The sequence below is a fragment of the Magnolia sinica genome, chromosome 13, assembly GCF_029962835.1.
Source record: "Magnolia sinica isolate HGM2019 chromosome 13, MsV1, whole genome shotgun sequence".
Classification (NCBI taxonomy): Eukaryota; Viridiplantae; Streptophyta; class Magnoliopsida; order Magnoliales; family Magnoliaceae; genus Magnolia; species Magnolia sinica.
The window spans coordinates 7,367,105-7,511,283 of record NC_080585.1 but is presented as its reverse complement, the minus strand read 5'-3'; the positions used below and the strand labels follow the sequence as shown (position 1 = coordinate 7,511,283).

The 144,179-nt window shown below is 39.8% G+C and overlaps 5 protein-coding genes across 5 annotated transcripts; 2 read left to right on the top strand and 3 right to left on the bottom strand.

Annotated features, from left to right (window-relative positions):
* The first annotated feature begins 20,518 nt into the window (after window positions 1–20,518).
* LOC131222629 (uncharacterized) lies at window positions 20,519–22,275 on the top strand. The gene is made up of 5 exons (XM_058217774.1): window positions 20,519–20,742; window positions 21,061–21,286; window positions 21,401–21,686; window positions 21,842–21,919; window positions 22,044–22,275. The coding sequence occupies exons 2-5, from the start codon at window positions 21,063–21,065 to the stop codon at window positions 22,092–22,094; spliced, it is 639 nt and encodes a 212-aa protein (XP_058073757.1). The 5' UTR covers window positions 20,519–20,742; window positions 21,061–21,062; the 3' UTR covers window positions 22,095–22,275.
* Window positions 22,276–42,793: 20,518 nt separating this feature from the next.
* LOC131222628 (protein neprosin-like) lies at window positions 42,794–46,073 on the bottom strand. Its single transcript, XM_058217773.1, has 7 exons — window positions 45,643–46,073; window positions 44,989–45,075; window positions 44,647–44,898; window positions 44,351–44,515; window positions 44,078–44,131; window positions 43,686–43,832; window positions 42,794–43,520 (listed from the first exon to the last, which is right to left on the bottom strand). The coding sequence occupies exons 1-7, from the start codon at window positions 45,796–45,798 to the stop codon at window positions 43,143–43,145; spliced, it is 1,239 nt and encodes a 412-aa protein (XP_058073756.1). The 5' UTR covers window positions 45,799–46,073; the 3' UTR covers window positions 42,794–43,142.
* Window positions 46,074–81,885: 35,812 nt separating this feature from the next.
* On the bottom strand, window positions 81,886–100,839 carry LOC131222626 (cytochrome b-c1 complex subunit 7-2, mitochondrial-like). Its single transcript, XM_058217772.1, has 4 exons — window positions 100,613–100,839; window positions 100,358–100,515; window positions 94,091–94,138; window positions 81,886–82,150 (listed from the first exon to the last, which is right to left on the bottom strand). The coding sequence occupies exons 1-4, from the start codon at window positions 100,707–100,709 to the stop codon at window positions 82,082–82,084; spliced, it is 372 nt and encodes a 123-aa protein (XP_058073755.1). The 5' UTR covers window positions 100,710–100,839; the 3' UTR covers window positions 81,886–82,081.
* An 11,484-nt stretch (window positions 100,840–112,323) lies between these two features.
* On the top strand, window positions 112,324–124,410 carry LOC131222625 (uncharacterized). Its single transcript, XM_058217771.1, has 3 exons — window positions 112,324–112,703; window positions 122,967–123,035; window positions 123,225–124,410. The coding sequence occupies exons 1-3, from the start codon at window positions 112,446–112,448 to the stop codon at window positions 123,822–123,824; spliced, it is 927 nt and encodes a 308-aa protein (XP_058073754.1). The 5' UTR covers window positions 112,324–112,445; the 3' UTR covers window positions 123,825–124,410.
* Window positions 124,411–127,982: 3,572 nt separating this feature from the next.
* LOC131222624 (uncharacterized) lies at window positions 127,983–128,771 on the bottom strand. Its single transcript, XM_058217770.1, has 2 exons — window positions 128,323–128,771; window positions 127,983–128,206 (listed from the first exon to the last, which is right to left on the bottom strand). Exons 1-2 carry the CDS (start codon window positions 128,491–128,493, stop codon window positions 128,105–128,107), a joined length of 273 nt encoding a protein of 90 aa, XP_058073753.1. The 5' UTR covers window positions 128,494–128,771; the 3' UTR covers window positions 127,983–128,104.
* Between the last annotated feature and the right edge of the window lie 15,408 nt (window positions 128,772–144,179).

The window sequence follows — 144,179 nt, the reverse complement described above, 5'->3', positions numbered from 1 at the left end:
ATTATGAAATAATGATGTTAATCCCATCTAATACAATTCAACACCATTCAATTCCACTAACCAAACAAGCTCTTAGGCTTCCAAATCCCAACCCATTTCCTCCCTATTCCACTCACCTCTCTCAAATCCAAGGACTTCGTGGGGCCAATATCATATATGGATTATATCCATGCCGTTCATTCAGTTTTTCCGAATTATTTTAGGGTATGAGCCAAATAAATAGACGGCTGAAGTGAACCCCACAGTGAGGACTAAACTCCCACCACTAAAAATATTTTTGAGGCATATGTGGAAAATGGCATGTGAAAGAATGCACTCTACATGTTCTATAATATGGGGAGGTGTGGATGAGGCCTATTTTGAGATCTTGTAACAGTCTCTTCAGTAATTTGGTTAGGACCCGTGAAGCCCGTGTAGCGATTCATGTGTATGATCAGATAATTGGAGTTGGTATCATGCCTGATCTTTTCACTTTTACAATGATGGTGAATGTTTACTTTAAGAATAGGATGATGGATAGGGCAGCTGAGTTTGTTCTAGGAGTAGAAGACAAGGGGGTTTGAGCTAAAATGTGGTTACTTATAACTCATTGATTGATGGATATTTGATGGATATTATAAACAATTACTGTTAATATATATATATATATATATATATATATAGAAAAAATATTTTACCCTTTGCTTGCCACTTTTTTTCCACGTGATTGGCTGAGCATGCAACTCGAGTTTGGTGTTATTCCTTCAAGAAGCCTTCTAGAAACTTTGGTATTGAAAATTCCCTTTGAGCCACACCATGTATACTGATAAGACCATATTTCCATTATGGAGTTCTGTTCTAAGATTTTTATTTGGTTGGCTTTTCATTTCGATTACCATTAATAGCAAGATAACTTTGTCACAATGCCAAAGTGACCACACCCCATTGGTTTGAGCCAAAAAGTCTGATGGGTTAGGTTGCTTGCTCTAATTCACTAAGCATTAATCAACTCCTCTTGTCCTTTATCTATATAAGGCAGCCACACATTCTTTTCACAAGATACAATAGGAACTCATTTATGAGATCAGTAAGAATAGTTCTGTTGCATTTTTTTCATTTTTTTATGAGCCTCTTGTTTTCTAACCTTCTCCAATTCAGTCTACTCAGTTAATCAATTCTCAAACCCTACTCCCGATAACCATAGGATCAAAACCGCAACATACAAATACAATCTTAGGCCATTGAAAACCTTTCTGGGATAATCAATTGACCATAGGTATAGATAAAGATTTATTAATAACTAATTTAGACATGAATTAAAGCGAGAAATCCCTTTAACAAAGACCCGAATGACAACCTCAAAAATAGGAGATTTTAGCATTTTAATAATATGAGGTATTCCTTAAACATTTAGGTTGATCAGACTACGGAATTACGAGACCATACGCTTGTGAAGCATTCGGGGCTTGACCCAATTCTCAATCCTAGATGACTACCGAAGGACTCACTGCTTTAACCGAGCAGAAGACCAGGATCACCAGGACTAGGAAGGGATACAACGATCTTTCTGCCCTGGTCAGGTAGAAGATTGACGTATGGGATCAAAGCCTACCATAACTGTCTTTCCGTATTAGCCCAATCATAAAGAGTAGAATATATCACCCATAGGTAAACTTTATATCAAACACTTAGCACAGTAATGATGATTTTGATATTTGTTTCCAAACCTCAAAGGTGAAAACTTTTAAGGGGGGTAGATCATAAGGAGCAAGGCTAGTGTATTTATTACATGCCCTAAAACGTATGTAAACCCAAAACCAATAAAACTTAAGCAAACGAATTGATAATATCTTTACTTATTACCCTTAGGCAATTTCGGGGATGAAATTGTTTTTAAGGGGGGTAGATTGTAACATCCTGAATTTTCACTGTTTTGGATTTCCAAAAATCCTTGAAATTTTTTTATTAATTAACTTATAATATCACTTAATGACCATTAGCACTCAATGTTAGTTTATACATGGGTGGAACCAGTAAAGAACCACACAAGTCCATTTAATCGACTGTAAGAAGCCAACGAATCCGCCCGATCACCTGAACATCAAGTTTAGCCCCATGATTCATTCACAAAGGGCCCAAATCTAACCGACCCATCATTACTAAATTAAGACAATCATAACTAAATTAAAAGATCCAACCGAACCCAAGTTAGACAAGGCCCGGATCTTAGCTAATAGACCAAATGAACCCCATTACTCTTTTCGCCTAAAACCGACGGTTTAGAGTGATTATGATTAAATCTCTACTTTCATTAGTTATAAATAGGTCACCCTATAAATATAGTTAATCCAAACCCTGATCATTACCCACGAGAAATCTCAATACTTAATTCATTCCAGAAACGCCCCAATTTTCCAAACAAGATCTAAACCGCTCGTTAGTGGGCCACTAGTTCCAAAACTATAGAATAATATCCTTCTTACTGGGCTTGACATCCATCGCGAGAGTCGGACCTGGGTGCTATCCAGAACCGCTCAACTTGAGCTAAAGGATGAGTGCATGAGAAGTGCAAATACCCTAAAAGAATGAATTGAAACTTAAGTGAATTGGGTCGTCCACTCTTATGCAAAATTGAGGATTTCGAACCGTCGGTTTACGACCAAACTTTACCCATGGAGTAAGGATATTTCCCTGCTCATATTCGTATAGCCGCGGCCCCGATCGACTATCGGTGACCGTTAAATAGACTTCTAATCATATTTGTCGATCGGCGCATCCAAATGGCGGGCCGATCATATACATACGTAGATCATCATTAGGGATAACTATCCTACGGTGTATATCAATATGTACACCCCATAGTGGGCCCTAGAGAATAGAAAAACCCTCTCATAGGGTTAGTATAGTAAAAACTCAACACTTGGGGCCATTTGCACCAAATCTGGCATTATAAAAAGGGCTTCTTTGGGGCACCCCTCTCCCCATACGAATTTGCCCTAGGAGGAAAGGGGAAAAACGGAGAAGAGAAAGAAGGAGAAAGAAGAAAGGAAGAAGAGAGGAAAAGAGACTTTGGTGGACCTTAGATCGAGGTGGGGCCCAAGGAAATCAAATCTTGTGATCCCCTACCTCCCCTCCAAGAAGAAACTCTCTACCACAACCACACCAATCGTTGCGTGAACGTCTATGTAAGATCTTTCATCCCTTTTTCTTGAAACTCATGTGTTGAGATGGGATTGGCATGGATTTCTAACATGCAAATGCTTACTTTAGGGATTCCGGCCGTCCGACCCCAAAGCCCTCATTTCTACGTCGTTTTCCAAGTCTCCAATGATCTATAGGTGCGGACTATTGTTCTTAGGTGACCTAGCACCAATTTTAGTATGACTTTAATGATTTTGCTTGCTTGGATGATGCATTTGGAGAATCTAGACGAACCTAGGGAAGACCCTACCCTTGATCCTATCGATTCACATGGAATGGTTATGGAATGTTGTTGCCTTTCGTATGATTTGGTTTGAATGGATGATTGCATGCACTTCTCTTGTTTGGTTCTCATATAATGTTGCCTCATAGCATATATGATCCATTAACTCTTGTGTAATTTGGATCTATTAGGTATAGGAAGTGCTTAGCTTCCTCACTAACCCACACAAACCACATGCATTCTTGATTCATGATATTGGTAGCTTTGTTTGATAGGAAAAATCTAAATTGTATGTTGAGAAAATATGAAACATGATATTGTTTTATGCTAGATGATAACCCTGCTAGTTGGCATGCTATAGATTACCATCAAATCCTTGGGTTGGTCAGGAATATCAGGAGAGTGAAGGTGGTCCCGTTGGTAAGACTGCCCTGAGGTTAAACCCATGGATTTGGACGGGTGTGTGTGGACGACAGTAGTTAGGCTACATGGGTCACTCGTACCTGATGTCGTCTATCCCGTACTCGCCTAAACTTGTGCGGTCTAGCCTACTTACTGACCAACCTTGTTTGTTAAACATGTTTGCCCACACCCGTATGGAACCTGGAACTCCCTTCAACCATTGGAGCCCATTGCTAACCATTTGAAATCGATCCACTGACTTGAGAGCCGAGAATGGTGGAATGGGACACTGTGTCCGAGCTGTCGACCTACGTTGGGGTGATGCGCCTCCCCGTAGTGACCGCGAGCGATCCCACATTCCAGCACTCCCCATGTGCTTGAAGTCGGGGATGGGGGAAACCCGACGAGATCAAGGATCGCGGGGTCTCGACCTCACACGTTGGGGGGCCTTAGTCTCGCAACCAGTTTAGGGCATTGATACGTGGGGTGTACTAGTTTCTTCAACCTGCTGGATGAATGGACTTAACTAAGAACTTGACTAACACGATCATTGCATCGCACTAGTTAAGGTAGCGACTCGGTAGTCGAGGTCGCTCTGAGGGAGTGTTGATCATACGCGATCGTTAAATGGAGTCGCTCGAGGGAGTGTTGTGGCGAGGGCATGCATCATATCATCCATCATGCATATGCATTAATAAGATTAGTTATTTGTTTATGAATGATTGTTTTTCATTAAATTCATATTATAACTGATGCATGTTACAACTTAAGACTAATAGCACCCACTGAGTTGATCACTCACTCCCACTCTGGGATGGCGTTTTAAAATACTAACCAGACTCGCCCGTAGCTGCAGGTGATGCTGAGTATGAGGAGCCTGGCGACACGAGCCTCGAGGAGGAGGATGATTTCTCCTACTTCCAGTTGATGGGCGGTTCTCCATCAGCATAGTGGACGGGATTTGGATCGCCGAGTAGTAGACTCGGCCCTATTCTTGTGGACATGACATTTCTTGTGATTTTGATGGGCGACGCCTGTGCAACCCGTGTATATTTTTGGACCTGTATATATATATATACTTGACTTTTGTCATTTCAGTAAACTTGTTGTGATTGTGATTCATGTTTCAAGCAATTCCATACTGCGCATTTAAACTTGATATAAGTGATACCCGGGAACTTGGGATTCAAGTGTATGCACGACCCCTAATTTTCAAGGTGTTACAAGAGTTATGATGTAGTAATAAACTCGGTGAGACCGAGGTCGAATCCCAAGGGGCTGATACTTGCACGTTATCTGAAACTAAGTAGAACTAAAACTAGACTAAGACGAAATCTAAATCAAATAAATTTAAGGAGTAATTGTAAAATATTTATCTAAAATTTAGAGAGATCAGAGGTAAGAAACTAGGGATTCAGAGGATCCACTTGTAGAGATCAGGGAGATTTTATGCCTGCTTAAAGAATTCAACTAAACTTAGAGTCTCATCTTCATCCAGTTGAAGGGTGTAACCATGAAAATCAAACTGAACTTCCTTTGATATAGTTTTCAAGAGATGAAAGGTATATGAATTAGAATGGATTCCATCACCAAACCATGCCCAGGAGACAAAGTAAACAACAAAATTAAACTAATACCAACCAATCAACAATGTATGAAGGTTAGGAAGGGTACCATCATCCGACCATGCCTAGGAGACGATGGTGAACAACAGGGCTTCCTGACATTATAAACATAAAAAAGGAAAGGAACATGCTCAAAGCTATCGCAGACCCATTGTAATTTAAGTCATAACATACCATTAAAAACTAAAAATATTCCCTTAATTAAACCAAAATCAACATCAGTTTAGTTTAAACAAAAGGGCAAAAAGTCTCCCATCATGCTACAAGCTTCACCTCTTAGCCCTAGCTAAGAGGTTTAGCTCAACATGATGGAGCTAAATCTCTCAAACATAAAAAAATACTTCCATGTTTCTCTTCCTCTCTCACTGACGTCCAGCCACTGAATGCCCTTCCTCTCTCACTCTCTCCCCTTTTTATAGGGAAAACAGTCAGTCATGGCTGGAAGTCCGTAAGAGGCTCTTATGCACTCCCTGTTGCAGCAGGAGACAAACTGACTTACACTGATGCTCTCTGGGCCCATTCTTGAGTTCAGATAGGAGATCTACTCTATTCACCAGCTTCTCCTCAAAATTTCAGTGGAGATAGCCGGTTTTCGCTACCTGTCGATGCAGCCCAGGGAAGAATTCATTCCGCCGTCCATCCTTCTTTTGATCACGATTAACACGTGCTTGCGCGCATGAGAATAGAAGGACTTCTGATCACGATTAGCACGTGTTAGGCTTGGATGAGAGGGAACATGGGATTCTGATGGACGGTCCGAATCGAACCTTTGCTGCATGATGGTGGCCCACAACGAATGTACATAGCCGCTGTTGTGAAACAGAGTGGACGCACGTCGACTCTATGAAGTGTGATGGCCCACTAATTGCTGTCAGGTGGAAGATCCACACCGCCCATTGGATTCAGGACCAAAAACCACCCAGGAAGGCCAATTCGGGTTTGATTTCGGTATGGTCCACAAGCCGTTTTAGTCCACCATCCATCTTCCGTTTGGACGACTGGATTGAGATCCTTCAAATGAGGGGTGGGTCCCACTGCATGAAACCGGCGAAAGCTGGTGCGTCCATTGACCGAGCTTGGCTGATCCAGTGTGGCGCGGGTGCACTCCCACCTTATATATGGAGTCCATTGAGATGTTTGTGACAAATCCGTTCCGTCCATCCCTTTTCTTAGATTATTTTAATACTTGGGACCAAAATTGAAGCATATCCAGATATCAGGTGGGCGCCAAATCAGGTTTTCAGGGGCTGATCTGTCCGTTGGGCTACATTCACTGGGATCCAATGGCTGAAATTTGACATGTACGGTTAATTTATGGTCTTGAGGCTATATATGAAGTTTTGAGCCAAATGGATGGTGAAAACCCTGTGATTTCGCATTCTGGACATCTTTCAGGCCACTTGAGCTTCAGTTTCTCGATTTTCTCGAATCTCTGGCATGTAAATCCATCAATCTTGGTCCCCTGGGGTCTGTCCATTGCCTTTGGTGTCATCAGAGTGATAAATCCATGCTTTAAGCACCCTGTTTTAGTCCAAGCTCATAAATACACCTTGCATCACAAACACGATTAAATTGAGCCGTTAAACAGTACTATGTTAGTAAATCCAGGCAATAACTGGGGTCTAATATGTAATATTTGACCCTCAACACTTCTTCCACTTCTATATGTTGATGACATAATAATTATTGGTCATGACTCTATTGGTATTGTCATTGGTATTGTCTTTTGCAGAAATGACTTAGTGAGTTGTTTGAAATGAAAGAATTATGTCATTTTTTACAGTTTTAAACAATTGAACTTACTTATTCTAATAAAGGCTATTTATTAACATAATCTCAATGCGTTGTATATATCATTTGACATTGCTACACGTGTTGCATATGCTCATCTTAGGCTAAATGTTGAACTTTGCCTTGATGGTGCCCCCCTTTAAATCCAAATGTTCACACCCCAAGTATAGGGTTGTGATGTAGTAATAATTTCGGTAAGACCGAGGTCGAATTCATAGGGACTAAACCTTGTACGTAATTTGAAAGTAAGCAAAACTAGAACTAGAAGAAAATGAAATCTAACTAAAGTGAATATGAGGGAATAATGGTGAAATAATAATCTAAAACTTGTAAATTCAAAGGTAAGAAACTAGGGATTCAGAAGATCCACTTGTAGAGATAAGGGAGATATACGCTTGATTCATGAACTCAACTCGACTTCCAGTCCCATCTTCATCCAGTTGGAAGACATATCACTAAAACTTAATTTGAACTTCCTTCGATCTAGTTTTCAAAGAGATGAGAGGTATAAGAATTAGAGATGATTCCATCACAAAACCATACTCATGAGACAAAGAAAACAACAGAATTAAACCAATCCACAACCAATTAGACAAATGTATGAATATTAGGAAGGATTCCAACATCCAACCATGTCTAAGGGGCAATGGTGAACAACATAGATTCCTATCTTCACAATCAAAATAATGGAAAAGAAATACTTAAGGCCATCGCAGATCTATTGTAATTTCAGTCACAATAAATCATTAAAAACTAAAAGCATTCCAATTAATCAAAGTAGCTCATAATATGAATCAAGACCATAGAATCATTCCCATCACACCACAAGCTTCACCTCTTAGCCCTAGCTAACAGGTTTAACCTAACATGATTAGACCAAATCTCTCAGAAATTCATAAGAAAGCAGTAAAAAAAAAAAAACAGAAAAAAAAACTTCTAAACTCTCTCTCTCTCTCTCTCTCTTCCAGACATCCCCAGATTTGAATGCCCTTCCTTCTCTTCTCCTCTCCTTTATATAGGTTAGGAGGTCGGTCGGCTGGTCTATGGCGGTGAGAATCGGCGCAAGAAGCAGGCGGTGGAACAACTGTTTACGCATAGTAGTCAATCTCAGTTTTGCGCAGTGAAGTCGACTGGAGTTTACGCACTCCTTTCGCAACCAGAAGACAGCGCCGAAAACACACATTTTCCTTATTTTCTTTTCAAAGAGATAATGTCCCCATGGACGGTTTTGGATGGCTGTAACACCCCGGGTTTTCAGGAGCCGTGTAGGAACTCGGCTCTTGAATTCCCAAGTGTCATGGGTGCCCTAATGGGCTTCAGATTTTAATTGCATTTGGATGATCTCATAAACAATAGAGAGTTTAGCAGGGCATGAAGCATAAGTAAGTTATAAAGCAGTATCAAGTGTCACTAAATATAAAAATATTCAACCCACAAATCCAAAATCATCTAAATAAGGAATTAGTCTCACCCATACATGACTCAAAGTGATTAGAGCCCTGACCCATACCTCGCGGTAGCCTGAACTCAGATTAGAAGAATCCACCGAAAGTCTGTAAGTAGGGAAGCTCCTCTTCCTCATCCATGCTCACCCCGCTCAGCTCGTCGAGTTCCACCTCACCTGCATCTAGTAAAGGGTCTGGTTGGTGTTTTAAAGCACTATCGTAGAGTGAGAGTGAATAGCTAACTCAGTGGGTATCATTAGCCATAGGTTACATCAAATAGTAATTCCATGATGAATTTAGTGAAAAGCATAAATTCATAAATCACCGACTAGTCTTTGTTAATGCTATGTATGAGTTATGTATGATGCATGACCTCACCCACAATACTCCCTCAAGCGACTTCGTCTCATGGTCGCGCATGACCAACACTCCCTCATTGCGACCTTAACTGCCGAGTCGTCAAATCCTAGTTAATGCGATGCGTGAATAATGTTAACTGAGTATTTAGTTGGAAAAACTGGTACACCCTGACATATTAATGCCCTCATTCATTTGTGAGGCTCAGACCCCTCAACGCGCGAGGTCAGGACCCCACGATCCTTGATCCCATCAGGGTCCCCACCCCCAATTGCAAGCATGTGGGGAATGCTGGAAAGCGAGATCACTCGTGGTCACTACGGGGAGGCTCGTCACCTCAGCGTAGGCCAACAGCTCGGACACAGTGTCCCATTTCACCATGTCTGGCTCACAAGACTGTGGATCAGTTTTCAGCTATTGCCAGTGGGCGAGTGTTTCAGGTTCCAAACAGGCATGAGTAAACATGGTTAACAAGCATGGTTGGTCAGTCAGTGGACTAGACTGCTCAAGTTCAGGTGAGCATGTAATACACAACATCAGGTGTAAGCAACCCATGTAGTCCCACTATTGTCGCCCATTCATGTCCGCCCAAATCAGTCAGTCTGGTCACAGGGCGGTCCAACCAATGGGTCCACCCTCACCATTCTCAGTTCCTGACCAACCTAGAGAATAGGTTGCATTCAATATCACTTCAACAATTAAGAGTTCATCTTCTAGCACAAGTGAAATCATGCGCACAATACATCGAGCATGAAGTTTTAGGTTGTTAATATAAATGCAATTACTCATTTACTCTTAATAGCATGAGTTAGACGTGTGTGCGGGTGGTGCTGGATTATCGAAGAGACCAAGGACAACCACCACTCATAGTACAAGAATACAACAAGAAATAGTATAATCATACATGTTATAGGGAAAATCATGCAAGAATCACATATGAGATGATCATGCAACACCAATTTCATGCTCAAACATGTTGAAAATCAAACAAATAATAATTTATCATTGTATATATGCTGGTAGACCTAATATGTAAGTTTCTAGCTAGGTTTCAAATTACATACAGGTATCAGTCCCTTGGGATTCGACCTCGGTTTCACCGAGTTTATTACTACATCACAACCCTACACTCGGGGAGTGAACAAACCACTCGATTCACGACGCCTGTAGGGTTAGGGTGTTAGGAAATTATCGTTGAAATGCCTAAATAAGCATACAAGCTTGTCAGAATTAGAAGAAATTAAACACAAGACCTAAACCTACAAATATAACTCAATACTTACCTTCAACCATCGCCGAATCGATACCAATGAAGGACAATGTTGCTATAGAGGAGATAAGACGATGAAGGTGCACAAACCCTCATGCTTCCAAGCTCTCCCTCTCTCTTTTTCCTCTTTTCTTCTCTTTCTCTTCTCCCTTTCTCCATTTTTTTTCTTGTTGAAATTCGTATGGGAGAAGGGGGTGCCCAAAAGAAGCCCTTATATAGTACCAGATTTGGTGCAAATGGCCCCAAAGGCTAGGTTTTTACTATACTAGCCCTATGAGAGGGTCTTTTTAACCTATAGGACCCACTATGGGGCGTACGTATTGATATACACTGTAGGATAGTTAGCCCTAATGATGATCTACGTAAAGACATGATCGACCCGCCATTTGGATGCGCCGATCGACAGATATGATTAGAAGTTTGTTCAACGGTCACCGATGGTCGATCGGGGCCGCGGCTATACGGATATGAGTAGAGAAATATCCTTACTCTACGTGTGAAGTTTGGTCGTAAACCGACGGCCCGAAATTCTTAACTTTGCATAAGAGCGGACGACCTAATTCACTTAAGTTTCAGCTTCTTCATTTAGGGTATTTGCACTTCTCATATACTCATCATTTGGCTCAAGTTGAGCGGTTCTGGACAGTACCCAGTTCCGACTCCGGCGGTAGATGTCGAGCCCAGTAAGACGAATATTATTCTATAGTTTTGAAACTAGTGGGCCACCAACGAGCGGTCTAGAACTTGTTCAGAAAATCAGGACATTTCTTAAATGAATTAGGTATTGAGATTTCTTGTGGGCAATGAATAAGGTTTGGATTAACTATGTTCATAGTGTGGCCTATTTATAGCTAGTGAAAGTGGAGATTTGGTCATGATTACTCTAAATCGTTAGTTTTTAGCTAAAAGAGTAACGGGGTTGATTTGGTCTATTAGTCAAGATCCAGGTTTTATCCGACTCAGCTTCGATTAAATCTTTAATTTAGTTATGATTGTCTTGATTAGTAGCGATGGGTCGATTAGATTTGGGTCCTATGTAAGTAAATCATAGGGCTACGTGTCACGCCCCGAATTCAAAAACCGGGCTCGCAAAATTTTCGATCACCAAATCCGGCACCGAGTGCTAATGGTCAGTAACTGATAATATAAGTTAATTACATAAAAAATTGAATGATTTTTGGAAATCCAAAACAGTGAAAATCCAGGATGTTACAATAGCCTACACGATGGATGGTCTGGATCATCGAATCGATCAGAGGCGGTGGACCACAAAGTCCCAGATTTTCCAGTTTTCACGGATGCAAGCCATGTGCACTGACATTGTACTGAGCTCTCGGTGGGGCCCACTTCAGCTGACGTTTGAGAAATCTATGCCGTCCACCGGATTCCTCTTAGAATTTCTGTTGGAAATGTGTATTTTTAGTCTTCCATTGATGAGGCCCACAGGATCTTTTGCTCTGTCGTTCATCTTACAATTGAATGTAATCTGTCTGTGTGTGCATGCATAGGACCATAAAGAGACTTGGCGAGGGTTGTGGACACCTCCTGGACCGAATGGATGGTCCTGATCATTGGTGTGATGGACAGTGTGGACCCACAGAGATCATGCAAAGACCCCCTTTTCGTCCGTTCACAGCAGCAAAGCACGGCAGTTGCCATTTTTTGAGAAGGATACGGGTCAAAGTCGGTTTGACCCGACTTGAGTTGCAATGCACCTCCAGTGCGCTTGTGCACGGTGCACACACCATGCAAGGTGGGGTCCGTTGTGATGTTTATGAGGAATCCAATCCATCCGTCCGTTCTTCTAGCTAATTTAAGGGGTCGATCCTAAGTTTGAAGTATATCCAGAGATCAAGTGGGCCCAAAATCGACGTTTATGAGTTGATCTGACCATTGGGCGACTTCGACAGGGATCCAAGGGCTGAAATTCGACGTGTACGGTTAATTTATGGTCCTCAGGTCAGATATCAAGTTTTGAACCAAACGGATGGTGGAAACCTTGTGTTCTTGCATTCTGGACGAATTTCAGGCCTCTTTAGCATGAAATATTGAATTTTTCTCGAATTTCGGGTGTTTAAATTCTTCGATCTCTGTCCTCTGGGGTCCATCCCTTGCCTTGGTGATTTATGAGTGTTAGATCTATACTTTTAGTACCATTTTCCAGTCCAGGCTCCTAAAGTCATCTTGCATCACAAACATGACTAAAATAGGGCATTAAATGGTATCGTGCTCGTAAAAGCAGCTACTAATTGGGGTCTAATATGCAATATTTGACCCTCAACACCAACTCTACCATTAGATCATAGGCAATATTGTTGGTCTTACAGTTACTCAACTTGACATCACCTTTGCAGTTCATATGGTTAGTCAATTTGTGTTTAACGCCATGTTCCGTATGTTAGGTTGCACTTCTTCATATTTTGCAATATTTTCGTGGGATTTATTTCAGAACTTATTATTGTCATCATTTTCTTCTTTGCAACTTTTCCCTTATTATGATGTTGATTGGGCTGATAAGTGGGAGTTTAATCATCTTTAGTTGAGAGCCAATGGTCTATAAAAAATTGAACATGAGTTGAAAATTGAAATAATCATTATATATATATATATATATATATATATATATAAATCTATTACGTTAGTTTCCTAAAGATAAATTTATCTTTCAAATATTTCGTAAATTCTTCTTAATTTGTTTAAGATAGCACGGGCATTCTAGGAGCCCATAGATTTAATCCTCGATAGAAGTAATATGTATTTGGAACATTATTAGTGTGAGAACTCTCTTGTGACTCTTATGCTTGTTCATAGGTCCAATATATGTGTTGACGTATCATTACAACTGCTTTTGGCTAGATAGTTAGTTTGAGTTAAAATTATTTGAATTTCAAAGTCTATCAAATATTTATGGTAACTATCTCATCTTCATCTACCAGTATATGTTTACATACAACAATGAAACTCTTGAGTTTAGTGTGAATCATTTTATGTATTTTTCACTCTTGTATATTTTTATGTTTATTATTATTATTATTATTATTGACCAATGGTCCACATGAAAATTACATAAACAACCTTCCCAATGATCAGATTGTTTGAATTTATTTGGTATAGAATATGAGGAGTTATTTAATACTCTGGGTGTGTAAGATGCTTAGTAAGTAGTCAATTGAAAATGGTGCCTTTGCAGTATATTAAATCAAGTCAAACTAGGAGTTAGGAGTGGATTCAGCCCAAGTGTCACCAAACTCAATAACGTCCTAACAATGTGAGATTTTGATTGGGCTACATACCAATACTATAGGTTGTTTGTGCAATTCAATCAGACATAAGGGCACATGCGTGATCACACCCAGATCCATAGCTCAACTGGCAGACTGAGTGGAGATACCTCGTTTCAACACTTGAGGTCTTGGTATCGATCCCTAGTGGGGGTGGCTAACATGGCATGTGTGTATTGACATGAGTGTGTACTAACAAGCTAAGTCAAAAAAAAAAAAAGGGCACATGCGTGATTGAGGGCTTACATTCGGTTTACATGTGCAATTAGAAAGTGTGAGCATGCCAGAGTTGTACTTGACTCAATGTTTAATTAAATATTGGTGACCCACCAATGAGACAACTAAATAAGACTAGATTTAGAAATTCAACCACCAGTTGTAATAATAATTAGGTGATTTGTGAAATGTTTGGAGTGAGTTATTCCTAATAGATTTTTTTTGGCCTTACGTTAAGAATTTTTCTTTCACTACTACTTGCAGCCAATACATTTCTCAAAAGAACAAAGATGAATAGATAAACTAAAAAAGATTAAAGCAATGTCAGTTTTATTAATATACAAATATGACTCATTATAATTGACAGAGTAAAAAAAACAACTAAAGAAAACAAAGAAATAAATATCTATTTCATCTGTGCGTATAGACGATTTAAGTAGATGGTCAATAAGATATGACTAGAATGGTTGATCGCCCAAGTAAAAACTTGGTTAATCGGGTTGTGGATGTTTAATCTAATCATACGGTACTGTAGCGATGTTGTTAAAAGTAGTGATGTATACTAAGACTAGGCTATACTAAGGTAAACGTAAAGATAAATATAAAAAGAAGATACATTATGTTTGGCATAGGCCTCGAGCTCTTTATCGCATGCTCCTTTTATCAGTTATCGAGGCGGCAAAGCCCAAACTGAGTTTGCTTGATGATCCAGGATCCTTCGCATATATGACTTATAGTCTTCCCATAGAAAGATCTATTTAAATATGAAACTGTTAGTTTTCATATTTCACTTTTACGTACATGCTCTTTTATAAGATCTTTTGGTTTCTTTATCGTATGCTCTTTTTATAGATTATCTAGGTATAAAAACCCTAACTGAGTTTCCGTGATGGTTCAAGATCCTTTGCATCTATGGCTTATAGTCTTCCCATAGGGAGATCTTTGTAAATATCAAACTGCTAGTTTTTGAATTCCACTGTTACGTACACAATCTTGTATAGGATCTTTTGGAAGATGGTGTATGTAAAAATAGCTCAATAAGAGTCGTCTCCACTGTTCGTCCCTTATGATTTATACAACTATTGGAACCGGATCCACCAGATCCGGATGTCTCATTCTTTTTATTATGATCTGCTATAATATGTGTCTATTCCTTTGATATCCATCCATTTAAATATTGGTCTGATCTTCCGATATTCAAAATTTTCGTGATCACTGGCAGAGTTCCGAACATTAATTATAAGAAGATTTCCCATATTGGAAGGATTACTAAAGACGACCTTATTGAGTGTATTGTAATAGGATATTTGCTTCGATAGGTCTTTTATATACTGTTGTACCCTATTTTTGACAATTATGGGAAAGTCAATAGGAGACTGACATGTAGCATTGTATACGAATAAGAAATGGATAAAAAGATCTTCAAAGATTTAGAGTGCTTTTTGCGGACTTACAACCAGTGTAAGGTTAGTTCTACACATCAGTGGATGATCGACAGAGTGTTACGATCGATATACAAGAAGCGCGGTCGAATTAATTAAGTTATAAAAGAGCAACTCAAAACCTTAGCCGACAAAAGTGAAGGAAGTGACTGAGAGGCATTCATAAGTGAAACCATTGTAAAGAGAAATATACTAAAAGAAAGATATGGAAAAGAAAAAAAATCTAAAAAAAACTTTTGAACTGTTGTAACCGTTGTAGTAATCGAAGAATGATATAGATGAATAAGCTATAACATGAATCTATAAGTAGGTGAGGAATGTGATAGAAAAAAATCCAATCCAATCACAACAATTTTATAAATAACAAACCTATCAATTTACTTTATCTCAACTTATTCTAAGAATAGCAATAACTAAGTAGCATAATATTCAATGTTTTAATGCTTGAAAGTAATGCTTATAATATTGTGCGCAGATATTAATAATAAAATGCAAGTATGATTATACAAACATCAAATCCCCGTGAAATTAACATGGGTGGCTTCTTATTTTGGTTGAACAATCTCCGCATGCCTATCATTGTCACTTATAAAAGTTTCCCTTACCACCCGTGTAGTAATGCATGCGGACCACCAATAACTCAGTCTGATAAAAAGGATAGCAAAATAGGTGAGACACCGATGTGGGTTGGACAAATATCATTTTAGGTCATGATCCCAAAAATAAAGCACATCCGAATGTTACGGAACCATACCACAAGAACCAGTAATAATTGAATCCTTACCATTAAAAACTTGGTGGGCCATAAAATATTTAATTGCTATCCAACCTGTTGATAACGTCACCGAGATCTGGACGAATAGACCACACAAATATCAGCTTGATCGAAAACTTTTATTACGCACAACATTTTTTTAATGGTCAATTACCACTGTTCTGTATTACGGTCCACTTCAGATTTGGATCTTCTTCAGATCTTGGATCATGCTCTAGAAGGAGCTTTCAATAAGATGGACGGCGTGGATGTAGTCACATACATCATAGTGGGCCCCACAGTCAGGGGTCTCACCTAACCCGCTCCCATACAAAAGCGTCGAGTTGCCACGTGTCAGTCCGGACGCGGATTGCGTGCTACCCCCGCCCGTCCCTAGCTCCGAACGGGCAGTTCTGTGGGCGGGGCCGCCGATTTATCGCCCTTTTCTCATATTATTTTAAGGCAGAAAAATAAAAATGAGGCAGATCCAACGCTCAAGTGGACCACACACCACAGATGGCTCTTGCATTCGATGCCACTGACATTTAATGCTTCATGCATTTTAATGCAACCAAGCTTATTATTTGGTGTGGCCCACTTTAGCGTTGGATCTGCCTCATTTATCTCTTTGTGCCTTAGAATAATCTGAGAAAAGGGATAGAAGGTTTGGATGTACAGATAAATCACGGTGGGCCGGCCCATAGAACTGTCCATTAAGAGCTAGGGACGGGCGGGGGTCGTACGCAGTCCGCGTCCGTCCAAAGTACACTGTCCTCGGCATCACTACCTCAGCATCGGTACCAACCGCCAACGGATAAGGAGTGAAAACTGATGACTAACTCTGGTAATGTAGCCCACAGAGTTTCTACGATCTGATCAATAAATTTTCTGGCCACTGAATGCGGAGGTAATGCGTTCTCGCGACATCCACTCGAACTCTCCTGAGCTGACGATTAAGATTGTTGTATCAAATCGATTTTCAGTCCTGTAAATCCAAGAAGCAGATGCACCGTTCGGACGGTCTTGATCAACCAAAGATGGCCCCACTTGCAGAGTAAGAGGTTGTGCGGGCCATTCCCCGGTTCATCAAATACGTAAGCACAACGAGAAGAGAGTCACCGTCGTTTGAACACTACAAGGGCCCCACCGTGATATGAATATTTTATCCACGCCGTCCATACGTTTTACCAGATCATTTTAGATATTATCCAAATATCGAAGCATATCCAAGTCTCAAGTGGACCACACCGGAAAACAGCGGGATAATGACGTCTACAACCGTTGAAACCTTCCTACGGCCACATTGATATTTATTTGTCATCCAACCCGTTGAAAAGGTTAAAAAGACCTAGATGAAGGGCAAAACTAAATATCAGCTTCATCCTAAACTTCTTGGGGGTGGCTCCCATGAAATTTCAACGGTAGATATTCAATTTGCCCATTTTCCTTTGGTGTGTGGTATACTTAAGATTTGGGTAAATTTTAATTTTGTTCTCATAACGAAAAATGACCTGGATAAACGGATGGACAGTGTGGATAAAAACATATTCATCACAGTGGACCCCACAGTCTTCACCACCACAATAAAGGGTGGTGAGCGCCTCACTGCACAATCCGCGTCGGTCGGTAACGGAACATTGACCTTTCATCATCGCTCGACGGCGTGGAACCAGTTTACGAATTACGATACAAGATTTTAAGAATTCGCTAACGGCATCTAATATGAACGACAGTAATGCAGGCAGAGGATTACGAAACATACGGTAGCAAACAGCTTCTGTACAACGTATGTTCGTACTCCTCATTTCAAACCATCTGAACCTCTGTCTACCCATGTGGATGTGTGGATCTATTATTAAAAACAAATTTCTCAGCACATTAACCATCGGATTGGTAGGCCTCAAAATGATGGCACAACTGAAAATATTCAACGGTCCAAAAAAAATCCAATAAATTAGTATGTACCACTTCATTAATCTGACCTTTGCAAAATAATCAATATACATTGGGAACTACTTATTCAGTTTGAATTGTAGTATGAATATCTCCCATGTACAAACCATCCATGCATGAGTACGGATCTCCATACTCTTCAACTTATCAAATATGCACATAACGGCGTTGTTTTTCGCAGTTTAGAGGAGTTACTGATACCTTGGCACTGGCAGAGTATCATGGTACATTCGCATAGACACGAATCTGTATACGTGATATGAAAATAGATCGAATTGAACCGTCAAAATTTTGTTATATTACGTAAATAAATTTAGTCAGACTGTTTTACCATTTGATAAGTGGATAATTATATTTTTATTCCGGACCTTTAACTATTTCCATTTCAACCGTCAATTAGGTGTCAATCGAGCGTCGATTAATTTAATTTTTAGGTTTCGTTACTGGAAACGGATTGGCTACTCCCCTTCCGCCGGCCATTGGCTGGTGGTCGGTGCTCTGTGAGCCCCACCATGATGTATGTGTTTCATCCATGCCGTTCATCTATTTTTTTTATATCATTCTACCGTATGAGACAAAATATGAGGCATATTCCAATCTCAAGTGGACCACATTATAGAAAACAATGTTGAATGAACTTTGACCATTAAAAACTTTTTAGGGGCCATAAAAGTTTTTGATCAAGCTGATATTTGTTTTTTCCCTTCATCTGGGTCTGTATGACCTAATAAACAAATTGGATGTCAAATAAACAGTACAATGGGCCTTAGGAGCATTTAAATGGTGGATATCCAATCACTATTCTGTGGTGTGGTCTACCTGAGGTTTATATCCCTCTCATTTTTGGGAGAAGGCCTAAAATGATATGTAAAAATGGATGAACGAAATGGATGAAATACATACATCATGGTGGGGCCCACAGAGCACCGAACACCAGCCAAGGGGCTGGTGGCAGGGGGAGTAGCCAATCAGTTTCCTTGGTTACCTGCATAAGAGCTTTTTAAAGTGCGAAATACAATTTGGGCGGTTGTGATCGTTGTTAGGTGTACAGGGATTGTATATTTCTCAGTGCATGTGAGAGAACCATCACTCACTGCCAGATTATCGATTTTCCCTGTCATTCCTACCGTTTGAGCAGGCACCGAGAGCGCAGTCACGTGAGAATCATGTGACGTAAGGGGACGGCGGATTGGCTGGACCCCCGACAGCAGGCAGTTCGTGAGGTCGGGACTATGTGGGGTCCACCGTGATGTTTGTGAGGAATCCACCCCGTCCACCTGTTTGGCTGGATCATGTTAGCACATGAACGACTACTCACCGTGCCACTAGCCAATGGCCAGTGGTCGGTGCTCTGTGGGCCCCAATATGACGTGTGTTGATAATTTTATGGTATGAAACCAAAATTGAGGTAGATGAAAATCTCAAGTGGGCCACACGGTGTTGATTGAACTCTCACCACTAAAAACGTCTGGGGCTTGGAAAGTTTTGAATCCCTGATATTTGTTTTTTACCTACAGAAGTTTTTAATTATAGAATTCAATTACTACTGTTTTCCCATGGTGTGGTCTACCTGAGATTTTTATCTGCCTAATTAATGGTCTAAGATATTAAAATGATATTTAAAAATGGATAGACGGTGTAGATAGAACACATGTATCAAGGTTTGGCCCACAGATCACCGACCACTAGCCAACGGGCTAGTGGCAGCGTCACTAGCCAAACCGCGTCGGAAAATGCCTACCGTTTAAACATTTAGGGGAAGGGAAATGCCTAGGTTGGCATTCGAGTGGGCACTGATGAAATATTAAACGGTAGGCATTTTCCTCACTACTTTTTCCTGTTGTGTGGCCCTCTTGAGTTTTAGACCCACCTTATTTCTTAGCCCTTGTGTTAACATGATCTGACAAAAGGGATGGACGGGATGGATTTCTCACAAAGATCACAGTGGACCCCACCTAGCTTCCGCCCACATGAACTTCCCAAGGTGGGGATCGCAGGCTATACGCGTCGTAACCTAAGCCCGAGGGAAAACTTCGATCCCTCTTCAGACTCTGATGTTTCATAGGGACGCAGTCAGAAACATTACACTGCAATTGTAATTAAATAAAATGAACCGTCCAAATTACGGGCCCCACTTTTATATGGGCCATTAAAGAAAAAATAACATCGGGAGAATTTAATTCGTATCAGATTGTTGGACATCAACAGAATGATAAAAAACGAAAAGCAGTTGATGGTGATATTTCAGAAAATAAATGACTATTGATCGGATATTATAGTTATTTATTTTATCGTATTTTTATTTTATAATATTTCAACAATATTTCAAGCTGTTTGGACGGTCAGTCATGAATTGGGTGAGTGTCACATGAACAATTTGTATGGAGTGTTTATGAATACTCATAGTCCGCTAGAGTATCAACTAAAATTTCCAGTCTCTTAGCCTTTCCGCTGTTCAAGCAACGAGGTCTGTTGGAGGGAGGCGAATCTGACCGTCCGTAAGAAATCCAACAGTTGAGATCTTTCGCCTTATTACCAAGTGATAAATGAGGAGAGAGTGGGTGCATGAAAAGGAGAAAGAAAACCAAACACAGGAAAAAGAGAGAAGAAACGACGAAGTTTGAAAGAAAAGGGGGAGAGAGAGAGAGAGAGAGAGAGAGAGATTTATCGGAGGGTTTTTAATAAAAAGAGCAAGAAATCAAGAAACTCGATTTGGGTTTCTTTGTTTTTCGGAGATCTTCTCATTTTTCTGAGAAAGGTTGCATCTTTCGACGTTTCACTGCTCTTCAATGCAGTATTCCTTGTAAGTTTTCCTCTTCGATATTTCATTTCTTGCTTTCTTTATACTGATTCTTTGGTGCTTCTCTTGATATTTGTAGTTTTTTTTTTATTTCTTTATACTGATTCTTTGGTCTTTCTCTTCAGATTTTATTTTTTTTTCGTAAACCGTTCAGTTGTAGGGAAAATGATTTGGGTTGCTTTTATTTTTGGGATTTTTCTGTAAAACGCGTATATATTTTCACGATTTCTTTTGGCAGATGGTTTGATTTTTATTTTATTTTTGAGGTTTTGTTGGGTCATTGGAGATGATGGGTGTTTGATCGTTCTTTCTTTTCGGCAGAGATGGAGAAGGAAGAAAAGAATCCAAGAGAGAGAACAGTTCCGGAAGCGGATTTTCTCTTGCAATGGGGGAATAGAAGGAGGCTACGATGCGTTAAGGTGAAGGATGACGTCATTTTAGAGAAATCCAACGGTTCGATTAGGAAGAAAACCACCTCCCGGGTCGATTTCCGCATCGTGAGATCTGAAAAAGCATCCCCTTCTCATTACCCCAATCGCTTCAACAGGTAAAAACATGGAAACCATGAAGGAATTTCAACAAGAAAAAGAACATTAGCGGAAAAAAAAAATCAGATTTTTATTTCGGTTCTCAGTTTTGGGTTTTCTTCTATTTCTCTCAGGAACGCCGATTCCGCGACGATCCGATCGAGTGTGACTGAGAACAGGAAATCACAGTCATCCTCTCCCGAGAAAGAGGACCGGTACTACACGACGAGAGCGTCGGCATTCGACGATGGTGGGGGGAAGATTTCAACGGATGGATTTGATGAGAAGGGGTTTATTTGGCCCAAGTTCTTCGTTTCTCTGTCAAGCAAAGAGAAAGAGGAGGATTTCATGGCCATGAAAGGGTGTAAGCTGCCTCAGAGGCCTAAGAAGAGGGCTAAACTAATCCAAAGATACATACACGTAAGTCTGGTGTATATCCCAGAACACCCAAAAGAGAGAAGGGAGAAAGGCATTTTTTTTCAGATTTTTTTTTGGGGATTCCTATTTTTTCCTAGTTTATTGAAATGGGTTTCATTTATTTTATTTTTTATATATATTTTTTAATTTGGATGCAGTTGGTGAGTCCTGGTGCATGGTTATCTGATCTTTGTCAAGAGAGATATGAAGTTAGGGAAAAGAAAAGTTCTAAGAAGGTATTTGATTTATTTATTTTTGAATTTATTGAGTTTTTTTTTTTCCTAGGGTTTTTACTGATTTTGTGGTTTTTTTTTTTTCTTTTTTCTTTTTTCTTTTATTTTTAAATATATTTGGATGCAGAGACCGAGAGGTTTGAAGGCAATGGGGAGTATGGAAAGCGATTCGGATTAGCTTAGAGAGAGAGAGAGAGAGAGAGAGAGAGAGAGAGAGAGGCCAAGGGCTCTCTCATTCCATTCGGTTTTTGTAAACGGGATGGTGTTTGTTTCTCTCCTTCTCCTAAATATGCTTTCTTCCGTTTCTTGTCTCTTTTTATTGCTGGTTTAGGGAATCCATCCTCAAAAAAGAGTTTTAATGGTGTTCTGATGTACGCATCCAGTCAGTACAAGCACGGCCCGTTGTTCGGTGATCCAGTCCCATAGATGGATCATGCCACTAGACTTTCTTATCCCTTATTTTCTACATATCAAAGGGTTTTGTCACTGGATGGTTAGGATATCTCTGCAGAGATATCAAGGGCACATCTCCATTGCTGGGGGCGCGGTTTTATTGGATCACCGGATTTTGGGCCCCACTAATCCCGACATTATATCCGTCCGGCTGCTGCATCTGAAACTTATGATGATGAGATGGGAAACTATATGATATGCTGTGTGTGGTGAGGAGAAGCGGATTGCGTCCTGCCACCGCCTGGACGAAATCGGTCCAGGCAGAGGCTCTGTAGGGCGCAACCTGATGTATGGTTTTATCCACGCTGTTTATCCATTTTTTGAGATCATTTTAGGATTTCAGTCAAAAAATGAGGCAGATCCATGGCTCAAGTGGACCACACAGCGGCGATTGAATGCCTACTGTTAAAAACTTCTTGGGGCCCACCAGTTTTGGATCAAGCTGACATTTGTTTTCATTGCATCCAGAATTTTGAATGGGCCCGCCCGACGGCCCGAAACAATTCAAAATCTGTGCCGAGACCAACCCTGGCCCGGCCCGTCGACACCCCCTTGATTTGTTGCGTCCTACCCCCGTGATAGGAGTGTTTTATCCACTCCATTCACCGCTTTCTCAATCATTCTAAGGTATGATGCTAAAAAATGAGGCAGGTTCACGGATCCAGTGGACCACACCAAAGGAAGCTGCACTGATAATGACACCCACCGTTGAAACCTTTCTAAGGGCTAAAGTGATGTTTTTTTACCATCGAACCTATTCATAAGGTCACGTAGAGTTGGATGAAGTGAAAACACAAATATCAGCTTGATTGATACTTCTCCGGCTCCCAAGAAGTTTTTAATGGTGGACGTTCAATCCCCTCTTCGTGGTCCACTTAAGCCTTGTACCTACTTCATTTTTTGGTTCGTATCTTAAAATGACATGAGAAAATCTTTGAATGGCGTGGATAAAAACTTACATCATGGTGGGCCCCACAGAACCCTGCCCGACGGACGTCCTTGATTAGATGGCAAATAAACATCACGGTCGTGGGATCTAGGAAGGTTTCGACAGTATGTGCCGCTATCGAAGCTGCTTCCTGTGGTGTGGTCCTCTTGAGCCTTGGATCTACCTCAATTTTGGGCCCATTCCCTAAAATCATTTAGAAAAATAGATGAACGGCGTGGATAAAATCCTTACATCAGGATGGGCCCTACAGACCCCGTGGACCGAAATCGGTCCAGGCAGGAGCAGAACGCAATCCGCTTCCCTTGTGAGGAATGCTGATGCACTCGCATCACACGTGGAAAGGAGGCGCGATCTAGTGATTCCACCTTCGTAGATGCCTGTATACAAGGGCCAGTATGATCACACACACATAACACTCCTTTCCACGTGTAAGTCGAATGCACGTGAGAATCCGTACGCTCGGCTGTTTGACTGCCTACTGTCCCAGAGCATTGGATCATTGACCAGTTGAAGCCGCAGGTGTTGGACCATGTCCCAGAAGTTTTCCATAATTGGGCACGATTTGGCTGTTTTGCCATTCAATCTGAAGGGTTAGGATTGTCCCATTGAGGAGACTTTTGGACCCTTGACATACTTGGTGGAATCTAATTTAGGGTCTGGACGACAGAACCAGTGACCTATTGTACGGCTGATGGTGGCGGTGGGTCTATTGATGATTGCTCATCTCGTATCTTAACCGTCCATTTCTCTCATATACGTACAGTACGATTGATGAGTCGACCGTCGTGATTTTGGTCCAGGGAATGCATAGACTGAGATTCAGCGAGTATTCTGCTCGGATGAGAAATAATGCAAGGTTTAATACTGGAGGCGGATTTCCTGCGTCATCTGTTACAGCAAGCTCCGTGGGGAGAGCGGATTGCGTGTTCCCCTGGGCACAGGGATACACCTGTCCCCGTTGCTGCATATCCAAAACTCATGTGGGCCTTTTATCACACGAAACAGTGGGGTTTGAACGCCTGTGGGTGACAGAAGTTTTATATCAAGATGATATTTGTCCCTGCAGTTTATCTGAGTGGTAATAACCATATGAACGGTTTGTTTAGCATATAAACATCATGGCCAGCTCCTGGAAGGCTTCAACGATGGACGTATCCATTCCCGCTTTTTCGTTTGTGGTGGCCTGGATATGCCTGATTTTTAGAATTTCAACGTATCGTGGTCTTTAAAAACAGATAGACGGAGTGGATTTGTCACGGATATCTCTGTGGTCCCACACCCCGGGCAGAGGGGACACATGCAATCTGCTCCCCTCCGGGGGTAGACGTGATGCTTGCAATCCAATCTGTCCATTGTCGTCGATGGCTCGCTGACGGGATTCACATTAGGTAGATCCAAAACTTGGGTCACCCTAGAAGAAACAACATGAATGGGATGCCCACCGCTGAAACTTTCGTGGCCCAGTGAAGTTTTGTATCAACGGATATTTGTGTTTGGTGTACCTTATTTCTTACCATTACTGAAAATATTGAGTAAGAAAGGACACGCGTCTTTAAACTAGAGTATCATAAAAGATAAATACGGCAGGTGTTGGGCAAATAGTTGGTTGGATAATAGTTGTCATTCGAAGACAAAATGTAGCCTAGCAGTCAAAGACCAAACGCGGTCGAGTGAGCAATGATTAGTAGGACATATGTCAAAGAAGGATGGACAACTAAGGGGTTTAACTAAGTTAGTCCTTTCATACCAATCCAATTAAATAAATCAAACCTACTACTTATCGTTTATGTTTCTTAATATAATTTATTTTTTATATTCAATAACTTAACTAGTTGCTTAATCCAATGTTAAGAGTAGTAGTAATCTACTAGTGAAAATTCAAGTCTACACTCATATGCTGAACAATCTCTAACATAATACAAGTAGTCCTTTTAGAAATGTGCTATGCAGTTACTCCTAGGATTGACTATAAATGTTTCCTTTTTTTATATGAAAGTCCTTTCGTACAAAAGGTAAGGTGCAACCCATTTTCGGATGATGAACCCTATACTTTGATAATTCTCTGATTATCTTAAACAACATCTTACGAGTGGCCGATTAGGTGACCGGTCTTCTCATGTCTCGGTCATATACAGTTTAGTCCGATGTATTTGCCTATCATGGTGCTTGGAATCAAAGTTGTTCGGATCTAAATTGAGTCACACAATCAGTTTTAGCACACCCACACATGTCACACACGACCGATGTTGAAACCTAGAGGTAACAAATTTTTGCACGCCCAATGGGACTCTTGATTTGGTAAACATACCGGTGTAACCTAATTAAATTGCAGAAATATGAGTAGAATGGTTACCCAAAACTCTTCAGGGGCTAATAAGCCTCCAACACCTTCTGCAATACCCCATCCCGGAGAGATGCAGGTTAGCCAAAACCTGAACTCCTGGATTCACCATTAAACCCACTCCTTGATCCTCCAAGTTAGGATATAGCATCTTCATCTCGGAGTGACTATCTTGAGACAATATCAGTTGGGTTGCGTGATATGCCGATGGGAACCCAATATATTGCGAAGCAAGAGAGGGCTCAAATAGAGCAAGCGTGAGCTTAGGCTGTGTAATCTCGAATTCAGGTAGATACAAATATAGAACTTGAATCGAATGGTGGCTATCCTTCCCGAAAGGACGCTTAATGCACCTTAACAAAATGTTGAGGTCAGTTCTGTGGGAAACTTGGAGCTAGTACCACCAATACCTCCCCCACGACGGAATATGCATTCTATTTCAACACAGGGTATGTGGAATGTGCCTATGCCTGTTAAATTCAGGAAACCAGAGTAGGAGGCCAGAAACTTCATCCATGAAGTTAGAAATCAAGGGGTGCCTGAGGGGGCACCATTTCCCTCGAAATTTGCCTTACAACAATAAGGGACTATCTGGTTAATCCAGATCCACCACTAATAACTGAACCTGAACATCTGGATTGTAATTAGGTTATGCAATTGGTCGAAGAAGTGTCAAGCCAAGTTCTCGGCCATACTACTACCTCTGTATATCACAAACCTTATCCTGAATGGATCAATAGGTAATATCCATTGTTTGCATACGAATTATCAACCAGACTTTTATCTCTTCATTGGTGACATTGATATCAATCGATCATAAATCACATGGGCCGGTTTACTATGTAATGTGGTGAATTGGCTAACAATAATTATCATAAGTTATAACTATTTGGTCATTCCTTAACAGTAATGGCCTTTACTTGGCATTTTAATTTGTTGTCCAACTCCATCCAAACCTAACAAGAGATGGGGAGAAATTTCACACCAAGGACAATGAGATTTTTATGGCCGACCTTACACGTTTCTAGAAATTACTTGGTGAATCAATCAAAAACTATATTTTTCAGTTCAAGTGAGTGAAAAGTCAATGCAAAGTAGTCACAACTGAGGTCAAGTTCATATAACTCACCCAAGATGGTTTGGAATATAAATCCGTAAAAGTTTATCGAAACGGAGTTTGCAAATTTATATGATTTAATAGGAAAAGTATCCCTATATGAAGCTCTTCTTCAAGAAAGAGCAATGCATAGAACTCATCAGTTAGGAGCAAGCGGGCTCCTATCGGCAACAAAGAACGTACCAACCTCATATTGACCAATCTCAGCCAGTGATGTAGAATGATCAAACATCGCCCAACTCAAGACGAGGCTTGGAGGAGGGTTACACCAAATTTCTAGTTGTACTTGAAGGGATGACTCACACTCTATTGGCAAAGACGACATGTTGCTAAGTGAAGAGAGTTGGCCTATGTGAAAAATGATCCTCATCTAGTGGCCATGCGACCATTCCATACGTTAAGGATTCCACAATCAGAGGATGAGTAGTTGGATGTGAATATGATTGATTTGGTTGTAAAAATTGTCTCGGATAATCTAGTTGTAGAAAGCCAGCTGATTAACATGAAAGACATGAAAGATACTAAAAACTTCAAAGGTTTGACGAAGTATCTTATCGATGAATATTTTTCAGGCGACGACCTGTTGATTGAAGAGCTTCTTACTACAACAAAATTGTTGGAAGAAGCCCCACCTGACCCTAAAGAGATATGGGTGGCTCCGATGATGAATTGCGAAAGTATTGTACCCATTAACAAGAGTGTTGAAGAGCAACATAGTTTGGAAATGCCTAGTGGGGCAATGTATAAATTCTGAAATAGTGTTTGGATTACTACCACCAATCATGGACTGCAGCATAGTGCTCACACTCCCATCGAGCTTTAAGGCCAAGCCAACTCGACCTAATAAGATGATAGGAGATGTGGAGGAACTTGGTTCTTCAGTGATAATATAACACGGTTCCTTCTACGCGGAGAATGAGACAAAAAAATGTATTGACTATCATCGTTAAGCTAGGTACGTGCTCTGAGAAAATGGTCATAGAGAGGCCTGCCATTACCATGACCCAACACCTAAAGTTATTATATATATCTGACCATTTAAGGAGATGTCCAGTCACTAGAGTCTTAGTCGACAATGGGACAATTGTAAACATCATTCTTATCAGAATGATGGAAAAATTGGAAAAAATTGAGTGGACCTAATTTCAACCGAAGTCACGATTACCAATTTTTCTTAGGGAATGACAAAAATATGTAGCGTCCTGACTATTGAGTTGATGGTGGGAACTAAGAAAGTGTTGGCTGCTTTCTTCGTTGTCGACACCTCATCCAATTATAATGACTTACTAGGGAGAGACTAGATACACTTTTTCCATGTATCCTGTCGTTCTTTCACCGATTCGTAATTTTCTCGAACCAAGACAAAGTTAAATTGGTGCTAGCCTATAATAAGCCATTCTTGACCACATCTAATGTGGCCGAGGCCTGTTTTTATAGAGATGAAATTGGGCCAATACATTTCATTGGGAGAAATATACATGGGCGCCTAATTGAAATATCTACTGCAATTCATCCGAACAACATAGTGCAGGATATTGCTACCGTGATACGCCTAAATGAGGAATTGTCGAAGGCTATAGTACCATGTTGGGCAATTTCTCACTGTGGTAGAAAAGAGATCCCATGACAAGTGCACCATTAGTTGATGCGAGTATAGGCGAGTTCGCAGCTAGAATAAAGTTCAACAAGAGCTTGAGAGAATATTGTAGTGGCTGCTTTGTCAATTAGGTCGAAGCTATCATACCGGCCAATGAAGTGGCCAAAGACGGTATAGATCTGAAGAAGGCTCTAAAAAAGCTAGATGATTCTCAGGCCCAAGTATAGGATCCCTTGGCCGCAGTAAATTTGGTGACAAGAAAATCCCAAGCTGACTTTCATTAGTAGTTTGTTGGAACCACAAGTCTACGCCAAGCTCACTGATTTGCTAAAAGAGTTTGCTAACTATTTCGTGTAGGATTACTACAAGATGACTAGTTTAGACTGAAACATGGTTGAGCATAGGTTGCCGATAAAGGAAGGGTATTGACCACACAAACAACTACCTAGGCAAAAGACATTGGAGGACCTAGAAAATAAAAGAAGAGATCGAATAACTGTTGAAGGCATGATTCATCAAGCCCATTAAATATGTTGAATGGATCTTTAATGTGGTTCCAGTCATCAAGAAAAACATTGAAATAAGGAAAAGCATTCAGATGGGAAGCAGAACAATAATTGGCTTTCAATAAAATTAAAAATATATTTGATGAAGCCACTAGTGTTGATGTCGTCAATCAAAGGTCGACCGCTAAAGTTGTATGTCAAGCTTCTGAATAATCAATCGCAGCCCTACAGGCACAGGATAATGTTAATTAAAAAGAGTGTGTTGTCTACTATCTTAATCGGATGCAACTAAATACTGAAAGACGATGTTCTGCAACAGAAAATTTGTGCTTGTCATAGTATTCTGCAGCCACTGAGTTAATACATTACTTACTGGCCGAGTCGGTTAATGTGACTGCAGTTACTAATTTAGTGAAATATATGTTAAATTGACCAATTTTGAATGTGCAAATTGGCAAATGGGTGCTAGCTTTGTCAAAGTTTGATGTCAAATATGTACCCTAAAGAGCTGTAAAAGAATAGGCCATAGAAATTTTTTTTGTCAATCATCCATTCAACATAAAAAAGTTAACTTCCTTCAGAAGCGTCAGACTTATATCAGGTATATTTGACATCTTAGAAACTAATTTTTGACAGTTCGAGAATCGACAAATCATCAAGAGTAGATTATTTTAATCACCCTGAATGGGAAGATGCAGAAATTTGCGTTCCAATTATAATTTGAGTGCACCAATAATCAGGCCGAATATGAAGTTTTGGTGATCGGCTTACAAAAATTTATGGAATTGGGTGTATAGAACATATTAGTTAATGTGATTACAATCACTGATTTAGTGAAATATATGTTAAATCAACCAATTTTGAACGGCCAAATTGTTAAATGAATGTTTTCTTTGTCTGAGTTTGATTTCAAATATGTGCCCCAAAGAGTAGTAAAAGGACATGTCATAACAAATTTCTGGTCAATCATCTGTCTGATATAGAAAGTCAACTTCCTCCAAAGGTGTTTGACTTACATAAGGTATAATTAATGCCTCATAAACTGATTTTTTAATGATTCGAAAATCGACAAATCATCAGGAGCAGATATTATTTTAATCGCTCTGGATGGGAAGAGGTAAGAATTTGAGTTCCAATTACAATTTAAGTGCACTAATAATCAAGCCAAATATAAAGTTTTGGTGGTCGGCTTAGAAATGTTGATGGAATAAGTTGTACAAAACATATCAGTAATAGACAATCGCAATTAGTAATAAATCAAATCACAGATTTTTTTTAAGTGTAAGTGCTACATTATTGACATATTATACCATAATGAGTCGACTGATAGTTAATTTTGATGAAGCATGTAACTCGAGAACACAACTTTGATGCCAATGAAACGACACAATTGGCAGTTATGCTTCAAACTATCCAAGGATCTAACGAGAGAATTATTATTGTGCAAAAGAGGGTCTTTGCCCTTAGTTTTTCCAAGAGAATCGACCATGGAAATCTATTAAACTGAGCTTGAGATAAACCAAAAGGATTGGAGAGCTTCGATCATGGGCTATCTTCAATATCCCCAAGCCAAAACAAGTAGGGATATCAAAATAACAGCGCATAATTACATTATTATTGATAATGAGTTGTATAGAATGGGTGCCGATGGCATGTTATTATGATACTTAGACAGAAATGAGGTCATGTTGGCTATGGTCGAAGTACATAAGGGGTTGTGTGGAGCACACCAAGTTGGAAGAAAGATGAGGCTCACACTTACGTGTTATCAATATTTCTAGCTGAAAATGATAACTGACTGTATTCAATATAGTGAGGGATATGAAGCGTGTCAGAAACATAGGCCGATATAACACGTGCATGTGGCCGAGTTGCATTTTATCATTAAGCCTTGGCCCTTTTGAGGGTGGGCCATTGATATAATAGGCCAGATCCATCCGCCTTCATCAAAATTGAACAGTTTTATCATAATAGGAACTAATTATCTTATTAAGTGGGTCGAAGCAAAACCCATAAAGGGAGTCGGCCACACGAAAATTATTAAATTTATTGAGACCCACATTATTTATAAATTTAGAATTTTCGAGTCTATTGTCGTAAACCGAAGTAGAACATTCTCATCCAAAGAAGTCAAAGCGATGGCCGAATAGTATATAAGATTAAAATACTAATTTGACGCCTTACTATACACAAGTCAACAGCTAAGTTGAGGCTAGCAACAAACTCGTAAAAATATCTTGAAAAAGATGACCAAGGATAATCTGCACGAATGGCATACTAAATTATCCAAAGCTCTATAGGCTTACCGGAATTCGCCTTAGACTACAAGGGTAAGTCTTTTCGTACTCATTTATGGGCATGATGTAATATTTCCTTTAGAGGTTACAGTGCCATCGCTAAGGGTTGTGTATCAGGCTAGCTTAACCTCGACTGAGTTTACGAAAGCCATGTTGGTCGAGTTTGAGGAGTTATATGAGATACGAGGGGTTTAGATTCTATTGTAGCCAACAAGGTTAGGGTTGGTCAAGCCAATAAAAAAAACAGTAAAAGAAAGACATTCAAAGAATGAGACATGATTTAGAAGGTAAGGTAATGTTGTACCCTATTTTTTTACTACTCCTAAAAAGAACCAATTAGAAAAGGACACATGTCATTGCATGAGAAGTATAAAGCACACATAAGATCTTAAAAAATATTTAAGCCGTGTGTTATGGAAATAGCAGATGGCACTGATTGGATAATACACGTCATCTGAAGATGAAATATGGCCAAGCAGTGAAAGACAGAACACGATCGAGTGAGGAATGGTTACCACGACAGGGGTCGAAGAAGAGTTTGGAAGGTCATAATGGTGCTGAAATGGTTGTTGTAACCAATTGAACGTAGAAAGAAGCATCTAGACAATAATCTCGAACAAATCTATAAATAATAAAGGAGATTAACAAAGCAAGTTGTCTCGTACCAACCCAATCAAATCTATCAATTATCATTTATATTTTATGTTCTTTACTGTAAGAGTTAGCCACCACTGTTAGGGATTGATACCAGGACCTCAAGTGTTGAAACGAGGTATCTCCACTCAGTCTGCCAGTTGAGCTATGGATCTAGGTGTGCTTTGTACTTCTTGCTATTGATAGTAAATATGTTTCTTCTTCTTTTTTTGTGTTTTTTAAGATCTTAAAATCATTTGGCACCAAAAAGCAAAGTTTAACCCATTTTCAGATGAAGAACTCTGCCCTCCAATAATAGCTTACCTTAAAAAAAATATCTTTCATGAGTAAGTGATCATTCTTTTTAGATTTTGATAATGTAACTTTTAAATTTGGCATATCGACCATTCTCAGCGCTTGGGTCAAAGTTGTCGTTGGAATCGAGCCCAATAGATAATTCCAGCATACGTCAGACATGACCGTGGTTGAAACCGAGAGGCAACGGCGTTCTCTCTCATCCCGTCGGATCCTGGATGTCAAATAAAGATTGCCGTGTCCCACGAAGTTTTCAACGGTGGGCATCCTTTCCACAAGGTTTCCTGTAGTGTAACGCACCTGAGTTTACCATCACTTCATTGACAAACTGATGGACAGTGACGTGGATTGTCCAGTGGTCACTGGGTCACCAAAGATATCTCTGGTGACCCAACATGGTGAAATGTGATTGCACTCTACCTCTCTGTTAGAGATAGAGCAAAGGTCAACAGGGAATATACTTCCGCCACTCAGAAACAGTATATCGCTCAAAGATTTTGTTGAAGGAAATTCCAAGTGTCGAAAAGGATGTGATGTTGGCCAAAAGGATGGTACGGTACCACAAGTGGTGGTACCGTTGGGTAACCAATTAGATTGGTAGACGTTCCACCAATCTGTACCATTCGTTTGGTGGGCTACACTCCAGTGGGTACGATGGATGTGGGAAGCAGAGTTGTGCCTGACCTCTCCTGATCTAAATCATCGTTGGTCTGAAGGCACTACCAGCTATGTACCATGATCCAAAAGTCTTCTATATTGGAAAATCCTAGCCATCTAAACTATGGCATTTTACCATTTAAGATGGGCAGCTTCTTTTTTTTTTTTTTTTTTCTTTTTTCTTTTTTGTTTTTCCCTTGACAATCCCTCTGCGGCCCTCCAAAGGTAGGCGGAGGATTGCTTGCAGTGCATGGCTGGTGCATTTGTTAAAACCATGTCATACGTTAGTTTTGTCAGCTCTTTTTTGCACGAGAATGTAATAAATGAAGCTGATACAAAGCTAAAGTGGACCATACCACAAAACTGAAATTTGTATTTTCTCTTCGTCTAGATTAATGGAGTGACCTTATGACCCAGGATGGACTGACCTTATTAGCCGGTTGCATAGTAAATAAACATCATAGTGCACACTGGAAAGGTTTAAACGGTGGGCATCATTAACCTTACTGCTTATGTGGTGTGGTCCACCTTCATTTTTGGGCTCATGCCCTAAAATCACAGGCCAAATGGGATGGACAGCTTGGAAATTACGCATACATCACGGTGGGCCCCACATGGCTTAGTGCTGCAGGAATCCTCTCCAGCCGAGTACTGCAGGCACCACGCGTCCCCAAATTTACGGCTAAGGTATTCCTCATTGGGAAGACGTGTGGACATGGTCCATCTACGGCGTGACCATGTTCCTGAACTCTATGGTCTGGTCGAGCAGGCTGAAGACCCGAGGATACTAAACTTATCCAAAGGTCTAGGATCATATGAATTCAATTTTCATACGTATACATGTGAATTGATCATCCGTAGCCTTGGCCCACTTACGAAACAGGTGGTATGTTGGCGGAAAAGATGGAACGGTCCACCACCTTTCATACAGTTGTTTGTAGGTGATCAATTATCGGGATATATAGTTTCTGTACATAATATTGGTAGCTTGGATCATCCAACCTAAGTGATTTTCAGGAATATACACAAAGCGCAACATGGAATGATGATAGTTCGTTATCCAATTGTAGATTTGTAGGGGGATGGTGATGACGTGGGAGATGGACGTATGTTCATTGCTCAATCAGAAACTGAGCCTCATAATAAGATGATCAATGGGGGCAGATATTCGATAATCTAATTGTTTTCAGTTATAATCGGACTTTGTGGTAAGATGGACGGTTGTGATTCGACTATTTGCTAATCCGACCAATGATGTGATCGGTAATGACACTCTGGATTTTCCGCTAGTCTCTATCCAAAGGCAACCCTTATATGTATATATATATATATATATATATATATATATATATATATATATATATATATATATATATATATATATAAGCTCAAGAGGGACGTGTACCTCATTTCAACACTTTGTCTTGGTATCGGTCCCTAGTGGGGGTGGCTAACATGGAGTGCGTGTACTGACATTCTTGTGGAATAACAAGCTAACCCAAAAAATTAAAAAATTAAAAAAAAATAAATAAATAAATAAAGCTCGAGAGGGATGGGAGGCTTCACCAATTGAGAATACCTGTTATAAGAATGTCTGAATAACTTCAGCCGGTTGTTTTGTATCTTTAAATATTTTTTTTCTAAATTTCTCATTTTTTTCATCATTCATAGACCTTGTGATATTTGCTTAACTCTCTTTATTTTCTTTCTTCCTTCCTTTATATAGCTATCCAGATCGATAGTAGAATCACATAGTATATAATAAGAAAGACCTACATTCCTTCATTCAAAACTGAATGATCTTTCTTACAATTTAATAGATGTCATGGATTAGAAATGGAGAGATAAATTCAAGACTAAAAAATCAAGACCATGAAAAGCAATGTGGCTAAATTAAAATAAAATAAAACAACATGGCCATGCATTCTTCCTGTAAGTATAAACTATGGAATACAGACACGTGTACAAGAAAGATTCGTACTTATCTAAATCATGCATTGATCGTGTTCTCATATCAATGGACTCGGCATAGGAAAGTTTTTGAGGTGGTTACGTGATTTAACTTTGGTATTTTTAAGCAGTTTGTTTTTGACGGAACTCTAACATTTAGCATTTAATACTCACTTGGGTGCATATCTCTAACACTTTTCCTTCAGTTCATTTACATCATATGTGGCATAGCTGACACATGATACCTTCTGGGTCATGCGTAACTAGGTTTAGATAATATTCTCGATAGACGAGTAAAATTGTATCTATCATTTATCACATAGTGCTAACATGTGTCAGCATCTCATTTAATTAATGTAAAAGTACCAAAAATCAGGTGTAAACATGCGTCCCCCAGGAAGATACTCTGCATTTACGGTGAGATGTAAGATGAGCACCACATTCACGGTTTGGATTGCTAATATAGATAACGGATGAGCCCTACACATTTAGATCGAATCGGATGTGACCAACCCCCATTCCCTGTGGCACTACTGCGTGGTTGCTGTTTCCACGCATCTATTCGAGATGGACCACACGTGCCAGGATGAACATCCAATCAATCCATTAAATGGGCCCACCAAGCGATGTTCTGGCCAAATATCAGGACAGTTCGCCACTGATCAGTTGGCCACAGTGTACGGAACAAGTGAACAGGTAGAAAACTCTGTATTAGCCTTTCCTTTGTTGGATACAATCTGGCCACCCGATGAGGGGAGAGACCCTGAAAACCCATTGGCCATCCCAGCTCGTCGAATGCCCTACGCGTAGGTTTAGCCTTCCCTTACTCATGTATGGCTTTTTCTGAGGCCCAATATAGGTTTTGTCTCAGGTAGGCCAAGATCTTGTAGGGCCGAGGATTTGATCTGCCTAGACGCTTTTTCATTTGATTTAGAAATAAAATCTGGGCCTGGGCTCAATTTATCCGAAATTACCTAGTCTCACGTTTTAGATACCTCATGAGCTTGGACCAGGTCCATGGACTACAGCCGACCCTGACCTGGACCAGGTCCGCATGATTGTGCACATTCATCCATATGTGCCATGTGTACCATGGTCAATTTTCAAGCCTCTACACATGCCACGTGTAAATATGTGTAAATGTTACACGTGTTACATGTGCCACGATGTATATTGAAGCTCCTCACACGTGCCACATGTGTCATACCACCTGTATTCTTTCAGAAAGTGAACAAAATAGCTGATCCAAAATAACATAAGCCTACATGAATTTATATGTAGGAGACAAAGGTAACAGATAAAAGTAATGGCGTGATAAGTGGCCCACATATCTACGTGGCATATGTGGATTTTCGGTTCTGCCAAGTGTGACAAATGGTTCCGTGGTCCAGATGGTTGGACAGTTGAGTACTACTCTGGATGCAGAATTCCTCCAAAAATCTCCAACGTTGAAACATTCTAACAACCAATGGAGGACGTTCTTCAGTTGAATGTGGATTCCAGCATCATTTAATCATATCTTTGATTGATCTGAACCGTCTAATCAATAACTGATCCTTTTCTCAGTATATGAGATAAATTAAGGGTCAGGATCACCAAATGTCGTGATTTTTGGAACATGGTCACTCACAAATAGAAATACCTAATGAACAGTTATCTTGTCCACGTAAACCCCCCAGTCTGCCAAATTGACATGGAGGCAACGAATGCCGACGCGGCGCGGATTTTCTGCTAAAGCGTTCGTAGGAGGTTCCTGTGCTGCGATTCTAGGTGGGGCCACCGTGATGTTTGTGAGAAATCCACCCCGTCCATACGATTTGAGAGCTCATTTTAGGAAATGATTCAAACAATCAGCCGGATCCAAGATCCAAGTGGGCCACACGAGAGGGAAAACTGCATAAAGAAATGCCTACCGTTGAAACCTTCTTGGGCTCCACCTTGATGTTTATATGCCGTCCAAACCGTTTAAAATGTGATTCCCACTGGGATGAACTGAAAACACACAAAAATTGGCCTGATACAAAACTTTCGTGGCCATATGAATGTTTCAACGGTGGTCATTCAATCCCCACTGTTTCCTCTCATGGGACACACTTAAGTTCATTTTTTGTTGCATTCACTAACATCATCTCACAAAGTGGATGGATGGTGTGGATTTCTCACAAACATCACGGCGGGCCCCACCTAACTTCCCACCGCAGGAACTTCCCGAGAAAGGTTTTGGCAGGAAATCCGCATCCCAAAAATGCGGTCATCCTGAGGCCATAGATCCACTAGTTTCGTGATCGTAACAGTCACCTCCGCATAATTGGAAGATATGATTGTCTATCCAGATTATTCAAAGGATCATTGTTTGAATGGACCCAATCTAACCAATTCGTAGCATGGCCCATAAATTTTATCCCACTTCAAGCAGGGACGGTTGAGATCACACGGTTATAACCCTGGTAAAATAATACCGTCAAAAATGTGGGCCCTCCTGAAGATGGAGCCCACAATCGACTGATTACAACCGTTATTTAAAGCACATGGCTTACCTCGTGGTCCAGGAACAGATTGTGATCGTATGTTAGGTTTTTTTTAGCTTTTCTCCTGTCTCTCTCTTGCCGCCTTGATACCACAACATTTCAAAGTGCCTGTAGCTCAACTGCCGTGCACATGGCATGTCTTGGACATGGACGTGGACCTGCCCAAATGGCAGCACTCATTGTGGATTGAATATAAACCGAAAATCATACCGCCATCAATGGATCCTAACCATCCAATGTGTGGCTATCAAATGGACCATTGAATAAAAAACAATAATCTTGAATCAAAACACACAGTATTAAGACAAGGAACTTTGAAGTCTGAGGAAATTAACTGAAGGGTTGGAGATTTGGAATACATGTGGCTAATGTCCAAACACCACGAGCACATGACAGTAATAAACTAGTAGTACTAATAATAATTATTATCTATGTGGTGCGATCACATGGCATCAGTATCAATCCCCAGGGCCCATGTTACGTGTGCATCATATCCACCCATCTCCGTTAGCTTTGCCCTTTGCATCAGGCCGTGGAACTGAAAATTCAGCCCTAGACTCAGGTGGGCCACACCACATGGAATAGTTAGGAGGGATGTTAATGCCCAACTAATAAAACCTTCTAGAATGTTCGTGGGGCCTACTTTTTGTTCACGTGCCATCCAATCTTCTCATTGGGAAAGGGCATGAAAAGCCAAGGCATTCCATAACTCAAGGTGGGTCTATCATGTGAATTTAGAGATAGTAGGCATGATTTGACTTTGATCCGATCTATACCATCCGTGTAATATATATTTGTAACTATGTAGTCTCATCACACAGCGCACACGGATGCAATGTGAAAGTACATGAGATGGGTTTTTAAGCAACTGAAAAGGAAGCGAAGGAATTTAAGGCGAAGATGTGTCAAGATCCTCTCTCCATTAAAAGAGACCTACTTTCCACAGCTACTTGAATGATGCATTAATAGAATCCAACACAACAGTAAGCCTTTCTGAAGACCTGACCATTCATGGCTCAAAATCACATTAATATGTGCTCATGAAATGGACCGTTAAAAAAAATGACAGTGATCTAAATTGATTTTACATTGTGTATTTCATGAATCTCCATATAACAAGCAAGATTCACGGCTATGTTTTGCTTCTGCATCCAGCCCAATTGATGAGTGGACCGTTCCAATTTCTAGGCACAGAACACAGTTAGTTGGGCCCACTAATGGGATGATCAATGATATATACTCGAAGATGTAATCCATTCAACTCTTATCACTTGATCAAGTTTTTGGGAACAACAATAGAGAATGGGCCACCTTAAAAGATTAAGTTTTACTACTTTCTCTTTTCAAGTACTGTTTCAAGCCCCAATCTAGACCCATTTAGATCTGCGAGCTTTGTTCAAAATTTCAAGCCTGCTGGTGAGATCATCCGCTACAAGTGATGAGCCAGGGCCTGACTTTCATACCCTAAAGTTGAAGATAACTTCCTGTATCCCACTCATGTTGGCGTACTTTCGTTTTGAAACTGCATAGGCCTTACCTGAGGAATCGGGATATGTGGATGTAATCACCATTCCACAACTAGGTAGCTCGAAGCTTGTCTGAGTCAACTCAATTCAAGAAGATTTTCTATTTAAGTTATTAGAAAACTTGCTCATGAGTAGAACTCAGTCCATTGAGTTGGCTGTCCACCTCCATTAAGTGACGGTTGAGGGTGGAGATTGTAACGTTGTGCACGAGGGCTAAGCCGCCATGCGTGCGTGTGTGTGTGTTTTTTTTTTTTCTTTTGTCATTTTATATACTCATTTCCATCAAAGTATTCTTATTCTAAATATCCATAATTCAAATTATTAAACATCTAAGTGGAGTCAAGTAAAAACTCGTTTGAATATTTAAGTCAACCCAACCTGAGTAGATATCGGGTCAAAAAGTTGAGTTTTTTGTTTTTAACCATCTTCGTAACATCACGAGATCATCTATACTGCCCACCGTGATGTATGGGTTTATTGATGCCATCCATCCAGTTTTCCATATCATTTTAGGGTAGAAGCCTCACAACCAAGCAAATCTAAAGCTCAAGTCGACCACACCACAGGAAGCCGTGGTGATAATAACACATTCTGTTGAAACTATCCTAAGGGCCAACGTGATGGTTATTTGCCATCCAACCTGTTCATGAGGTCATGTAGTCCTAACGTTACATTGTTCTAGATGAAGAAAACACAAATATTGATCTAAAGCTCTGCGACTTTCAAGAAGTTTTTATGGCGGGCATTCAATTCTCATTGGATGGTCCCCTTGAACCTAGGATCTGCCTCGATTTTAAATGCATACCCTAAAATGATCTGGCAAAATGAATGGACAGCATGGATAAAACCCATACATCCCAGTTTTTAACTATAACGTATGTATGCATAATCAAGCATTGGTTGAATTGTTTAAGTGGCAAATCCAAACTACATTGGCCAATTGCAGGTTTGGGTTGAAGTACATGTATAAAAGGTGTGCCATTACTGTGCATATCTGCATCAATACTACAACATAGTATTTAAGCAAGTGTACTCGTCCACACATGTACCTTAAATCTTCTAAAGATTCTGACCAGGGCAGGGAATTTATACAGAACTTTTGAGTTTATGTGCATTGAACTGCAGCTTAATTGGGTTTCTGTGTATAAAGTATGATGCACTTAGATGAACTCTTACAAGTTGTGGTCCACTTTCAAGGCAACGGGTTAGATCAGTCAACCAACATGACCCACTAATTTTGAGGCAGATAATGAACTAGCTAGATGGGTAGGGGGTCAGGTTCAGGTTAGAAATGTAGCCCATCTCTGGTTGAACCCTAACCTACCCGACTTGCCAATGTAAGTTATCAACGGGTCGGGCCAGATAACTTGAGCCAACCCCATCCGATCAAGGATTGGAAACAAAATAAGTATAAATGATTTACTTATATATGCATGAATCTATTATTTGAGCTGGGCTGAGCATAGACTTACCCTTATATTCCATTTTTTTTAATTTGATTTGGGTCATTGCGGATTGGGTTAGTTGTGTTGGGATTGGGATTGATGGAGTCCGGTTGTGTCAGTTTTGGACCGTAGGGAATGGGTTCGTGGCTCAGTTCAACCTACTGCACCATTTCACAGGGCCCAACATCCTATATGTTGTTTGTAGAAAGAGCTTATTCTACAAATCTCAGCCTTGGTTTGTGTATGGAATCCAGCACATCCAAAAGGGACCCTTCAGAAATAAAGGTCAATCCAACCATATAATTGACCATTAATATGAATTTTTGGAAGTTTTTTAGCGGATGTCTATCGTTTCTATGGTGTGGTCCACCTAACTATTGTATAGACCTGACTTTTGGGCATCTATTATCAATGTGTGATGCGTTGGATAACATAAACAACATGGTGGACCCCACACGGACAGCTGAATAACATTATACGTAGGTAAATTAATTTGCATGGCTGTTAATAGGCTTTAACAGGCACGTTAATAACCTTACACGCACGTGAATAAGAGTCCTAGAAAAAGCTTCATTTTCAAACGTTTTAGGGGGATCCGGACGCAAACGGCTAAGATAGAAAAACACATAACGACATTTGAGCGGCTGACAAGAGCTCGTGAGTGTGAACGAAAAAGGTCTGTATGTCTGCAGGGGTGCCAAACGGCCCGTGCTGTTCCTCATGGTCGCCAGTAGTCACAGCATCACGTACATGCAAGCTGTGCAGTACATATGCCACGAGCTCAACTCGATCCAAGCCGTCCAAATTAAAAAATTTGCAAAGAAAGGATGGTCATCTACTCTATTTGGTGACCATCAAATGGACGGTTGAAAAGAGTAGTCATGGTTCAAATTCAGTGAGACGGTCCCCAGCATCTGATTCATATCAATTCATTAGATGTTTAAATGCTGTAGTCGCTGATCAGTGGGGCCCAACAAATGAATGGTCTTGATCATTAAACTGTGGGGGCCATTTATCGGCCGGATGGAGAATATTTAACTTGGGTTATAGAGAAGGGGAAAAAGAGAGTATCAATTCCGACAGTTCATGTCATCGATAGTTCAATCCGTGCAACAGTCGAAATAGGTATTGAGTCCTGAGAGGCTATGAAATAATGAGATGAATCTACCAAAGATCTAAAGCTATGCATGTGACCCACTAAACGCTCTAAAAAAGGAGGCAGGTGGAAATTTACTCCCAAGAGATGTAATACTCTGGCAGAGCGTGATAGATGATACTCAGGCATTTAGAAATTGCATAAAGTGGCATACAAATAATTCAAATTAGACTGTCTAAATTATGGCGCTGAGTTTAGATATACCATGAACCAAAAATCATGCTTATTTCCTTATCTGGTTATCATATATGTGGACATTTATTGGACAGTTAATGGTCTTATTTCAAACAAACAAGTGTCCACTAATCAGAGGTCCGCTTGATTCAACAATTTTGGTTTTGAGATTTTGACTCAGACAGTGGTTTCATAAATAGTCAGTTTAGCTTGAGTTAAATGTTCACCATGTGTACAATATCTGAGACCCTGTATATCAAGCATCGAACCCAGCCGGAGTACCAAATAACAACCCAAATAAATAACTTACTTACAAAAAGAGTTGGCAGATTCAGCGTAATGCCATCCACTCACATTTCCACTCTTGCAATCATCTTTTCTGTCTTTACTAGAGTGCCCACTTTGTGCTTATACAGTATGCTGTTTGGGTCTTCAATCCAATTGAATTGCAATTATTCAGGAAATTATTTGATGTTTGACTGCGTATAATGCTCCATACATTATGGGCACTTGGAGATAAGCAGACTAAATTGTGGAAATCACTATTGTCAGTCAGTCCCAAATTCGGATTGGTCATTGGATATTTTCAATTTCAACCATCCAATAAATGTCCACAAATCAAATAGTCAACTAATCAATTTTTTTTGTTGATGATACATGTAAACTTAGTCCAATTATTTGGACAGTTTAGTTTAAATTATCTTTACACCACGTATGCAATTTCAAAGTGACTTACAAGTGCCCATGTATCATCCATCAAATCCTGCCAGAGTATCAAAGTTTTTCTCATCATTCAAGGGTCCATTTGGATGGGGAATTCAGGCTCATCTCTGTATTTTATTTTATTTTTTTAATCCAAAAGAATCAGGTGTTTGGTCTATCAAAATATCCTCCTTGAGAGCAAGCAAACATTGAAAAGGCACCCATTTCCAATCTGCTGCCTTTCATCAAGGCTCAAAACAAAATGAATGGCCTATCCTATCCATGGAGGCTCAAAACAAAATGAATGCCCACCCAAGCAAACAGGTCCTAAATGAATTTGGAGCTAGCCCAACTTCCCCTCACTTTGGAAGACTTACCTCCAAATTACAATCACTAAATGCGGTCAATTTCTGTACAAGAATCCTAATAAATTGATATGCAACTGAACTGAGCATCCAAACACGCAAAAACTTATATAGCCAGTAGCAAAATCCAAGCCTTATATAGCCAATAACAAAATCCAAGCCCATATGCTCAAAACACCCAACACCAAAATTCCACCCATCCATTAATAACTGAACAAATCAACCCAAGAAGGGAGAAGACAAACAAATTACATATATAGAAGACAAGAGCCTGTTTCTCTTGGCTAGAGAAACTTGACTTCTCTCCAACCTCTTATGTAGAGAGTAGAAAGTAAAATGAAAATAAAAAAAGGAAAAAAAGAAAGAAAAATGAGTAGTCAAAACCTCTAAAAAGGAGAAAAGGGGTACATGCACATGTTACTACAGGGAGTGAAGAAAGGGGGGCAAAAATAACCCTTAGGATTACATGGAATGGTACAGAGATAGTGAGAAAAGAGAGGGGAATTAGGATATTCCTAAGGGCATTTGGAATTTTTACCAGGCCCACCAAAATAAAAGAAGCTACCCCAATCACCATTATTACCATTTTGCACATCATAGCAGTTGGATTGCTCAGTGAAAGTGCCAACCCCTTTAGGGGCCTTTAGATTATTGGACCCATCAACTATCTGAATATTCCTGAAGTAGCTGGCCTTGCCAAAACCTTCCTCAGGAAAATGCCCACTTCCCATTTGAGTGGATGTGTGCTCCCCATCTGGTTCTGAATTCACCACCTCGCCTCCCCATTCAATCATGCTAGCACTGTCTGCCAAGTATGAGAAGAGGAAAGAAGGCCAATAACCCAACACATAGTCATTCCCAAATTGCATCCACCAGTGCCCTTCTTTTGGGTCCTGCCCCAAGAAAAAAAAAAAAAAAAATTCAATTTGGAAAAAAATGATAATGAGATTACATCAGGAGAAGCAAAATAATACAGAGATAGGAACAGGTGTCAGAGATTCTCTTCTCTCTCTATTATTCTTTTTTTAAAAAAATTATCTGGGTACTTTTGTTTTTACCTTCCAGACAAGTATACTGATATCATATTGGGAACCATGATAGCCTGAGACTGGGAAGATGCTGGCCCCCATTGCTATTTCACTGTTTACTTGAATGAAACCGGAGCATAGGAGGTTGTAGCAGCCTGTGGCTTGATAAGCATCACTCTGTCATTTTTCATTTAAAAAATAAATAAAAAAGATTTTTAAAAAGAGAGAGAGAGAGAGAGAGAGAGAGAGAGAGAGAGACACCAAAAATCCAAGTTACTTGAGACCCAAGTTCTCATAGAAACTGATAAAATACAAATAACCCATGTCATTTGAGAGAGCTCGTCACTTGTAAAGGAAACGAGAATCACAATAAAGGGCAATAAAAGATTATTATTTTTTAAATGAAAGAAGCATAAACTTACAGTCCAATAAGTGAAGAGCCTTGTGTTGTTATCTCCATAGAGATCTGGGCTGACCTGTTTTTGCATTGTTAACAAATTAGGAAATGGGGGGGATGGGGCGGGAGAGGAAATCAAATACTATATCAAATGGTTTTTTTTTTTTTTCGGTTTTTTTTTGTTTCATAGTATTGGACCGACAATGATATAATTCAAAAATTATAATAAATGGGTTTCTTTTTCTTTTCTTTTCTTTTCTCTTTTTTTTTTTTCCTGGTACTGCACTAACAAGGATACCTGCCAACCAGCTTCAATGCTATTGAGATCTTCACCAAAAGAACCCCCCAAAATCCACAGCTGGGACAAGCTGAACTCATTGGGCTGCTGAATCCTTGGTTGCCAGACATTTATTGTAGCCTTTGCTCCATAGTATTTATCTCCTTCTACATATGCAATTGCATGCTACTCTCCCCAAAAAAGAAAATTTTAAAATAACAGAATAACAATTAGGACAGCCAAAGTAAAGAAAAGGAAAAGGCAAGAAAAGGAAGGATATTTTAGTATTGATTTTGAATTTCGAAATTTTCTAATACCTGATGGCCACTCTCATTAATCAGGTCAGGGTCTGCAGACCTAGGTTGAGGGAAGCTTCTGTGCTTCTTCCTTCCGTATCTTTTCACAGAGCTTGCTCTTAGAATATCATCTCTCTTTGTTCTTCTGATGGGAATGGTGCCTTCAGGACATCTTCCATTCAAATGCCACAGCTGTGTTATGGCTTTGGATTCCTTTGAAGATGCTGTCTTGCTTTCATCAAACAGCCCTTCTGGATGGAAAGTAGGCCTCAGCTGTATTTTTTTAAAAAAAAAAAAAAACAACAAACATCAAAAACTATGAAAAAAAAAAACCCCAGAAAGTCGAGATATTGGGAACCAGACCTGAACTGTGTGGTTTTTGAGGAATGGATGATCAAAGGCAGGTTGATGGGAAGCATGGACGCAGTCGATTATATCCCCATCTGGGCTCTGTTTTTTTTCCCAACCAGAGAGAGAAAAGTCAGAGCCCATCTCATTGAGAAGAATAACCAAAAAAAAAAAAAAAAACAACGACAACAACAACTTATAAAAACAGAAACCCAACAAAACTATCCAAGAAAAATAGAAGAAATCGTCTTTAAAAGCAATCAAGAGGGAAAAAAAAAAAAAGAACCAATTCATGGGAGAGATGACAAAAAAAAAACGTTCTTTTCAAAAAAATAATAACAACAACAAAGGAGAAGCAGAAATAGAACTCCACTGAAAAGCAGAGATGAGAGAGAGAAGGAGAAAACCCCCATCTTCCAAAAGAAGAAGAGAATCCCTGGAAATGGAGAAACACCCACATCTCCATACCATGGATCTTTGAAACAAAATTGAGAAGAACAAAACCCGCTTTTCAAAGCCAAAAAAAAAAAAAACATTTTTTGTTAAAAATCAAACTCAAGAGAAAAAAAAAAAAAAAAAAAACTCATTCACCCAAAAATCCAAACTCTCTTACAAAGCCGACAGGAAAAAAAAAAAAACAGAGAGAAATAAACAAATAAAAGAAGCGACCTTTATGCTCTTCACAGCTGGTTTATTCAACCTCTTCAAGTGCTTCTGAACCTCCAGCCTCTGCCGCGATACAGGCATCCCCCCCGCGCACGTTAACATGACCAAGACCAGAGCCACCATCACCGCCCTCCTGCTACCGCTGTCCTGCGCGGCCATTCCGAACGATCAGAGAATCCAACCAGCAGCCTAACGACCCTTTGGGATTAAAAATCCAGGCAGAAGCTGCTCTAAGTGATGGAGGAGAGCGTTCTTAACGACGAGACGCTCTTTAACGCTGACGCTGCTATCCTACGCTAACCCCTTTCACTTCACCCCTCAATGATTTGAAAGGAAGAAGGTCGTTGCAGTGGTGGTGGCAGAACTTGAAATTCCACAAAACTCCAATCTAACTGCCGTGTGTATTTGACGGGACTTTTCTCCCTCTTCTCTATCCGTCCTTTTTTTTTTTTTTTTTTTTCCTGTTTTACCCTCGAAGGAGGTAAAAAGGGCGGAGGAAAAGAGCAGTGGGAAATGTGTCGCCTGTCGGTCGACCTTTCGCCAGTTCCGCTTCTGTCGTTTGGGCTGATAGAGGGTGTGGTGTACGTACGTTAGCAGCGTCTTTTTCCACGAACCAAACCTTCTTTCTAGCTTTCTTATTCTCTGTAAAAAAGAGGATTATTGCCTTTCTAAACACCCCTCTGGTCTGGATTACGGGGTGTTTTCGAGTGGTATAGATACGACCGTAAGCTTTACGCGGAAACAGGCATATATGGGGCCTAAGTGATGTATGAATGCCATCTAACCGTCCATTATACGAATCACCTTATGTAACATCCATCTACCAAAAACAAGTTTGATCCAACATTTAAGTGAGCCACAACAAAGGAAATATGTGAGAGGGTATGATCAACCTTGATTTACACATGGCCCAAATGAAATTTCAAACAGCATCATTTTCGTCCTAAACCTTTATCCAGACAAGATGAAGGGTCTGAATGGTATGGAATTTATATATACAACACTGTGGGCCATCAAAGTAAATCAAAAGTTGGCATTCCTTAGGGCCCGTTTGGCCCGGTGTATTGGAAGGGATCGAATGATATTAGGGTGGATGGCATGGATTTCTAGGTGATGATGGTGTTGTCAGTGGATTGTCGGGAGATCCATGGGATTGATATATCCCTGGATTGCCATATCCAGTCTGTTTGGCGCGCCCGGCCAATCTCGGTATTAAACCTTTTCATCCCTTCTAATCCCTCAAACCAAACATGTCCCGGGCAAATTTGAAGGATTAAGGTGGATTTGATGGGATTTAAATGTAATGATGGTGTTGTCAGCGGATTTTCTTGAGATACATGGGATTGGGATCAGATCACCGACTCTGTTTGGCACGCCAGGCCAATCCCGGGATTTGACTTCCAATCCCTTCCAATACCATCCAATCCCTTCCAATCCGACCGGCCAAACGGGCCCTTAACAACTTGTTGCATGTGATGTCGCCCACCTAATTCATGAAACAATCTGATTCCGTGATCCGGGAGGTAACATGCACTGAAGCAGATAATGAATGGGTTGGATTTTAGGCATGTCATGCATTATGTAAGCCCCTTATCTTCCCAGTACCACCCGACGTTGCAACAATTGGATGTGGATTGCAGGGAGACCCTGCTGCCATGGATGTTCCGGGTGACCCGAGGTGACAGGATTTAATTGGGCATGGGCCGACATAAGGTTTGGTTTAAAATTATCAGGCAGGTGGGTGGGGGCCCTGATTGTGGACTCACAAGTGATGTTTATGCATTAAATACACACCTTCCGACGTTTTGAAAGCTCATTTTAGGATATTAGGATGTGATCAAAAAAAAAAAAAACTGACTTTAATCTTAAGTGGACTGCACCACATTAAATTAAAAACTTTACGGATTCCACCCAGGTGGGTGGGATCCCTCACTATAGACCTGGGGTGGGACCCCTCACTAGAGGTGGGCATCGAGTCGAGTCAACTAAGTTAGGTCCAACCTGTCTCCATCTGATTTTGAAAAATGTTTCACCCGAACTCAATCCCACTCGGTACTGATTCTAGCATGCCTGACTCAATCCGAGTTCGAGTCTAGGCTAACAGATTTGAACCGAGTTTGACTCGATCAGAAATACTCAGTCAGATCAAGTTGGCACCAATTCGGATCAGGTCATGAAAGTGGATGGACGAAGGGAATAAAATGGATAGACAAAAGGGATAACATACATAAATCATGGTGGACCTCAGAGAGTTTACTTAGTAAGCTAAGCGTACTGAGTTATTCAGTACGCAACCCGCTTCCTTCCATCTCCACCATTTTCTATGTGTGATCCATCCCCTTAACATTAAAATAAAATAAAAAAATAAAAAATAAAACTGATGGGTTGTTGGCTGCCGCCTACCGGATGAGAGAGAGAGAGAGAGAGAGAGAGAGAGAGAGAGGAGGAGGAGGAAGGGTCGGAGGGTTACTACCGCCTGCAAGACGGGACGGGACAATGGATGGGTGCCGGACGAGAAAGGGTTGGGTTTTTCAAATCGAGGCGTGTGGTCGATAGGGTAGAGAGGAATATATATATATATATATAAGTAATCAGTTGGATTCATAGGTCTTTTACAATCGATCAATCCTATTTATATGGGTTATTTTATTTTATTTTCGGTACCAAGCATGTATAAACTCATATCGAGTGTCAAGGGTCAATAAATGATAACGTGGCTAGTTATTAAAAAAAAATAAAGATTTTTAGTAATTCAAAATAGCAAAAATTCGAGGTGTTACAATATATATTTATATGTGGGAAAAGGTACTATGCGCTCGACCTCACGAGTCCGCCCCATGAGGTCGAGCTGTGTGGGCCCCACCGTCATGCGTTTTGAACATCTACCCCATTAGTCAGATGCACCATTCCATCGTGGGCCTAAGTCTCAAAAATCAAGTCAATCTGTGACTTGTGTGGGCCACACCACATACAGAAGTGGGGAGGGGCCGTGCACCATTAAAACATTCATAATCATTTTTTGGGTCCACCGAGATGTGGTTTGCAAATCCAGCCCATCCATTATGTGTGTCCCACTTGGATGAGGGTTCAGACCAAGTTTCAGCAGCATTCAAAACTCAGGTGGGCCCCACCAAGTGCTTTTATATGTTTTAAAAGTGTCTTCACATGATTTTAGATGGTATGACCCACCTGAGTTCTGTATACGGCTGATTTTTGGGATATCCCATAATTTAGAGGGGACCCATCAAATGCACGGTGTTGATGGTTGACACGCATCGCGGTGGGGCCCACACAGCTCGACCTCATGGGAGCCAATTGTGAGGTCGAGCGCATAGTACCTTTTCCCTATATATATATATATATATATATATATACCCGACAACTTAAGTCAAGTTGAGTTTGATGAATAGAGTCGGGTCGAGTTACTGGGTAATTCGAACTCAACTCAGTTTAAGTTCAGATTGGGTAAATCTCTAATTAAGTTACGGTAGTTTGATTAGTCGGTGGCAAGTTAGTTGGATTTGGGCTTTATGTGAACAGATCATGGGCCGAACTCGATGTTTAAGTGATCGGTTGGATTCATAGGTCTTCTACGGTCGATCAATCCTATTTGTACAATTTTTTTTTTCGATACTAGGTGTGTATAAGCTAATATTGAGTATCAAGGGTAATAAGTAATGACGTGGCTGATTATATAAAAAAAAATTAAAATTTTTTGATAATTCAAAATAGCGAAAATTCGGGGTGGGGTGTTACAAAATATATATATATATATATATATATATATATAGACAACTTGAGTCAAGTTGAGTTGAGTTACTAGGTAACTGAAACTCAACTCAGTTTAAGTTTGGATTGGGCAAAAGCCTACTCGGTTCAAACCGACTCACCCATTCAATTCGAGTCGAGTCAATTAGTGCCCAACGCTACCCCTAACCAGGGGGCTCAAGGTGATTAGGTGTGCCTTAAATCCACACCGCCCAACCATTTTGAAAGCTCAATTTAAGGCATAATCCAAAATGAAGCTATTCGAATCTCATATGGACTAAATCACAAGATATTAAAAATTTTATGAATTCCACCAAAATGTTTTTTTGCCATCTCTGCTTTATTTTTTTGGATCATGCTCTAAATGGAGCTTTAACACGGATGGTGTGGATGTAGTCACTTATGTCACAGTGGGCCCCATAGTAAGGCGTCTCACCTACCCTTGTGGATCGGAGGGTCTCACCTCATCCACTCCTCCTAGGAGGATGCGGATTGGCTCGTGTACCATACACTGCCAATCTAGCCGGTGTGAGTACAAATCATGGAAGACCAGCACTGCCGCTCCTTAAGCTCTGAGTTGCACGGATAATTAAAAGGAGATTAAAGTTACATGGCCCTCAAAATGATGTATTTATTATATTTAGGCTGTTTATCCATTTTGCAAGATCATTTCAGAACATGGACTAAAAAAAGATTCATATCCAAAGTTTAAATGGACCAAACCACATATAGCAGTGGGAGCAATGATTCTCACAGTTAAAACATTCGTAGGGTTCACTGTGACGTTTATTTTCCTTCCGATGGCTTCATAAGGTCGAACATAAATGATATAGAGAAAAAACATCAAAATAATTCATATTGCTCACTATAACATCTATTTTCCATCCATGTGTCTATAAGGTCACACATAATTGGATGAAGAAGAAAAACAAATATCATATAGATCCATAACTTCTGTTACCCCAAAAGGATTTCAATGGTAGACATTCAATCCCCAACTGCTTTCTGCAGTGTGGTCCACTCGATCTTTGGATATGTCTTATTTTTTCGGTCAAGCCTTACGAGGAGATCACCAGATGGAAAGATGGTTGGGATATAACACATACCTCATGGTACGACCCACAGAACTTAGTGACATCAACACAGTCAGTGGTGTGTGGTACACCAGCCAATCAGCTTCTTATGTCCGACGACCATGGATGTCTGTGATGACTAGGTCACTGTAAATCCACGTTAGATGCATATGAAATATCCTCCAAATGACAAAAAGAGTCCTTTTTCCCACGTGGGACCGCTGATACACCTAAATGGTATCCAACTCATGAACCCTTTCCCATAAGCTGAAAAATCAGCTTAATCTAATTGTCACGTGAGCCACATCCATCCAAAAACCTCCAGACTCACAGAGTGGGCCATGTAATGGATGGATCAACTTGATTTTTAGACTTTCCCATTTTCATGTTGGATTGACAATTCTGAACGGTTAGATGACATACATGCATTACTGTAAGGCATTGTCTTCAATCTTTTACATATGAGAGAGATGTCAAACGGTCAATTCTTCTAACGTAACGACGCTAAAAGAATCCTTGGAAAAGTTCTTGCATTAATCCAAGCGACCGAGGTGGTGCTTGCAATGATTAAAAATAGGAGTTGCTTACAATGACAAGAAGCCAGAGAGATGTGTGGTGCATCTCTGAATGGGAAGCCCATTACATATTGAGCTTCACAGGGCTCACTATGATCTGTGTCTTATCCACACTGTTCATCAATTTTACCAACTCATTCTAGGGCATGAGCCCAAAATTAAACTATATAAAAAGTTCAAGTATACCACACTAAAAAAATAGTATGAATTGAAATCCTACAATTGAAAACTTCTCGGGGGAACATAAGTTTTGTATCAACATGATATTTGTGTTTTCATTTCAACGACAGACAGCATTATCCCCACTGTTTGTTGTGGTGTGGTTCACTTCAATTTTGGACTCATGTCCTAAAATGAACGGGAAAAACAAAAGGACGGTGTGGATAAGACATACACCTACAGTGGGCCCCAGAGAGTTCACTCAGTTAGCCATCGCTTTCATCCATATGCATCTTAAACAAAAAATTAATCTCTTCTGATCATCTCACTATCAGATTGGTGGACATTTATTGGATGGTCAAGAATGAAAATATCGAAAGGCCATATTTCAACAAGGAATTATCAACCAATCAAAGGTTAGTATTGTTTAATCAATATCTGATTTTTAGTCTTTCTCCGAAAAGACAGCATGTGCAATGGACAGAAAAAAAATAAAGAGAGAGAATGAAAAGGTGTTAAAGATTTAAAAAGTAAAAAAGATAAGATAAATAAAAAGAAAAGAAGGTGGTACGTCTTAAATTACATGAATGCCCCCTTTGTTATTCTCTGGCACTGTTTGGTCTGCCAACATCCTAAGCTTCCTTATTTATTAAGGTTACACTCCTTTGTGAGTTCAGTACCATTAAAAAATGGTGGTGACAGCACACGTCACAGTTCTACGGAAGTTTAGACCGTCCAAGTTCCTGACCCAACTACGGATGATGCATGATGGAAAGGGCTACTATGAGTTGACAGTATTAACATCTGAATTGAATTTTGATAATTTATAATGTTAATTTTAAGTTTTTAACCATCCATTGGATAGCAGTTAAACGGTGAATATGTCTGGATAGCATTTCGTCAGTGCAACGTGTGAGGAGGATGAGTCACCACCATTTTGCAGGTGGTTCTAAACTAACATAGGAGGTGTTCCCTTTTTTTAATAAGAAAGCGTGTTACCCGCAGGAAATAAAGCTAACCATATTTAAGCTCGAGATTGAACGTTGAAGAGGCCATAGGCCGAACACGTGTGCAGGACGACGGTCACTCATCATCAGACGAATACCATGCCCCACACTAAAAATCGAGAAGGAGAACTCGTGAGATACCCTGGGTAAAGCAGATTGCGCCTTGCCCCATCCTGGGTAAAGTAGATGACCGGGATCTGGCGGGGGCTCTGTGAGTCCCACCATAATGTATGGCTTTTATTCACTCGGTCCATCCATTTGTATATATCATTTTATGGTATGAGCTAAAGCAATTAAGCAAGGCTCACCATAGAAAGCAAGGTGATAAATCTTTTTAGGGTCTATTGTGATGTTTATTTACTATATAACTTGTTTATAAGGTGACATGGACTTAGACATAAGAAAACACAAATATTGGCTAAATCCAAACTTCTGCGGCTTTTAATAAGTTTTTAATGGTGGATGTTTTATCACCATTACGTGGTCCATTTAAGCCTTAGATCTGTCTCATTTTTTGGCTCATGTAATAAAATAATTTGTATAAATGAATGGACAACATGGATGAAACTCATATTCTACGGTAGGCCCGTAAAGCCTGGCCAGGGCTGGACGCAATCCCCTTCCTAGCTCGGGTTTTCGTGTTTTGATCACCCTTCTTAGAAAACTCTCGCATGACTTGTGTGGGTACACAGGAGCATGCCTACCAATCCTGACAGAGGGAAGATTTTATATGCATGAGATCCACGCCGTCCATCAAGTGCAGGACTCTTTGATTCACCTTCATCCCAATTCAACACAAAGGTGAGCCATCCTTATAAGAAATTATACCTGAAACCTCTAAATTCATGTGGTATGGTCTAATTAAGTTGTGGAATTGCGTGATTTTTGAAAAACGCATTCATCCAACGAAGCAAGTTAGCTAAGTGGATTGGATGAAAAATGGACATCATGGTGGGCCCTACACAAGGCTAAATGTGGGTGTTCCATCCCAGCCGTTGTGGCCTACCTAATTTTTGAATCATCATGACTTATGGGTTCCCGGTCCGGAGCGGATTAGGTGAGACCCGGATCCACCGAGGTGGGTGAGGCTCACTGTGATGTATGTGACTGTATCTATATTGAAAGCTCAAATTTAGGGCACGATCCAAAAAATAAAGTAGTTCCAAATGCCAGATGGGCCACGGTACAGGGAACAATGGTGATTGGCAATTGAAAACTTCTAGTAGGCCATAAAAGTTCTGATTCAAGATGATATTTGTCTGGTCTCTTCATTTAGCTGTCTGTGACCTTATAAACACGTTGGATGGAAAATAAACATTCAGGTTGAATCTATGAAGTTTTTAATGGTGGTATGCAATCACGATTGTTTCCTGTGGTGTGGTCCACCTAAGATTTAAGTCAGCTTCAATTTTGAAATAATGCCCTAAAATGAGCTTTCAAAATGTTTGGACGGTGTGGATTTAAGACACATACATCACTCTGAGCCCCACAATCAAGGGTCCCACCCACCTCGGTGGATCCATGGTCTCACCTAATCCGCTCCCTCCCGGGCGAAGGAGAGTCAGCTAATGAATGGCTTTGATTTCATGAAAGTTCCACCCACGTGGCAATCGGTATGCTCCACATGTCCCGCCGACAGGTTCATCCATCTTAGGCATATAAAGTGTCCTGCTTTTTTATGATTTCTGACTGTTGCTGTGTTTCCATATGAATCACAGTAAGATCCGTAATATCAACCGTCTGGATCCACTGCTGGGCCCTGCCCTTCTGCAAACTTCATACAAAAGAGAACGGTACAATCTCCCCTCCACACGAACATCGTACAGCAGTGCCTCCCATGGAAAGGAGTTACGTCTGCCCGCACGATGTCCGTTAGCATCCAACCTAACCAGTCTTCAGGTGAGGAGAAGATCTTGTCCGTCCACGGCATATGGATGCTCTCGATATATCATGGGCACACCCGACACATGGATATTATAATCATCGATCTCAGCCGTCAATGTAGTTTGCCATACTTATGATGGCCCACCACGTTGAAATTATTGCCACTTGAGGATGCTAACCTCAACATTGTCATCCTTTCTAGTAACCATTAGTTTTTGAAGCTATCGTTCAAAATCGATCATTTTCCAGGCCACCGGAAAGCGAAGAAATATGATGAATTAAACCACTGATCAAAGATTCAAATGCGGCTTCAGACATTCAGCGACAAAAAATGAAGAGATGTGATGAATTGGATGGTCTAAAATGTGTGGTCCTTGAAACATAAGCCATCCATAATAGGGCCCAGTAGATGGACAGCCATTATCAGTAAATCACCCTGCTGCTTGTGTTACGGACGAATATTCCTGTTCGACTAGAAATGGTGCTCAAACGGGGAACTGTCCATACTCCAGACCTTCATTTGGTAAATCCCTTCATGGGACGATCTTAGCCGTACGATTGATGGGGTCCACATTTTTTTGGCGACCAAACGGTCCTGTGCACGTTTGGACCTATTCGATGGGCCAAAGTTCTTGAGCTAACACACATCTACTTTTGGAACCACCACCATATGAATAGATCACCAACACGTGGGCCACACACGTACAGTTAACCCCTCCTTACTCTTCTTCTTTTTCTTTTTTATTTCTTTCACTTTTTTTTGGGTTAGCTTGTCAGTACACACACCATGTTAGCCACGCCCACGGTGGATCGATACCAAGACCTCAAGTGTTGAAACGTAGGCATCTCCACTCAGTGTGCCAGTTGATTTATGGATATGGGTGTACCACTCCTCACCCTTGCGCGGGTGGCACTCTCGGGAGTTTCAACACAGTATTCATAGGAGATGAAATTCTACTAGCGTGAGTATGTGAGAGTGTGTGCGTGTGTAAAAAAAAAAATAACCCTCCATTCGGTTGAACACACGGGAGTGGATTGCGTCCAACCCTGGTCGAACAGGGATCCTGTGGGCCCACCATTATATATATGTTCATCCACACCGTCCATCCATTTTCTCATGTCATTTTAAAGTAAAGGCCCAAAAAACTAAGCATATCCAATGCTTAAGTGGACCATATTGCTACCACAATAAGCCATGTGACTAGAGCTAATTGTATCTATTTATCCACACCGTTCATCCATTTTTTCAAGGTTATTTTAATGTAATAGCCCAAAAATAAAGCAAATACAACCTTCGAGTGGATCACACCAAATACTAAGCTTGGATTGCATTAAATGCAAGAGTCTTCTAAGTGTGTTCCACTTCAGCATTGGATCTGCTTTATTTTTGAGCTTGGGAGATAGGGTAGATATCTGGTCAGATGGCTTATTGTCCAACCCGCGTTAGGATTCACCATTTGTTGCGGTCTACATGAGCAGTGAATTTGCTTATTTTCATGGGCTAGTACCTAAAAATGAAAGGAGAAAATGGATGAATAAGATAGATAAACAGATACAAAACGGTGTACCCCACATTAGCTAAGTACGAACGGGTTAATGTACTACCAGGGTTCGTACGCAATCCGCTTCCTCAATACACGGCGCCAATTTTGGTGGGAAACGGATTGGCTACTTTCCCTGCCACCAGCACACCGTGGCTGGTGGTCAGTGCTCTGTGAGCTCTACTATGATGTATGTGTTTCATTCATTCTGTTTATCCATTTTTATAGATTATTTTAGAGTTTTATACTAAAAATGAGAAGGATCTCAGGTGGATTACACCACAGGAAAACAATAGTGATTGGATATCCACCATTAAAATCCTCCTAAGGCCCACTGTACTGTTTATTTAACATCCAATCTGTTGATTAGGTCAAACATGACCAGACGAAGGGAAAAAACCAAAGATCAGCTTGATCCAAAACTTTTATGGCTCCCTAAAGGTTTTTAATGGTCCACGGTCATTCGACACTGTTTCCTGTAATGTAGTCCATTTGAGATTGGTATATCTAATTTTTGGTCTTGTATCATAAAATTATTGGGAAAAATAGATAGACGGCATAGATGAAACACGTACATCATGGTGGGGCCCACAGAGCACCGACAACCACCGGCCATTGGCTGGTGGCAGGGGGAGTAGCCAATCCGTTTCCATTTCGGTGCCATCATTCAAAAATCTAGAAGGCATTTACGTCATTTAATTTTATTGTGAGCATATATTCCCTTCCGCTTCGGAAGCCGTTTTTCATCTGACTCATTAACACCTAGGCCGAGAATCCTAACGTGCGCCGTTGAGTAAACGTAACGCCGTAAAGATACCCAGGTAAAATGTGAGATAGCTACTCGCAGGAGTAGAGCCAACATGGTACCTTCGTGCCGTTAATAATCAGGCTTGGTGAGCCACAAGTATCGTACATCTGGAAATTCTTCCCAGAAAGGTTCACGTACACGGTTGAGTGGTAAGTTTTGGTGGGGCTCACCATGATGTACGTATCTTATTCATGATGTCCATCCGTTTTTTGAGCCCATTTTAGCAATTCGAAAATTGAAGTATTTACAAAACTCAGGTGGATCACACCGCGGGAAACAGTCGAAATTGGACATCAACGGTTTAAAACTCCTCTTCATCTATGTCTTTTATGACATCGTGATCAGGTTAGGTGCACTTGACTTTGGATATGCTTTTTTGGTCCATGTCTTACAATGAGATGTTAAAATAGATGGACGGTGGCGACAAAAGAATACAAGAAGGTGGGCCCCACAATGTTTACGAAATCTGCGGCCTCAAGTCCCATGCACAACATGGTTTTCTCCACTGACGTGTCACTCCAGTGGAACATCCCAGCCATGAAAAAGGTGGACCATGCCATGAAGTCAGATGGAGCAAATTGGGACAATCCACTCCGCACGTGGGACGAACACATGCATCGAGTCAAACCATCGGCGGACCATTTATTTCAATGAAAAGTGTGGGCCACAAGAGAAAAAGACTTTTTCTTTCACACAGGCACAAATTTGACACGCATGTGGCGAGTCGGATTCTGATGGCTATCCTTACTCTTGCGAGTATCTATACGCATCTCTCCCTGCGGAAGGAGAAGGAAAGAAAAGGAGGCGAGGTAAAGAAAGTAATTAGCATCCTAGGATTAAATAATCATCACCGGTGGTAGTTATATAGATCACATACATGCAAAGGTACCACAACTTGTGGTACTGGACAATCTTTCCCGCCAACTTACCTCTCATGTAGGAAATCAGAACCATGAAAATAGTATTCCTTGGTATGAAAATCATCTGGGAGAAAAATCAGACCTTTAAACTCATCATATGTTCCACATTATTGGAATCAATGCACAACCGTCAGAATGACTCAACGTACACTACCGGACCACCTAATTATCTGATTATTCTGATTTTTAAGAAGAGTGATCTTCAAGTTGGAGCCTACCATTTTAATAGTACCGATGTTATCCAGTTGCAGCATGTTGGCAGCTAAGATGGTACAGTACCATAACTTGTGGTACCGTTGCTGCATTTCATCCGCCCTCGCTTTGCGAACAAGGGGGTTGAAAATATAGAGATTTTTCTCAGCTCTTTTCTCATTTCAAATGAGGTAAAAGAATCTTGGGACAGGTGCACGAGAGCTTGAAAGGGGCCCAGGCAACAATAAATTTGTGTTCTTTGAATTCAGTAACTTGCTCTATTGTTATATTTTTGGAGAGTTATTCAATGTACTCTGGAGAGCGTGACTGTTGGTACGCATGCACTCAAAAAGTTATCAATGTGGCATAACTGTAACAAGATTATATTGTGGAAATCATGGGACCCATTATAGTTCATGGTCCAGAATCCTCTACAACACAACACCTGATCTTTGTGGAGCCCACGGTATTGTAAATATAACTCAATTCCATCAATCGGGTTTCTTCATTGATTCCCTGCTATGGGAAAAAAAAAGCCTCATCTACAATTCAAGTGGACCATACCACAAGTAACAATGAGATGGAATGTTACTTATAGGTTGTTAGGTCGGGTTCCTTTCGATGGCTTGAATCTTTTGTTGAACTTGTTAATTAGGAGTAACTCACTGGAATGATTTAAAGAAATAGAAGGCATTTTGATCCAAAACTCAAGAACCAATTTCATGTGAAATTAGAGGCTTTGGGAGAAATTATGCATTGTTACATTGATGTGGCCCATTAGAGTTTTCTATCTGATGATCTTTTATATTTACGATTAAAATAAGGGTTTCACCTTATGAACAAAGTGGACTTACATACATGACATGGTGGGCCACACAAAGCTGAGATATTTAATGCATGGCATAAAAAAATTGCTGTGGACCATTTGGGTCTATAATTCGTACCTTCAAAATGAGATGAACTCCAAAGATTCTGATGAGTGAGTCTCTATTTGAGCTCCCATTGTTAATTGTTTTTCAATCTAACTATCCATTAGATGCCCAGTAACTTTCAAATTAGGGTATCATTTCAGTGTAAATTTTCTTTTCTGGTCATCTAAATTGTGGGCCCCCAACCTGGGTGATTGAATTTATGTCACATGAATCTGACATAAAATTTTCCTAGTGCATGTGTACCTACTATAATATACTCTGCTGGATTGTCAGAGTTTTTCCTATTATTCAAAACTCCATCATGACATCCTATCATTTTGTTAGTTAATACATGGATATCATTTTCCAAATCAAAACAAGACATGGAAACCATATGTTTCTCCATAGCTTTGTTATGACACATGACAACACAGTCGCACATGCTACTTACATGCATATTTTTCTAATCCTTTCAAGTGGGCATGGAAAGTGGAAGCGAGGAAGTGCTTTCCTTTCAAAAAGAGCCACGCCTACTTTTTATTTCTCCTTTGATGTCCTCCTTTTTAAAGCTTCCTAACCCTCCTAAAACTTTATTGAAATGGGCCACTTCTAGTACTGTTCTACGCGTGACAAGAGTCCACTACATCGTGGGGTCCTTCTACCACTTCAAATTTGTAGCTTGAACCACCGTCCCCTCGCTCGGGTTCCACCGGTTGCTTTTTTCTCTTCTTCTTTTACTTTGTTTTAAAAATAAAAATAAAAATCGGGCATTAAGTAGAAGTTGTTTGTTTTTCTTTTGACCTTTTTAATTTTTCCTTTCTCCTTCGCTTTTGGTCGGACGCGGGTTTCCTGCAAGCCTTTTGCAATAACTTAATATGACAGGAAGCTAGGTAGGCCCATCATGATGTTTGTTAAAAATCTATCCCGTTCAGTCATTTTTCTAAATCTTATTAATATATGACCCAAAAATGAGGCCATTCAAAACTCAAGTGAGCTGTATGCATGATAGAAAATAATGGGCAAGGAAATGCCTACCGTTTCAACCTCCCTGAGTCCAGGGTGAACTGAAACACAAAAACTTAGTCTAATCCAAAACTTGTGCCGCCACCACGAATATTTCAATGGTGGTCATTTAATCCTCATTGTCTTCTGTCGTGTAACCTACTTGAGTTTCAAATCTGTCCCATTTTTGTCCAAACATGATCTTAAAAAACATTAGACATAATGGATTTCCAAAAATAAAAATAAAAATCAGTAGCCCACCTAGCTTCCCTTTATAGGAAGTCAGTGTCCCGTCAGTCTAGGTTAGATAATCAATCATAGGATGGCAACGGGCAATGGGATCGGTGCCCAAGGCTGTCCCTTCTTCCCTACTTGAGCCGCTAAACATGGCCTAAGGGTCCGGGCCAACTGGCAAATGATGGATAGTCCAGCCTAATCTGTTGCCCTGGTCCAATCATCAAGTTAGCCACATTAACAAGGACAATTTAAAGAAACTTGTGAGCAGTTCCATTCAACATATGTGCAGTTTAAGGGGCCATTTGGGAGCGTGGATTTGGAACCCCCTAGATTTGAAATCCTCTTATTATGTTTGGCACCCTAAATTCAGAATTAACTTTAATCCAAAATTAGTTATGCATAGTATATTTACAGGGGTTTGAATTTAATTACTAAATCAACTTTAATATATCTAATTAGTGAACATATGCAATGTCTAATACAATGGTAATAATAAGCTCGCTGAAATATATACTTTGTCCAAAAATGATGAAATTCTAAGTCTCGGATGGGCCACAAGCACAAGACCACGTCTAATGACTAACCAACTATTTTTAACCATTGATTAAATGGACAATGTTTGGACAATGCTGATCATCGTATTAAAGTAAGGATAGTGATGCAATTGATAATCTAATTATTTTGGGATATCATTAGTGGGCCATGTGTCCAATAGATTAATAGTCTAGTGACACACATGTTACATATAAAACTCTTGGAAAGATTTTAGATGTAATCTAAGCTTTCACCATGGATTTCAAACCCTTGTTTGAGGGGATTTAAAAGCCCCTAGATTTGAAACCCCCAATTACTTTATGGTGTTGAACAACCATCCCCCAAATTCATGGTACCAAACAACCCCTAAAGGTATGTTTAATCCATTATTATGTTTCAATGATTAAAGCCATAATATGATGGAACTAATCCTGTATGGAGATGATACCCATACATAAATCTTAAATTGAACTATGTCAAACATTTGATCACCTCAATAGGGCCATGGCCCTTTAAACTGGATTGGGGCCAAGACTAGGCCAAGGCCATTGCTTTGAGGGCTAGGGCTTGGTCTGTTACCATTTCTAATTAATTTAGGCAAGACTGAGATAAAAACATTAAGGTTTAATGCTCATGTTTACCAATAATTCAAATAATTTTTCATATTTACTTGACATTGAGAGTGCTCATATTGTTAAATAGTCCCACATTGGGGACACTTCCCTTTTGTTAGGGTTTTGATAAAATGGGGGCCCCATGACAATTCCTACGGCGCCTAGTTCCCACCATCAACGGCACATGAGCTAGAGATCAAGGATATTCATCAAGGAAAATTATGGACATGCCATTCGCCAAATATTATGTTGTTATGCTCATTAGGCATGTCAAACTTGTATTTGTGAAAATTTGATAGTAATAAAAAGAAGTCCGACAATCCAAATTAAACATACATGTGTGATTAATCCACAAGTATGCTACCTTGATCTTTGGTATGTGGCATGTTTAAAGTGCACACTACCTAACGAATGGCCCAGATCTCTGAGATGTGTGCCATCCAAGGTGGGAATCAGGCCATGCATGGGAGCTGTAGCGCGGGCTTACATTCTATTAAAACCCTTTTGGTAAGGGTACTCAAATTATTATTATTATTATTATTTATTTATTTATTTATTTATTGCTTGTTTGGCTAGATTTATACAATTAGCAAAAGAATATTGAATCCATCAAATCTTATAATTAAACTTCCACTCTTAGCTACAGTGAATAGCCTTCTTCTTAAGCTTTCAGTTTCCTTTTTCATAATTAATTACAAATTGACTCACTGAGTGTAAGTTCCACTATTTTGGAGACAGCTGCAGCCCAACTGCAGAAGGAATCTTGAATTTTCAACCCTTCGATCCTGATAGCTATTGCAACGATTGTTGATTACTTGCCATGTGACCACAATACCACATGGTTTCATGGGTCTCTTTCGTGATCTATGCTTAGATGTTGATGCACTGATAGCCACCTCTTTTAGGATATTAGTTTGAATCCCGTTTGGACAAAATTCCCAATACTGGTTGGATAGATATCGTTTTTGGGCTTACACAAAGGGCCAAAAAAAGGTGGGCTAGAACCATGAGAATTGAAAAGTTAGGTAGGAAAAAAGCCAACACAAAAGGTCATGTGAACATGGACTGTATGCAAAAAGTCCAAAAGGATCATAAAATAGAAATAATGCTATTTCTTCTAACCCCCACATGAGTTTGAAATTTGTGACATTCACATGTGTCGTTACACTACAATGTATGACTTTCTCCCCATCCATAGAGAAGTCAGAAAATACAGCACAAACTCACTCTACCAAACTTGAACAGTAGGGAAGGTGGACAAGGCAAGAGTCATCTCTAATATCTAATAAAAAGGCAAAAAAAAAAAAAAAAGAATAAGTATCTTTATGCTTCCTTTTTTTTTTTTTTTGTGGGGGGGGGGGGGGGGTGTGGTGTTGAGATGGGATGCATATCTTCCCTATATGAATGGATCCTTTTTCTCCTTTTAGTGCCCATGATTGTGCCATCCAATTCACGGCAATGTCCCCAGCATATATTTAAAAATTGCAAATCACATGCACTCAAAGATGTCAAAATCCCCAAAGAGCTCCATTGAGAACTAAAAAAAGCTCCACCACTTCCATTATACGCTCTTCATTAATATAACTGGGGAGACAAGCAATCCACCACTGGGTCCCATATGCTAAAATAATAAGAGTAATCATTCACTTGTAAAACAACCATCTAAACAAGTTTTGTGTGCCTTACGAGACATGGTAATTAAATCAACCAATGATATTTCTCGGCTTTTGAGATGAAGGGATAGAGTTTGAAGCAATTTGTCTTCGAAAGCGCGAGACTATTAGAAGTCGATTGAAAATACATACCGCATATGTTAGAAAATGAGAAAACTTGGGGCCATTTGGAAGCTATTAAATTTGTGTATTGCACAAGCTATTTAGGTTATACTGTCGTGAATAAGTTAATTGGTTGTCAAACACCTTGAATAGAGAGAAAAGAGAGAATTTGATACATTTAGGAAAGCTTAAGAGGATTACTGCCACTGTAGCATTTATGGTATGCGACAAATGTAAGCAATTGGAGATTCATGGTGGCACATGCAGTAATGTGGGACATTTTAGCATGGTTGATTACACGTGACTCATTATGCATATTTGATTTATATCCATAAACCGTTGTGTTCTCACATGCACCGAGCTAGGATGGACTTTCATCACCTTTATTTCACCATTTTAATTAGTATAAACTATCTTCGTTGTCCTCATTTTCTGTAGACAAGTCTGACAAAACGCACTGGCACCCAAACAGCACCTCAATAAAAATTTTAATGAGAAATCACAGAAGAATGACAAAGAATAAGAGAAAGATGACAAGTGATGGAAATTTTACTAGCTAACAAGTTCTTTGAACTACTGAGGAATGATGTGGTCAGACCCAATGGATTGATGCTGATTAGATGCCTTTTGGTTGATGCTGTAATGGGGGGCCCACCCACGTGCCAACAACCTACACCATTGAAATGGTGTCTATTTTTTCATCGTGGAGGACAGGCCCGACCATACCACTCTTCTAATAAAATAACCGAACACGACAACTTGCAGAGGAAATTTTTGTCTCATTCTCTTCCCTCTCTCTTCTTCTCATGTAATTTTCCTTCACTGCACCTTTTTAATTCGTTCATACCTGTTTCCACATATGGACTGTTTTTCCTTTCTTCTTTTATAGTAATTTCATGACAAAGGGCCCACGTCTTTCCACAGTACACGGTTTTTACTTTTTGATAAATGGGCCCACGGCTTGGTGATCCAAACCGCCAGTACGATGGGCTGGAGCGTGGAAGATGGATGGTCTGGACTCGGATAAATGCAGTAACTCGTGAGAATAGGGTATCCTATAGTTATAGTCGATTAATACATGATCTGTACAAGAGGCAGTTGCTTCTTAATCGTAAAATACCTGCACAAATAGCTATATCAAATAGGAATTGTCTTTACATGATTTCCAATGAGATCATCAAATAAGGAGATTGGAAGGAATTCACCGGAATGATTTAAGCGGAGTTCCCCGGAGAATGACCTCCGGGAAGAAGCCTTCCACACTTGGCGGTCCCAGCACTTCGGTTACTAAGACAGAGACAGATTTGGGAGAGAAAATGCAGCAACAATGGATGAGGGCCAAAAATCAAACAGTCAGATCTTAGAATTTGGGTGAGTTTGCAGGGTCCATCAAATAGTTTAGAAACACAGAAGCTTGGCTCGAGTCAACTCAACTGGGTTCGGCCTCACTGTGGAAGATGGATGGCGGGCTCAATCCTTTGGTTTTTAATCAAGTAGACTGATAGAGGAGGGAAATGTTGCTAGCAGTGGAAAAGGGCCAAATATCAAACGACCAGGTCTTAGAATTTAGGAGATTTTTGGCGTCACAGCAGGGTCCATCAAATAGGTGGTAGACTCTCAGGAGTTTTGACACCCGGTCAAGGGTTCAAGTATCCATAGGTGGTGAAATCCCACTACGGCATGGGGGGGGGGGGACCTGATCCATAGCTCAAGTAGTAGACTGAGTGAAAATATCCTTATTTCAACATTGAGGTCTTGGTATCGATTCCCTCGTGGGGGTGGCTAACAATAGAGTGTCTACTAAAAGTGGGGTGTGTACTAACAAGTTAACCCCAAAAACTAAAAAAATAAAAAATCAAATAGTTTAGAAACACAGATGCTCAGCTCAAGTTGACTCAACTGGGTTTGGGCCTCACTGTGGAAGATGGATGCTTTGGAAACCGTCTACGATTTATGGTCCCAATCTTTTGGTTTCTAAGATGTAGTCCGATGAGGGGGTCCTCATTGCAGCAACAGTGGAAAAGGCTCAAAAATCAAACAGTCAGATCTCTGAAATTGGGGGATTTTGAGTGGTCCCAGTCCACAACGGGTCCATTAAATAGTTTAAGAACATGAAAACTCGGCCCGAGTCGGCCTGACTGAGTTTGGGTTGACTGCGGAAGATGAACGCTCTAGAGACCTACTACACTTGATAGTCCCAACCCTTCCATTTATAAGGACTAGACCGATGAGAGGGAAAAAAAAAATGCAGCAATAGTGGAAAAGGCCCAAAAATCAAATGGTCAGGTCTAAGAATTTGGATGATTTTGGGGGGTCCCCAGTCCACAGCATGGTCCATCAAATACTTTAGAAACATGGAAACTTGGCTCGACTCATCTCAACTCAAAACCCAGTCAAGTCGAGTTGAAAACTTGGACTTGTTTGGATGCCATTTTTCAGTAATATTTTGATATTTAAAACATGAATAGTATAAATTATGTTGAGCTGTGCCTAATCGGGCCTCAGTTTTGTCAAGTTTCATCAAGCTTTGTTAAGTTCTACCGAGTTTTTGAGTTTTCTCAAGTTTTGACCTAGTCATGGCCAAATTATTTTTTTTTCCAAGCCTTCTTAAAATCTGGTTGAGTCGAGTCAGCGTAGTAAGTCTCTCCTAAATTTATCCTAATTGAAGAAGAAAAGCTTTATGGATCAATTATTTTTATAATAATTGATTGGATAGTTATGGTGGTTTGACCAAAATCATTCATGAAAAATACATGCAGTAAAAAAAAATGAACTAGAAAAGGGATTATCTAGATTGATTATTAATGCCATCTTCCTTTATATCGACTATCCACTTTCCAAGCAATCAATTGGATGGTTAGGATAGAATGTTTAATGCAATTCTTGAGGATTATATGCAATCAAACTTGGGGCCCACATGATGGATTATCCTTATCAACGCTAAGACCCAATTTCCTAAATAAATATGGGCCATCTATTTGCCTAACAATTGATTGCATGGTGAGGATGATCTGATCAAAGTGATCCTTGCAAGGCACTTTTGATCAAGTGTCAGGCCCGTGTGATGATTGGTCTAGATTGATTATTAGAACCGTCCATTTTTCTGGCCATTGCTTGGATGATTAGAATGATCCAGTCAAAGTGATTCTTTTTAGGTACATGCAACTGAAAGTGGGGCCACATGGTAGATTGTCAAGATCGATGATTATACCATTTTCCCACAATCCATATTTCTCGTTCATATTAAATGTAGTATAATGATTATAGTCATATATTTGAACCATCTGTCGAGCGGACCCCACTTCTGATTAGCTCCCTTGAGAATTGCCTTGATTAGATCATTCTAACCAACTAATCAATTTCTTGGAAAATTAATGGTCCAAATTGATTGCAAGAAAATAAATGTGGTTATCCATCTGGGCCATCCATCATGTGTGGCCGAGTGTAGATTCAATATAACATCTCAAGAATCGCTCTGATTTGTTCATTCTAACCATTGGATCAATTGCTAAGAAATCGACATTCCATATTGATTATACGAGAATGAGTGTAATCATCATTACGGATTGTCCATCATATGGGCCCCACTATTGAGTGCATCATGTATTCCTCAATAATGGTTTTGATCCGACTATCCTAACCATCCAATCAATTGCAAGAAAAATGGAGGACTCATATCGTTTGTAGGAAAATAAGCCTAATTAGTCTGGACCATCCATCATGTGAGCCCCACATTTGATTGTATACATTCCTCAAGAATCACTTGCATCGGATCATCCTAACCTTCCAATCAATTGTTGGGAACATGGACGATCTGCATCAATGGTAGGGAAATGGATCTAATCATCAATCCGAACCGTTAGAGGGGCCCACTTTTAAATTGCATGTTTCTTCAAGAATTGCTTGATCAAATCATCTCAACCACCTAATCAATTGCTAAAAAATAGGCAATCCATATGGATGCCAGGAAAATAGGTCTAATCACCAATATGGGTCGTCCATTATGAAATTGAAGAGTTGTATTGTTTGTAAGAGAATAGGTCAAGCCATTGATCTATAATAAATATCCGTGGATCCTACCCTGGCCATGTGCATGTAAACCCCTGTCAATCACTCTCATTAGAGAATACTAACACCCAAGTCATCTATCACTGAAATGAATGGTTGGAATTGACTCCAAAAAAGGGACTTTGCAAACGTCTTCTTAAACCATCTTCACCAAACAATCCAAACTTGTTAGAACTGTGCTAGTTTCTAAAGCCAAGAAAATAAATTGTATAATATATATATATAAAATTTCCAATATTGTTACTGATGGTTCGTATTCAGGCTCATAGGGTCCTTACTCACGGCTTAGTGGTAGGCTCAGAATAGTAATTTCAACACTAAGGTCATGGGTTCAAGTATCTATCATGGTGTGTGTGGGTATAAGGGTGTGTGAGTAAAATAAATAAATATTCAGGCTGGTAAAATAGCTTTCCAACAAGATGGTGAGGATCAAAGGGTACCATGTCCCCTTCTACATATATATGATGGGCATTGGCAATGGAATAAGATAAACTTTTCACAATGTAGTCCCTAGCTTCACATAGTATCATAGACATCTTGATCGCTGATTCTAGCACATCGGCCATACCCATCTCGACTGCTGATTCTAGCACTTTGTTGCATGTTTGAAGAATAAAGAGACATGATTTTCTAATTAAGGTAGTGATGTAGCTAGTGCCCAGATAAAAGAGGAGATCCTCGTCTTCTTCTCAAGAATAAACCCTTGAATCCTCAAGGTGAGTGAAATCTCTAAAAAGAAGAAACAAAAAGTGATGTTGTCGGTGAAAGTGTGTTTATAAAACCATCTCAACTCTAAATATCTAATCTTTTCAAAATAATTTTTTTAAAAAAATAGTAAATTTATTAAAAATAGTCAATGACTTCTAAACTTTCTCAACCTCATTTCCATTATTTAAATAAGACTTTTAGCTATGTTAAGACTTCCAACCCCTAAGACACTCTAAAAATAATAAAATTTGTATCTTATTAAAAATAATAAATTTTAGCTAAAAACTCATAAGTAATCCTAAAATAATATATTTCTCAAAAACTATTTTAAGATAATCGCATTGGGCATTGGTGTAGAGCTTATTGATAGCTTTTCAACAACATATTATACATGCAAAACGAATAACTAATCTCATAGTTATGGTCATCAGGAGTTACAGTGCGCGCTAAGACCCTTGGATCGAACTTTCAAACCCAATTTCTTTGGATCTTTCTCATCCATAAGATTTTCCTTGACTTTTCATACATTAGACACTTCCGCTAGAAAATTTAAACTTGTCCTAGAATTTAGAATCCTAGTAGCACCTCATAACACTGCCTTTATACCATGTCTTCTTTGGTTGGTAGCAAGTGATGATGAATGCCAATGCATCAAATTATCATTTCATCCGATAGGATGGAACTTTATAAAACATCTTTCCTTTTGTTTCTTTGCAATCTTTAGTAGATACGAATTGATAACTTCTGCCTTCTTTATAATAATGTATTTGTGATTGGTCGCTCTCAATTAATGTCAACTGGCCCCACTGCTCTTGCGATCTATATTGGCCTCTATTTATGCACTTCAGGCAATGTGGAGTAGGTGGAAGGTGTTAATCTCCATTGTGATAACCATGAATATTGTGTTTGCCTCCCTTGCGAATAACCATAAAACCATGGATACATCCATTGTTTCTGTCAGGCCATCTAGCAACTGTTGTTTTATGTAAATTGAATTATTATTATTTAGATGAATTGTTAATCCATCTATGGATCCGTTAAAGAATTGAATGGTGGATTCCTATTGGCATAGCACGTTTAGATTAATTGATCCATTGGTGAATCCATAAAGTAATCCAGTAGTAGATTCCTTAAGAGTAACTCATTTGATTGCATAGGTCAACTCTTCTTCTTCTTCTTCTTCTTCTTCTTATCGTTGGTGGATTCCTCAAAAGACAATCCTTAATCTACACTAGTCCATCATTAATATTTTCATCTTTATCTTCTTCAATATCTGATGAAAGAATCCAATTTCCTAAGTTAACCTCACCTTTATAAATGCAGCCTGTGGTTTGGCATGGTTATTTGAGCACAAATTGATTGACCACAGCCCTTAGGACAGTCACAAGCCGTTGGTCTTCACTATTATACTAGCAATTCATGGCCTTTAGTCAACTGAACGAGTAGTCAAGCTTACCTAGGTTTTGGATCAGCCTAATGTGTTTTGGGTTCTACGATGAATATGAGGCAGCAAACCAGATCAACCAGTGAATTTCATGCTTGTTCCCCACACGTAGCACTCAAAATGACAGGATTGTCTAATCATTGGATTTCTGGGACACATTCCGGATTGCTTGCAGCCCTAATCTCTATGGGGCCGACCGTGATGTGTGTGTTCACCAGCTCATTTTGGGACATGAGCCAAAGCTCAAGTGGACTATACCATGAAAAATAGTGGAGATTTAATGTCAACTGTTGAAAACCTGTTAGGAGCCACAGAAGTTCTGAATCGGACTGTTATGTGTGGTTCTTTTTCATTCAGGTCAGAGTCCGGTGTGCTTGCCTTTCATCCAGGTTAAGAGTCAATGGTGGGCATTTTTATCCCTGTTGTTTCTTGTGGTGTGGTCAACTTGAGTTTTGGATTTGTCTCATGTTTAGCCTCATGTCCTAAAATAAGCTGTCAAAACAGATGGACAAGAGTAGATATAACGTATACATCATGGTGAGCCCCACAGAACTTAGGGCTGCAGACAATCCACCTCCTTATGCACCATTGGATATCTCAAAACGGAACCCTAGGTGAACCATTTTATTGCCAAGGCTGAGCCCCACATGCTAATTGGGTGGTCCACGGAATATTATGAGAAGGTCTCTAGTCCAACCAGTTGGACCACAAGTTACGCTCCACACCTAGCCGGTAACTTTCACCCTTTCATGTGCTTTCAACATCCAACTGAGTCGATAGAGGCTTGCCCCACCATGTAGATTACTTCATGAAAAAATCATCCACATCCATTCAATGAGTGGTCCCTACATGTATTTTGCTATTTATCAATGACTAAAAATTATTTTCTACGGTGTGGTCATAGAGTCAGACCATCTGTGTACATTGATTTCAATGGTGTAGCCCACCTGATGAATGAACCATCCTGGTTGTCATGTGGGGTGTTTTGTATGTACACAAGTGACAAGTCGGTGGAAAAAAAAAAATGTTGTTTGTTAAGTGCACATGCAAATCAAGTGCAATCTAGCAATTTTATTACAACCCCTTTACTCTCTTTAAAGTATTTTTCTTCGTCTTGCGATTGAACAGCAAACCTTGTGTGATTTCTTTGAAATCGACTGAAGAAAATAAAAGAAATGAGAGCTTTATAGCGACGGTTCTGTGAGACTCTGAAGGAGAGCTTGTGTTCTGTAGTTAAGCCTGTCCCCTGCCTAGCCACCATTCATGCGCAGTCGTGGACAAGATCTGACCTTTCATCAGGTTATCAGAGCAGTACCATGAAAGAACCATTGGCATTAAAGAAAAAAAAATCATTAGTAAAAATAAAAAGTATATAAATTGGATGATGTAAGACAATTAACCACTTGCTCTAAATGCTCGAACTGCCCAGTGTAAAAATGTTTATGCATTAATTACTCCCGGTGAGGAGTATCGAACACAAGACCTCCCACTCCGATACCAATTTGATGCAGGACAATTAATCACTTGCTATAAAAGCTCCAACTGTTAGAGTATAACGAATTAATCCATTTATCTCATAACTCAGACCCTATATCCCATAGGTTAAAACCTTGACCGAACCCACTTCATGGGCCCCAAATCATATGGGCCGCCCATCTCGAGTGTGTCCCTGCATCCCACAGGCTACCCCACCCGAGCCCGATGTGAAATGCGCATTAATCACTCCTAGTGAGGAGTCTCGAACACGAGACCTCCCCCGTGGGCCCCAAATCGTATGGGTCACTCACGCCGAGTATGCCTCTCTATCCCACAAGCGATCCCACTTGAGCCCAGTGTGAAAATGCCCCTGCATTATTGGACAATCAAACTATCTAATTGATAGGCTAAACTGTACTAGTGTATGGTGCCTCTTCATTTGTATATGAAATCGAAGTAGACAGGTTAGATGGCCTCATCAGTCTAAGTTTGAAACTGTGGACAATACATGGTACTACAGATCTATTGAATTGTCCAGATCTCATGTATGTGTCCCATCACATGATTTTTATATCAAGGAGTCGAGACCCCATACCAAATGAGATTGATCAACCACAACCGATGGTCCATCTTACAAGCATCACCGTTGAAAATATTCAAGGTTAATGGGTCACAACCATTGCAACTCATTTCAATCGGATTAAGAGACATTTTGTTTGTTGGAAAGTCGAAATACGGTTTGACATTTTCTAAGTATGGCTAAGGAGAACATATTAAATCTTTTCCAGCATTATTAACATGTATCTTCCAATTCCATGGCCATTTCAAATGGTCAGGATCTTTATTGTTCTTTTTCAATCAAGATGCGTGGCGACACATAAACATATGTAATTAAGAAAAATGTCAGGCATGTCAGAGTCGTATTCAACTTAAATCAATTGAAGGCTTATTATCTGAGGTGGCAAACTAGCCGGATTAGAATCAAACTTATGGAGGTTGACATGACTGATCAGCCAACAATTATTACACCAATAAAAAAAAATTAAGAGGAAAGAGTTAGTCCTACAAAATGGATTCTTTTTTCCTTTAGTTATGGACTTTTCTTTAACAATGACAGTATATTAGGTTTCTAGAAAATCAATAATGAACGGATGAAATTAAAAATAAAGATACATCTATAATTTTATGGATTTGAAAATTAGAACAATACAATCAGCAAAAAAAAAAACTAGGTAGAGAAGAAAATAAATATCTACAACTACTTGTGCTATCAAAATAGCTACAGAAAATACCAAACAATCGTGAGACGGTCATAGTGTGAAGTCACTAGGATATGACTAGGGGTGCACATCGAACCGGTAGAACCGTGGAAGCGAACCAGAACCGACCAAACGGTCTGGTTTGGTCCAGTTCTAGAGTGCACCGGTTCCAGTTCCGGTTACACAAATCAAATAACTGATTCCATCGGTTCGGTTCTCAGTTTGGGGGTATGTAGAGCCGAACCGAATCGTGAACCGATCCGTATAACCAAACCGTGGAACCGAACCTAGAACCCAACTTGGAACCGAACCAGGAACCCTTTGATTGTTTCCATATTTGACTCATGATTTATGGTTTACAATGCACTATTTGATTGTTTCCATAAATGTATTTTTGCACACCTTGTACAATATCTAAACTATTCATCAAATGGATCAGAACACAAATGGACATGGGTTAGATTATAAAATAAAACATGCAATTAGGTTGGATTATAAAAAGCCCAGAACCGTGGAACCAATCCAAAACCGAACCGGTTTTAATGGTCCGGTTCTGGTTCGATTCTAGGGTGCTAACGGTCCAGTTCTGGTTCCAAATATCTTAAAACCGTTAGGAACAGTTCAGTTCCGGTTTCACCCCAGAACCGAACCGAACCGACCCGTGTGCACCCCTAGATATGACTAGTGATTTGCCAAGGACTCAATAATCGGGAATCCGACAATGATGGTCATGGATATTCAATCTACTCCTAGGAGCGTACTACAGCAATAACGCTGAATAATAGTAGATCTAAACTAAACTGAGGATTTTGAATTTACTACAACGTGATTGGACAAAAGTGAAATATCTAAGCTAAGAAGTTAAAAACTAAAGATAAGCAACACCGTGATATAGAGAGATTGATTGTTTGTGGCGTAAATCCAAAACTCTTCTTTGAGTGCTGCTTTTATATGTTCCTGAGAAGCGATGATTGTGTTGTAGTTTCCTTGTGAATTTTTTTTAATCGTACATTGGTTATGTTTTAACAGCATTTGGATACCTCATTGTGTGTTGCCATTGTATTATAATTTTCTTCCTAATCGTGCGTACAGCTCCGAGCAAGCTTGCTTTTAGAAGGTTACGAATCACTGATCACTGGGTACTTATAGTTCTTCTCTAACACGAGTACGATTTCCTCTTGTTTTTCATATATGAGTATTGACATGTGGTGATTTATCACTGGGTAAGGTAGACTGTGACAACCTACGTGTAAACATTTAAACTAAAGTAATTAGAAAGGGAGGGCCCTTACTCATGCCTCAATACTAGATTCTCAGGAGTTTCAACATGAGGTCATGGATTTGAGTACCCATTGTGGTGAAATTCCAATGTGGTGTGAGTGCATGGGTCTGTGTGGGGTGCGAATGCATGGATTTTAATAAATAAATAAATAAAGAAGTAAATGGAGAGGAATGGGCCATAAAGGACGGCCCCTACACAATGGACAATTCATATCAAGGATTGAACCATTTCAACTACGGTCAATATAACTCTTCAAAAAAAGAAACACTATAATCAATATAAATTATCCATTTTTGTAGCCATTGTCCGACCTTTTATGTGCATTTTCTAGATCCATGCAGTCAGACTTATGCTACTTGATGCGTGTTATGTGGCCCATTTACATGTGAGAGGATACTTCAGTCAAAACCATATGTTCATAATGTGTATGCTAATTTGCTAGGTCAAATATTAAATTGAAATATATTTTTGCACTATGTATTTTTTCATAAACAAATGTGAGAAAATAAATTTAATAATAAAAATAAATTTCAATTAGTTAAATAGGAAAATTCTTCACCGTGCAAAGATGTGAAGACAAACTAGCCCCAGAGGGAGGAGATCCAGTAGCTCACTAGGAGTGAAAATTTTCATGCATCACATCAGCGTTATGAATGTAGCACATGTATGCGATTATCCGAACCACGTGTCTTGTAGGCTCCGCCATTGATTGGCCGTTGACTAGAAATTATTTGATTAGACCACCCCTACCATTTCATTAATGGTCTTACCATTGGTTGTGAGACATTGCCCATCTTTTTACTTCTAATGCCTATTTTTAAAGACATTGTTGGTTTGGGGATTTTGGTCTTAGATGGCCCCACATTGTAACATAGTTGTGAAAGGAGTTCATGCAGACCAAGCCTAAAGATTTGTAACCGTTAATTTACTTTTTCATTTTTTAGACAATGAAAATGCCCATATGCCTCTTGTATCATAAAGAGAAAATTTATTTTAAAAAGGACTAAGTCCCATCCAAAATCGAAATTCAGTCTACCCCTGATCGATCTGATCCATTCATTTTAATCGGACAACCATAAACTTACGATATGATTTTTTCCTGTTTTCTATTTAAAGTTTTCTATGGCCCACAATTACACTAATGTTGTGAGTAATAAACTGATTTCTCATGTGTGATTCATCTGTGATGAGTTTTGCCCTCAAACTTGGATCGACGATATGAAATTAAAATTCCCTATATGTGGACGAGATGAATTTACTTGAAGACAATCTAGTAGGCCCACATAAGATGTGGATAGGTTCAAAACATGAATTATTTTGCACGAGTTTAGTCGTTTCCTTCTTCCTTAGTTTATATATATATATATATATATATTATTCACAGGAGTCCTTTCTTCTTCCTTCCTTAATTTTCTTTATAATTGTTTCTTAAGTTTTTATTATTTGGTATAAATGGTTAAAGTTTGTGAAAAGAAATAGGGTGTGGAAGAAACTCATAATTAATGATTTTTTTTTTATAATGGAATGATTTTGTAATAAAAGAATATTGTAATGCATGAATTTTGTAATAGAAGAATGTTGTAATGGATAAATGTGATGAACGTTGGAATTGATGAATTTTTGTAATGAAAAAATGTTAAGGTAGATGTATGTTTTAATGGATGAATATTATATGGTAGATAATCGATATTTATTATTGATTGCTCATATTCACTGTAGATCACTGATATTTTTATTGTGGATCACCGGTATTTAATATAGATTGTTAATATTCACTATGGACGGCTGGTATTAAGAGTTTTAGACCGTTAATATTAAGAGTAGACCGTTGATATTTCCACAGTAGATCGTAGATATTCATTACAGGCCTTCGATTTGATGAAAACAGCCATAACTCTCTCACTACATATTTGATTTGGATGATATTGTCCACTAAAAATAGGGGGAAAAAATGATTTCTATGCTATAAAACCTTAAAGTTTTAATAGTTCTCGCCATGACCATGTCAATGTACAGGGCCATTTGGACCAAAAACACGCGGTTTTGCATCAATGTCCAGTTCAGCATTGAAGGCACTGAATGAACAGCTCTGATCTTGTCCATGTATACTATGCTGATGGCAGTGACCGCCGTGCATGGGGACCCACAGTTTCCCCAAAGAGCAATTTGTGTGATGTTTCACCATCAGGTAGGCCAAACTTGGCAATCACAGCCATTCATCTGTAGGGTCCGCCGTAAATGGCCCACCATGTGAAGATCCCAATGAATTGAAGATGTGCCAGGCACCATGGTGGGCCGGCCAACCAACGAACAATTAAAAATGAAAAAGGTACCAATGGTTCCACATTCACCAAGCAGAAGTGCAATAGCTTGACCGCTTAGGGTCGTCCAATATGTGTGATTTTTTGCACCATGGGATGCACATAATGAGCGCACCAGATGAACCATTCTGATCACCAAGGCTGGGCCCCAGGTAGATGCCCCACATATTAATTAGGCAGTCTACCAACTACTAAAAAATTACATATATATACCCACCTTTTGTAGAATAAGTGTATTCTACAAATTCTACAAACGTCGTGTGTATATAAAATCCAATCCAACCATCATAAGGGTTATATGGGCCACATGTGAATTTGCAGGTTCTTTTCGTTCGTTTGTTGTTTTGTATGGTGTGGCCCACCTGATAATTGTATAGGCTTATTTTTTAGAAGTTCCGTCATCACCCTGAGGCTCACCTAATGAACAGGTTGGATCGTACAAATAAAAATTAGCAAACCACACCGTCCAAAATAATGGACCACCACTCATAAATCTCCAATTTTCCCGAGGAGACATTATTTCGTGGGAGTGGATAAGGTGTTAACCGGGTAACACCTTAGTGGGTGTTACCCTTACCGTGGGGCCCACCTTGACGTCCATCGGTTTTTTCAGCCCATTTTAGGACGTGGTCTCAAAAAAATAAGCAGATCTAATCTCAGGTGGACCACATCACAGGAAACAATGGTGATTAAATAGTCACTATTAAAAACTTCCTAGGGCTCATCGTAATGTTTATTTACCATCAAAACTGGATAATAAGGTCAAACAGAACTGGATGGAGTAAAAATACAAAGATGTGCTTGATCCAAAACTTTTGTAGCCCACGAGTTTTCAATGGTCACTCACCACTTTTTCTAGTGGTGTGATCCACCCAAGATTAGGATCTGATTAATTTTTGGTATAAAGTCGTTAAATGATCTTTAAAACCGGATGGAAAGCGTGGATACCCAACATATTCATCAAAGTGGGCCCCACGCGGTAAGGGTAACACGTACTCCGCTCCCTTATTTCGTGGCCTCAAATTAAGCCACTCACTTCAAATTCCAAAAACCCCACCTATTTTAAGGCCTTGATCTAACCACCCCACATGAAAAACGACCCCTCATTTCCAAAATTAGTAGAGGGCTGGCCTAATCTCCATAAATAGCCCCTCTCTTGCCTTGAGAGAGAGAGAGAGAGAGAGAGAGAGAGAGAGAGAGAGAGATGGCTCGAATAAAAGTAGCTGCAATGGTCCTCATGTGCATGTTACTGGTGTGCCAGAAAGTGGTTGTGTGCATGAAAGTGGTGGGGCCCTGTCACAAACAATGCATGCGTGATTGCATGAGTTATGAGGTGGCCACACATGAGGGTTGCGATTCCCAGTGCACATTAGCGTGTGAGATGGCTGAAGACGGAGACGGTGAAGATGTGATTGATGGACCTTCAGGCGCCCCGATGATGACATCCAGTGCAGCAAGGCTTTCCCATAGATGGTGGTGAAATGGACCACTACCAAATGATCGGTCACAGTTATACAGGCGCGATTGACTTCCTGTGTTTTTCTTAAGATATCAAGATTTATACATTCTTAACCTAGGCATTATGACCATGAAAGCCTGTTAGCTGATGATTTTGATAGAGATCAGCTGTTACAAATGATGTTATTAAAAGGCCTCTGATGATTGCATTTAAGGGAGAAAATTAGATATCAGTTACAATTTTCTCTATACGTTGGGACTTTTTGAACCCTCGAAAACAATGTAAATACAAAACAATTATGGAGATTTCACTTACACCACAAATTTATATATTTTTATATTTCCTGCTCATGGACACCATCAAACCACGCCAGAGTATCTAAGTTTTTCTTCTCCCGCCTGGCCTCATCCAAGACGGTGCGGTCCTTACCATGGGGCCCACTCTGATGTATGTATTCTTTATCCATGCTGTCTAAGATGGTGATCATACTAGGGAATGAGCCCAAAAATGAAGTAGATCCGATTCTCATGTAGAGCATACCATAGGAAACAGTGGTGATTGATCATTAATGAGCCACAATCACTAGGTTGTGGCACGTTGGCAAGAGACGCTACACGTCTTGGCAAGCGGCCACAAGTGCAAAAGCGTGGCCAAGAGCAACACTACATATCTACCGTGAACCACACGTATACAGTCGATGCACAAGGGTGATCCGTCCGACCAAGCTGTCACTTCATCCAAGTTGTCAGATCAAACCCCGGTTATCGTAGAGGATCAAAGGGGCGGGCTCCTATTAGCAGCGGAGAACGTATCAACCTCACATTGACCAGTCTCGGCTAGCTCCATCGCTGAAATGAAGAATGGTCAAACCTCTCCCTATTATGAAGAGGTCTGGAGGAAGGTGAGTCATCCCAAATTCCTAATTATACCTAAAGGGATGACTTGCACTCAAAAGTGGCATTGGCAAAGATGATAAGCTGCTAAGCAAAAAGAATTGGCCTACATAAAGAATAAGCCTCGGCCAATGGCCATGCAACCACATCAAACGTTGAGAATTCCCCAACCAGGAGAAGAGCATTTGGCTATGAATGCAATCAATTTGGTAGTGAAAACTGTCCCGGATGATCATTACTTATGAGCCATTTGAATGGGAGCAAACGGAAGTAAATGGGTGGAATTACGAGTAAATAGAGGTAAATCATATTTGGGGTGTCTTTGGATGGGAGTAAATGCATGTAAATGAGCATATAAATAAAATCATCTTTAAAGGGGGAATTTGGAAGTAAATTGGGTGAAATGCCTTTTTGAGCTCCCTTAGATAGTCGCACATGTAAGTAAAGTTGTTCGCCATACACATGTCACACGAATAATACCTTGAAACAATCTAAATATGGATACATAACTAAAATCACACTAAAAGAATGATTCAAACTGTCCAAATGATGATCATTTAAATATACGGTTAAAAAACGTTGGCAAGTTACTTGTTTGGGATCCTTTTATCTGTGGTCCACCCAATGCTTGAAATTACATCATTTATAGCTAAAAGATATATTTCAATAAGCTTATTACAATCATTCTATTAAATATCACATATGTAATACTAAGTTGTGATATTAAAGCTAATTTGAGATATCACATATATTCCTATAAATATAATGAAATTTTCAAATGCATTCAAATTCCTCTCATTTACTCCCCTCCAAATAGAATATTTTGATTTTAAATGCATTTCATTTACACCTATCCAAATACAACTGTGCAAGCCATTTACTCCCAATTCATTCACCTCCAAATTTATTTCCCATTTTCTTCCATTTACAAGCTCCTAATTGACCCCTTAAATTAATGGAGTAGTTTATTGAAAAAAGTTTTGGAAAAATGTATCAAAATGTAAATTCTATATTAAGTAGGCAGTTTTTTTGTAAAATTTTCTAATTTATTTAATTGTTAAATATCGAGTCAAGTCTTCAGGTCAACCGAACCCCACTCAAATTTTCGATTAGAACTTTCCTAATACAGGCATCATGCAATTGAGGAATTAAAGGATCCTCATCAGTAAAGTTAGATTAGACGTGAGATTCTGTACATGTGAGGCTCATTGCCTGGTGATCAAAAGGTTCACCTAATGGACCTCTCACCATGGACGATAGGCACTCCAGTAATCTCTCAGATTGGAAAGTTGGATGATCTCAACTCTTTGATTAGTTAAAAGAAATTTCTTTTAAAAAAAAAAAGAAGAAGAAGAAAAAGAAGAAGAAAACAATATACTTTAAATGAGGAAAAAAACAGAAAATTAAAGGGTTAGGATCTGACAAATTGGAAGATTTTAGACGCATTTCCCATCCACGGTGGGTCCATCAGATGAACCTCCTGGATCAGAAACAAGTGGGTCCCATATGTGCGGAATCATGAGCTAATCACGTTGATCAACATGTACACCTTACTTGGATTTTCAGTATGTACATCAACTAATAATACAACAATGGTGGTGTCCCTCATGGGGAAATATAACCTTTTCGATTGGTGGCCAGGAAATAGGCATTTAGGAACGAAAGTGGGAGTCCTAGTTCATGCATCATGGCCTTCCGCTAGTCATATGAAAATCAATGGAGTGTCCTAATAGATGATGGACTATCTTGCGTGTTATTTAAAAGCTTTTGGTATATTGATGCCCAGGTAGAGCATATTACTCTTGATACATAAGTACTCATAACTTGTACCTGTGAAGTACATAAGTTAAAACCATCTAAATTGTCTCATAGGGGCCAAGTCACAGCCCCAAAATCATATCGTTTAGAAGCCCAAACCTCTAATTCATGGATACTTGTTTGTTGAAATAGGATTATTGGATTTTTTTTATTTTTTATTTTTCATTCTTAACTATCTAATAAATGTCCACCAATCTGATAGTCAGATAATCAAATAAGCAGTAATTTTTTCTCACCATTTAACTAAATTTAGAATCATAATTTGGACCATGGTTTTAAGACTCAAAACGAGATTAATGTGACTTGTCTGAGTTGACTTGGACTCAGTTGGACCTGATCTAGTTTCATACTCCGAGTCACCGCTGACTTGAGCAAGTTATGACTCGACTCTGGGCTGGGTAAGTCAAATCAAGTTGCCAAGTCTTTTAGCCATGATTTGGAAAGTTCATTTGACATATTTGTATGTCATGTATGCAATTTCTAAGTAATTTCTCAGTGCTTGAGCATTATCTATCATGATCATAGATCATGGTGGGTCCATTTATCCTTCCCAAATCACTATTCCATCATGATCAGTAGGTGATCCTCTAAGCAAAGGACATCATCCGGTCTGGTGTATATGCATTGCGCTGGATAGTTTCCTTTTCCATTACAATCAAACTAACAGCTTTTTTGTTCCATTCAATTCAAAATCTATCACCACAGTAAGTCTGGTAACGGGCCAGGCCTTGGCCAGAATTTTGAACTGGCCCTCAGGCCAGCTCTATTCAAGATTTTGATTTTGTTAGGCCCAAGCCCAGCCTTCTTCCATGGTGTGTGCACTTGTGGGAAATTCTCCACTGGCCAAGCAAATCACTACTTGGGTCTTGTCATTTGTAACTACGAGAAAATATCAAAACTAATGCAGCACATTTGGGTCGATGTGACAACACAAAGATGGCCAGAAAAGATGGATTCACTCGTGAAATTAACGCAGCAACAAACTTGGGTGGATGTGACAACACATAAAGATGGCTGATAAAGATGGATTCACCCATGAAATTAACGCTGCAACAAACAACAAACGGTCTTTGAATACCTTATGAGCAGCTCAAGCAATGAGAACCTGAAAAGGTAACAACCATGGTGATCCACATGTGACTCAAATGGGCTCCAGGCGATCACCTCTAGCTCATGGGATGGAAAAACCAGAGAACCCTCTGTGGATTAAAAATATTAATAATAATCAATTCATAAACTGTTGAAAAATACCCATGATTCATGGACCAAACTATTAGTTTATTGGGCCCCATAGTTGCTTGACCATATCCTAGGAATCTCCACAGAAATGCAGCAACCATCGACATTCAACTAAGAAGGGGCCAGAGATAGGATTTTCTAGGATCTACCAATCTAGGAGGTTTCTGTGCAAAAGGCAACCATAGTGATCCCACCTAATCTATGGTCAGGATCACTGGATCCTTGGCCCCGCTTGTACAAACTGAGAAGATCCACCGACTATAGAATTTTGTGATTGTGGCAGTGAGCCTGCACTTATCCTCTACGTCTTAACTTGGATGTTGTTGTGGTGACTTATGGGTGGCCCCTTATGTGCCCAGGCCTAAAATGGGGTCTATCAGCTAAAAAAGATGGGCCCAACGGTCCACAGGCAAAATTCATGTGTGGCCCTTGTAATAAGCAGACTGATCTGAAGATGTGGATCTTATAAGTTATCTAGCCTGAATGTGAAGAAATGGCCCGACACTAAACGAGGCTGCATGTCTTTCAGGAGGATTCTACACTTTTCAAATATTAGCTGATAGCAGCTATGAAGGTAGATGACCTCCTAATATCTCAGTTCTTAACACCCAAAATCATTAAAAATATTTTTTTAACCAAAAAAAAAACTTATTACAGAAGTATCAACCATAACGACCACCATATAGCCCCCTAACACATTAGGCCCCTGGCTGTTGTAAGCTGTTTCGGTCATACAGGACTTTAAACCCTGCTAGCTAGGGTCACTAAAGATCGTTTTTTCTCTTTCCTTTTCTTTGGCTCAGCAAAATCTTAAATATCTTTTATATTGAATAGAAGAAATGCATTTTGGGTATATCCCCTCAAGATTTCACCTTCCTTTTGAGAAACCGTTACCTAAGAGATTTTCTCAAGGTTTTGGAAGTGTTTAGTTGCAACAAATATCATGAAATTTTGAGTTATTTCATGATTAATCAGTCTAATTTGGTGCAAAATATCATGAAATTTCATTATATTTGATGATTAATCAGTCTAATTTGGTGCAAAATATTTGGTGCAACTAAACCCACCCTAGATAAAATATAAATAAATAAATAAGAAGAAGAAATGAATGCTAGAAGCAGTCAAGCAACGCGAATGGAGGCTTACTGGTCCACCTGCACAAGGACATAGATCATTTTGGTCAATATAGAAAAATGTGCCCCTGCTCATGTAGACCATAGGTTCAATTTGAATGAATTCATGAATATCAAGATCAAATTGTCTTAACACAAAAAGCCAATCAAACCAATTCAACCACAGTTGGGCATATTATTGAAATGGGGCAGAAAGTGATAACAAATCAGATCAACCAAAAAATATCAAAACAGACAGACTAGGACTAGATGTCGATTGTCTGCCAGAGAAATTTAACAGAGAGGCTTGCCAAAACCTTATTCCTTGACAAACATCACAGATGAAGAAGCATGATGATACAATCAGGGAATGGTGCGCTGATAAAGAGGCAATGCTCCCAGTGCTTCACGTTCTGCCCTCTCCTTCTTTACCTGCAAGAACACCACAGAATGGCACATACAGTATTTAAAGAAAAAATAAATAAATAAATAAGACCATCTCTTTGCAGTAAAAAGCTTTTTGCTGTCAAGAAAATAAACTAATTGAGAGAGACTTTGATGCAGGACGGAATGATCTAACTTAATATGATGCTATGAAATTAAAAGACGGATTAACTAAAGCAATGTGATGACAAAATAAAGCTAATTTACCATAAATTATTTAAAAAAAAAAAAAAAGACTCGTGACATGTCCAAATTCAAGCCTACGACAGTCCCGCAATGCGAATCTCATAAATTATTGATTAACCGGGAACTATGAAAGATAGAACCACCACCCTAGCATAGGATTAAATCTGAATTCAATGGAAATCATGTATCTCGTAAGAGTTTTGACATGTTAGGGCTGTTTAAAGGATAGGGAATGTGGGAAATTGGCTTGAGATATCTAGGCTTAGAGAATTAGCATTTGGAACATTAGGGTTGAGGTTTTGGAAAGTTCCAAGTTAAGATTTCAGATTTTGGGTTTAATGGATATAGGATTTATGGTTTCTAGAATTGGGAATATGGGTTTCAGGTTATGGGAATTAGAGATTTATCATTTGGACAAGGGATTTTCAGATTTTGGGGATTTGGGTTTGGAAAAATTGGGGATTTTGGAATTTGGAAATTTTAGGGTTAATATTTGGTGAAATTAATTTAGGGTTTTGAAGAGGGAATCAAAGGGAATGGAAGAGTATTCGTAACGAGACAAAGGGACCACTATACAAAGTTATCCGTATGTACAGCCACATCAGTACAAACAGCAAAAGATGGCCTCTTGTGGCCGGTTTAGGCTTGGGATGGGTTGATTTAGGTTTTGGATGGTAACAAAAGAAGAAGAAAAAAAAGGAATGGATGAAGAAGGAAGAAAAAAAGAAGATGGGAGAATATGATAAACTCTTAAGAAGAGAGAAAAGTAGAAAGGGTAAGTAGGGAATCACTCCCCGTTGTTTCACACCACCAATCTAATCATAGGATGCTTTGTTTTTTTCTTTTCTTTTTTTCTTTTTTTTTTTTTGAATTAAAAGTTGTTCCTAACTCCCTAATCTCAACACAAATATGAGTTATACCAAAACAAAATTAACGAAACAACTAAACTATTTCATGGCCCATGGGAGTCCACAATCAAGATGTCCAGTGATAATGATTCCACCGTCAGTGTGGTCCACGGTTGAAATCCAACGGTCCAATCATCGTATCCACTCAATCCAACGATCTAATGTGTCCATCAAGCTCCCATATGCAGCCCACATGCATCTTCCCAATGTAGAGTCTTCAAAGATGCGCAACATGCACGTAGGGTCTTCAACATGGCTAAGAATGTGAATTAGGCCAAGTGAGTCACATGTAATGGTCGTCTAGCCATAAGGAGACTAGCTCAACACTCCTCTGGTACGTTGCTCGCCATCAGAATTTTGGAAACAAAAATTGTGTTTGCGTTTTGTATAAAAAATTTAAAAGAAGAAGAAGCACTACTCATATGGAGGGTTATGCTTTACGGCAGAAGTATGCATTTTCTATTCACTACAGTCAGGAGTAGACAACATTGTATATGAAAGTAACTTGCAGCCAATAGAAACGCATAACATCAAAATCGATTAGAATCGAGCTCGAAAACAAGAGGCATTAGTGGAGAGTGACAAGCTCACCCAAAATGCATTATGGTATTCCTAGATGGATAGGTTGGTGTATCAATCTGGGTTTCTCTAGAAACATAAGTAAAATGCCCAGTGGGCAAGGAATTTCCTCTCTTTTTAAAAACCCAAGAATCATTGCTACTGTCAAATGTTGGCTTCAAGTTGAGGGCTCTAGAAGGGCAAAGCGGAAGACCCAAAAGGAGAGTGGAGATAGTAAGAAAAAAACATGATATCCTATGGTTTAACAGAAGAAATAGTCTTCGATAGAGTGGAATGAGCGGAATGGGATTCATATAGCCAACCCCAATTAGTCAAGAAAAGGCTTAGAAAATGATGATGAAATGTTGGGTACACATGGTTTTTTGTTAATTAAATGTAACCACAATATAGAGGATGGGACGTCATTATTGATAAGGTATCATTTTATAAGTTATCCTAATGTGTCAAAACTGTAGATCTTCTACCATAGAGAAAGGGTCTCGCGGAGAGTAGGGATACAAAGTTTCTAAGCCCGTTTGGGTTGTGATTTACATCAGTAATGCATTGTAAAGCGCCATTATTATGATTTTACCACGATAAACCAAACACACGAATCGGCGATCAAATGTTAGGAGACGGGTAAAGAAATTTGTAATCATTACAATTTGCATTGCATTGCAGTGAAAATCTCGCACATTGGTTTGTGGATATGATGATTTGACATTGAAGTAATGGAAATATGTCATCGTTACGATTTTACCACGATAAGCCAAACTTGGGAATTGTCAGTAAAAATGCAATATTTTCAGGAGACAGGTAAAGGAATTTGTAATCGTTGTACTTCTACAGTACATTACTGATGTAATTTGCAACCCGCACTAGCCCCAAAAGAACTCCATGATAGCAAAGTAGATAACCCTGGCCCTTTAAGGCGAATAGATGAGTCCGGCCCATTACCTGGTAAGAGAACTCGTGAGCAATCAAAAGATGTCGACGTATCGATTAGAACAACTCGAAAGAGGCCTCAAATTGCTCCTTCATACCTAGATGATTTTTATGTCCACTTCATGAATATTCAATGGACTCCATTGATCAGGATATCTCCAATGACCTTAGAGATTTATATAGAAGCCATTAATTTAAAGACTACCATGAATGGCTAAAAAATATGAACAATGAAATTGATTTTTTAGAAAAATAAATAAGTTTTGTTTGAAAACTTAGTGACCTATTTGATGATAGAAAAGCCATAGGTCATAAGTGAATGTTGAGAAAGAAACTTCAGTCAGATGGTTCTATAGATAAGTATAAAATTAAACTAGTAGTTAAGGGTTTCTATCCATAAAGAGGGGATAAATTATGTAAATATGTATTGCTCAATAGCTAAGGTTATATAAATTAGAATTAATCTAGCAATAGTTGCCCACTTTGATTTGGAACTTTACTAAATGGTATGTGAAAACAGTGTTCCGAAATTGTATACTAAAAGAAACCTAAGGTTTTACTGTTAAAGGGCAAGAAGATAATGTAAGTTGAAAAAATCCTTGTATGGACTGAAATAGTCATCATGTCAATGGTATTTGATGTTTCATGATGAAATCCTTAAACTGGGATATTCGATTAACAAGCTAGATCATTGTGTGTATACTTTAATAGTGAGATAAGCTTTGACTATTTTGTCTTTATATGTTGATGATATACGTATAGCTGGAAACAATCCAAAAATAATTGAAAGGACTAAGTTGGGGAGTTCCTAAGCACTTTGGGACGCTCTAAGTAGGGAAATTCCAAAGTACTCAATTGTATTGTCACAAGTGGCACACATTTGCAAAAGCCAAAAAAACCTCAAGATGAGTAATATTTTCCCAATGGGTAAAACTACAGATTAGTAGGAACAAACCTGATGACGTCTTGGGGAAGTTGGCCCTATTGGCCAAGAGGGAGATGTTGGCATATATGGTAACACACGTGTAGAGTAGCCTTTCACTGGACTTATTTTTATTCAATCAAATTTATCCCATTTTCTTCTCCATATTGAGCTTATACATCTCTAGTTCATTGAAACTGAAAGAATATTTCCAAGGAGCCTGTCACTGGACTTGTGACTTGGTAAAATTGGAAAGTTGCCGAAGGTCTCTATAAAAGAATACCATCTTAAAACAACAAGAAAATAACCAAGAACTTCCAAAATATTCATGCATGTCCAATCAGTCAGCAATCAACAAGATCATGACATAACTCTTCAAATCATCGACTTAATTATCACGGCGATTTATAGGCTCCACGTGTCTTGTTTCTCCAATCATTGAAACGGCAATTCTCATCATTATGTAATGCAGGGGCATTTCCACATTGGGCTTGAGTAGAGTTACATGTGGGATGCAGGAGCACACTCGGGGTGGGCGGCCGGTGTGAGGTGGGCCCCACCCATGTGATTTGGGTGGCTCATGTGAGGCGGTACCCATGTGATTTAGGGCCCACGAGGGGGGTTCGGCCGAGGTCCTAACTCATGAGATGTGGGGCTTGGGCTATGAGTAGAGCTGGGCATCGGTCCGGGTCGGACCGGATTTAGCCTAACCCGGTCAGATTCGAAATTCTAACAGGCGGACCCGAAATCGATCCGATCCGAGACCGAGTCCAGGTCACTTGACTCGGACAGATCCGATGCTTGATTTATTTGACCCGATCCGAGTCTGACTCGGTGAGGGAAACCGAGTCGGATCGGGTTGAACACTATTCGGATCATTTCATATGGTGTGGTCCACTTCAATCTTCAATGTATCATAATTTTTTGTTCAACGCCTAAATTGATATGTCAAAATGGATGAACGGCTTAGATAACATACATACATCAAGGTGGGCCCCACATGACTATAAAAAATTTATATTAATGCCTGCTGCATGTGTTGTCCCATCGAGCAGGCTACTGAAGTAACGCCACCAAGTTTTGTGGGCCCCACTACGCTGTATGTGTTATATCCACACCGTCCATCAATTTTGAGATATCATTTTAGGGCACGAGCCAAATAATGATGTAGATAAAAATCTGTAGCAGACCACATCACAGAAAAAAGTGGGGAGAATGATTCCCACCGTTGAAACTATCCTAAGGCCCACCGTAATGTTTATTTGAAATCCAACCTGAAGTTGAAAAATAAAGAAATAAGGGAAAACATAAATAACAGGTTAATCTAAAACTTTTGTAGCCTTTAAAAGTTTTTAATGGTGGGCGTCACTGTCCATAGAACTTTCTATATTGGGGTCCAATGGAGCTTTGGATTTCATTCATTCTTTGGATATTGCCCTGAAGTGATCTCTCCAAATGAATGGAAGGTTGGATACAAAACATACATCATGGTGGGGCCCAAGTAACTTGGTTAAGCCACTTTAATACATACTCTCACAACCTACCGTTTTGACTTGCAAAGTAAGTAAACAAGTGTTGCCCGCCAATTGATGTGTCGTGCAAGTAACTCATTCTCATATGTGAGTGAACTCTGTTGGGGCCCACCGTGAATGCATGTGGTGTATCTACGCCGTCTATTTATTTTTTCAAATTATTTTAGCTGTTGAACCCAAAATTGATGAATATTCAAAGCTCAAGTGGACCACACCATAAGAAAAAGTAAAAATATTGATTTTTATTCCGGATCTGGCCAGATCGGAACGGTCCAGATCTATTCGGATCGGGTTTTCGGATCGGAACGGTCCGGATTAACCACTATCCGATCTCGATCCGAAAACTAGTCGGATCTAAATGATCTTACCCGATCCAGGCCGTCGGTTCTGTTCAGAACGGGTCGGATCGGGTCTGATCGGGTCGGATCCACCGGATCGGGTCAAAAATGCCCACCTCTAGCTATGAGATAAAGGGATTAATTTGCCATGCTCTATCAATTCGAGCTTTCAGAGCAAGCGGTTAATTGTCCTGCATCATTATGTTTGCGTACGCACGATCGCGTGTGTTCTAAACGTGTAAGAAGCTATACATGCAAAGAAAACTCAACTTTTTGAACTAGGCTACCCAAATGTGGAAGATGGGATTGTACAGTGGACGGATATCATTCTTAAAAGCAATGTACTGCATACCCCAAGTAAGCATGCTAGATTGTCTTTATTTAGCCTATGGACATGAAATAATTCTATAGGCCCTTCAAGAGCCGCCAATTGCCACCGGAGCTAGGAGCCTCGTTCATTGCACTAATTCCAAAGAGGGAGGGGGCAAAGAGCCTGTAAGACTTTAGGCCCATTAGTTTGTTTGAAAGTCCCTATAAAATCCTTGCAAAAATACTGGCCACTAGATTTTGTTTGATTCTCGGTCACGTATCTCCAAGGTGCATTTATTGAAGGAAGACAAATTTTGAACGACGCATTGATTGCCCACGAGTTCATTGATTCTCAGTGAAAGGCAAAATGGGGTGCCGTGTATAAGTTAGATATTGAAAAAGCATACGATCATGTTGACTGTGATATTTTGGACTATATGTTGGGCCAATTGGGTTGTGAAGGGAGATGGAGAAGATGGATCCAGGTGTGAATCCGATCTGCCAAGGCCTCAATCCTTTTTAATGGGTCGCCCAAAGGGTTCTTCAAATCCTCAAGAGGACTAAGACAAGAGAATCCATTATCAACACTGTTGTTAGTGACGGTTTCAGAGGAAGTAAGATGTTGGACAAAGGTGTATAAGCGGTCATTAGTGCGTTCAAGGTGGATAACGAGGAGTTTTGAATCTCTCACCTTAAGTTTCCATAGTATACGATTCTCCTTTGCGAAGCGAAGGTATCTAAGGAAATGTTGTTTCCTTTGCCATATTTGGGTCTTCCTTTGTGCATCGGCAAGCCCGTGAAGCATTTGTGGTATAGGGTGATTGAGAGGGTTGAAAGGAAGTTGTCTTCATGACAAATATTAGCATCTATCATTAGGAGGTAAATTGATGCTTATCAAAGCAGCATTATCAAATCTCCTTCTTTACTTCTTGTCCCTATTCAAGTGCACAAAGGACATGTTGGATGGATTGGAGAGGGTTAGACAAGAAATCATATGGCAAGAGGTGAAGAATGAGCATAAGTTTCATTTGTTGAAATGAGAGGAGGTTTGTAAGCCATATAAGGAGGGCAGGTAAAAGGAAGTTAAATGTTATGAACAACACGCTTCTGGCCAAATGGCTTTGGAGGTTTGGTGTTGAAAAGGGTGGTCTATGAAATAAAGTAATCTCTAGGAAATATGGTGTGAAGGAGGGACGGTGGTGGACGAAAGACTTTTTTTTGCATAGGACCACGGCTTTGTGGAAAGCGATATCTAGATTGGGGTCCAAAGGGGATTGGGTTATCCTTGGGAGATGGGAAACGGATAAGACCCTGGATGACATATGGTTGGGCGAGAGAGCTCTTCCCGAAGATTATCCGTGGTTGGCAAGACAATCTCTGAATGCGAACATCACCATACATTGTTGCTTCTCGATCTCGGGCAATGGGGTAGTTTAGACCACTCATTGCCATAGGAACCTCTTGAGGAGGAAGAGTTCTTGAGTTTGATGAAGCGTCTCCTCGACATCTGCCCTGTTGCAGAGGTTAGAAACATGATGGTGTGGATTAAAAATAAATCTAGTTGATTCTTGGTGTGATCCTTCTAGAATTTAATAGTTGGGTCTTCGTTGAAAGAAAAAGTGCATACTTCTTTCATTTGGATCTACAGAACCCCTCCCAAGGTTGTAGCATTGGCATGGTTGGTCGGAAGAAACAAGGTGCTTACGGTCACTATTGTCAAAATTATTATAGTATCATCATCATTTCAAAAAAAAAAAATTATTACTATTTCGCGAATCGTAATAAGGGTTGAATTGCATTGAATCATAAATTGTATCATAAATTGTATGATTTTTATGATTTTTGTAAATTTTGGGAAAAAAAAATGAAAAACACAAATAAATAAATAAAAATTAAAAACTCATCAATCATCCTTTTGTCATCAATATGCACCAAGTAATACCATGTCACGATAGTGTTAAAAGATTTCTTATCTTTCCTTTATTTTTATTTTTTATTTATTTATTTTGTCTTTAAAGAAATTTTCCTTTAAAAAAATCCAAGGATCCTTTAATAACTTATGTTCTTGTGACCTTTCTTGAATGTATAATCATGTTGAAAAAGCGACATTTGATTTCTAACCATTATTCCACAATACATATAAATCAACATGATCATAATTATCCATACAAGCATTCTAGATGAGACATACATCAATTCGGTGTTTTGACCAGTTAAGAAGTAAGAAATCATAAATAAATAAAAAGGTCCATGATTTAACATTGAAGAAAATATATATCATGTAATCTCTTATAAAGAAAATAAAAATAAAATAATTTTCTAAACGATTCTTAAATCCCCCACCAATATAAAAACATAAAATGAAAACCAAGTGAAGCTTACAATAGAAGAGAAAAAGTATAATTTGAATCGTAAATCAAGATTTGAATCGTAAATCATAGGATTCAAATAATAAAATCATAGGATTCACGTAAAAAGGGATTCAAGGTGGGATTTAAATGGTTTTGCTTAAGATTTAACTCAAATTGTAAATCGTAAATTGTAAGATTTTGGCAACACTGCTTACGGCTTATAACCCTCGGGGAGAGGTAGATGATGAGCATAGATGTAAGTTTGATGTGCTTGCAGAACGAGGAGAAGGTCGACCACCTCTTCATCCATTGTCCTTTCACTAGAGGGTTGCAAGATAGGTTTACGGGCATATCTGGTGTGTCTTTGGGTGATGTCATGCTCAATTGAGAGCCTCTTTCTCTCTTGGCACAAGGGTGGGGTAGGGAAGTATAGGAGGATAGTGTGGAGGTTGTCTTTATTGGTGGGTTTTTGGGTATTATGGGGTGAGAGGAACAATTGTTGCTTTTGCAACACCAATGGGGTAGGTCCTAAGGTATTTAGAAGGGCATATATTTTTGTAATGAACTAGGCCTTGAACTTGTCTGTTCTCGGCGACAATCCCCTTTCTTGGGCTGCTTTGTAATATGATGATGATGATAATCCTATGGAGCAATAGATAAATATATAGAGAACTAGAGATGTGGTGCTTAAAGGATGAAACTTCGAAGGAGGCAAATAACAAAAATAATAGAGAGTTAAGGAAGAAGCACTTACGAGAGCTAACATATCTTGAAGATAACCACGAAATGGGGTCTGCTTGGCCTGTAGAGAATAACAAAATGAGAAATGTAAGTTACGGTGATTAAGTAAGATAGCAATTTACCCAAATGGAAGCCGAGAAGAAATTTGCACATCCATTTTCTTTCTTTTTGTTCAAACTGGTAGCAATAGATGGAATAAATGCTCAAATCATTGAGGTAGATCATAAAATAAATCAAACTTATGGAAAATAATAATAATAATAATAATGAACAAGTTAATGCTGAGCTTTGGGCATATAGGCACATGCAACTACGAGCATCTTAATGATGCATGAACAAAAGGTGAATTATATATGATACACAACCCATATTTTTGCACAGTGTGCACAGGTTTACAATTCTGGCAGGTGGAGCCCATGGATCATAACCCAGATCATTAGTCTACTAAGTCCAAGCATGGATGGACCATTCTTTACGATAATACAATCTTAACGTTTTGATTTGTGGCCTATAAATAGATGGTTAAGGCAAGATACAACAGAGCTCTGTGTTTAAATGAAAAACTCACAAAAGATTGAAGTTCCAAATTGCCAAACCATGAGCCCCACTTGTAAAAATTGAGAACCCAAGCATATTGTGCACAGACGCAAGTTGGTATGATGCAAGACAATTAACCACTTGCTCTAAAAGCTCGAACTAATAGAGCATGGCGAATTAATCCCTTTATCTCATAGCCCAGGCCCCAAATCCATGGGTTAGGTCTTCGGTTCCACACCTTGTGGACCCCAAATCCATGGGCTCCGCCTCACACGGGCCCCAAATCCATGGATTATACGGGCCACCCATCCCGAGTGTGTGCCCCTGCATCCCATAGGCTACCCCACTCGAGCCCAATGTGAAAATGGCCCCGCATTATGGTATCATATGATTTGTCATGAACATTGCTTTCTTTCCACAAAAGAAAGAAAGAAAGAAAAGTAAAACATTGTGGTCAAGAAATAGCAGAGAGTGGGATCATATGACTGGAAACTAGGTTTAAAGCAAACCTACTTAATGAGAAACACGATGAGAGAATAAAAGGTAAACAATCTTGAGGTGATTATCATAAAAAATGGCTTTATCATTCACGTGCATAGAATTTTATTTATTTATTTATTTTGAAAACACAGTTCGGGATTATCCCTGCGAATGCAGGCAATCACCAGCAACCATGTGCATTGGGTAATGCCGAGGAGGGGGGTCGAACACACGCCTATAGGGAGCAAACCTACGGTGCTAGCCACTCACCCAAATCCCGTTGGGTATGTGCATCGGATATGGTCAGTCCCGCACCTGGGTATATTCGACCCCGATTCCGTACCCGCAAGCATGACTTATGTTTTGTATGTTTACACTTCATAATCCACACGTATATTGACAAAATGATCTCACTCATAAAATATAACAATCCAAAATTTTTATAATCGAACATTTATTTAAAGAAAAATGTCCATGTTCTGACTATTCAAGATTACCATCAAACACATGTCATCATAATGTTGTCTTACTAAATGTTCATTTCACTAATTTAGAAAATGGTAAAAAACAAAAATAAATAAAAGAAAATCTCTTTAAGCTCCTCCATGTGATCCCGATCCTGAAATTTTAAAATCCCAACAGGGTAAGCTGTGGAGCCTAGTCAGTAATCTCAACACAAGTTTCAAAATAACCTCATATAACATGAATAAAAGTATTAAAAGATACAATACCTATTTAGGTAAAACAACAAATGGGGAGATTTAATAAACACAAAATTTCAATGTAAATTCAAAGAAATATGAATGCATGAAATCAACATATGCTATACTCCATGATAAAAGGTGTGGTTTATTCTTTTTAACACCAGGGCCACTTTACACCGGTTGGCCAACACCCACGCCAATACAACACCTAGCCTGGCAATGGGAACCTCTTGCATGATATGCTCACCCATCCAAAGGGCACTTGGTGAGGGACCCATTTGTACGTTAGCTGGTCAGACTACTACTCTCCTTTATTTTTATTTTTTATTTATTTATTTTGTCTTTAAAGAAATTTTCCTTAAAAAAAATTCAAGGATCCTTTAATAACTTATGTTCTTGTGACCTTTCTTGAATGTAGAATCATGTTGAAAAAGCGACATTTGATTTCTAACCATTATTCCACAATACATATAAATCAACATGATCGTAATTATCCATACAAGCATTCTAGATGAGTCATACATCAATTTGGTGTTTTGACCAGTTAAGAAGTAAGAAATCATAAATAAATAAAAAGGTCCATGATTTAACATTGAAGAGAATATATATCATTTAATCTCTTATAAAAAAAATAAAAATAAAATAATTTTCTAAACGATTCTTAAATCCCCCACCAATTTAAAAACATAAAATGAAAACCAAGTGAAGCTTACAATAGAAGAGAAAAAGTATAATTTGTATCGTAAATCGTAGGATTCAAATAATAAAATCATAGGATTCACGTAAAAAGGGATTCAAGGTGGGATTTAAATGGTTTTGCTTAAGATTTAACTCAAATTGTAAATCGTAAATTGTAAGATTTTGGCAACACTGCTTACGGCTGATAACCCTCGAGGAGAGGTAGATGATGAGCATAGATGTATGTTTGATGTGCTTGCGGAACGAGGAGATGGTCGACCACCTCTTCATCCATTGTCCTTTCGCTAGAGGGTTGCAGGATAGGTTTTCGGGCATATCTGGTGTGTCTTTGGGTGATGTCATGCTCAATTGAGAGCCTCTTTCTCTCTTGGCACAAGGGTGGGGTAGGGAAGTATAGGAGGATAGTGTGGAGGTTGTCTTTGTTGGTGGGTTTTTGGGTATTATGGGGTGAGAGGAACAATTGTTGCTTTTGCAACACCAATGGGGTAGGTCCTAAGGTATTTAGAAGGGCATATATTTTTGTAATGAACTAGGCCTTGAACTTGTCTGTTCTCGGCGACAATCCCCTTTCTTGGGCTGCTTTGTAATATGATGATGATGATAATCCTATGGAGCAATAGATAAATAAATAGAGAACTAGAGATGTGGTGCTTAAAGGATGAAACTTCGAAGGAGGCAAATAACAAAAATAATAGAGAGTTAGGGAAGAAGCACTTACGAGAGCTAACATATCTTGAAGATAACCACGAAATGGGGTCTGCTTTGCCTGTAGAGAATAACAAAATGAGAAATGTAAGTTACAGTGATTAAGTAAGATAGCAATTTACCCAAATGGAAGCCGAGAAGAAATTTGCACATCCATTTTCTTTCTTTTTGTTCAAACTGGTAGCAATAGATGGAATAAATGCTCAAAACATTGAGGTAGATCATAAAAATAAATCAAACTTATGGAAATAATAATAATAATAATAATAATAATAATAATAATGAACAGGTTAATACTGAGCTTTGGGCATATAGGAGCATCTTAATGATGCATGAACAAAAGGTGAATTATATATGATACACAACCCACATTTTTGCACAATGTGCACAGGTTTACAATTCTGGTAGGTGGAGCCCATGGATCATAACCCAGATCATTAGTCCACTGGGTCCAAGCATGGATGGACCATTCTTTACAATAATACAATCTTAACGTTTTGATTTGTGGCCTATAAATAGATGGTTAAGGCAAGATACAACAAAGCTTTGCGTTTAAATGAAAAACTCGCAAAAGATTGAAGTTCCAGATTGCCAAACCATGAGCCCCACTTGTAAAAATTGAGAACCCAATCATATTGTGCACAGACGCAAGTTGGTTTGATGCAAGACAATTAACCACTTGCTCTAAAAGCTCGAACTAATAGAGCATGGCGAATTAATCCCTTTATCTCATAGCCCAGGCCCCAAATCCATGGGTTAGGTCTTCGGTTCCACCCCTCGTGGACCCCAAATCCATGGGCTCCGCCTCACACGGGCCCCAAATCCATGGGTTATGCGGGCCACCCATCCCGAGTGTGCCCCTGCATCCCACAGGCTACCCCACTCGAGCCCAATGTGAAAATGGCCCCGCATTATGGTATCATATGATTTGTCGTGAACATCGCTTTCTTTCCACAAAAGAAAGAAAGAAAGAAAAGTAAAACATTGTGGTCAAGAAATAGCAGAGAGTGAGATCACATGACTGGAAACTAGGTTTAAAGCAAACCTGCTTAATGAGAAACATGATGAGAGAATAAAAGGTGAACAATCTTGAGGTGATTATCATAAAAATTGGTTTTATCATTCACGTGCATAGAATTTTATTTATTTATTTATTTATTTTGACAACACAGGTTGTCTCCGCCCCCTTTTGAGGCGGGATTATCCCTGTGGATGCAGGTAATCACCAGCAACCATGTGCATCGGGTAATGTCGAAGAGGGGGGTCAAACACACGCCTAGAGGGAGCAAACCCACGGTGCTAGCCACTCGCCCAAATCCTGTTGGGTATGTGCATCGGATATGGTCAGTCCCGCACCTGGGTATATTCGACCCCGATTCCGTACCCGCAAGCATGACTTATGTTTTGTATGTTTACACTTCATAATCCACACGTATATTGACAAAATGATCTCACTCATAAAATATAACAATCCAAAATTTTTATAATCGAACATTTATTTAAAGAAAAATGTCCATGTTCCGACTATTCAAGATTACCATCAAACACATGTCATCATAATGTTGTCTTACTAAATGTTCATTACACTAATTTAGAAAATGGTAAAAAACAAAAATAAATAAAAGAAAATCTCTTTAAGCTCCTCAATGTGATCCCGATCCTGAAATTTTAAAATCCCAACAGGGTAAGCTGTGAAGCCTAGTGAGTAATCTCAACACAAGTTTCAAAATAACCTCATATAACATGAATAAAAGTATTAAAAGATACAATACCTATTTAGGTAAAACAACAAATGGGGAGATTTAATAAACACAAAATTTCAATGTAAATTCAAAGAAATATGAATGCATGAAATCAACATATGCTATACTCCATGATAAGAGGTGTGGTTTATTCTTTTTAACACCAGGGCCATTTTACACCGGTTGGCCAACACCCACGCCAATACAACACCTAGCCTGGCAATGGGAACCTCTTGCATGATATGCTCACCCATCCAAAGGGCACTTGGTGAGGGACCCATTTGTACGTTAGTTGGTCAGACTACTACCCTACCGAACCTGACAGTGGGAACCTTTTGCAATCTTGACATGCTCACCCACTCAAAGGGTACTGAGAGGTTCCAAAAGGTACCAATTGGGTTTCTGGGACTTTCAACCCAAGGGTCTTGATCGCCCCACCTATTTACGCTTTAGGGATTTTCAACCCAGAGGACTTGATCGCCCCACCTATTTTCTGGTGTTTCATAACTATTTTAATGATGTATGATTTTAATATTGCATTAATTAAGTATTTCAAAAAATCTTCAATGGCTGCTATTCTTCGATCAATCCATAATACTTTGTGTATATAATTTATCAAACTAAAAATACAATTTTCAATCAATGTAAATTGTCCTTACATGATTAAAGTTCTACAAAAAAATAAACATGTAATGTAATATATTAGATCTTGATTAAAGTTCTACATAAAGAAAAGAAATAATAATAATAAACATGCAACGTGCTTTATTACATCTAAGAATTTAGAAATTTATATATAAACTCAAGATTTTTGCAATAATTCTAACAACAAAGTTAAAATGTAAAAATAAAATTTTAATGTAAGATTAACAATAAGACAATATAAAACTCGAATTAAGGCATATTAAAATAATGACAACCGATGTAATAAAAAAGTTAAAAAATAAAGATCATTTTTAGGAAGCATGTTAAGAATTTGCATTAAAAAAAAAAAACTAAGATCGCAAAGATTAATTAGAACCACAAAACAACAAACAAATATATGTATATATATAATATATATAAGTTTTTCTTTTATATATAATTATCAAGTGAGAGATACTCACTTTTTATAAAAAGAAAAAGTGTATATATATATATATATATATTTCTCCTTTTTCTCTTTCCTCTCTCTCTCTCTCTCTCTCTCTCTCTCTCTCTCTCTCTCTCTCTCTCCTGCTTGGTAGTGAGATGTCACTTACGTCTCCCATCTTTCTCTTTTATATTATAAGGTGGGTCCCACTTTATGTTAATGCATGGGAGGTTTCACATGTGATTTTTCATCTTCACGTGTTTTTTTTTTTTTTTTATATTTGCTAGACGAAACGCAAGTGAGTTATGGATTTCATATATATTGAAAATTATCCAAAGTTTGGTATGAACCGCATATTTGATATGAAATATGACCCCTCACGCTAAAACTAAACCGGTAAGGTTTTATGATTTTCGAAGTTGTATAATGTGTACCGTTGGTTCGATGATCGATTGAATAGATAAGACGATCTATGATAATAACAAAAATGAATGATGAGCGGTTGGATGATTTTGTAAATGAGAAGTGTATGGTCCACTAGGTTCCTTGACAGAAGACAAAGTTTGTGTACAGATGGTTTCATGGATGGTTTAAAGTATAAGAGTTTGTTGTGTGATGTACAGGGTGAAATAATATATATAAGTGTACACAGATTCTTTTAAAATATAAAATCGGAACTAACTTTCTAAGCCTAGATCACCATTGATTTGTGGGTCTAATTGTCTTGTAAGAGATATTTTCTTAGAACCGACCGATAAGAGCGTTGGGCATAACAAGATCTTCATGATGAACCATTAATGTTAGTTTTTAGATGGACCACTTGAGAGTTATGATCCATATTTGCAATGGATGGTGAGATAATGGATCTAAGTGTAGAAATTAAGGGATTTTGGTTTAAATTAGGTGAATAGGTCTTGGTATAAGTTCGGATATAAATGGGCATGTGCAAATATGGTTTTAAGAATAATCTATGTGCATGGGCATATACACCCTTAGATGTTTTAGATCGATGATGGACCTCGCATTTTGAAGATTTAACTTAAATGAATGAATTTCCAATTAAGGGTTTTTAAGCACTACATAATGATGAATTCAATTTTGTAATTGGGTCACTGAACATGGGTGATCTCTACCGTCAGATTTTGATAAGTACCCACTGGATGGACATTTTTGGAAAATAAAATAGATTATTGGAATTCTCATATAGCCATTTACAAAATGTCCAGATGGTTAGTTTTTGAGAAAGGTCTGTACATGTGGGTATTTATCCTGGGATTACTTGGCGCCCAAATTGATCAAGTTGTAGTTGTTAGAATCTTAATTCATTGGTATGGTTTCTATAGAAAAATATAAGAATCATAATAGTCATGTCGAACTATTTGTTTGGGTCTCAAAAATGGGTGGATCTGATCATATGACATTTTGTTTGGTATGATAGAGATGTCCAAAAATCCTATAGATGGAATGTAATATATATCTAGTGATTTCAAGGTAAATGTACAGAGGGTTTTACGATCGGACAAAATATTTAAAAGATATATGTCGTTTTTAATATATACCATTTGAATCATAATTATGGTATTGGTCCTGTGATATGTATGATCACGTTTAATGAAATCTAACCTGATAAGAATCTTAGTTATGAAAATTATATCATAATCTGAAATTTAGGAATTTGGTTAAGTGGACTTATGCAATTGTGGCCCTTGATTTATATAAAAATATTTAGAATTTAAGATTGAAAAAAATAAACAGGTGGTTAGGTTCCTTAAAATATGAATAAGTAAGTGTACGGATAGTTTATCAATTGAATGAGTGGTTAAAAAGTTATAAGGGATATATGACAATGTGATGTAGGGTTCACCCAAGGAAAGTGTTATCCTATCATAGTTACTAGTATCAAGTTTTAATATTTATAAGAGAATTCTTTTAAAAATGAACAACCAAAAAAATAAATAAATAAATTATACCACCAAAATTTACTTGGGATATTACAATAGCATCGGATATGGTCAGTCCCATTTATAAAATCAGCCCCGGTTGCAAAGGGCCTGTTTGTATACCATCCACTAAGTAACTTTTTAAATTTATGTAAGCCAATAAGTCACTTTTTTAACTTACATTAGTTTGGTAAGCACCACTATAAAAGTAACTTATGTGGCGAAAGTTACTTATACCAGTAAGGATTTTTTTTTTTTTTATTATTATTTTTTTTTAAACCTTTTACTTTTCTACTCCCTTCTCTCCCTCTCGTATCTCTATGTGATGGATGGTCCATATCACAGGAGGCCCCACATGGTAGACAGTCCAAATCGAAGGTGGGGCCCACACGATCGACAGTCCACATCAAAGGTGGGCCCACATGATGGATGACCCATATTAACGTAGGCCGATATAATAGATGGTCCACAACAAAGGTCGGCTCGCACGATGGGCAGTCCACATCAAAGGTGGGTTCCACAGGATGAGTGGTGGATATTAAAAGTGGGCCCCACATAATGGATACTAACATTGATGGTGGGCCTCACATGATGGATGATCCATACCCCCATGAGGATACTTCACATCGAAGGTCAGCCCCTAATGATGAATGACCCACATCCAAGGTGGGCACCACGTAATGAATGGCCCACTTCGAAGTTGGGCCTCTCATGATGGACAGTCCACATTAACGGTGGCCCCTGCATGATGGACAACCCACATCCAAGCTGGACTTGCATGATGGCTAGCCCACATCGAAGGTGGGCCTCACAAGGTGGATGGTCCACATTGAAGGTTGGCCCCACACAATGGACGATTCACATTGATGACAAGGCCAAGTTAGACCTAACATAATGAACGGTCCACATCAAAGGTTGGCCCACATGATGGACGGTGGATATTAATGGTGGACTAAACAAAATTGAGGGATAAGTACCTATGTGATATTGGAAATCAAATATGCTTTTCTAATTATTGGTCGATAAGTACGCTGTCATTTACCAAACATACTAATCTGCTAAATAAGTAGAAACCAAGATGAACCACTTGAGGTATAAGTAGCTTATGTAAAGTAACTTACAATCCAAACGCGCCCAAAAGAGTTGTGACAAAGCAGAAGTGAGTGGTTTCAATGTCATAACAATCAGGAAACGATTATTGGCTCTAAATAAATAAAGTGGGATATTTTCTTTTTCAATCTGCTACAAATAGACTATCGCACTCCAAAACAATTCTACAATTAAACACAGCCAATAAGAATGTGATGAATCTCTTTTCCTTCCCCAACCAAAATAACTTGTTATGAAATCCAAGTTCCCACAGAATAAGCATAATTCTCTAAATTGGATCCTAGAAACACGTATCAAGTTTCAGAAATCAAATAACGACTCGAATGAACTCTATTGAAGAAATCGGACCAGATGAAGAGAAAAAGGAGGATGGAGAGAGAGAGAGAGAGAGAGAGAGAGAGAGAGAGAGAGAGGACCTGGAGATCAAGGGGCAGGTATTCGTGCTTCATGGAGAGATCCATGGCGCGCTTGAGACGCTGGTTCCTCGCGAGGACGATCTCCCGAGGGAGGCGGGAGAGCGCTTCCTTGATGTCCAGATCTTCCTTAGGGTCATAGAGATCGTCGTATCGGAGCCCTAGAAACAGAAATGCCGAGAGAGACGGAGAGAGATCAGCTACCCTAGGAGGGAGGGAGAGGGAGGGAGAGAGAGAGAGAGATGTAGGTAAAAATACCGTATTTGCGGAGGCGATTGGAGATGGCTTTGCAGTGCTGACGAGCAAACCAATTGCGGGAAGGAGAGAGGAACGACTGCAATAGCGACGGCGCCATTTCCCTGCCTTTCTTTCTCTGCTAACTCTTTCTACTCTTTACCTCTTCTTCTGCAGTGCAAAGGAAGATGGACGGAAGCGACGGAGGCGAATTTCCCGCAGAAGTCGTTGAGGGAGGGCCGCCGGTTCGGTCAGGTCAGGTCGCGACCGTGGGGCCACCTTTATGGATGTGCTGTGTATCCACGCCGTCCATCCGTTTTTTCAGCTCATTATAGGATATGAAACCAAAAACGAATCAGATCCAAATCTCAGGTGGACCACACCATAGGAAACTGTGGTGATTGAACGCCTACCATTAAAAACTTTCTAAGATCCATCGTGACGTTTATTTGCAATCCAATCTGTTGATGAGGTCAAACAGACATGGATGAAGGGAAAATACAAATATCAGCTTCATCCAAGACTTTCGCGGCCGACGTTTTTAGTGGTCCATTACCACTGTTTCCTGTGGCGTGGTCTACCTAATGATTGGATCTGCTTCGAATTTGGGCCCGTGTTCTAAAATGATATATAAAAACGAATGGACGGCGTTGATATACAAAAATAAATAAATAAATAAATTTTAGACCCCACGTCCACGATCTAACCAAACGCGAAGCGAATCCGCGCCCTTTGAGGACGGAGGGAGCACGGGCCAGGGCAAAGATCGCGTCCGGACATTTTGAATTCTGTGAAGCCCTGACGTGGTGAGATCTGATTGGCCACGTCCCCTGTCGCCAGCTGTTGGAGATGGCCATGCTTAGCATATCCCCTGACTTTGGAGCCTATTGTGACGTATCATCTTATATCCATGCCGTCTATCGATTTCTCCGGCTCTTTTTTTAGTGAATGAGCCCAAAATTGCATGAAATCCAAATCTCAAGTGTACAGCACCACAAGAAACAATGGTAATTAAACATTACCATTGAAAACTTCTTACGGGCAAAAGTTTTAGATCAAGATGATATTCTTATGATCTCTTTATCCATGGCTGCGTGACCGTATCAAGTGGCTGATGGAAAATAAATATTACCATGGCCACTAAATAGTTTTTATTGGTATGCATTCAATCACTCACTTTACTGCGTGGTCCATGTGAGATTTGGATATGCTTTATTTTTAAAATCATGCTCCAAAATGAGCCTACCAAAACGGTTTTAAAAAGGATGAATGGCGTGGATACAAGGCATATGCATCACAATAGTCCAACGGTCAAAGATCCATCCAAGCCGTGTCTCTTCGAAAGAAAGGGTGTCAATGGACCTGGCTCACCAAAATCAGAATTTTGAATAAGCCCGGCCTGAAGTAGTTTAAAATATGAGCCAAAACCAACCTAGGCCCAGCCCATTGACAGCCCTACTTGAAAGTGGTGGTGTGTAGGCATGAACAGGCTGGTTAAGGACGGGCGAAGCTTTGTTCGCATTATTTCACTTTAGTCCGAACTTTCTGTAACTGGCCAAACACTCCCGCCCAAGCCTACCCAGATCATTTGGACCAGGCTTAGGTCAAGCCGAGCCAATGACTAAAGTAGAAGGAGAGGGCGATGTGAGGAAGACGAAGAAGATTGGAACTACTCCCATCACAGTTAGTCATTCAAATTGGAATTTTTACTCCAAGTTTATCTATGATTAGTTTCATTGCTTGTCACGATTATGTTATCAAATAAATATTTTGGTCAATATATTTTTGAAGTTACAATTTTTTAAGTCAAAAAAGAAAAAGAAGAAGAAGAAAAAAAAAAGGAAATAGAATAGAAAATCCAAACCTAACCGGCAAATGAAATCTGAAAGTGTTAAAATAGTGATACAAATATCATTATGGGTTCATTCCCTTTTCTTGAGCCCATATGACCCATGTTTCATAAGTAAATAATGCTCTATTGTTAGTGAACTCTTGAAGGGGGTATTTTTAGTATTTTACTTTTCAAATGATAGCTTTTAGGGTAAGCTATATGGGGCTAAAGTGGAGTATCAAATTTTAGAGAGAATGGGTTTCTTTTTGCACAAGAAGGTTTCAAGGAGGGAAGTTTTCTTCTTGAAGGCTAGATTCAAGACTCCATGCTTTTAATGTGGTGCTCCAAGATTTTTTTCTTAAAGTATTTAATATAAGAAGATCTATTGCTAGCATTACAATGATGAGAGGTTTTTCTTTTAAGCTTTTATTTAATAGAGTTTTGTTGTATTCTTGAATAAGGTACTCCATTTATTAATCTTTGTAATCTCTCCTTGCTATAATGATTTTTTTTTCACTGGTGGATGTAGCCCAAGTGATAAACCACATATATCTTGTATTCTTTATATGATTGTATTTGTTGGGATTTTCTTCATTATATTCTTTCTATTTATTTGCACACGATCCCTACATATTCTATCCCATTATAATCAAATAATATTTGATTTTGGTGGCGTGTTGCTTGGGCGATGATTCTAGTCGCATTAAGTGGTAGACGGGGGTTTTAATTGTTTCAGGTGGTATCGAAGCTTTTGGGTTTGTAAAGTAAATTGGAAGAGGTGGCTATTAGTGGATTTGAGGTGGAGTTATTTGATTGGGAAAAGAATTTTTAACTTTGAAAATTAAAAGTTTAATATTTGTTAGTTGAACAAGGGCAACACAAAAGTATTATTCAGTAAGGCAAAGAAATCAAAATCTATGATTGATGATGATTGGAATAAGATGATTCTCAAGGCATTGTCTACTATTCACTTGTATTTGGTAGGTAGTATTTTATTCAACATAATAGGTGAGAAGACCGCGGCGGATTTATGAGAGAAGCTAAAAAGCTTATATCAAACAAAGCCCCTCACACAATCAAATTTTCTTAAAGATAAAATTGTATGCCCTAAGGATGAAGGATAGTACAAAATTTTCAGACCATCTAAATACATTAAACAATATTATTTGTCAACTTGAAAGTATAAGCTTGAAAATGGAAGAGGAAGACAAGGTGGTGGCATTACAATGTATGTTACCAGCGTTTTATGACAATTTGATTACATCATTAAGTTATACCAAGGAAGACTCACTCGATTAGGACATGGTTTTGTAGTGCATTGGTTGCCAATAAACTTCGAAAAAAGGCATCTTTAGGAAGTTCAAGTGGTTTCAGAAGTGGAAGCTCTTATGACAAGAGGAAGGTTGAATAACCGTGGTAGCAAACCGAATAATTTTTCAAGAAGCAAGTCTCGGGGCTGTTCAACATTAAGGAGTGACGAAAGCTCTTGTTGGGTATGTGGCAAGACTGGTCACTTGAAGAAAGATTGTTAGAAAAGGAAAACAAAAATCCAAAAGAATCTAATTTAAGCAATGACAACCAACTTCTCGAATCTAAGAACGAAGCTAATTAAGTAGAGGTATCAACATCGACATCGATTAAAGATGAGGTGTTAATGGCAAGTTCTAATCCGGTATTTTATCAAAATTATATACTCAATAGCAGTGCCACTCATCATATGTGCCCTCATCATTTATGTTTTAGCACGTATGAATCACATGAGGGTGGTATTGTATTGAAGAGAAATGACTCAACTAGCACAATGGTTGGGGTTGGTTCATTTGCATTAAAGATGTTTGATGAAATAATGTAAGACTTGAAAATGCGAGTCATGTGTCAGGATTGAAAAGAATCTCGATCACCCCCTCAAAAATAGAGTTGGATGGTTGTAAATTTACGAGGCAAGCAGGAGTACTCAAAGTCTCAAAAGAAGCACGTGTCATCGTGAAAAGGCATCCTGGTTGAAAATTTGTACAAGTTGCTAGGAAGTACAGTGATGAATGATATGACAAATGCAGTTGTGGAGAATGGTGAACTTCCATTGTAGTTATGGCATAAGAGGTTGGGTCACATGAGTGAGAGAGGTGTGGAAGTGTTGTCGAAATAAATTTAATACCCATGATGAAGTTTGGTGAAAATGAATTTTGTGAACATTGTCTCTATGGGAAACAACATAGGCTGAAATTCTCAAAAGGTAGGCACACAAGAAAATGTGTGCTTGATTACATGCATACATATGTGTGGGGGCTGTCATCGACTACTTCATTTGATGGTGCTCCATATTTTGTCCCATTCATTAATGATTTTTTAAGAAAAGTATGGGTGATCCAATAGTGATGTGTTCATGGCTTTCAAGCATTTCAATGCCAAGGGGGAGAAGCAAATGGGGCTACATCCAAGATCTTAGGACAGATAATGGAAGGAATTTACTTCGGATGAATTCCTCGAGTTTTGCAAAGATGAAAGAATCAAGCAACACTTTATGGTTGTCTACACTCCTCAACAAAATTGCATGGCTAAAAGAATAGACCGTACATTGATAAAAGGTGCTAGAAGCATGTTAGCTAATGTGAGGCTTGAACAAGAAATATGAGCGAAAGTTGTTTCAACGGCTTGCTATCTTGTTAACCGATCACCATCTATGGCTCTAAATGAGAAAACACATCAAGAGGCATGGTCTGAGATTTCATATGATTATTCTGAATTGAAGATATTTGATTGTGATGCTTTTACTTTAATTCCTATTTGTCGAATAAATAAGTTGGAACCTAAATTCAATAAATGCATTTTTTTTGTTATGCAAATGAGCCAAAGGCTTATCGTTTGTGGGATATGGTGGCTAAGAAAATTATCATTAGTTGGGATATTCATTTTGATGACTCTCATGTACTTATACGAGGTTCAAACTATCAAAATGAGGATAAAGAAGGTCATTTTAAAGATGTATTGGAATGTTCGATTCCAAACATTGTAAATCCAACAGATTAAGAGATAATTAAGTTGAAACTAAATGAATTGAAGAAAATGAAGAAGATGGTGAAGAAGAGGCACAACCTATGATGAACTATCCACGTAGTGGAATTTGTCAACCAACATATCTCAAAGATTATGTGGATCCTACAACATTGAAGGCTCTAGTCACCAAAGATTAAGAACCAAGCTCTTTTAAAGAAGCTATGTAAGGTGAAGATTTGGAAAATTGGAAGAAGGCCATGCAAGAAGAAATGTTTGCACTTATAAAAAATCAAACATGAGCTTTGGCAGAATCCCCACAGGGTCATAAAGAGCTTGGTTTCAAGTGAGTCTATAAAATCAAGGTGAGTGCAAGTGATAAAATTGAAAGATACAAGGCAATGATATTTTATGGAGATTTTTACACTAGTGGTAAAACTTGTTTCGATTCGATTTGTTCCTATACTCGTAGCTTTGCTAGATTTAGATCTTGAGCAAATAGATGTAAAAATGGCACTTTTACATGAGGATTTTGAAGAAGAGATCTATATGAAACAACTAGATGGGTTTGTGGTAAAAGGCCATGAGAATCTTGTATGTGAGTTGAATAAATTATTATATGGCCTCAAGCAAGCATCAAGGCAATAGTATAAAAAGTTCGACTCTTTTATATCGAGTCTTAAATATAAAAGAAGTGATTGTACCATTGCTTGTATTTTAATTTTTTTAGTGATGAAAATTTTATTTATCTTACTTTTGTATGTTGATTATATACTATTTGTATCCAAAGATTAGGGAATAATTGATGAGTTGAAGGCTCAAAAAGTGAAAACTTTGAGATGAATGATTTAGGAGCAGTACATCAAATCCCTAGAATGGAGATAAAATGGATCGACAAAGTGGAACTTTATCACTTTCTCAAAGGAGGTTCATTGAAAAGGTACTCGATAAGTTTGGCATGAGCAAGGCAAAGCTGGTAAAGGCTCCATTGGCTCCATTGGCCGTTCATTTCATGTTATCTTCCGAACAAAGTCCAAAGTCATAGGAGGAAAATGATATATGGTTTGGGTTCCGTGTGCAAGCGTGGTTGAAAGTTTGATGTTTGCTATGGTATGTACTAGGCCAAACATAGCTTATGTTGTTGGAGTACTTAGTTGTTTTATGGCAAATTTGGAAAAACCACTTTGGGAGGCGGCAAGTGGATACTTCGATACTTGAGAGGTACAAGTAATCATGTGCTTACATATTGTAAATGGGCAAAGGTGATGCATGGTTTTGTCAACGCAAATTTTTTTGGTGATCTTGATAAGTGAAGATCAACTACAGGATACGCATTTCATTTTGCAAATGGTCCTATAAGCTCGATGTCAATGTTTCAAGGAACGGTAGCATTGTCAACTACGGATGCTAAGTTTACAGCAGCAATGGAAGCTTGTGTGGCGGTGGTTTGGCTTCAAAGACTTATAAGAGAAATATGTTTTGTTTGTAAACCTATGGTTTTGTTTTGTGACAATATGAGTGTAATTTATTTGGTGAAGAATCCGTTAAACAATAGAGAAGCAAGTGTATAGCAATTCAGCACTATTTTATTCGTCAAGTTATTGAAGATGGCCAAATTAATTTTTTGAAGGTAGGAACAAAAGACAATGTAGCAGACATGCTTACAAAAATCATTCAAATGGAGAAGTTGGATTGATGCTTGACTTCTCAGGGTTTCAAGGCAATGTAATGGTGGTGGATTGACAAGGCAAGCAAGTGATTTAGCTATTAAGGTGGAAATTGTTAAAATAGTGACACCAAAATCACTATGGGTTCATTCCTTTTTCTTGAGCCCATATGACCTGTGTTTCATAAGGAAACAACGCCCAATTGTTAGTGGACCCTTGGAGGGGTATTTTTGACATTTCACTTGTCAAAAAGGTGGCTTTTAGGGTAAGTTATTGGGGGCTAGTTGAAGTTACAAATTTTAGAGAGGAGTTTCTTCTTGCATGAGAGGATTTCAAGAAAGGGGGTTTCTTCTTGAAGGCTAGATTCAAGACTTCATGCTTTTAATGTGGTGTTCAAAGGTTTTCTTCTTAAGGTATCCAATGTCAGAAGATCCATTGCTAGCATTGCAATGATAGAGGGTTTTTCTTTTAATCTTAAATTTAAGAGAGTCTTGTTGTATTCTGGAAAAAGTTACTCAAATACTTGCTTTTTGTAATCTCTCCTTGCTATAGTTGATTTTTCTTTGCCAGATCGCCCGTGGATGTAACCCGAGTGGGTAACCATGTATATCTTTCGTGGTTGTGTTTGTTGAGTTTTTCTCTATTATCCTCTTGTTATTTATTGCACATGATCTCTGCATATTCTGCATGCCATTGGAATCAAATAGTGTTTAATTTTAGTTGTGTTGCTTAAGAAATGGTTATAATCACATCAAGTGGTTGGCGGTGGTTTTAATCGCTTCATAGACAAATCTAATAGAAAATCTATTTCCAAGTCATACTGATTTTTCATCCATATGAAAATGAACCATCAAGCACCAACGGCTCGCCGAGGACGTCATCTGGCACGTGCCTGACAACCATTGCCTAACAACGAATGTGGCCTGTAGGCATTTGCCAAGTTCAAGCATCTGTGTGTGTGCGCGCGCTTGTGCATGTGCATGAAGAGTTGTTGTGGTTACGGAATGGGTTTGTTTGGTATGAAAAACATGATTTGGGGTGGATAGAGAAAAGTAGAAATAGAGAGAGAGATTAAAGTTTTAAGCCATTGATAAGGAAAAATGGTTGAGAAGGGAGGAAAATTTTTTGGAGAGAGATGGAGTTTTAAAATTTGAATCTTTACAAAATCTACAAAGCCGGGCCGGACTGACAGGCTTTTGGACAACTAAGACCAAGCCCGGCTCGCTTGACACAGGGGCTCAAATTTAAAGCCCGAACTTGGCCCTCGGGCCTGATCATCTAGCCAAGCTCGGCTCAGTGCGAGCTAGGCCCGGAAGCCCATTAGGCCAACACAGCCCAGTGACAACCCTACTGATACGATGAGGCCAAGAGACATGAGTTCAGTGAGGATGTGAGGTTGGGGAGCGGATTACCCCAACCTCACCTAAGATGGTCCGACCATTACCGTAGGGCTCACCTTGATGTGTGTATTTTATATCCATGTCGTCCATCTATTTTATTTATTTTTACCATATCATTTAAAGGCATAGTCATAAAAATGAAGCATATCCAAATCTCTGATGGACCATACTATGAGAAATAGTGGTGACAAGGTCACATAACTTACATGAAGGGAAAACAACATAAGATGGTTAATTGCCACTTTTTCCTACAGTAAGGTCCATGTAAGATTTGGATTTGTTTCATTTTTAAGCTAATGCCCTAAAATGATCTAGAAAAATGGATGGACAACATGTATATAGAATACATCAAGATGGGTGGTTGAGCAGCACCATCTTAGGTGAGGCCGGATGCACCTAATATGCTCTCATGACATTGAAAGTAAGAGATGAGCCACACGAAAGCTTGTTTGAAAGTGGTCTCAATGGACGTCACAAGGGGCTCAACTAATCAAATATTTCCTTGTCCAAGCCTCACAAAAGTCGATTTCCCCTTGCCTTACCAAATCTAGCTCTTTAAAAGTGGTGGAACGAATTTCGTGACGCCAATGAACCAATTCAATGAGATGAGAAACACCAAGTTCAGTGAGGCACTCACATGGCAAGATTTGATTGGGTTGCATGCGTCTGTTTGATTGGGCCACATAAAGCATGTTTGAAAGTGGTTCGCTCGACCAATGTCATACAAAATTGGACCAATCAAATCTCATTACACCAGGGCTTTACTTGATTAGCCCCAAAGAGCATCGCAAATAAGTTGCACCAACAGGATACTTGGGATCACCTGTAGCCGACCAGTGGTCTGGATCGGCTAAAAGCCACTCGCCGGATTTGATGTGGCAGCCATTGGATCCGTCATGTGGATCCTCATGGCAGTTGAGATAATGAATTTCACCTTGAAAACATGAAAAAGTACCAGCGAGAATCCTGCCAATATGAAAAGCCCATTTATCAGCACAAGATAATTCTTATCATCCAAAGGACATGAAAAAAAATGCAGAACTATACCACATCATCACCGATGGTAATCTGATTCCGTCTGGTTTTTGTCTATAAAAGTGCATCTCATTTCTTTCAGTTATCATGTATGGAAAAAGGGTGAGGAAGGGTTTGACCAATAATTAAGTGGTCTTCCAAGGGCTCCTCTCTCTCTTTTTTTTTTCCCTAATTTTAAGAATTAACGCAAAGGAATATATTGATAAAAAGGAAATAAAAAACAAGAAAGGAAAAAAGCGCAGCTCTCCTGAAATAGCAGAACTGCTACATTGTAAGAAATCCAAGATTACAATCTATAGCCTTAACCGAGTACGTAGTCCATTCGACCAAGAATTGGATCACCCTAGAACTGATGAACTCCGCCGAGTTGGCTTTATCGTTGAAGCATCGATCGTTCCTTTCGACCCAAACAACTCACCAAACTGCAAAAAGGGCCATTCGCCAAAGAGTATAGAGAAGTGAGTCTTCCCAGGCCTCTTGATACTTAAAGAGTGTAGAGAAGTGAGTTGGTGAGAGTCCTCTTTTGGTAAGGAGTATGCACGGAAAAAGTTTCGCAGGAGAGGTATCCTCTGTTGATTGATGTCTTAAATATGTAAATCAACAGATCCGTTGATGACATGTTCAATGCCATCGAGCATATTTCGATGCTATCAAAGTCGGCTTGATGCCATCGGTAAAATGAGGAATTTATCAAGTTGCTTGCTAGACAATTTAAGTGTCTTATTCAATGCCATCAAAGGTTATTTACTGACATCGAAGACTTGCTCGATGCCACCGGTAAAATCAGGGAATTTCACTTTTAATTGCTGGAACGTTTTGGTTTTTAGTTCCATGCTATTAAAATGAGTTCGATGTCATCGACGGTCTGTCAATGCTATCGAAGTCCCATGGAACGATCGTGAAGAAAATACGAAGAATTGTGTAAATGCAGGATTTGTGTTTCTATTTCGATTGTGATTCACTTAGAGGCTATATATATGAATGTAATTGGGATTAATGATATCTAAAATCTTTCTAATTCATACATAGGGTTTTCAAAGGCTTGTAAGGAGATATTCGAGGCTTGTTCGAATTGAATACTCTCTCTATCTTTTATAATTTCTACTTTTATCGTGCATTATTATCGCTTCGTGCCATTTTTTTTTCACAAAATAATTTTCTACATTAAAATCATAGTCTTTGTAATTGGACTTGAGCGTGTGATTGAAATATTTTATTTGATTCATGATCCCTCAATATCCTTCACATAAAAAAGATGTCGATCTCAAGAAACATTTATTGGTCAATGGAGTAGACTTGGAATCAACATATCCAATTAATTCTTTTTATACAAGAGTGTTTGGCTTCTCCCCTTCTCTTCGGTATATCCACAGATTCTTAAAAACATCCCACGTATAACTTTCAAGCTCTTATATCTTTCTATGTTTTTTATTTTTACCCTATTTTGTCTACTGGAACTCTAGATAATGGTTACTTACAGGACTTCTCAGATCTCCAAAAATAATCATTCAGACACGATGGAGAACACATTCTGTGTTGGCAAGGAAAGGTTCCCAACTCTTTCATTTTCGGTAACCGAGCCCACTGTTTACTGCAGTACGGTTCACTTGCGATTTTAATATGCTTCAGTTTTGGCATGAGGTGGAGAAACGGATGGACGGCGTGGATAAGATGCATCATAGTGGGCTCACATCATTTACTCTCAGCACGCAATCCGCTCTCTTCCGCATGGAAATGGCTCGGCTACTACCCCTGCTACCAGCACTTGAAACTTGGGCAGGGCCCAACGTGATGTTTTCGAGAAACCATCCCGTACATTCGTTTTCTGAGCTCATGTTAGTACTTGAGACAAAAATTGAGAAGGATCCAAGACTTAAGTGGGCCGCACTAGAGTAAAAGGTGGGTAGGAAAATTCCTATTATTGAAAATTTTTTAGTGTAGAAAGTCATGTTTACATGAAATCCATACGGTTAATAATGCCATACCAATTCATTGAAAAGGAAAAGATACACATAATAAACTTCCTGTGGCCCACGAATATTTCAACTGTGTACGTTTAATACTCACATTTTAGGTCCACTTGAGTATTGGATACGGCTCATTTTAGGCTTATTATGTTAAAAATATCTCAGAAAATGGATAGTCGGGGCAGATTTCTCAAAAACATCACGTTGGGCCCCACCCATGTCTCGTACACGAACGCCACGCGACAGGTTCGGGTGGTTGTTTCGGGAACGGATTGGCTACTACCCCTGCTACCAGTAGCGGGCTGATGCCTGATGGTCGGTGCTTTGTAGGCCCCACCATGATGTATGTGTTTCATCCATGCCGTCCATCTATTTTTCTAGATCATTTCATGGTGTCAGACCAGAAATTAGGTATATCCCAGTCTAAAGTGGACCACATTACAGGAAAAAAAAATTTTAATGAACGCCAACCATTAAAAACTTTTTGGGGCCATAAAAGTTTTGGATCAAGCTGATATTTGTTTTCTCCCTTCATCTGGGTTTGTATGACCTAACCAACAGATTGGATGCCAAATAAACAGTACAGTGCGACTTAGGAGGATTTTAATGGTGGATATTCAATTACTATTGTTTTCCTGTGGTGTGGTCCACCTAAGATTTCCATCCCTCTCATTTTAGGGTATTTTTGGGGATAAAGCCCTAAAATGATCTCTAAAAATGGATGAGCGGAATGGATGAAACACATACATCATGGTGGGGCCCACAGAGCACCGACCATCGGCCACCGGGTTGGTGGCAGGGGAGTAGCCAATCCGTTTCCCTTCCGCATTAGTCTACGTGGAAGCGCACGGAAGGACAGGAAAAACGGGGTGCGCACTGCGCACCAGGTACAGCTTAGCTTCGCTTAGCAGAGGCGACCTATAGAGCTCAAGAGGTCGGAGAGTTGCGAGAGAAACGAATAGGCGGATGCCTGAAATGCAGGCATACCTAGTGGGCCCGGCCTCGATCGACGGTGTTGGGTTTTTCTTCCCCAGCAGGAACCCCAACAACATCTTGGCTGGCCTACTCAAATGGGCCCACACCAGCGGCCGGAATCGGAGGGCTCATCGCCCCGCCCCATTAGCTGCAATCAACGGCGGTCAAGACCACTATGCCGTCCTCGGCCTCTCTTCCCACGCTTCCTCGTCCGACATCAAAAGAGCTTATCGCCTTCTCGCTCGGAAGGTTCCCCTTCTTTGCCTTCCATTCAAGAATAGCTGTGTTTTTCAAATCGATTTTGCTGAATTCAAAGATTCCGATTGAAGAATTATATAATTCCAAAGGAATCTGATTCTAATGTAATCAATAACCAACTGTGTAACTGAAGCCAGAAAGGAAATTCTGTTAATTGACGTTCCGGTTTTCACTTTGTTTGGATGCTATATTGAATTGAATTGTGATAAATAGTTTGATAAATCAGTGTTCGTGTTGATGGGCATTTTGAGTTCATCTCTATTTTTAGTGCATTTTGGGGTCTTTATAATATTGAGCTTTTGTGGGGCTATTTTGGTTATTTGGTTTCATTTTTCACTTAAGAGGTTATAAGGTCGTTAGAATTAGTTTTGATTTGTTGAGGTTAGTTGTGATTAGCACACTAATAACCAAGATGATGAAATGATTGCAGTTTGGCCCTTTCCTCTCCATTGAACTAATTGTAAGAACTCTATAAGGTGAGCCTTATTGATCAACGGTCTGGATTGTCCTATAGGTTAGACTGTGTGATTGGGTAAACCAGTGGGCCCCACTTCAATGTGATCCGTGCAATATATCTGCGCAGGTGTGCGTAAAAGGGTAAAAAGGTTGGAATGCTATAGCTGTGTTACTCAGATAGCTGTTTGAGTTTTACTAGGATTGTGAAATTGTGGAGCCGGGTGATGAGAGTTGTGATGGGTTTCAAACTCTCTTCACCTCAATTACTATACAATAGAGCCCATCTATGGCAGAAATTCGAGTCCCATCTACCCTTTTGTAGAAAGGGTGTGAAGGAGAGGAAGATCCTGACTTTCTTTTCTATGGTGCTCCGATTATTCATCTATGGCGTCTCAATTAGGTAAGCCATCCAAACCTATGATACTATTCACAACCCAATTCAAATACTGCATCCAATCGTAGCCTTGACAGAGAACAAGAAAAGCATGAAAGAAATAGAAGTTTGAAAAGCTTATGGTGTAACTAGTTAGCTGTACTTGCGATGAACATGGAGAACAAAGGAGTGGGAGGACCAAGGAGGTGACTATGCGACACTAGGGCATGCTACTATTTTCACGAGGCTGCCACCATATGCCCTTTCAGTGTCCATGTGTTATGACTTACGATCTGGTTTAGATGGCCTAGCTTGATGTGTTCTATCAGTCCCGGGGCTTTTGGGATATTGGTTAGGTTGTTAACAGTTGGTATTAGAGCTAACACCACGTCCCATGTTCTAGTCATGGGGTGGGCAACTTGTGAAAAGGGCTACTTGGACAATCAGACTGCCACTGCCATGCAGTCTCCAAGTGGAACTGAGTACTTACAAGAAAGGCCAACGTGAGTGCTGACACATAATAGGTTGTACTGGACATCAGCTGCGGAGCATGGTGGTATTATATTCCGGTTTAAAGGGCCTAGCTTGGTGCGTCCGATCAAATCTTAGGGCTCTTGGTGTATTAGTTAGGTTCTTAACATCATGTGAACTTCTCTATGAAAGGACCCTAGTGTTGCTGGGTCATTTCCCCTTGTATGAGCCAGTGTGCAGCCTAACCTACAAGTCAAACCCATACAAGCTCAAGAGTAAAAGGACCCATGACCTCAAATTGCACATGGACAAGGACAATTTGTAAAAATAAGCATTTGTGCTGATATGAGTAGGATCTGCATAGTTTCATGGACTATTTTGACACTTTGAAGGAACTCCATGGGTAAGAATGCAAAATGGAATGTGATACTCAGGTGTTCGATGAATTGCTGGTGAAGAAGGGACCACTGTTAGCTGTGGATGACCGGTCACAAAACAGATTTTCAATGAACATGGCAAGCGGTGAGGTTATTCTTAGGTTTTTCAAAGTTTTCCATGCTTGCAATGGCTGTAATTTGTACCTATTGTACCCCTATCTATTTGGATTCTGCCATTTCACACTGGGACAAACCGCCCATATTAACCAACGAATTCATTTTGCATGTTCCTACCCGCAACGTTGCCACGGATGCCATTTTTGAGATGTTGAAATAAACTTGCAGAAACCGTATGAGGCCATATGGCCACATCCATGTGCTAATACACCCGTCAACAAGCGCATGTGCCAGCAAAGAGTGGGGTTCAATTAACACTTGCAACTCCCAACATGCTGATGCCAAGTGTCCACTCTTGAAAAACAAGATCAGTCATCATCTTGAGGGCTGAAATCAACACTACTATCAAATTCATTATGCAACACTTTGTCCTTTCTTGTGGTGCAATCATGAGGATGTAGAGAGGCTCCTTCGGAAGTTTCTATGAAAAGGACCTAAAAAGGATAGGATGCTTCAACCTATCAATTTGAAATGCGACTTGCTACTAAAACAGATGGTTACCTGGTACAACCTGGTTATTAAGCCAATGAGATCTCGACACCCAAATCGTGAAGAAATGGACAAGTGTACAGTCCACAAGAATATTTGAGTAGAGTGGGAGAAATGACTTTAATGATATCAAACTTTTCTCAATACTTAAGAAAAACTTGCACTTAGAAATTTTGGAATGCTTACCTTCCATCCCCCCAAATGATGTTTAATGAGGATCCCCCAACTAAGAGATTGATTTCAAATCAATTATTGTTTATTTTTAAAAAAAATTAAAAAATTAAAAAATCTACCTAAGATGGTAAGCCTAATAATGGTAAAAGCAAATCTAAGAAATAATCCTTAAAATCTTCAATCACATCTTTAAATCAGCCCCATATTATTCATCACATTTCCTTATATCTCCCACAAATACAAAATTGTGGCTCTTGATATTTAGCCCTCAAATCTATAAATAAGCAATAAAAAATCAATGCATGTTGGGCCCTACGATGGATCATGGGCATGCATCATTCCTCCTGGGTTGGAAAGAACTTGAATCCGGAGAGTTGGATGCTTCATACAAGTGGTAGAGTTTCAGATCCAATTGTTTCAATGCATCGGCCATGATCCATGTGTATTCAGAATATGACTTGTTTTTCCATTTCACCAAGCATTGCTTGTATTGGCCTTGTCGGGTGTTAGCGGTCCACATGCAACACTTGTTCAACTGATTCCTTCTTTTCTTTGGGAGCTATTTATCAATATCAATATGTGATGCAGGACAATTAACCACTTGCTCTAAAAGCTCGAATTGTTAGAGCATGGCAAATCAATCCCTTTATCTCATAGCCCAAGCCCCACATCTCATGGGTTAATAACTCGGCCGAACCCCCCTCGTGAGCCCCAAATCACATGGGTACCGCCTCACACGAGCCACCCCCTCACATGGTGAGGCCCACCTCACACGAGCCACCTACCTTGAGCATGCCCCTGCATCCCACAGGCAACCCCACTCGAGCCCAGTGTAAAAATGCCCCTGCATTAATCACTCCCGGCGAGGAGTCTCGAACACGAGACTTTCTGCTCTAATACCAATTTGATGCAGGACAATTAAACACTTGCTCTAAAAGCTTGAATGGTTAGAGCATGATGTATCAATCCCTTTATCTCATAGCTTAGGCCCCACATATCATGGGTTAGGAACTTCGCCGAACCCCCCTCATGGGCCCCAAATCACATGAGTACCGCCTCACATGAGCCATCCGTCTCACACAAGTGGGGCACACCTCACACGAGCCACCCGCCTCACACGGGCTGCCCACCCTGAGTGTGCCCCTGCATCCCACAGGCAACCCCACTCGAGCCCGGTGTGAAAATGCTCCTGCATTAATATGACTTCATCTATATGTCAGTAACCTCGCCACATTACTTAAACAAATATGTCACGTTGAAAGGCAGGCAGATGTCTAAGTCATCTGGCAACTCGATCTCATAAGCATATCATCACCCAACTTCCGCTAATCTTGTTAGATTTGAGCTTGTTGTAAGTTTCCCTTGAAGGCCTTTCTTTGCAAAGATAAACCATAACCAAGTCACATTCTTTATATATTTTCTCTTGTCGATGTTCATTTGTAGCTTCTCAGTACCTAGTGTTGCTCTGTTCAATCTTCTTCCTTTTTTGAGCTTGCAAATCTTGGATGTGCTTGGCGAAAGCATCAACGTGTTCGCTAACTTCTTCTTGTACCGATATTGGTATTAAGTTAGGTACATGATGTTGACATCTTCCATTTACAATCTCAAATAGGAATTTTTCGGTGGTGCGATTTACGGAGCTGTTGTAAGCAAACTCGGCTTGAGGTAGAGCCAAGTCTCATTGAGATACGTTGTTGCTTATGGTACTTCTCAAGAGGCTTTTGTTGACCACCTCGGTTTGGCCGTCTGTTTAAAGATGACACACATTGGAGAATTTAAGCTTAGTCTCCAACCACTTTCGTAAAGTGTGTCAGAAGTGTCCCACAAATTTTGAATCGTGGTCTGAAGTTATTGTTTTGGTACCCCGTTAATGCAGGGGCGTTTTCGCACCTGGATCGAGTGGAGTTGCCTGTGGGATGCAAGGACACATTCGGGGTGGGTGACCCATGTGATTTGGGGCCCACGGGGGAGGTCTCGTATTCAAGACTCCTCACCTGGAGTGATTAATGAGCATTTCACATCGGGCTCGAGTGGGGTAGCCTGTGGGATGCAGGGACACACTCGGGGTGGGCAGCCCGTGAGAAGCGGTGCCCATGTGATTTGGGGCCCACGAGGGGGGTGCGGCTGAGATCCTAACTCATGAGACGTGGGGTTTGGGCTATGAGATAAATGGATTAATTCGCCATACTCTAACAGTTCAAGCTTTTAGAGCAAGTGATTAATTGTCCTGCATCACACATGAACTTACATAGTTTTTGTGAAGAATACATTGGCGATATGCACAACGTCTATCCTTCTTTTGCATGGAATGAAGTGGGTCATCCTTGAAAAAACAGTCCACCACAGCGAAAATCATATGTAATCCCCTTTAAGCCTTAGGAAGACCCATAACAAAGTCTATTGAAATGTCCACTTATGGTGTAACTAGAATGGGAAGCGTATAAAGGCCAATATTCTGCACATGACCTTTGGAGTCTGGGCATTGACAATATCGTGCTAGAAATCGTTCAATGTCATAGTGCATATGAGACTAGTAGTATTCTTTCTCCACAATGGGAAATGTTTTATCTCTTCCAAGTGTTTGCTTAGTCCTCCTCCGTGTAGCTTTGGTAGGAACATCTCTCGTAACAATCCTTCGGGAATGCGTAAGCGAAAACTTTTGAAAAAATATCCATCGTGTGAGATGAATTCACACTTTGGATCTTAGCCATCCACACATTTGTTGAGTACTTTGCCAAAAATGGGATCCTCCTTGTATTATTCGTTTAATGCCTCAAATCCCACAACCTTCAAGATGAGTGTTCTTAGTAGAACCACCCTCCTTTTCAAGGCATTTGCCACTTTGTTATGACTTCTAGTTTTGTGACGCAAAGGGAAGGTATATTCTCATAAGAAAGCCATTCACTTTGCATGACGAGCACTCCACTTCTTTGGGTGTTGAGATATCTCAACAACTCATTTTTCAAGTATAGAATGAATTCTTGATGAATTACGTAATGCCTTTGTTAAAAGTATTTTGTACATTATGATTCGTTAGACCGCAGTGAGTGCATATGTGGTCTCCTCTAGCACCATGGCCACTCCCAAACGCACCGAGAACCACTTTTTTCTTAAGTTCTGACCAACATACTAGGGTTTTGGGGACCTCCAAACTAGATCCAAATATTAGGGATTTAAAAAAGAGAGTTTCATGGCCCAAATTACTCCAATTTGTGTTCTGACACCATGTAAAATATGGAAATAAGGCTGGTTTTAATAGAAACTAGAGAAAAGAGAAGAGAAAGATGGAGAAAATAGAAGAAAAGATAAAGAAAAGAGGAGAGAAGAGGGGATGACTATTCAAGCCTCCTCACGTCTCTCTTCTTTTTTCCCTCTTTTCTTCTATTTTCTCCATCTTTCTCTCCTCTTTTCTCTAGTTTTTGTTAAAACCATCCGTATTTCCCTATTTTACATGGTATCATAGCATGACTTGGACCGACCTCTCTTTCTCGAATCCCTAATGTTTGGATCTAGCTTGGAGGTCCCCAAAACCCTAGAGGGCTGATATGAACTAAAGAAAAAGAGGTTATTCTCATTGCATTTAGGCAGAAAGCATGTTGTTTTCTTTGATTTCCGTCAAGTAAATGGAATTGCTCTCAAAAAAGGAGCATTGGAGCCTCAACTTGAAGATGAAGGCTTGCTGATTATTTTGTTAAGGTGTTTTTCCTCCAGTTACTCTCGTATTGGAAGCAGTTTTTTGATATCTTTCAAAAAAAAAAAACATATCCTTTGAGTTGTGTGGATGTGATTGATGTGTGTTCTAGTTGATGAGAGGCTGAAAATTCTTATGTGATATTGTTGCGAGGGATGGTTATGCTTAGACTTGTTTACAGATCAACACTTGTTGTTATAAATTGAAGTAAATCAGTCCCTAGCCTGTTATGAGTCGAAAGGTGCTGGTAGTGGTTCCTTATCACTAGGAGAGGTGCCTGGACCTTCGTTTAATGCGTCCATAACCTCCACGAAACTGAATAGGAAGAATTATCTTCACTGCGCTAAATCAGTTGAAGTTCTCCTCTTGGCCTGGAAAAAGGATCTATTCCTCACAGAATCTAAACCAAATAAATCTGATCCTAGATTCAGACAGTGGATGTGTGATGATGCCCAGATTAGGTTGTGGTTGTGGAATAGCATGGAACCCAAGGTGAGCTCTAATTTAGTGTTTTTGAACTTTGCGAAAGATGTTTGGGATATTGTGAGAAAGATGTATTCCTCAAAGCAGAACATCTCGCTGGTCTATTTGTTGTATGGGGAGATTTTCTCGTTTCAAAAGGGAGACAATTCCTTTGGGGGGTATTTTGCTAAACTTACTTGCATGTGGGAAGAGCTCTCGATATATCATTCTATTACTTTCGATGTTAGTATTATGAAGAAGCAATTGGAGGGTATGAAAGTAGTGAAGCTTCTATCTGGTTTGTCAAAAGAATATCAATCGACTAAAGATCAGATTCTAAGTGATATGCCAATTCCTTCAGCCACGGAGGTCTATGCTCGATTTCAGCAAGTTTTTCTTACAAATGACTTGGATAGTGCTCATGTTAATGCATCTGATAAAGTTGCGCTGGCCTCTTCATTTGGTTTCATTGGTGTGCATGGAGGCCGTGGAGGTCGGACAAGTTGTGGTATGTATCATTGCGGCGGAGGTGGTAGACTACCAGGCAGAGGTAGAGGAGATTGCGTATGCACTCACTACGGTTTGAGTCTGACAAATCATACTATGGACCACAATACTTTTAACGGCCTCTAATGTCGTAGTGATTGAATTACTGCATAAAACTCAAGATCATAGGCAGAGTAGTTCTTCCGTGCATCATTAGGCTTCTCTCTAAAGAGGCGATCAACTTTCCTTCCCAACTTAACGCTGCACTAATGCTGACATTTGAAGCATCGCTTTCCACTTCGAAGACTTTATTAAAGTCCGAAATTGCAAGAACTAGAGCTCTATCATCTTTTTCTAGGGTGTACTAAAGCTTCAGTCCACTGCTGTAGCGAACTTGCCTCCATACATGCAATTGGTGAAAGGTGCGATAATTGTATTGAAATTTTGGATAAATCTTTGGTAACATGTTGCCAAATCATGAAAAGAATGGGCCTCAGAAATGGTTTGTAGGGTGAGTCATTCTGCAATGACTTTGATTTTCTCTTAGTCAACCTTGATCCCCTACTATAGGTACGTTATACCTAAAAAACACAATACCATCAGCTAAAAACAGAGCACCTTTTAAAGTCAACAAATATGACTAATTCCATCGTATATCAAATATTTGTTGTAAATGATCAAGGTGAACAGATGAATCAAGACTAAAAACATTAATATCATTGACATAGATAACTAAAAACTTTCTCATAAAAGATACGAAATACCTCTATCATAAGCCTCATGAAAGTGCTCGATGCATTTGAAAGGCCATGACGAGCACTTCGTGCAATCCGTCTCAAGTCTTAAATGCGGTCTTCCACTTGTCCCCAAGCTGGATATGTATATGATGATATCTGCTCCTCAGGTCGATCTTTGAAAAGACTTGTGCTTCATGCAACATGTCCAACATATTTTCTAGGTGAAGAATAAGAAACTGGTATGTGATCAAGGTCTTCCATAACGGTTATGGCCACCGCCGTTACCGTTATGATACAGGCTGTAACGGTATCGGCCGTTACAACCATTTTTTATTTTTTGAAAAATGCACTTCCTGGACCGTTACGCACCGTTACGGGACTGTTACGACACATTTTTCTGTAACGGCCGTTACAGTCGTTTCGACCCCGTAACGCGTAACGGTTATGACCGTTACCGTTACGTAACGGCCGTTTCGTAACCGATTTGTAATACTATGTATGTGATAGTAATCTAATGGATCACACGGCTGTTCATACACATCCTCCAAGATCCATCTTTCTTAAGGGTTAATAATGTAGGAACAATACATGGTGACATGCTTTTCCGAATTAAACCCATCTATAACAGCTCAGTAAGCTGATAGTGGAGCTCAGCATGTCCGAGCGGACTCATTTGGTAGTGTGCCAGATTCGGTAGACTTGATCCTAATACTAAATCAAAATGGTGTTGAATGTTCCTCATAGGAGGAAGTCTAATTGAGAGTTTTTTGGGCACCAAGTCTTCACATATATGAAGGAGCTCCTGTATAGGAGGCAGAACATCTGACTGTTTTGTGTGTTCTGTAACAACCAAGACATAAATGGTGTTGGTCTCCTTGTCTTCCTCTTCAAACTTTTCTACACTAAGAGATTTCTGCCCCCGGTCTTTATCAAATTTGGGTATTGGAAGATGTTTCATCAGGTGCAATGTGATATTAGCCCTATCCTTGATGAAGAAATAGATATTAGCCTGAATCAAATGCACCATATCTTAATCCCACAACCATAATCTCCCCAACAAGATGTGGCATGCATCCATGGGAACCATGACACACCACACCTCATCCTTGTAATTAGATCCAATAGAGAATGAACTAAGCACCCGTAGTTAGCAGAAACTTCCCCCCCTTTTGAACTAATTAATCTAGCATGAGTATGCATGGGTGCTTATTTTCTTTGAGTTTTAATTTATCAACAATTTCTTGTGAGACAATGTTCTTATTGCTCCCCACCATTTACCAAAAATGTGTATAGCTTCCCACCAAAAGTGTAAGTGGCGGGGAAGATATTGTGTCGTAACCATTGCTCCTCATCAATTCCCAAAGCTATTGATATCATAGCCTGTTGAATGCCATATACATCTGCTACATCTTCGCCACCATACATCCCTTCCCCGTATGTATGTTCTTCATATTCTATGTCATCTTGAGCTTTCATTTGCATGCAGTTGGGAGTGTCTTCAATATATTCTTTTTCCTCGGTTTAATTTACTTTAATTGTGGACTGATATTCATGATAGTGAAAAGAAGGATGTTTCGATTGTCCACACTTAAAGCATGTGAAAGGAGTGTTGTTATGCCCCTCCTTGGGCATACCAGCGCCTCTTCCATAACCACCTCCACCCGGATTTGGGTTTAACTTCATTCTTGGACGTTGGTCCATCGTCCCTTGACCAATGGGAGGTCCCGTGGTCGCCTAATGCGGAAAGTTAGTATGCTGCCCGATTGTTGATAATGATCCTCGTGGGGCACCAAATCATTTCCTGAGTTTCCAATTGATCATCTCCTCAGATTTTAATGCAAGCGTGTATGTATCAAACATCTTAAATACATCTTTAAAAGCCAATTCATTTTTTTAGATGTCCGGATTAAGACCATTAAGAAATCTTGAGATCTTTTGGTCTTCATACTCATGATACCCTGCCTGTGATGTCGATCTTAAATACCAATTGGTGAAGCAGTGGTGATTCGTGGAGTAATCCAAACATACATAAACAAGCTATAACTTTCATGATCAGCCTTGGGGGTCCATCAGTGGGCTGCATTTGGCATGCATGGGTAGCCATGTGGCACCAAAACTAACCATGCGTGGTCCAACAAGAAATAGCCATGATACAGGTCTGATCAGCGATCTTCTCACTGGTTAGAGTGATAGTTCTCTATCCCCCTTTCATTTGTCCTGTGTTGATCTAGCAACATCACTCTTTTGCATACATTAAATGCTGTGATAGTTCTTTTTTCCCCTTTGTGTTTTTTTGCTAGGCTCAACATTCATTTTAAGACTACTAACAATCTTATGCTGCCTTATTCATGTCAACTACAGTACCATCCTGATGTTAGTAAGGATTTGCAAGCTGGCGAGATGTTCAAGAGCATCCATCTCGCATATGAGGTAAGCCCCCCTGAACCTCATCTCTTACAATTCGTACTAACCAACCCCCACCCCCCCAACCATTCTTCTCTCCCTCACTTGCTGGTGTGTGGATAATTAGGCATTTGTGATATTTCAAATATTTAAGTAGCCGGATGTCTTACTAGTTCGTGAAAACTTGGGCCTAATTTGTTGCTGTCTATCCAACAGGTACTATCCAACAACGTAACAAGAGCTCAGTATGATAGCTCACTTCAGTTTCAGGAAGTTACAAGCAAGCCATGGAGAAGGAACTGGACCCAAGAATTCGATGAGGGATTAAGGATATACAGATGGGCTGAACTGAGGCAGCGGATGCGGCAAGAGTACTATGATCCTGCCTACAAGAATGATTCTCACTCATATGGTGAAACTGATATGTATGAAGAAGCCTCCTCAACTGACGAGAGAGGGTCTTTCAGTGAAGTGCTGTGTTGCGCCTTCTTCACATTATTCTTTACGCAGACGCTTGGGTCTCGGATATCTCTGACACTGTGTGGGCTGTCAGCTTTGCTTGACAAGCAGCTGGATGCGGGATATAAGTTGGGTTATTTAATTGCATGGATTTTGGGCGGCCGAGGAGGTATCTTGCTCACTTTATGCCTGTCGTTTGCGAGCTGGCTCTGTGGCAAAAGCAACAGTAGCCTCGTTGCTGTGGTGGTGGTGGCTATGTGGGTCGGTGCAAGCGTGGCAAGTTTCATTCCGCTTCCTCAAGGTGCGCTTCTTACTCTATTGTACATGTCCATCAAGCTTCAAGTTGATTTAAGCTAAGGCCATTGTCATGTTGGTCTCTAATTAGTATTAGTGCTTGTATGTTTAAAAACATTTCCAGGCTTTGCTAAGCCCACATGCATATGCAACAAAGCTCATGTACATGCCACACATGTGCAAGCATGGCATGATGTGTCTGAGATCCAATCCATCCATCAGAACAGCACCACTATATTGATGCCCTAGCCCAATAATCAGGCTAATCCACGAATCAGGTGGGCCACAGTTTGCAAAACAAATGTACGAATATGAAAAACTTGGTTGAAGTTTTCCAACCCATCCACCTGTTTAAATATAAGGGACCACATGCTGATTGGACCGGATTTAATTTTTGGGAATATGCATGTAAAAGGTCAGACCAACCTAATTGGATGGATGAGATCTGGCACTTATGTGCCGTGCTGGCACATGTGTGGCATGTTCACATGCTTTATCACATATTTCCCAGAATGCGCTTAGCAAAGGTGTCGTACATTTCTTCTCTGGTAAGGGGGTTTGTATATATTTTTTGTTCATGAAGCGTTACTCCACGCTTGCCAATGTCTTTGTATCTGTTCTGCTTAAATATGTAACAGTCCGGTTTTTTTATTTTTTTCATGAAAGAAAATTTTAGTGAAGTAGTGTTAGTGAAGTGGGGAAAACTGGTTGAGCTGTGTACAGTATAAAGCAACTTGTGCTACTTGTTTATTGCCACATGCTGGACCGTGGCCCATCCACAGTGGGGCCATTAGATGGGTGGTACGTATTACCCAATGGTAGAGCCACATGTGTGGTGATGATAGGTGGGTCACCGTCCCTCCCGTCCCTTCATAATTATATGTAGGCCCAACCATTTCATGCCATACTACAATTTAGGCCCAGGTCAGCCCACCCCCTGTTTTATTCAGGGCCTCCGTGATGATTATATGAAATCCACAACAAAAATGTAGGCCCAGGTCCCAAAATCAGCCCTATCTGTGATTCAAGTGAACCACACGAAGGGAAATAGTTTGGAGGGTCGGTGGCCACCTTCCCACTGTTCCCACTGTTTTCGCTTGTGTGGCCCACCTGAATGAACAATAGACCTGATTTTCGGGACTTAGGCCGGACGTGGGCTGACATATCTGATGTATGGAATGAAGTTTACATGCACATCATGATGGGGCCTACCTGTGCCTGTCAATGCATGAGATGTAAATTTCTTAATTACAGTGGCGCGTGGGAGATGTGTGGGCTACACATACCCACACATGTATACATTCGACGGTCTAGTATGCGATTTTCAGTTAGAACTTGAAACACTAGGTGCGGGTTGGATGTACCCCAAATCACCATTGGATCGATGGTCAATGATAATTCGGATGGATATCCATATGGAAAGGCATTCGTAGTTAGGTGATTTCCTGAGAATTGCCAGGAAATTGCATCTAGGATAGGTCCGAAAATGGGTTGGGCTCTGGCCCTGGCAAGAATCAGGCCGAAAATGCCTTCTCTGGCATGGCCCTAAAGGGCTGGCCCCGTGTGTAAAATAGTGGATCGATCAATGGTTTAAAAGTCCAATGTAAGAATTTTTCCTGGGTATCTCCTCCATCCTTTGTGGGACACATAAATGGTTTTGACCATTGAAACATGAACCTAAATCCAAGAGTACTGTTAAACTACAAATGTACGTTGAATGGGAATGGATCACAAACATCTTTTAACTATATAGCCTGGTTAGAATTGGGCCTAGATTTCAAGCCCAGCCCTGCTGTTGGGCAAAGTTATGGGGCCCAACGCTAGTCCTACAGGGCAGGACCACCTGGACTGGGCGGGGCCACCCAACCCATTGCCGCCCCTAATTGCTACCCCCAGCTAGTAGCTATCGTGGCCCAATTTTTTCGTGAGCTAATCCTATTGGCCAAGGAGCTTTGACCTGAACCCGCTCCATCAGTAATTAGGCTCTAATTTATGTTTCAGACCCACCAACAGGTCAACGTGCTTATGCAGAATCCAGAAATAATACAAAAAGCTCAACAGGTTTTGCTTATAGTCAACCACTCCATTGTCAAAGTCGGGCCCTTTCATCTGCAATTGTTGGGCTAAAGATCCATATAAGTCAAAAGGAGCATTGAGGAAGCTAGAGCAAACGGCAAGTCCAAAGATCGCAACTCCCAGCGTAGAGGATTTTAAATGGCTAGGATCATCCCATCAGGATGATGTTTCTTGTTTGTGGACCGTTCATGGTTGGACTTTCTTATTATATGGTCGAAACCTTGAAGACAAATGGCAGAGATCCCTAGATTAGCTCCCTTATAACCAAGGTTTGAAGTATGTATTGCCTGATACAAACGAGTTTTGTCCATAAAAGATACAGCTGTATCAGCCCAAAACGAAATCGGATTACTCAGTGCGCTCTTAGTGTACTGAGTAAACTCAGTTGGGCCCACCTTGAATGTATGTGGTCTATCCACGCCGTCCATCCGTTTTAAGGGGTCGATCCCAAAATTGAAGCATATCCAAAGATCAAGTGGATCATACCACAGGAAACAATGGGGATAATGATTTCCACCGTTGAAACCTTACTAGGCCCCCACAATGATGTTTATTTGTCATCCAACCTGTTCATAAGATCATACAGACATGGATTTCTGTGGCTCCCAAGAAATTTTCAACTGTAGACGTTCAATTGAACTGTTTCCTGTGGTGTGGTCCATTTGAACACTGTATATGCTACGTTTTTTTTTTCAAGACCTAAAATTATCTGATAAAATGGATGGATAGAGCGGATAAAATACATAAATTCTGGTGGACCTCACAGAGTTTACTCAGTACGCCGACCCTAGTGAGTTACTCACCACGCAATCCGCTTCCGCCCGAAACAGGGGGTTTGCGTGGAAACCGATACAGTACGTCGAAACCAAATAACCAATATGTAATTGACCGACAGGGTTTCTTCACTCTTTACTAGAGCCAACGACAAGTTGTGCAACTTGTGAAAGTCGACTCGGTCATACCTGATCTTGTGTTTACCAATGGCCTGGCGTAAATAAAACCTGAAATATTAACATTTCATTTACTTCCAGCCGTGAGAATGCGAATACTAGATTTGTCATAAATCAAGCACTTGATCTTGAATGCTGATACCGGGCTAGTCATCAAGCACTCATCTCGAATGCTGATACCGGGCTAGTCATCAAGCACTCATCTCGAACATACATATCGGATCTGTAGTGTTTTTATATATTGTTCCCCATCATGGATAGGCCATAGGCTGAAAATGACATTGGTCAAACCATCTTAGCTATGGATTGGAAGATTTTGGATGTGAATTGTCTGCAATCCATGGTTGTAGGGCCCCTTTTGAACCCTTGGCGTAGCCTCGTGAAAAATTAAAAAAAAATAAAATCTCTCTACATAATATCAGGAGTAATGAGTTAAAGGCTAGTGGCGTCCAAAGAATTTTACCCCATTTAACATCCACCGTTGGTTGGGTTTCTCCAGCCACCGGTAACAGATTAGGCGGTGAGAAGCTCACCCCCAGCCGTGGTGGTGAAATGATGCGGTGAGATTTGATTGGTGGGGCTGTGCCCGTGAGAGATGGAACGACTAGCATAAAAATCTTAAAATGGCCAGCGCCCATCTCTGATGGCATACTGCCTGCATGTCAGTACCGTAAGCTCCTCACCACCCAATCCATTCCCTGTAAGTAATACTCAAAATGAAAACACTAATCCGAATACGAAAAAGATCAACTCAACTCAAACACGAGTAACCTAAAATATGGATAGGAAAACCCGCTTTGAAATGGAAAACTATGGATTCCATGTGATTCGATTTAGGCCTCGTTTAGATAGGCGAAATATAAGGGAAAAGAAAATTATTTTCAATTTAATATGATATTTTCTACCATTTGTATTGCATATAGAGGTCTCAAGTCCAATCGGTTGCACATAAGTTCTAACCTATCATTTGCATGACATCCAACCCGTCCAATACATTGTCCTCATCATGAAGACCACTTTGTTAAAAACCAACCACATCCACCCGCACTTGAATTCTGTTATCAGCACGGTGATCCTCAAGGTGGGCGCACTTGTTTGGCGGATGGGATGTCACGCGCATATGATAATTTGGAAGTTTTTGAATTCTATGCAATTGTACCGGATTACCACCAATTTCTTAAGGGATCATAAAACATTTGAAAAAATCATAATTGTATTACAGTTTCTTTGAATACAATCACAAAGCAAAACTATTACAATCGAAAAGGAGAGAAAAGGCAGCAGAAGAAGAAGAAGAAGAAATTTCACGTTCTGATTTCAACATCCCTTCTCTTTCTGACCGTCCTTCATTCTCAAATTCCTCCACAAATACCTGCCGCTTGCCATATCCACGAAAGCCCAAAACCCACCTTCAATTACCTGAAAAACGAGAACACCAAGAATCCAAAAACCAATCAAATTCAAGAACAAGAACAAACGAAAACAAAATCCCAACCGCGACCAATGCCTGTTTTCAAAAACCCAACAAAACCCACCTTTCTGAAACCGAAATCTCCATCCCCACCATGCGCCGACGTCTTCTCCCCTGTCTTCGTATCTCCCAATAACTCTCCCTCCGCTTCGGAAGAGGATCGGAACGTCTTCCATGCGAAGTACCCGGCTAAGGTCGCAGAGAGGAACACCAATATGAGCCGCAGCGGGCACATCTTCTGGGAGCTTCTAGGAGATCTCTTCCGGACCGGATTCTGACGCAGTATCGCCGGAGAAATAGAAGAAGAGAGGTGGCGGATCCTTTTTTCCCTTTTTGGGACCGTTGAAATCGAGCGAGGAGGAGAATATCCCGGCGAATATTTCTGCGGGGAAGGGAAATCTCAGCCCGAGCAAAAACCGAGTATGCGCGGCCTCTCCTGTTTCACGAGTTCGATATTATAAGCGCCGGATTTGAAACGCGGAACTAAATCGCATTGGATACGCGCTTTCGGGTGGGCTGGGTTTTGCTTGTTTTATACCTTTTGTTTTTTGGTTTACAAGGTCAAAGGAGTTGCCAACCACTACAGGGTCGCTGGGTCAGAGGCTGTGATAATGGGAGATAGTATGGTAGATTCGGGAGCACCAGAGTATGGTAGATCCATCTCCCCAACATGGTGAGGTGTTGATCCGAACCATCCATCTATGGGACCTATTATGGATGGATTATATCATTTAAATGTAAAAAATCGAATGCATTTGATTGGTGGCCCTCAAAGCGATTGTGAAAACAAACAGTTTACCTTTCTACGTTCGGAAACGGATTGGCTACTCCCCCTGACACCAGCCAATGGCTGGTGGTCGGTGCTCCGTGGGACCCACCATGATGTATGTGCTTCATCCATGCCGTCCATCTATTTTAACAGAACATTTTACGCTCTGAGAACAAAAATGAGTTATATCCCAGTCTTAAGTGGACCACATTACAGGAAACAGTGTTGAATGAGCGTCCACCTTTAAAAAACATTTTGGGGCCATAAAAGTTTGGATGGAACTGATTTTATTTCCCTCATTGGACTTATACCTTCAACAATTGATGTCATAAACCGTTCATGGCATCAGAGGATTTTAGATGTGTCCAATCAATTTGTTTGATCATGTGCCGTTGTCCGAGTTACACCTCTCATTTTTGGGATGAAGCCATAAAATGATCTGTAAAAATGGATGAACCTAAAGGATGAAACACATACATCATGATGGGGCCCACAGAGCACCGACCACCAGCCACGGGGCTGGTGTCAGGGGGAGTAGCCAATCCGTTCCCTCTACGTTCCATATGCATTCACTCATAACTTGTATACGTGGAGTATGTTCACTCAAAATGGACCGTACAAATCCTTCGCTCCATTCTATGTGGGCCATGAAATAAGATTTACACCACATGAATGTTGAAACTCTAGGACTGTTTGTGGGTGTATCAGCCCACAACACTGCACATCCGAGTAAGTTCCTCCACCCATTCGGGACTATCTGCCCCGGGGCAATCTTTATGCGAGACAAAACTCCCCGGACTATGGTCTGAAGCATCCACCGCATTGCATCAACTTGGTAAATCAAGGGCCCGAGGTTTCCGATAAATATTTTTGGCGGGAAGTAGGTGATGACCATTGGGAACTTATGGTATCGATTGGATTGTCAATCCGTCTCGATCAGGTGAGGGACCCTTAAACTTCCGATCCTTCACGTATTTAAGTACGCAATCACTTGTGTTATGCCGTGATCGCGATGATAATGGTACTTATCCTTATCCCGCCGATTAGGATTACTCCTGAGCTTTACTGGGCCAACTAACAAAGCCTTCGTTTTTATTTCCATCGCCTCATGAGAAATAATCATTGGTATATGGAAAATTTTGATCAATCTATGGATGACCTTCGCTAGTCACGTGCTTGATCCTCTTTGCGTTTCCTTCCCCCGGCCGGGTCGGCTTACTCTTTGGCCGAGGTTTTAGTTTCACGCAGGATTCGCGCTTCCTCGGCGTTGGCATATTTATCGGACCGTGCCATAAACTCTGCCAGAGTATCGGGCGGAGTTTTGTCTAGAGATGCCAGGAATGGCTTATCCCTAACTCCTTGCATGAGTGCATTGAGGGCCGTTTCTTCCGAATGTTTCCGAACTTGAAGGGATTCGAAATTAAAACGCTTGATGTAATCTTTCAATAGCTCTCCCTGCTTCTGGACTAGGTTATTCAGATGTGCAGGGGGCTTTAATTTTTTCTTTCCGCCGATGAAGTTGGTGAGGAAGGCGTTGCTCAGCTCAACGAATGAACTGATGGACTTTGGCTTCAGCTGTTTGAACCACAGTCGAGCTACATCAGTCAATGTAAGAGAAAAGGCCCGACACATTCCATCCGAGGCATCATGGAGTTCCATATAGGTTCGAAGCACTCAATATGCTCGGTCGTGTCAGGTGAAAGGAGTGATTTGAGGTAATCGAAACCTCTCGGGCAACCGGGCCTTCAGTACCGAGTCTACAAAGGGGGACGCTTTCACTTCGGACCCGGTTGAGTATATATTCCGGCCGTGCTTTATGTCCGCCATCTCTTTTGCCATCTCTTCCCGCACTTCCTTTTTGAAATTTTGAATGTCGGCTTTCCATGGTTCGCTGCTTTCTGCCGTGCCTTCCATGGAAGGGCGATTGCGCCTTCTTCGTTCTATTTCGTGCCGAAGATCGGTCGGGGGGAGGCGTTGGCTGAATGCGCTGGAGATGGTTCGACCCGCCTTGAGGTTGGCTCGGCCGGAAAGCGGCGCCGAAGGTTGAGGATCAACCGCCGCCGTTGGTCCGCGCTGTCTCCCCTTGGAGATGCGGGAGTGGTTGCATTTGCTGCTGATATTCGTTCCAGCATCTGCTTCATCGTATTCATATCGGAGCGGATTTTCTGAACCTCCTTGTCCAACCGCCCATCGTCGCGACCCCGCTGATTGCTTGGTCGCCCCTCGTCGGCGGTTGTTAGGTGCGTTGTGGGCTTGGACCGGGTGGCCCTGTAATCGCGTTCTCATTCAAATCTTCTTGGGACCGTCCTTAGTCATCACCATTGGACTCGGTATAGAGTGCGGGATGACTTTTGCACGTTCCCACGGATGGCGCCAAACTGATGCGATTATCCGGTTCGTCCTCCTAGACCCTTGTCTGCACAAGAAGAAAACAAAGGAGACCACTGGCTCGAGCAGGGACCCTCCGATGCCAAAGTCGCTGGACTCGGGGTATCAAAGTATTGGAAGGTTTTTAGGAGGGATTTGTTTCGTACCTCTCAAGGTGACAAGGGTCCTCCTTTTATAGCTGCTGGGTCTTCTCGGGTCCTCCTGATATTGAGCGCGGGATCTTCTCCTGGTATCACGGAGATAGGATCGTGCCCATCTTGAGCCATCATCCGATCCCGTGAGCTTCGGGGTCGGAGATCTTATCCCAAGATATCCGGGATGAGATCTGACCTAGCGACGGTCGGTCTTGCAAGGCGGTCCGCCCGACACATGCCCGGAACGCTGATAAGTCGTTCGAACCGACTCAACCATTGTCTCGGTTTAGCGAACCATGCCTCGGATTTGACGCATCCTTCGGCGACCCGAGGTATCAAGTCCGAGTCCCGAGGCATTAAGTCCGAGTCTTCGGACTTGTATTTTTGCCCCAACAGTGGGCATCTAATAGAAGGTTGGAATGCAAGATTTATAGCAGTGGAAATTCAACAAAGGCATGGCGCTGATCAGAGGTTAGGATTGTCCAATCCATCTTGTTTTGGAATCATGGCCCGTCTGCCAGTGGACCCAGCAGTCTGGATGATTTAATCTCAGCTAAGTATATTGCAGTTGTACAATTACTGATTGCATGCTTAAGAACCATTCCACCGTGTCGTGGACAACGAGGGAGGGGGATTAGATACCGACAAGGTCAGTAGCCAAATCGGCTACTGAAGTGACGTCACCAAGCTCAGTGAACCCTACCATGATGCATGTCTTGTATCCATACCGTCCATACATTTGAAGAGATGGTTTATGAGAAAAGGAATGAGATGGATCTAAAGTTCAAGTGGAGCCCACCATAGAAAACAGTGGGAACAGTGACATCCACCGTTCAAAACTTCTTAGGGGCCACAGAAGTTTCCGATCAAGATGATTTTTTTTTTCCACTTCATCTATTTCTATGTTAACTTATGAATATGTTGGATTTCAAAAATACGTCATGGTGGGCCTTATAAATGTTCCAACGGTGAGTGTTACTGATCCCACGGTTTTCTGTGGTGGGTCCACTTGAACTTTATATCTATCTCCATCTTTCTCTCATGCCATAAAACGATCTCTAAAAATGGTTGGACGGTATAGATACAACACACGCATCATGGTGGGGTCCACATAGCTTGGTGACGTCACTTCAGTAGCGATTTGGCTACTGACCTTGTCAGTATCTAATCCGCGTCCGGACAACGAGTTGCGCTCATGCGGGCCCTGGAGATAAACTTTGCAACCGATCCAACTGCCCATGGGAGCCGACTACGTGTTACCCATGTAACACGTTAGTGTGGGTTTCCCTGACCGTGGGGTCTACCTTGATGTATATGTTGTATATCCATATCATTCATCAGTTTTTCCTGCTCATTTTAGATCACGGATCCAAAAATAAAGCAAATTCAAATCTCAAGTGGAATACACGGTAGAGATTGAATTCACACCATTAAACTTATTGGGGTTCACAGAATTTTTGGATCAAGCTGATATTTGTGTTTTCCCTACACCTTAGGTGAGTGTGACCTTATCAACAGGTTGGATGGCAAATAAATATTATGGTGGCCTTTAAAAAGTTTTTAAGGGTGGGCTTTCGAAGACCACTGTTTCCTATGGTGTGGTCCACTTGAGATTTTGATCTTTTTCATTTTTAAAACCATATACTAAAGTGAGCTAAAAAACTGGTGGACGGTGTAGATATACAACACATACATCAAGGTGGCCCATATTAGGGAAACACCCAACTTGGAGTGCATCCAAAATATAGGTGTTGAAAAAGCAGAAAACCACGTGAAATTATACCTAACTTGTTAAAAAATAACGACAGATGCCGCTATCACTCCATGGGCTTTGCATACAAAATTTAGGTGCTGAAAACATAGACAACCATGTAAAATCATGCCAAACTTATTAAAAAAATCATGACAGATTTCTAACACCACTAGGGCTTTAGAACAGTCTCTTTTTGGGCATATCCGTATATACTAATGGTGGTGGGTGCGTCTGATTAATGGATTAAATGGCATATAAAAAACACGTAGGAGAGGTTTTATTGATTGGGTGTCCCCTCCAAGCTATTTCTTATGGTGTGGCCCACCTGAGTTTTCTCCTGGACTCATTTGGCCCTCATGGCCTACCATCTGATGGAAAGAGGACTGATTCATAGTTGATGTGGGCTCCACGGCAGCTCGGTACCATAACCAGACCAACCTGTCTAAAAGAAAGAAACAGCATTTATGATTCATGTGGACCTTTTCATTTATTTATTTTTCTTCATAAGAACGGTCGATGGTCCAGTAGAGCCATCTCTCCATCGGAAACGTGGTGGCACGGTGATGTATAAATCATATCCACTCATATACTGGCTCAAAGATAAGATGCTTACATTTTGAAAATAAAAAATGTATAAGACAATCCTATGCATTACGTTCTACATAGTTTACCCCGGCTGCATGCTTCACCTTCAACTGTTTCAATATTCTGCAAGCCATGGATCAGATGTACGGGATTGTCTGAGAAGAGTCAACTATGGCGTTGGGGCATATGTCACGTGTTATGTGGAGACATGGCCCTGTGACATTGTGGTTCTTCTTGTAAGACTCCATTAGGTGGGCCACACATGATCATCGGTTTAGATATGATTGTTGGATGGTTCAGATTGAGCGATTCAGTGGGCCCCACTTTAATCATAATAATTGTAAATAGGTTTGCGACGGGATGATCGAACCGCAGTCCCTATACACGGTTATTAAACCAGTTATAGAAACCTATGGTGTAGAGACTTAAAAGGGAAATAGTGTGATGGATAAGCTTTTAGCCCTATTTTTTTATAAATAGATGTCTTGGTTGTAACAATTTGAGATTTTGGGTGCATGTACACACGTAGGCGAATATATACACTTACATTAGCTTAGGCATACATAGGAAATCCATTTCAAAACTCACCTTTTACGTGTGTGTCCACAAAAAACTGACCATGCATCACCTTATATACAGATTAGAGTCCTAATAATTCAATTCACACTCATATTCGTCAAGTGGCTCATCTAATTACCAAAACAAATTATTTAATTTAAAGCTCATAGTATACACTTCAAATTCACTAGTTTAGTTGATACATAGGACTTACACACTTCGTTAAGGAACATGATTAAGTGAGAATCATTAAAATAAATCTTAGCCACCATTGAAAATCATTGGTCAATATTGAGCTTTTAGATAGAGCACGTCAAACTGAAGTAGGACGTCAAGTTTCATCCAAATCAGACGGTTCAAACTATGGCAATCTACGATATAAAATTTTGAGTATATATGAGGCTTAAGTAACCCAAAGTCTTTGAACACTATTACTTTTCCAGTGAATTAGTGAATTACTTCCTATTTCGTATATTAAAATAAAACTAATAAAATAATGATAAAAGAAATTTAAATTTAAATAAAACACAATCTCTATTTATATGCATTGCCACACACGCTTGTTTTAAAGCCTATACTATCTAAAGCTCTTCATTGTTTTTGAAGTGCCAAATTTTGTGGTGAATCTAAATTGCCATGTTTTTGTAGTGGATCTAAACTACCCATTATCCAGACCGTTCAATAGGTAGACCCATTGATATGCTCCAAGTCAATTGCCTAACACTAGCCATCCCAGAGTCCCAGCCATACATCAAACTGTCAGCTAACCAAACTACACCATCCATCCACCGTTTTCAAATTTTAACCATTTAAACTTTAACGACCATTAATACAAACTATTCATTAGTGAGGCCACCTGATTTACGGATTTGTCAACTGGACCATCCAAATGTCTAAACGAACCATTCATTAGGAAGATCATAGGGTATACATCAAAACTATCGGTTGATTTTTACATAGAATGTCAATATACATTGATCCTAGATTTTTAAGTAATGTAGCGTTAGTGATTCTACTGATTTCGAGTATTTCAGTTCGTATTGAAAGTAATTCGAGCTAATTCGCCAATTAACTTAGTTTAGTACTTAGTTAATTTTCGTCTAATTTCTAAAGGATTTGGTCCTTAGTAATTTCCGCCTGAGGTGTAATTATAATAATAATGAGGATAAAAAAGTTTTAACTATAATTTTTCTTACTCACTATTTCTAATCAAGTAGGCAACTTAAGTACTAGTTCTACTTCATTTTTGGACCCATGTACTAACATGATCAGGCAAAGTGAATGGACGGAGTGGAATTCTCATAACATGGTCGTGAATGCCACCAATTGGAAAGCACATGTATGTATGAAAGAAGACTTCTGAAACAGTTCCCTAATATAATAGCTTTATCCAACACATAAACAAAGCTTGAAACGGAAATTATGATCTTCATTCTCTATTCAAGATCAAGCCTTCTTATCTTTAGGAGATGCTCTTGATCTTTAATCTGAGCCATTCATGAGTTAATCATAACGCTCTATTAGGCTAAACTCATATATCTAATCCCAACCATCCATATGGGACGTTCTCCATCATCTCTGGACTCTAATTAAATCAAAATACATCATTAGGCAATCTTTACATATGCTTTCCAGTTGGTGGATTGTTTTGAGCGAGAACTTGCAATCATACTTAGAAGAGTTAAATCCTAACCACTCGATATCATCAAATCTAAGCCATATCTTTGTTTATCAATAAAACTTTCAGAATCAGATTCGAAGCTATTGAAAAAAAAAAAAAAAAAAACTTTTTTCAAAATGCTTCTTAGCGGAAAGATGAGAGAGAAATGAGGAAACCTCAAGTCGTTTTGATATAGGTTAATGATAGATATTTTAATTTTATTTTCACATAATTTAGAATTATTTTTAAAGATCTATGCAATGAACGAGTTGGGTTGACCACACGTTCATTACATCGGCATATTGATGCATATAATGAAAATATTAAATCTTAAACGAAATCTCTTGCTACAGAGATTGGTGTGGGATCACCTAGTTTAATTAGATTAAATCCATGTTAACCATCTGATTCCTAAGGCTAAGATATATTAAGGCTTCGAAATTTGAAGTGATTTGACCACTGGGTGGGCCACACCGATCAAATTAAATCGCAATCATTATATTTGCTAATCAATAAATTTTTAGATGCATTAGATCTGATACCATATAAATAGATTCCGGATTAGATCAATTCATGATTTTGTTTACATTATTCATTAGGGATATTAGATTTAGACACGTACGATTTTCGATGGATTTACCTCTACCAAGTACAGGTGAGTAACCCAACTTGTTGTATGATTCATTAAAATTAAAATAAATCGTTTATGATTGTTTGATTGATTGATATACTAATTTGAGTATTTTGTTATGATAATTGGACGCTAAATTTATATGTGAATATTTTTATTAATACAACAATGCCAAATATGAAAAATATACATTTACATATCATCCATCATTTATTATATTTACATAATGCATGGTTGATCCTAGAGGCCCTCCTTAGAAGAAATGTCGATCTTGGTAGAGTGTTACCAGATGTAGGCTATGCCCAAGCCTACCGAAATGTGGAAGCCTACCCAAAGGGTGGATGCGGGTTGATGACTTCCAACCCAAGCAGATGGACGATGATCCCATCTGATGCATTCATACACCATTTACATCTATATCATTGTACATACATTTTGTATTATTTTAATTGATATGATTATGAACCATGGTAGGTTATTTCACTAAGCCTGGCCAGCTTACCTTTTTTATTGATGGAAAAACCGTATAGAGGAGTCATTAGAAGATGATATGGTGTAAGAACCAGAAGGATCCACCGTACCTGAACACAATCTATGTGAAACATGATCATATTTATCTGAAGATGAAGTAATGACATCAGATCATTTTTTATTACGTGATTTATTTACTAGTATAGTTTGATCAATGTATAATAGATATCGATATTAATTTTGTGATTTTAATAAATTATTTAGATTTATTTCATTGAAACAATATTAGTATGGAATAAATATAATTATAGTATGATGATATAATAAATGAATTGATATTTAAGGTTTATTCAATTTCAAGGGTCGTCAAGATTTATATATGCCTAGTTAATTAGTGCTAAGTGTTATATATGTGTGATTGAAATTATGGTTGGACTTATACTGAATGTAATTATCCTATCTGCTTAGACTGATTAAAAAATTAAATTAGTACACTTTGTGTACGAGTTACGAACTGAAACTCAGGTGTAAGGGTACACACTTTGTATTCAAATTTCGGGTCGTGACATTAGTCCCCTCACCAATACAAGCGAGAAAACCCTAATTTTATTGAGAGGTTCTTTTAAAGAGTGTGAGGTATGGAAAATTAAGATTTTGTCAGTGGCAAGGTATCAAGAATGTCTTCCCAATCAAGTACACTTTTAAGCTATGATATTAAATCTCCATCATTAATGCATAGACAATCTGTCAATTCCGCAATACAAATCTAACACTTCTTGTCTTGTCACTTCCCGACACAGTAGTATTTGATAGTATGCATAACATCATATGAAAAAGAGAAAAATAAAATCATAATTACGCGGAAACAAAGAAGGTATGAAAAACCATTATTTAGTTGCACTTGCATTGATCATTTAATTAAATTTTTAAAGAGATTAAATTTATTTGTGCTTAATGCTGAAAATATCTGTTAACTCCGTCACTTATAACAATGTAAGTGATCAACTTTACTTTTTTTGTTGGGGACCTTTTCACATATAAAAGTGACAATGGGCTTACATGAACTTTGTATAGACAAAAAGTACCGATGATCTAAATGAGATTGTCAGCTTAAAAAAATAAAAATAAAAATAAAAATTCAACGATGATACACACTTTCACATGTAGCCAGCATAGAACTTTGATATTTAGCTTCTATAATAAATAATAGAAATATCACAGATACTTTTTATAATGACCTGGGTAGCATAGAGTCCAAATCATGAACCGTTCAAATCATCATTTAAGATGCAACGCGGGAGTTGGAATTCTGTCATTATTTAGGTGTGAACCGTATCCTACAGAACCTTACAATAAGATACCATTCAACTCGAGTGTCCGTAGGGTTCTAAACTCATTTCATACGCTACCGTGTAAAACATCCTGGCAATCGGATCAGCCGACCCATACGATTGTAATCTGTCCTATTTACGTATGTAGCCATCCATTCTCGAAGACACGGATGAGAGAGAGAAGACTGCTAAAAGTGATTCTTTAGAACCATTGGTTATCCATGATAGGCACAACGGATAAGTTGTACAGATGGTTGTTGGTATATATTTTCTGTAAGCAATCTTGACCGCCCATTTAGTAGGCCACTGTTCGAATGGGAGGAATTGTCAGATCGTGTCATTATCATGTCATATCTCATGAAATGAAAATCCTGACCGTCTATTTCACAGGCCACTGGTCCAATGGGAGGAATTGTCAGATCGGTGAGATTATAAGATCATAACTCATGAAATTAGCCCTCAACCAAGGACGCGACTTGCCTGTGCCCCCAGGACACATGAAGTTACTGTTGTCAGAAGCTATTGGGGGGCTCACAGAGATTCCCGCGACAAATCCACTCCGTCCATCAGTTTCACACTACCACAATAGTACATGAATCCAAAAATCAGGCAAACCAAAAACTCAGGTCAGCCACACCAGTGGGGATGTAATGCCTACCATTGGAAACTTTGTAGAGGCCATATAAGTTTTCTGAGCGTTAGTAACCCTATGAACGGTTTGGATGGCATATAAACGTCGTAGTAGGCTCCAAGAAGGTTGGTGGACGTGTCTGTTCTAACTGTTTCGTGTGGTGTGGCCAACCTGAGTTTTGTATCTGCCTGATGGACGGAGTGGATTTGTGAGTGGCATCTCTGTGGGCCCCACATAGCTTCCGACCACAGAAGGCACTGGAAAGTCGAGTCCCTGAACCAACGGACAGCTCAGATCTCTCACCGATTAGACAGATGATTGGCAAATAAGGGATCATTTCTCAAATATAAATTATTCAAGTCTCCCTGGATAGCTACTAGATAGGCGTATAAAACATTTGACTTTGGATACACGACTGAATCGTAGCAGTGGGTACTAATCCGGGAAGCAAGCACGTACCTGTGTGAAGCCACACGTGTGGTCTGGAATAAAGAGTGGACTGTCGTATTTTTTTGCCACGTCATGTTTACGGTGAGCCCCACATAGTGGCTTGCCTTGAGCTCCCACACATTTACCATGTTCTCACGTGTGCTGTAAATTGACTCTCAAAATCTCTCACCTTGTCATTTCTCCACGTACTAATAGGGTCGGGTTCTATGGTATCCATACCCGCACTAACTGGGTTTGGGTCTTACCTGGTCCGTGCTCTTTCGAGTCTTAAGTCTAGTTCTCGATGACCCAGACCTGAATCCAAACGGGTTCTGGTATCCGTTGGGCCTTTGGTGCTAGGTTTTGAGTTTGGTTTGGAACACGTAAGAGCATTCACATGGTCAGACCCACCCAATGGACTGATTAGATTGCACACACGTGTCACTTTAACAATTACACGTGTAAATGTTCTTACATTTTTATGGCTTAGGAGAGCTCGTTTCTTTAGTTATAATAATCAATATATATTAAAAATATATTTAAATCTAACTGGACCTAGCTAACCCAACCTATTTTGACTTTGATCTGGTCCATGTGGCCAAACCCGATTAGAGCTGGGTTTTTTAACCGGGTCGGAAACGTGAGAAGGGGTTTTTCCACGGGTCACAAAAAAGGGAACCGAACCCATTAAAATCGTGTTCCTGCGCTGGGAACACAGGTGGGGTCCACCGTAATGTTTTTCAGGAATCCACTCCGTCCATCTGTTTTGTGATTTAATTTTAGGAGATCAAACCAAAATAGAACAGGATCCAAGACTCAAGTGGGCCGTACTAAAGGAAAAGGTATTTAGGGAAATTCCTATCGTTGAAACCTCCCCGGGTTCGATAGTGATCTTTACATGCCATCCATACCGTTAATAGCGTCATTCCTACTGGGATGAACTGAAAACACAAATATTAGCATGATTCAAAACTTCTATGGCCCCACGAATATTTCAACTGTGAACGTTTAATTATCACGTTTTCGGCGCACTTGAGCATTGGATACGGTTCATCTTTGGCCTCATGTCCTAAAATGAACTCATAAAACGGATGGACGGTGAGGATTTCTCACAAACATCCCAGTGGTCCCCACCTGCGTTCCCAGCGCAGGAACTTCCTGCAAAAGGCTTTCGCAGGAAATCCGCGTCCGGTCCATTGGGTAGCTGCCGTTCCGGGTATCCATTGACAGCGCCGTGTACCGACAATTTCATCCGAGTTTGATGCAACTGAGTCAACATAGTCAACTCGGGTGAGTCATCCTTGACTCGACTCAGGATAAAATGAGTCGGTCTGGGTACGTGAGTCCTAAAACCATGCTAATATAAAGGCCAGCCATTCTGATACTCCATAGTTTTTCTAAGCACGAGCCCTGACCATCCATAGGCATGGGATCCATGTGGAATGCCTGTAAGATCTGAGCTTTCCATCATGGAAGCCACATTGTCTAGCCTTTTGGCAGTTAGTCCACCCTTTAAGTGGGTCCCAGTGTAAAAATTAAGTGGATGGATGAGACATTTTTTATAGTCGTCCATTTGTTTTGTATGGTCTCCACCTGAGGAGTAGACCAGTGTGAATTGTTGGCAAAAAGATATAAACATTGTAGTTCCCCTAATGAAAAGCTCAATCTTGCACACGTGCCATCTTTACTAACACATGTGGTTGCACATGTGGCGTGGCCAATAAGCCAACAAGCGTCCTTTGATTAAGTCATTCATGTTCCAGTCTCACCTCTTTTTTCTGCTCATTCTGAAAGTTATCAGGGCCATTTCTCCTTCTGTTGTGGTAAATCTGAAGCAGTTTAGATCATCATCGAGGCTAAAAGAAATATAAAGATACACCATACCATCTTCCTCGTGGATAATCCATAAAGAAGACTATCAACAACCTCACAGCAGACTCTCTACTTGTAAAGTGAGGTAATTTCACTAGATGAATTTTATTAAAAGAGGAATTTTCCCTCTTATAAAAAATTAGTAACAAAAAATATATGGCAAGCTCCTTAGCCATACATTTGCTAATTATAAATCCTAGAATTTAATTAAAATTAAATTATAGGTGTATACATATTTACAATCTAATGCTCTCCCGTAAGTTGGAGAGTGAGCATTGAGAATGCCATACTTGGAGCTCAATTAATGAAATAAAATTTAATGGGTTGGTAAATAAATCGTCTGAGTTAAAGTCATGATGGAATATAAGAAGTTTGCAATACCCTTGATTGTATTTTTCCACCAATAAGGTGACAATCAAGCTCAATATATTCGGTGCATTCATGAAAGAAGGATTTGCGGCAACGTGGAGTGCGCTTGATTGTCACAAAATAAGAAAGCCGGTTAAAAATCATGAACATGAAGGTCTTGGAGAAGACATAGAAGTTGTATGAGTTCACAACTGGTAGCAACCATGGAATGATATTATGCTTCAGCAGAGGGGCGAAAAATAACTATTTACTTCTTAGTTTTCTATGAGAGAGGAGAATCACCAAGGAAAGTGCTGCAACCAGCGAGAGAGTGGCGTGTCTTAGGACAACTAGCCTAATTCGAATCACAACATCTTTTTAAAAGGAATGAGTTGGAGGAAGACATAAGTAAACCTTGTCCTGGAGTAGCAAATGAAGGACACGAAGTGCTGCATCCAAATGAGGACGCTGTGGTTTGCTCATGAACTGATTGAGATAGTGATGGTAAGATCTGGTGTCAACCAAGTGACGATACGGTGTGCCAAATCTATGAGAAGTTCCCCTACTACAGAAGTTTAGAGTTTCGATCTATTATAGGCAAGTTTGTATGACATGCATGCACTAAGTAAACCAACATCAGAATTATGCTTTTCAAAAGTGCCATTGGAGCGAAACTTGAGTTTATATATCTATTTACAACTAATGATTTTTTTTAATTTTCAAGAGTCAATGTAGTAAGCGTACATGTATTATTTTCTCAAATGCCTTAATTTGAGTAGCCATGACATCACCCCAATTAAAGTCCTTCACTGAATGAATTTTATTGAAAGAGGAATTTTCCTTCTTATATAAAAGTTACATAACATATATAGCAAGCTCCTAGCTACACATTTGCTAATTATAGATCCTAGAATCTAATTAAAATTAAATAACAAGTACACACATATTTACATTCTAACACAACTCATATAGTGCTGATCGGATAGCTTTGATCTTTTCATGTTGGCTAGTGTCTTTGTGTGCGGTTGAACAAGGCTCAGAATGCATATGCAATTGAATTATTAGAAGCACATGCCGTGATATTTTTTCATTCATACGTAGGCCTACATAGATCAAAATGCAGCAAAACCTGTATCAAGCTGAATTTGATGTCGGGATAAAGAGCCGATTAATAGCTGTGATCAAAATTCCATTACATGAGCTACCATGGAACTTCATCTAAGAAGTGGAGTCATTGGTTGTGTAAAAGCCTAATTAAAATCGATTCCTTGATTGCATCTAAATAAATGGTCTCTATTCTCGCTAGGGGTGGCAATGAGCCAGGCCAGGTTAGACTCTGCCTAATCTGACACTTCAGACCCAAGTTCCAAGCCCAGCATCAGCCTAGCACAAGCTTAGTAAACATGGCCGAGATTGAATCACTATAGAAGAGCAAGGTCACTAGATACTGCTGGCAACAGTGGCTGAATGCCTACTCAGTTCTCCAGCCATTGCATTGATAGATCCTGTGATTTAGGATTTCATATACATGCAACTTGATATACTACAATCCATCAGCTGTAAGTTAGCTTAACCTACAGCCCATTTTCACAAGCCTTTTGTCTTGAGAACGGATTTTAGTACAGCCTAAGAACTAATTTTAAAAGCATTTTCACTCCATGATGATGGGATCCCCAAAGTCAGGTCTATAAAATCATTAGGTGGGCCACACTATAGAAAAAAAAGACATCCACCCAAAAAACTTATAAATTCACATGGTGGTCTGTGATGGTTAGATCGAGCTTATTTCTGAGGTGATTCATCTGGGCCCCACAAGAAGAATTAAGCTTTTCACTGCAACGTTGGAGCTGAAGAAAAATATGTTGCAGCGAACAACTAGTTGGAGCAGTTGTTTATAAGACTTATAAGACCACTGTCCATGTAGTTTGTACATGAATAAGGTGCCTGACTGTAGGTCAGGTGCTTCTGACCATTGTCATGTGGTCGAAAGGTAGGATGGGCCAGATTGTCCATTTGGATGGGGCCCACTTCAGATGGGCCGTGGTCCAGAAATCATATTGCGGAATTAGAGCTCCATCCAGTTGAAAGCCACTGACCAGATGGTTAGGATCATGACTCCTGTGGGCCCAACCATAGGGATGGTCTCAATGATCTGATCAACCGGTTACTTTATAAGAAAGAAAGGAGATCGAGAGCATTGCAACATGTGCCGGGCGTCACATGTAGATCCAAGATCCAATCCATCCATCAGGTTGGTCTGACATTATAGATGTTTTCACAAAAAAATAAATCTGATCCATTCATCTGGTGGGCCCCATTATTGGAAACAATTTGACCGATTAGAAAACTTCAGACAAGTTT

Excerpts from the sequence above, each read along its gene's own strand:
- LOC131222629 (XM_058217774.1), top strand. The coding sequence starts at position 21,063 with ATGGAGAAGGAAGAAAAGAATCCAAGAGAGAGAACAGTTCCGGAAGCG. Across the intron at positions 21,687-21,841 it reads TAATCCAAAGATACATACAC|TTGGTGAGTCCTGGTGCATG; the intron begins GTAAGTCTGGTG and ends ATTTGGATGCAG. Across the intron at positions 21,920-22,043 it reads AAAAGAAAAGTTCTAAGAAG|AGACCGAGAGGTTTGAAGGC; the intron begins GTATTTGATTTA and ends ATTTGGATGCAG.
- LOC131222628 (XM_058217773.1), bottom strand. The coding sequence starts at position 45,798 with ATGGCCGCGCAGGACAGCGGTAGCAGGAGGGCGGTGATGGTGGCTCTG. Across the intron at positions 44,516-44,646 it reads TTAATGAGAGTGGCCATCAG|CATGCAATTGCATATGTAGA; the intron begins GTATTAGAAAAT and ends TGGGGAGAGTAG. Across the intron at positions 43,833-44,077 it reads GGCTCTTCACTTATTGGACT|AGTGATGCTTATCAAGCCAC; the intron begins GTAAGTTTATGC and ends GAAAAATGACAG.
- LOC131222626 (XM_058217772.1), bottom strand. The coding sequence starts at position 100,709 with ATGGCGCCGTCGCTATTGCAGTCGTTCCTCTCTCCTTCCCGCAATTGG. Across the intron at positions 100,516-100,612 it reads CAATCGCCTCCGCAAATACG|GGCTCCGATACGACGATCTC; the intron begins GTATTTTTACCT and ends TTCTGTTTCTAG. Across the intron at positions 82,151-94,090 it reads TTCAAGATATGTTAGCTCTC|GTAAAGAAGGAGAGGGCAGA; the intron begins GTAAGTGCTTCT and ends GTGTTCTTGCAG.
- LOC131222625 (XM_058217771.1), top strand. The coding sequence starts at position 112,446 with ATGCCTGAAATGCAGGCATACCTAGTGGGCCCGGCCTCGATCGACGGT. Across the intron at positions 112,704-122,966 it reads ATCGCCTTCTCGCTCGGAAG|TACCATCCTGATGTTAGTAA; the intron begins GTTCCCCTTCTT and ends TGTCAACTACAG. Across the intron at positions 123,036-123,224 it reads GCATCCATCTCGCATATGAG|GTACTATCCAACAACGTAAC; the intron begins GTAAGCCCCCCT and ends TCTATCCAACAG.
- LOC131222624 (XM_058217770.1), bottom strand. The coding sequence starts at position 128,493 with ATGTGCCCGCTGCGGCTCATATTGGTGTTCCTCTCTGCGACCTTAGCC. Across the intron at positions 128,207-128,322 it reads GAGATTTCGGTTTCAGAAAG|GTAATTGAAGGTGGGTTTTG; the intron begins GTGGGTTTTGTT and ends CTCGTTTTTCAG.